This window comes from Hirundo rustica, chromosome 3 (genome assembly GCF_015227805.2).
Source record: "Hirundo rustica isolate bHirRus1 chromosome 3, bHirRus1.pri.v3, whole genome shotgun sequence".
Taxonomy (NCBI): Eukaryota; Metazoa; Chordata; class Aves; order Passeriformes; family Hirundinidae; genus Hirundo; species Hirundo rustica.
Window position 1 is genome coordinate 101,294,663 of NC_053452.1, and position 144,179 is coordinate 101,438,841.

Here is a 144,179-nt window from a genome sequence, read left to right on the forward strand (position 1 = left end):
TCCCCAGTTGTCACATTCAGAAGTAGCGCTCATCAGGTAGCAATATGCTAGATTCAAAATTCTGTTTACTAGCTCTACTGAAAAATAATTACGTACATATACTTGTATATAGGCTCGAGAAAGTAAACTAAATAAAAACTATTTTGAACTAGAACATTCCAAATAACAGTGCAACTGCATGCAACGTATATCAGCAAAAGGAGAAACTGCATTAAAATAATTTTTTTCTTCACCACTCATTAAAGACAGACAGCAAAGAATTTAGAAAAACAAGTTCACTTTTTTTAAACTACAGTTTAATCAGATTTAAAGACACAAATTAGAAAAGAACATTTATAGGCAAGTTAAAAACACCTTTAAAACATAACAGCATGGTGCTTCTGCAGCACTGCTGAGACAAATTAGAAATAAGTAATTATTAAAATATCACAATCACAGTGTAACTAACAGTGGTATTTTAATTTTACCATACACCAACACTTAGTTTATGGATCTGTTGAAAAATAACACTTTTTAAAAAATATATATTTTGGAATAATAAAAATGAAATTCACTGACAATGTATTATAGTCTGAACCAGGAAAGGCAAATTTAGGAATACTGTAGCTATCCACTTTTAGGGGTGTTCTCTCACTTTAACATAACGGGTGGTTGGAGGCATAACTACTTCTGCATTGAGGTAAAACTATTCCTTTGAATGTGTAACCAAGGCAGGAAAGAATAAAGTTCCATATTTTAAATTCTTAAATTGAATAACTTATTACAACATCTTTGAATAATGCTATATTACCCATCTTACACTATTTTTTCATCCAATACATTTCGAATGTTCTCTTCTAACTGATCTAGTACACATCTGAGGTCTGGGATTTAAGAGTAACTACCTAATTACTACTGTAGCATTTTGACACCTTTGTCACAGTAAGACACATCAGCAGATTCTTTGTAGAAATAGTCAACACCACAGGACAAAAGAAGGTAGAAAGAAAATATGTAAAGAGAACTGAAAAACACAGAGAAAGGCAAAAGATGCGTAGGCAAATACTTCTTAACTTATTGTAGTAATTGTTGCACCTTTAATAAGCAGAGTTGCACTTTTCTGATTACCAGTCTCTGGGCACCCCATTTTCTCTATTTTTTTTTTATTTTGTTTCAGATGACACTGTCCCAGTTTTCGAATCTAATCTGGCTGGAGCATGGGCCATAGCTATCTATTTATACGACATATTGTAGTGAAACCTAAATGAAAATCCAGCCTGGGGTACCTCCCTCTTAGAGAACAAAAGGAGGGAAGAAGATTGTCCAAAGGTCTCTTTTGCCAAGAGTTTGTTTGGAATAAGGTGCTGGACTGAGTCACTAGCAATACGAAAACTTTCCTCCAGAAGTAGCCCTGCCTCAGATTTCAGTCTGAAGTCACACAGTTTTTCAATTCAAAATTTACACAATGTTTATATGCACATGGGTTCAGAAAATCTAAAACCATCTACAAGCAAGACCAGGTCTAAGTCACTGGACACACAGCTAATGCACAAATGATGGTAAAGTGGCAACATTTACTTTCACACATTTGTATACCTAAACTGAGCAAAACTGTGGTTTAAATATTTAATGTGATGAAAAGTGATATATTTGATGGTTAGATTTTGTAAAAAAAAACTAAAAAAGCCCATTCTGAAACAAGTTTTTAAGAAATTTTTTTTTTTTTTTTCATTTAGCTTTGGCCATAATAAACAAGTGTTGCAGTATTTGTAGTTGTAACTTTGCAGGGTGACTTTGTGGATGCCTGGATGTCATGGTGTTTGCAAGATGTCTAGATTAAGACAGCAAACATGTCAGAAATCCAGCCAGATGTAGCATAGAGCAGTTGCAGCCTGGGTCACAAGCAAGTAGAACCTCTGCCAAGCTCTGCACATAGAGTTAGCTCCCTGCAGGAATTGTGTGGCACAGCTGGGACACATTCTGACTAGAGACTTCCACTGCCATCCTTTTCCACCAAGACTGGGAAGATGAAGACCGACAGCACAAACTAGCTGAGATGCAGACAGATCTGGTAATCTTATGAGAGTAGGCTCAATTCACTAGAATGTCTGCTTACTTATTCAGAGTAGCATTTAAATACTTATTGAAGTAATTATTGTCAATTTATTTTTAAACAGGCAAATTAAAAAATACACCAAGGGCAGTTCAGAGCATTATTGGACCTAAATAAATACATAAAGGTCAATCATGTAGTGAAATGCCGTGATGAACAAGCACAGAACGAATGTATATCTTTTTTCATACATAGTCTGCATCATATTAAAAACCTTAAATTTATTTTTATCTGTTTTTCTAACACTGATCACTTTTCTACATAGATGGTAGTATTTCAAAATTTCCAATGAAAATTAAATTCTCAAGCCTGATTTCAGAATTCAATGAGAGTTACAAAGTGAAAGAATTAAAGATAAGGAAAATGAAAGCCTAAATTATAGTAACTTGTGCTTTTAAATTTCTTTATCTTTCAAGGCCAACTTACGAAGTTGAACATGTGAAAGTTACATATTTGTATGCAAACGTGAAGACACATTTGACCACGTATTTAAACAAATTGTTGACAATTTGTTTGCAAAGCTTCTGAAAGAAAAAAAAAAAAATCTAGATTTTGCTAAAACTGCTTTGATATGAATTAGACAGGACATGATGATCTCAAACATCTCCTCTGCATCAGAGGACATTTTACCACTATCCAAATCAATGCCATCAAAAGAGGCAAAACTACCTAGTGTGCATCCTGTCATACAAAGCCTAGCATTTATATTAATATTACTTATTCCCCTGGGGGAACAGAACAAGTTCATCAAGTGTAAAATTCCTCTAATAAATAATTTACTATATTGGTAAAACTTAAACCATATCAGTGTAGAGCAGGGAATATACCAAGGTCTCTTCATGGTCTTCTCACTAAAGCGTGATTTGTTATCAAGAGCATATTGAAATGCATACCAATATTTTTACATGTAATACATTTTCAAACATCACCAATTACTGAAATCTTGTCTACTGTCAACTTAAGGAATGGCTAGGGAAGAATAAATTTCCTGAATAAGAAGGACGTATCTAGAACTGCAAAGCTAACAAAGACTTTTTGATTACAACCGTAGTGGGCACCACTGAAAGTATCATTTAAATAAGTAATATATATCTCTCTCATTAACACAGAATCATAAAAGTTAAAAAACATTAAGCAAGCAAATAGTTACTATCAGGGTGACTACATTTACTAACACTAACTCATTAAGTGCCTGAATGAGCCGTTCACAATAGGCAAATATCTGCAAAGCACCGTAAAATTATGAATGATATGTTGCATTAATTTTTCATAGTGTGCTGATCTGCAATACAGGAAACACTTTTGCCTTTTGGATATACATTATCGAATAAGTGAAAGAATATTTAAAACTATGTTTCCTTCATGTCCAAAACATTTATAGGAAATATACTTTCTACAGTTTTTGTCAGGAAGAGCAATAGTAATCACTGCCATCCTTTCAAATTCAGTATTCTCAAATGATGTGTGTAAAATCTAAAAACTATCTAAAGCATTGGGGCTGGCTGCTCTTGACTTTCTGATTGAATGGATAAAAAGGATCCAGTGTGATAGCAAGGCAGAAAACGAGTAAAGGAGAGGGAAAGAACCATCAAACCCCCAGTCTGACTAAAATCAGAATGCTGTCCCTTAAAGTAAAATAGTTCTTTCCATAGCCCCCAAGAGAATTCATTCTCATGAAGAGCAGAGTTTTGTTCAAAGTACTTTTATATTTAACAATGGCATTTAAATGGTAAATTCTAGGACACCATACTAAAATTCTGCACAGAAATAATTAATTGTCATAATTTTCTTATGTTGTAATTACTTAATGAGTTCAAACCACGAAGGAAAAAAGTCATGTCCAATTTTGAAATCTGTATTTTGCCACCTGTGCTCAATGAAAGCATGAAAGTATTTTCTTAGTTGTTTCAACTTCCCTTTATACAAAAGTTCTGAAAACTGTACCTCTAAATTCACTCACATTGAAAAGTACCAGACTGCACTACCCTAAACTTGCTTATTTTCTGGGAGCCTTTACAACTGTTTCCATATTTCATTAAGAAGAATTAGTAAGCCTCCACAGCACACATGGGCATGCGTGCCAAAACAATAAAACTAGAGTACAAGAACATAAATAGGAGAACACCACATTGTACTGGCATCCAAAAGTGTTTGTTTGAACAGATTTGGAGACTGCACCAATAAGATGAATTTAAGTTCAAGAGTAACAAGTGCTGAAAGAATCAACCCTATTTCTACTTAACCACCCAGAAATGTGCAAATCTAATTTGTTCTTTGATGTAAACATCCCTTCAAGTACAGAAAGCAAAAAAAAAAAAATCTTTCCTGATCCTGTTTCTAACAAGGATGATGAAACAAACTACCACGCCCTTACTTATTAACAAGAAAACCATCATGTGCTGTCAAAGAAGCATATGACAACCATAACCCCACGTAAGGGAAAGTCTACCCTGGCAAAGTAAGGATTCAGAAGTCAGACTATTTTATTCTCAACACAGCTGTCACTGAAACAATGAACATCCCTGCTCATCTAAACAGACTCATCCGTTCTCATTTCATATTCAGTTCCTCCTTTCTGAGTAGATTAATTAGTGCTAACCCACATATATGAGAAGTTATGTTCCCATCCTCCTGGAGCTTTAGGCAAGGACCCAAGGGCCAGACACAGAGTTATGACATCAAGGAAATAATTCTGACCTAGCTAAGGGTCTGGTTCTTCAGGGAGTACTGTCATGATTTTGGTGTGGCAATATCCCCAAAGCTGAGGACCATCATTGCACTCCTGGTAGTAAGAACACTCATCCCAGTAGAACTAGATATTTGATGAAAACTTTTGGTTTCAAAATACTATGACAATTTTCTCAATCTTTTGTTAGTTATTACCCAACCAGCTGCATTATTTTTCTCTGGCATTATTTTATATCTGGTTTAAAATTAAAAATAAACCCCACATGGATAAACAGTTTGTGTTTACTTAAAAAAATTATATGAAAATACAGAATATATGCAATTAAAATGTAGCCCTTTAACAGTAGTACTCTAGCACTGACCATCATCACAATAAATGGTCGGGAATAGATATAACCACTGCATTGTTTCCTTGACACACTTCCATAATTCAGACAGATATTCTGAAGGATTTTTTCTTTCATTATGTCACCCAGAAATATGACATGAAATTTACATCTAAAATTCTAATTCAAAGAAAAAGCTGTTCCTCAATTCTTTGGATAAAGGTTCATCAATTATCAAGCACACAGAAATTGGTTGTGATAGTCATTTTATGGTTGACTACCTATGTGCTGGAGCTTCAAGGTAATTTTGCTATTTTATACTGAAAGCATCATCAACTAACTGATGCCTGAAAATTCAAAATAACTTTAAGTATTAAAAATTACTTTTTGTAAAACAGTTCTATTCTAGAACAAGTATTTATGGTATTTAAGGGCAAAACTGCACTTTCATTGAAATCCCAGTGCTTGCACATTGTCTTCTGTGCCTTGTGGCTGCCTTCCCCCCTCTGGCTGCAAAGCCCACTTGGCAGTGTTTTATTGGGTTTAGGTACTTTAAAGTAAAAGAAATCTACATTAGAGCTATCAATCCTTGGAAAAAGTAAATCTTGAGGTGTTTTTAATCCATTCAGAAGGGCCATTTTAATCCATTCAGAGTAATTATACTCTTTATCAAAGAAACCTAACTATAATTTGGCATCAATGTTTACAGTTCTGTGATGTACTCTAATAGCTTGAGATACTTTAAGAAAACCCTCCAAATACTGAGATGCTTATTGCAATTCCCTTTGAAAGATTCCAAAGTCTTCTGGTGACTTTGCATCTCCTATTTTTATCTTCTTTACAGCACATAGTGTTAGATATTTGAAATACTTCCCACAAAAAAATCAACCTTGAAATACCCACTTAGAAACAATATTTCAGTAAATAGAGGGTTTAAGGCAAGTCATTCAGTTGGAAAAATTAATTTCCATTTGTTAATCCTAGATTGACACAATTTTATTCCACCCCATCAGTGCCTTGGGATACACAACGTACATTCAGCAAAGGGCACACATATGACCCTATGGACATACGTTGCAAGTCCTGAGTGCCCATTGAAATAATGGTAATATCTTCATATAAGGCGTGACCCACAGGGACATGGCATGGGAGGGGTTAATTTGTTTTGTTTCCAGTCTTGCTATTGTATGTGATTTTCCTAGGTAATGCATTCTTTTCTTACTAAATATCTTTGCAAACAAATACAAACCCCTTTAAAAGGTGCTAAAAATGGGTTTCTGAAAACATACAAAATATATTCATCATAGTATTTCCTCAATCACTGTTTTAATACTTGATATCTGCAGGTTATTTCTTCTTTCTGACTGAAACTATTATTTGTTGTGGAATAATTGTTCTTTTGCAAAAGACTTTCTTCTTCTAGTTTTCTGGACCACACTGGCTGGACACTTTCATGCTTTTTACTTCCTTTTTGAGTTCTTTTCAATGGAAATACCAACAACACCAGGATGCTGGCAATATGAAGACAGAAATAGCAGGAGCTAAAAAACAAACAGAGATAGTAAATCAATGAAAGTCTTATGGATATACTTTGCACATAAGATATAAAAACATTAACATTTCCTTTAAGAAAAGTAAAATAAGGGGAAAATTAGAAATTAAGTCTTCCCTCACATTATTTAGGACTGTAACAAAGTATAAAGTGAGTCTGCTTTCAACTTTTTTCACAAGTTATTTCTGGGAAGTCAATATGTAGTCTTATTATAAAATAATTCAAGGGCATATAGTAATTTCAAAAGTATCCTCTGATTTCATTTTTGATTAGGTTTTTTTACCTACCCCCTGAAGAATAAGTCTGTTATGACAGGAAAATGTGAGCAATACAAGACACACTGTTCAAGCACTAGAAATATAGTTCACTCAGCTACAAATTGATCTTAGAATTATCTCACTAAAATAGCTTCAGAAATCTTCTTCCACTGAAAATACTTCTATCCCACGTTAAAGAAACGGAAACAGGTAGAATGTGCTTACCTGTAAAAGGTGAATGAGGGTTTTACAGAGAGCAGTACAAATGGCACGACCGTGTAACTTATTGCTACTTGAGTTGCCATCCATGTTACAATATCATAACATAGTTTAACAGCAGGAGATTCAACAAAATAGTGTCTGATATTTTTTCTTACCTGAAAAAAAGCAGGTAATACTAAGTTAACTGAGGAATAAACCTCGAGAGCTCAGTTTGTTGCATTGACACAAAAGTCATAGGATGAATTTAAATACTACAGTTTGGTCAAATACCTTTGAACTATTCAAAATGCCCATCAACTTCAACAGGAATTGGCTTGAATTCCCTGGATTTCATTCAGCAGGGGAATTTAATAATTTATCAATTTAAACAGAATTTAAATAAATTAACCCTACCCTAAATCCAATGCAAACTTGCACTGCTTGACTGAATGAGGCAGACATTGTATTCTATCAAGCCATTCTCTAAATATAGAGGGTTGGAGTAAATGAAGGCCAGAACGTTTCTGACAAAAGCTTCTATATAGTAAGCCATTTTCATACACTTGTTAATAAAATATATTTTAAGGCAAGCAGGGTGTCTCAGAATATACAAAATATCAGTTCCAATTACATATTTCAGAAGTCTTCTATCAAGTGGAATTATTATAAAATTACTCAAATTTCTATGCTGAATCTTCTTTTGTTCTAAAATTCTGCTCAAAAGATGGAATACCTGAAGTATTTTAAAAACCCAAATCCAAATCCCACGCAGGGCTGGGTTCAGTTATTTAAGTCTATAATTATAAAGACATCAGTAAATCTTTGTCTCTCCTTCCTCTGACTGAACTGTTATCTTTGCTCACACTCTTCTGTGCTAAAAAACCAAGATAGGCTCAATTCAGCCTTTGACCCCAATTTGATATTGGGAGCTGCCACCTCCCAGTCACCTGCACTGAAGGAGTGCTCTCTGAAAGCTGCACACCAGACTACACTGTTTAGCTTCCTCAACCCTCAGTTTGTTTTTAATTCCTTGTTCCAAAGAACCTATCCAAGGCTAGCTCCTGCTGATTTAATTCTTTACATTAAAAACCCTTTTTGACCGTTCTAGTTCTTATTTTAATTACCCCATAAATACCACATTCCACTCAGTCTTTGCTCAGTTAAGCTAAGTCAAACAAGTGATTCTAGATACGTACCCTTCCTACTGCCATCTCCCTCTAGTTATTCCTATGGTCACTTGCAAGGACTTGGTCCTGAGCTCTGTAGAACTCAGATGAAGCTTCACAAAATTTCTTGTAATCTTGTACTTTAGGACTTGAAGATCAACTTTTGACACAAACCTATGACTGCCACTAGTAAACATCCAGTTATAAAATATGCAGTGATAAAAGGCAGTAAAATAATTTGGATACATGCTTAAGCATAACAGTGCAAAGTGTGGATCAGTGCTGCCAAACTTTGTAGTTAAAGGCTAGTAGAGTTAAATAACAAATATGGTCTAACATTTCTTAGTTAATATTAAATACCTGTTGATACAGAAACTCAAAATATTTTTTTACTAGCCTATTGATTGATACATATGATACATGAATAAAATGTAGTCTACTAGAGCAGCCCAGGACGAAGGGCAGCAAGCACTCCTATTTACTGGACTCATCTCACCAAGTAAACAACTTTTATCTGTGAACTGTCCCAGAACCTTGGCTTTTGCACCAGCCCCCTGCTGAAAAATGTCAAAAGTTCCCTGTGATAGATCTGGAAGAAAAAGAAAGCTGTATCTATTGTAAAGAAAGGAGTTGGTTCTATCAAACAAGGAGTATACCCATATCTGGTGAAGAAAAAGAAGCATTTGTTTTATTGATGTAGTAACAACCTAAATCTGAAGTACCACCTTCCCCTACCTATTAAAGCAACCACAGAGCAGTCCGCTTCATTTCTCACTCTCCTGGTTCTTTCAACAAAAAAGTGCTCTGTTATGCTGCTCTGATCTGATGTGTAATTTGTTCCTCTTTTCCACCAAGTGACTGATAAACCTGTCTCTGTTCTTACACAGCTTTCTCAGGCTGAACAGTAAGAGATTTCTTGGCAGATTTGCTGTTTCCATATGGTTCTGAATAGCAACTGCAAAAGCTTGTTAATGTGACTGCATACTGGCTGGCTAACTTGAAATAGTAACTGCACTAGAGATTTTTATGTGCTGCTTGAGGTGGAACATTCTTTAGTTATCATCCTTACAATAGTACTGGAGAGAAATTAGGAATGAGGCAGACTCTAGAAATATATAGCATTGGCACCCGAATTTTAAGCTATTCATCATCACTGATTTTTTCAAAATTATTTTAGATAATGTCAACTTGTTCAGCATGCTATAGTAACACACCATCAGTTAATACAGAAGAAGAGCTTCCACAAAAGATATGCTACAAAGATGTTATAGGCTGTGTACAGTCTTGTTTGTTTCCACCAGTCAAGCCCTCCTTTTAATTAATCATTCCCATTGTTCTCATAACTAAAAAAGTAAACACCACTATTAGATAGATTGTGTAGCAGCAATAAAGGGCATCTTTGGAGCAAAAAACATGATCAATTTGCTTTTACAAAACATATTATTTAAGAAGATACTTGATTGGTACTTACAGCTCGTGCTGCTAGTGTCATTAGTATTCCTGTTAAAAATGTTAAATAATATCCTGGATAAACCCCATGCCAGATGGCAGAAAGAATGAAGGTTTGGATCGTTGGGCTGAAGGTAACTCGCTCATAGCAAACTCTAGCAAGTCAGAAACAATTCAAGATAAGTAACACGAAACAAATCACCCACAGTCTTCCCAGCTATCATTTATTCCAGTTTCATCTCCAACACAGGTTTCAATGCAATTGCAGTTTTCTATTATTTAACGATGTTGTCACTATCTTATGGAAAATGCTTAAAACTATTCACAGCTCCCGATTCCAGCCCTCAGTGTTAAACTCGTGCTCAGTGCCATCACACACGGTCCTTATTCCTAATGAAGCGATACACAAGCATCCAAAGATGAGCTTTGGCATTAATAAGTGAACTTGAGCCATCAAAGAATGTTTTGAAAAGCTGCAACCAGAAGGCACAAACCACCCCCAGATTCTTGGGAAGAGTCAGGTATATGTTTTCCATAAAATAAGAGCAGCATATAGGAACAGGGGAAAACTAACAACTACCTTCAATTTTGAATAATAAAGAAACTACAGTTGAAAATATGCTTGTGTGACACAATTAGGTGAGCATGGCGATGAAATTGTAATAGATACTCTAGTGCTGAGAGAGTATCAAATAAGGAGAATGCTGACCTCTGTTATTTTAAAATTGAGACTCTGAATTACTAGGCAAGGTCCTATAATAAGGAATTCTAGAAGGAACAAGGGAAAAAGGAATCCAAGAAAGGTGGTTTCTAGAAGATAACATTATATGACACAATGACAAACCATCATGATGTGGAAGAATGATAGGAAACATGGTAAGGTCCTGATATGGCTTCATCAAGAGTTCTTTAATGCCTTTAATGATCTGAAAACCAAAAAGCAATAGGAAATATGGAAACAGATAAAAACTAACAGCAAAAAAAAAAAAACACCATAAGCATGCATGAGCACAAATCTACAGCTAACATCCAAAAAATGTGTTTTAACTAAAAAGGCTATAGACACCACCGTGTAAAAAGATTTTATAACCACAGAGCAAGTAACAGAGAAAGAGAAGAGAATGCACATCTGTTATTCAAAGATGACAAGCTAATGATACCGAGAGCCACAACATCCACTACTAACCTAACTTACTTTACTGCAGCTTCCACATAAAAAAAAGATTACTGAAACCTACTGATGTAGTCAGTGTTGAAGAACAGAAGGTTAAAAGGATCTGAATAGGGGAAGATTAAAAGTGTAATCTGCTAATTTAGTTTATTCCAGTCAAATAGATGGGGTAAGTCTTATCTTATGAAGTCTTCAGTGGGATACGTGCACAACAACCTCCTCCTGCTAGAGGGCTTCACTCACAGTGGCAATTAAGATAAGAACATAGGATTGACATAATACTCAAAACTCTGAGGACATTTGCTCAAAACAGATCACCTCAAAGAGGAAAGCAACATTGGCCAGGCTGAATAGTAAACAGAGAAATTTTTGACAAAGAATCTGTCAGCCTCAGGAGCAGCAAAGCATTGAGAAAATTTGCACTGTCAGGGAGACATCTTGGAGCAAAATACTATTCATCAAAACCTCGTTTGACACTGCCAGAAGTCACCCCACCAACACCATGCCCTCTGTCTTGGCCAAGATAGAGCATCCCTGGCAGACACAGAGTAGCTGCATCCAGGTAGGGGCCTGTCAGTGCAGTGCATCGTGCCAGGGAGCAGCGTCTCATCCCTGTCAGCTGCAGGCACATGGATTTGTGCCAGGCTTTTCTAGGGGGCATGTGGAGCACACCAAGCTGGAGCACCCACATCTCCCACAGGAAGTGCACACATCCTTAGGAGAGAAGGTGCAGTTTGCGTGTAACTGTGTATGTACATGTGTGCTTTTTAATTGGCTTGGGATTAGTTACAGAAGAGTGTTTAAAAATGTTTATTACACCAAAGCACTAAACATATGTGAAATATTATGTGTTCCAATAGTGCTATTAGTTCAAAATGTATATGACTGGTGTCTAATTATGTCTCATTAATAAAGTGATACCATGTCTTCAAACTTTATTTGGTTTAAAGTACTGAAGTTGTCCCTGGAAAGCATTCAGGAGCATGCAAAACTCACTAAATTAACTAACCAAATTAACTAACCAAATTTCAGCTGTATCAATGCAAGCAAGGTAAAATAGTACCAAAAAAAGAAATCATTGGATTTCAATTTTGAAGAGCCAAAAGTAAACTTAAATGCTCCCAAGGATTTGGCAATAATAAATCATGTTCAAATGCTTCATTTGATGATACTAAAAATAAACCAAGGAAATATGACCATATTTCCTTGGTTTGTTTTTAGGATCATCAAGTGATATATGGATATACGGTCTTAACCTGTTTCACAAGAGGTTGAGAAAGTCTTTTCAAATATAGAGCCCATAATGCTCTAAAAGTAGGAAGATATTGTTCAACAAGGTACTGTTTTCAGTCTGGTTCTATCATTTCTTTACTAACTTAGGTGGTAGAATGAGAAGTACTTTTTCCACCTTGTCTTCCCTTTCTTTTTTGAGGTGGAAGGTGGGATGGATGAGATTGGCTTTGTTTTCTTAGTAGAGAGCATTAGAATCCAAAATGATCTTGGAAGACTTGAAGGATGTTCTGAAATCAACAAGGTGAAGTCCAAAGCACAGAACATCTAATATAAGAGAAGTGGAAGACAAAACCCAGTACCATTCCTGTAACATTACTGAAAAAGTATAGCTGAGTATGAATATGCATCAACAGTATGAAACACTGAGTATCAGCTAAGCATGAATCAACAGTAGATTGCTGCTGCAAAAAAAAAAAGACAAATATAACACCCTTTCTAATACATCACAGTATTACCCAAAGAAAATAATTATAACTAATCCACTCAAAATAATCAACTGTGCCTCTAAAAAGCCAAGGAAAAACCTTGAAGGTCTTAGCAGAAGTACTACATCTACTCTAAGAAGACAGGAGGTTTGGAAAGATATCAGAATTGAACAAGAATCACAGAGGTTTTGCAAACATGACCAAAGACAAATGGGATGAGATGGTTTCTTTGGAAAAGAGAAAGAACGGGCTGAGGGGGAACATAACAGCTTTCTCAGCCAGGAAACATATTATAATGATATATATTGTTGATATATGCTACTATGTAAATATCTATTTTAACTTAGATGATTGGAACAATAATTGCTTTAAATTGCTGCATACTATGATCTACATTAAATATTAACTAAACCTCTTTGTAATCTGTAGCTCCATTAACTGTCTTTTTTATGAGTCTGTTTTTACAAACAATCAGTGTTTAACTGACGGTTCTGTTTCTACCAATTATCAGAAAAGAACAAATACTAATGTCTGGTATTTCTTGTGGAATAAATGGCTAAAGTTTTAGGTACTTCTATAAACAATAAAAAAGTGAGGTATTAAAGGTGGATGTTTAAAGTAATCCATGAGTCCTCTATGCAAATGGTTGGAGCATTGCAACTAACCAAATGATTAGTAACAAAATATGTATTATCTACCACTATTAATTGATCATATATGAGGTCCATAAACACAATTTTTTTACTCACAACAAAATGTTCACAGAATATCCAACTTTCCACTTTTCACTTTGACAGAATCAATTTAGACTATCCCCAAGGATTCTTCTATTATTGTTTTAAAAATACTTACTAAGGAGATGCTTTAATTTTCCTTCACATCCTCTTTTATTATCATCCTAAGCAATTGATTTTCATTTTTTTTCTTTCGATTTTTAACAGAAATATTATGCTTCTTCACTAATAATTTATGTTTGGAATCATTCCATTTAGGAGATTCAAAAGTTTGTTGAAATACAACCTTTTCCTATTTTCTTTTAATATTCTTAAACTCCTGTTCTCTAACTAAATAAAAATAGCTAAATTACATATTTTGATTTTTGAAATGCTACACTTCAATACCTGCAAACATGCAATTTTTTTCTGACTGTTCTAGCAACAGATTCCATTGACTATTGAGCCAACCAGAATAATCGCAAAATTCAATTTCTTTTTTTAATTGGGTGAACAAAATATTTAGGGATGAAATTATGGAAGAAAGAAAACATACTATGAAGAAATCTGATGGAAGAGACCTCCTGTTGCTAGCTATCCTAGAAAAAGGGGTAAAGTCCTCTAAGTGATCCCAAGATAGGGGTCTCAGTTAAACTTGCACCTGTGGATAGGAGATCAACTCAGCAGTCGGACTGGAAGAAGGGAAACAACACGCACGGGCTACTCAAGAACACTTCTACTTTCTCCTTACCACAAAGAAGCAGAATTATGTAGTTCACAGGGCACTGTACCTGTTGCCCAGGCTAGGAAAAGGAGTGCAGCTGGGAGAGATTCATTTGGAATTTTTGCTGACAGCACACTGTCTGTCAGGGTTTGATGTCAGTCATAATGGAAGGAGCACAGAAAGTTCTCTCACAGAATGTATGGAAGTTCCTGTATCACTCTGTGGCTAAAAATAATGCAGAGCTTTCACAGGCTGAGATGTACACTTTGCCTCCTGCTCTCAGCAGCATGCACTGGCTGAATGCTAAGAGAGGGAAAAAGATATCTCCACAGATTAACAGTTTCTATCATAACCTGATAGTTTACACTAAGAGAGGAGTCCTAAACTCAGAGATTTTAATTCAATTATTACAAGAAGAATCTCCTGCAGAGTTGCTAAACACTAACGTTTTGTGGGAATTAGCTTCAATGTTATACCATCTGCAAAGAAATATTTATCTATGAAACTTCAGTGAAGAAAAATTTCCTTAAGAAATAAATACCTTTTGAGCCAAAGAGCTGTTTGGATATTCCAGTTATCAAGAAACATCTTGAAACTTGTGGAAAACTGTAAAGTAAAACAAATTAGGTCCATAATTGCAGAGTGTCACAATGTGTTTCAAAATTCTTGTGTATAAGTTATAAATCCTCCCATCCAAATCTGTGATGAGTTGAATAAGGTATTTACTCAGCTACTTACAGCCACAAAATATTTTGGAAGTCAATTGACAAGTAGAACATGTTCAAAACAGGCTATTTTCCACCCTTTTCTAAAGGTGTGAACACATAATTTCTGACTTTAAACACAGTCACTATCTAAAAGAATGAATGCATAGGAAAAGTTACTGAAATTAAGAGCAACTACCTAAATAGGTATGTAGGGGTTTTTTTAAAAGAGCCAGAAACAAACCTCTATTTGCTGTATTCTCAGATTTGATATTAGATCCCAACGTGCAACTCCGTTTTTATCGTAGCCTCTAAAACCAAACCCTGCTGCATTATTTATTGCATCTGCTGCAATGAGACAAGAAGAAAAATTAATTATAAGCTGTATTTACAAATTGTGCATCACACACAAATGAGTATTTTGTTCAAAACATTTATCACATTTTAAAGACTACATGTATTTTTTCTTTTAAATACTGAGGATCAGTTGAACAAACAGAAAACCATCCAAGTAACACTGGCATACAATTCAAAAACTTGCACAAAAGCATAAGAATGAGAGGTAGCACTAGCTGCTTCACAGTACAGACGTTCCCTGTCTGCCATACCACCTACTTAGACTTGCTTGAGCAATCAGAAAAACTCAATGAGATGCATCAAGACTACAAAACAGTGGCTGGTTGTAATGATTTGAGACAGCAGCTCAATGCTCAGATGCATGTCTTTGGTCTTCATTATGCAGCAACAGTGATGCTTAAAGCATAAAGATTTCAGTTGCGTGATTCCCTCTAGGCAGGTGCACATTCACAGCACCTCGTGGAGAGCAGCGCAAACCCAAGAGAAGAAAACAGTAATTTTCTAAGGAATGCAGAGCTTGTCAAACGTCCACTAATGGCACAAGGCCACTGTTACAACACCTTTGAATGTGAAGTGTTTACAGTGCATGTCGAAGGTCAGGTGTTCTAAGCAAACAATATTTTTCCTCAGGAGAAAAAGCTGTCATCTGGACTATGCAGGAAAATACAAGGTCTACTGCCTGTCACTTTCAGTCATCACCTTCGCCTGAGCTTTGTTAGCTCAGACACCAACATTTCCTCAATTGTATTTTTTCAAAGTAGGATGCGCACATACAAGGAAATGAGGTGGTTTTGAGTTTATAATATTTTTACTTCCTTGTGATTTTTTTTTTAAAAAGCATCTTTGAAATCAACAACATTTTCTGCCTCACATCTGATGTTGCTATGCCAACTTCAAGCATTGGACAATAGTTTTAAGCTTAATTAGAAAATCTGGAGACAAACTCCATAATCTTTCACGAGCTAGAATGCAGAGATTGTAACTGGAGTAAGTACTCATTTTATTAACTAGCATTTCCGTACTCATTTTAAGTAATCCATTTCATTAACACTCTTTTTTCAGTGTAAAAAATAGTAACTCTCAAAAAATAGTACTACTCAAAGGTGTAACATCCAGTAAAACTGTTAAAGACTCTCGAACATTCTGCCATTATAAGTTCAGAAGACAAACTTATAGGAAGGAAGGAAGGAGGCTAACAGACTTCAAGTACAGAGTTGGCATAGTTTATTTTCATTGGTATTTACCATAGGAATGCTAATTCTACACTAATAGCAAATGCACAAGGAAGAATCCAACTGAAGCATTAAAAGCAAAAAAAAGCTCAACTAAAATTATTCGCTTTTCAAATGACTGCAACTATTTAGATATGATTATATGGGTGTATAAGAGCACAATATTCAAAAGTATTTCCACAACAAGCCCTAGAACTACTATATCCAGACAAGCTGAAAGCATTTCATTCATTGACCAGGAATGAAACCAGCAGCTGTAAATGAGTCATACTGCTCTGCTACCCTAAAGCTTGCTTTATTGCATTGTTCCCACAGATTCTCTCTCAAAAGAACTATGAGACAAATATGTAAAACTGGAGAGGAGGAGGAAGCTGATGAAATCTGTTGTGTTAGCCACTTTCAAGATGTCAGCTTACTCAAAGCATCTTCCTGTTGTATGTGCCATTTTTTTACAAGCAACTTAAAGGGAAATGCAAAATATTCTTTAAACTATATCATCTATTCAAGTGCCTCAAATAAGTTACTAAGCATGTTAATCCACCAGTCATTCAAACTTTTAGTAAAAGAAGACTAAAACTGAAGTGTCACGCATCAAATTCTGAAAATGCCACCTACTATTAACAACAGTATCATGCATCTGAATTCCAAAGTATTTATTTTCCTTCATGATTGAATAATGTCAAGCAAATTACTGATAACTAACCACAGAAAGAGGTTAAAGATATGCCAAAATAAAGATAATCAAAATAGATTTTAGAAAAACAACAACAACAAAAAAGGATTGTACATCAGACTAGATTTACTATTTTTTCTATTTTTAAAGTTGTTGTTCATTGAAACACTATCACTCTCCAAAACTCCTTAGGTTTCACTCAGACTTGTAAAGGACACTATGATCTCATTTGCAACATTCTCCCAACACAGTGCTTACACTTCTGGTAGCTTTTGTTTCTCAAAAAGAGAAACACTACTCAATACCTTGAAGGATTTTCATGCAATCAGGTTTTCCTATGGCCTCAAGAGGGCACTGCCACTTTTTAATACACACTTAAGAGTGCACATCTCACATTACTCTAAATGCATGCTCTTTCTGTTATTATTATATTTTTAAACATATACTTACCTAAAGTCCATGCAAAATAATACTTTGTTCTGGCAGCCATAAGAGACACATATAGGTAGAAAAACCTTACAGGCCATGATGCTGTAGCTCTGAAGTTATCATCAATGTTGTACTCCACAGGCAAAATTTTTGTAATGGTCATGTGGAAGAGTAAGGACAGTCCACAGATCAAGAGTTTCTGTGTCACAGCTATCTGAAAATTTAAGATGGAAGATTCTGTAAGTTTCATTTTTTGGAAACAAAGGAAAGTTATAATCTTCCTTCCCATTACAGATATATACATATGTTAATTTTTCAGTAATATATAAACTAGCAACTTTAAAATAGTTTATAAACAAATCTCTATTTTACAGAGACCCAAGGAATATTTTCATATTGATCAAGTTGTGAGCATCACTTCTGGCCAACACAACAAATCCAGTCTGACTACAGTGAGTCTCTAAAAGCCCTTTTAATAGCCAGAGCACCTTTTGCACTCAATTTTGTTTTCTTATTTTCTGGTCAAATTATTGAAGCAATTAAATTGTTAAGTCATCATAATATAAACATATAATCTAGGACAAAGTAATATTATTACTGCAGAGATTCTAAAACAATGCCAAAACCTCAGTTTCTTTTCAGGACCCTTTGGCATAATGCAGGTGTTCAATTGCTGCCCAACTCAAAACATCAATCATCTGTTAGATTATCACAGCATCTAAACACTAAACCAACTAAAATACTGAAATTATTCATGAATTTCAGCCAATCAGTTCTAGATAGACCTGTTTTCCCAACCAGAGTGATGAAGCTACAATAGGACAAATAACACTCACAGATACGCTGAAGTATCATTCAGATAGGACCTATCCAAATTTTCACAAAACTCAGCTTTACTATAACCACCATAGTAAAGAGTATGTATTTTCAGTAGAACTTTTCTAAGGTTCTATTATAAAACATACAGATAGCAATATATGCCTGACACTGACTGCTCCAAGTCACTAGTCTGATCCACATCCCAAGGGCAGATACTGCATTTTGTGAAAGTCCTTAGTAACATACTAAACCAAGCACCAACAAAAGAGAAGTTTGAGAGCTAATTCATCTAATTGTAATTTTCAAGTCTTTATTTTATGTAATCTTGATATTTAAACATCACAGTTTTAATTTACGTTACAATTATACAAGTACTAAACTTGACAAGAAAACAATCAATCTTTTTGTTTGAAGCATCAGAACAAAAATATAACCAGAATCTGTCTATGCTGTTTCCAGTACATCCACCCAAACTTTTAAAGATAATATCCTGCTTCACTGAGAGTTCAGCTCCACAGTTTTAGTTCCAAAATAAAGGGCAATTCTTTTCCATTATACAGAGTGGAGCAGTAAATGTTCAAGTGAAAGCACACACTTTGGCAAGACACACAGTATCAAAGATTCCCCAGTTGCACAGATGCAGTAGTGGTACAACCTGATTAAAAAATTAGACTTGGAAAAGCTGTAAAAGAGTGAGGGCCTTTTTGGATATTGCATATATTTCACTTAGCTCATCTCAGAAGATATTTCAGAGAGGATCAGGAATCCCAGCTATTTAAAAATATATCAGCCAGATAGTTCAGGAGGCAACTACCTATTAATGGTTAAAGCTAGTACTTAATTATTTGTTTCTACTTACTTTCTAATAAACCTTATTTTAATACTTTAATCTATTACACGAGTCCAGGGTGAAGAGCATTAATTTTCTAAAAGCATTCCTTTGTCATTCTAGAACTATTAATAATCTCTCTCCTTGCCACAGCAGAGGGAAAGTTCAGTTGGCTTAACACCTTCAGGATCTTAGATAGAAATGAATGCTTATAAAATCAGCTACTACTAAAAGTAATGAATCTTTAATTCTGGTAAGCAATATCTGACAAATGCAAAAGTCTGATATTTTTAAGTATCACAAGGCATCACCAACTTCTGAAGATATTTGCAAGGATTTAACTTTAAAGCTTAAGCCATAATTACAAGTCATGTTCAATTCTGCAGGAGAAACAATATTTATAAGCTGGTTACAGTGACATACAAGTTAAAACCTAAGTATGAATATATAAAAAAGGTTCTTCCCTATTTCCTGAAGATGACCACAAAGTCTCAAAAAATGTTCTGGCCACTTAAAATGTTATTGCTGTTCAAAGACCTGCTTTGTGCCATTGCCTCTATTTACCAATTTTTCTGTTAGTAAACATGTCATCCACCTGCCATAAAATATGCTTTGTATTTCTCTGAAGGTTCTTAACTAAATTGTGGAGGTGAAAACACCTCTTTTAAGAAAGAACATCAGGATTTCAACAAAATTTATTTTAAGAAAAAAAAAAATGAACTCAAACAGTACTAAGCCATAAATTAAACTTTTTTTTTTTTTTTTAATTGCACTACTTCAATCAGTAATTATAAATCCCAGCAGACTGATAATAGTGTCCTTAGAAAAATGTGGTGGAGATAAATCTCCCACCTTTACAAAGACAGGGAGCTGCTGTTTCCAGACTGGTTTAAGCAGAAGGCCAAGCCAAACAGGCTGCAAAGCAAAGCAGAGCCCTGCCTCCACTCCTTTGCTGCAGGTTTGGCTTGTGCTCCCTAGGCTGTCACGTTAGAGAAACAAATCAGATGAAAAACTAGATTTTTGGCGTGGGGGGGGGGCAGGGGCAGGGAGTGTTTTGTCTGTTTGAAATTTTTTTGGTGGGAAGGTATGGTTGTATGTTTGGTAGGTTTGGGTGATTTTTTTTTGTTTGTTTTTTTACAAGTTAGTTTCAGACTAATCAAATTATCTGAATCAGACTACAACACTGTGCACTGACACCAACAAAATTATTGTTCAATTGTTAAATTACCTATTGAAATGCATTTGATAAAACATTCCTTCATTTTCTACTACTTAATTAACCAGGTTATTAATAAAACCTTCTCTGCCAAGGCACAAATTGGCAATCACTGAATTGCACAGTCGGATAAGAGGGTTGGCCAGTTTTTACAAGGGTGAAGTAACTTCAGGTTTAATTTCATTTACTCTTTAAAGTTTTCAACATAGCAAAATAATTGTTCTGTTAAGGAATTAAAAGACAGTAAGATACAGCATAACTCTGACCTCAGAAAAAGCCCAAAATACAAATTATTCTACAACAAAAAGGTAGAAAGATCTAGACTAATTTTGATGAATAACTGGGCATACCTGTATAAAAACAGCAAATATGATCAACGCTGGGAAGGGAAGGAGGTACTTAAGCTAGAAGACAGTTCCAGGACAAAACTAAATGTGCATAAATTAGATGGGAATACAATTAGGTTGAAAGCTAGATACCTAATTTGAGAAATGGGTTCAGGAGCAGCTTTCTAATTGAAGAAATAAAGGTAAAACACTCCCGGAGATCAGAATTTTTAGAAATAAATTACTACATAAACATGTATAATATATCAAAATAGATTAAAATGTAGAGAGGAATCTTCAAATATTTTATTTGAATGAACTTGTTCTTAGGTTGATAAAGATTTGCTACACAATACATAATATTGAATGGTATTAAAGCACATTATTCTTAGGAGATTGGTACCTCAGATAAAAATTATAGATAATTAAGCAAGAACATTATAACCTGTAGGAAGATTCTGCATAATAAGCAAGAAAGCAGGTATCTGCTGACAGGAATCTTGTATTTTAAGGGTAGCCATAATAAAAAGAAACTTACAAAGACAGATATTAATTTCTGAGAGTTGACACCACTTTGAGCACCAACAAATGATAGCTTGCAAAAAGGCACAATAGGAAGGATATAAGAATAAGTTTTAATATGGTGACTTGATTCATTTAACATGCAATGAACACAGCAAAAGAACTAATCCAAGTTAACATCATGCAGTCAACACACAGTATAGAGGAGGCTGGCATGAACTACTTTGGTTATGTAATTATATTTAACAAGAAATTAAACTTACTGTAACTCAGCTCAAGGATTCTTTTTTATGACATTAATATTTGCTGATCTCCACTACACTTCAAATTTTTTTGAGTTACCTAAAAATTTATTCTTCTTGAAATAATAAAAAATTTAAAGTGTTAATATATAAGTTAATGGTACTTAAACATTCTTCTAGAACAAGACAATGAATATTTTAATTAATACAGCAAATGCAGTAAAATTGTGTCATTCATCTGTCTCCAAAAGCACACAATACTCAACTGTTGTTATAAAATGCAGCCAGATTTCTCTAACAACAATTGGGAGAGGAAGTATCAGAAGCATAAATAGCTTCTTTGTTTTTATGTCAAAAGCTAATGCAGCATAAATTGCAAAAGTTTCAAGCATCTTAAGAGCAATTAATCTTAAGGAAAACCACTTACCTGAAAGAAGAAGCCACCATAGGTTTATATTTATTTCTATTGACCTTGTTCATAATACTAGCAAGATTATGTGGTAAAAAGCCAGGAAGTCCTATCAGGCAATCAGTAGATATGTGTCCAGAAGTACTGATATGGGCAGATTTGGTTTACCTCCATTCATTTGAAATCATTTTACTACAAAACACTTTTCTGCAGAAATAGGATTTTAGTACACAAGACTTTACTGGGCCAAAACAATGTTTAGACACAAAAGTGCCTGCAAATTTGTCAATACAACACATCAAAGCAGAGCATGGGCCACGTGATGCCAATCTACACAAGGAATTCTCCCGGTGTCTTTCACCCTTCCTAACTTGTTGCACAGCTCACTTGTGGAGCACCTTCAAGTGCTATCATCCTCCAGCCATGAGTTTAGATTCCAGTAGTGCAAGTTACTACAATCACACAAGACGGGTAGAACGGAACATGCAAAGGGTCCTTACCCACTTTCCAAGGATGGAAGTGGTTGGAGATGCTCCAACTGATTGGGAAGCACTCCCTGTTGGCCCAGCAGTGGGGCTGTAACCTCTAGATGGTAGAGCAAGACAAGCAGCTACATGTGGGCATACCTTCATCAGCTGCAAAAACAGCTGGTCTCAAAATAAGAAGAACATGGGCAACTGGTGCTGGAATCAGCAAAAGCCATCCATGTGAAGTGTTCCAATAGACTCAATGAAAATTCTGCCTCTCGTGTGAGGTAAGAATTATCTTAGGCACATGCAAATTTAAATGCCTAATATATTACTATTTAAGACAATATGGAAAGAGTGAAAAAATAATATTCAGTACTCTGGGCTTTTGATTTAAATTCAGGTCATACAATCTCTCCTGTAAAGCATGATCAACTGGACTATCTTTATGCTTTTGGTCTGTTCTCCAATAACAGACCAAAGAGAAAAGAGACTTGTGTGGCTTGGAGTACTATTCATAGTGTTATGCCTAGTCCATCTTTTACTACATCTTCAGATCAAAATCCATCTTTAATACCTCTTTACATGACTGCAAGCATGAAAAATGAAACTATTTCTATGACTTTTTCAATTTGTTACATATGACTGGATTTTTATGCACAGTATATGCTTTGAAGTGAGCACACATCATGAACAGTTTTAATTTAAAGATGGCTTTTTACCATATAAGCTTGTTAGGAAGCTCCAAATTCATCTGGTTTTTATCCACAAGATCCAGACTGGAAACCATGGAGAAAACTTGCCTTTGAAAAATAAGCATATAACTTTTTGAACAGGGAACCATTCTGTTGATGAATGAACTCCAGATACAGCTCAGCAGTTATGCCTGTAAATGAAGAGTGCAAACCAAGCTTTCCATGCAATGATTACATAAGCATCAGCACTGCAAGAGTCATACATCTTACATTTGGGGAAGGATCCTTTTGTTCATACTTTGTATCTTCCTTCCCATTTGCTTCAGACCGTTGCAGTTGGTATGATCTGCCTTCAATGAAAGTAATATAGTCTTTGTAAGAGCATAACGGGCCTGCCAGGATACCCATGAAATTACAGTTGTAACTTAAATACTCCAGTAGACTTGGCATGCGTCTGTAATTCAAAGACAAGCAACTCGTGAGATGGATTGTTTAGTTCTTCAGGATTTCCAGAGTAGGAAAGGTCACACTCCATCGCTCACTCTGACTGCAGTAAAAACCACATGGGCAAGAGCACTTGGTCTGCCTTTATTCTACACATAGCATTTCTTTCCAACCCATACTGAGCATTTTCAGACAGACCTCCTGAGCTCTACTGAGTCTCTCCTTCCTCAGTAGAAGTGGTTGACTGAAGCTGAGCCTGAGGAAGGAAAGGGAAGGCTGTTTTCCTAAGTGTTTGTTCAACCGTATTAGGTTCTCTATTTTTCCCTCAACAATTGAATCAATAAACAAAGGTTTGTTTTAACTGGCAATAATTTCAATTAAAGAAAATCTCTCAACACTCTCTTGCCCAAAGCAACATACTATTTTCAAGTGTCTTGAATAAAGAAATGAGAAAAGGCAAGTTAAATACTGAAAAACAGAATTTAACAATGTTTCTTCACCAGCTACTTCACACATGTACTGTTAACTAGTCTATCTGATATGGCATTCATTTTCATAGACTGCATAGACCTTAGAATGTATTTCTAAATAACTATAAAACCTACTTCTAGTGATTTTTTTCAGAGGAACAGATGTACAAATTAAACTACAAATATATAAAAACATGGATCTGTTTTGCATGAGCTTGTAAACTGTCTTGAAAGCAAGCTGGAGAAACTGCACAGAGCATTAAAGCGCACAAAACATCCCCAAAGCAGAATGTCTGAAAGCCTACCTTACAGCTAAACACCTCTGTGATGGAGTCAAGTCTTCATTTTTCCGAAACATTCCTAGGAGAGAGGACAGAAAAAAGAAAAAATAAAGAAAAGCTAAACCCCCCACATTAATGAGCAGTTTCTTTACTCAGCAGAACAAGCCTCATGCTGCAATGTAATTTCTTAATGCCTCAAGAAATTTCAGAGCTATTATGTCACATAACATTTTTGCTGGAGTTGGATCAAACAATTCTTACTGACAAAATTACAAACCAAAATCTTCAGTTATAGCCAGCAGTGCCTGAACATGAAATCACGTGGATTTCAGGAAAGCATTAATACAACTGGAAAAAAACGTTAACAAAAACAGTTCTCCTACACTGGTCGAGACTTCAAAGTCCACAGGTTTTAAAACCCTTAATTTCCAATTCTGGAAACAGGACAAGCCCCAAACATTGCCATTAGTCACTGCAGTTTTGATGCAGAAAATGAACACAGTCCAAGAGAGATTTCAGCAATTCAAAACTTACGGCAGACCTCAAGAACAGCTTTGCACTGCAAGTAAAGGTTGTGACCAAGGTCCGGGGAAGCAGGAATGGCAGCAAAGGTGCCACGGTCTTTTTCCGGAGCACTAACAAGAAGCTCTAACCCCTGCTAGCAGAAGGGGGCAGTCCAAGTCTAAGTTCAGCAGCAAGACTGAGTTTACTTTCTTGCCATATGTGGCTATTTCTGAAATGTTGGTGACCTAAGACTTTCAATATTTTCATTTATTATGAAATACACTAATTCACGGGAACAAAAAAAGTAGAGGTCCCTCCTTCAGACAGCCCTGGCTAATACCAGCCAGCACTGCCTGCCAGAATGACCTCTTCAGCTCCTCCTGCAGCCTTCTCTAGCGGCTCAGACATTCCCACTTGCAGCCATTTCCTGCTGTCCATATTTGCATTTTTTCTTTGCCATTGCAAGTACTAAAAACTTCATGCACATAGCTTCCTAAAGGAAATCAAATTTATGGGATCACACTTCAATTATCTTCCTCCACAGCAGTGCCTAAACCCAAGAGCCAATTTCTAATTAAGTTTGACAAAAGAGCAGGGAAATATAAATATGAAATCCTAATGTGCTTTAGGAAAAAAAGTGTTTCTACAGAAGATACTCCTCCTCTCATAGAAAGGTTGCCTTCAACCCCACTCCTTGATGCCAGTTCACAGAGAAGAGCCCTTACACTTGATCCAGGGTAAGTTTCAACTGGAGACAATTTTTTTTTAGCTATCAAAATCAGTCAGCCTTATGACAGAAAATTGATTGAGGAGCTATGGGGAAGTAAAAGCTAATTTAATTCTATGACTCATGGAAACACTTGTTATCTACAAAGAAGATAATTTTCTTGTCCTAGCGTGACTCCAGCATGGCCATGAACTACACACACTTACGACTTCAAAACCACACTTTTATGCCTCAACAGAGCTGAGAATACAGAGGGGTTACCAACTTGCCATCTCCTTTCACGATGATCTGGAAAAATGCCCTCCTTGGTCCCGATCCTTCACAGTCAAAAGTTATCCCCATTCATACTCACTCAAGGCAAGAAACTGAAGAACAAATTATCCCTCCCTAACTTCATGCAGCACCTTCTCTTCCTCATCATTACATTTTCACATCATCTTGATTCTGTAGCAAAGACTTCTATGCTAATAAAGGCACTGAATAAAAAATGCAGAAGAAGAATTTTGAAAGATTCTGTAACCATTAAGGCCATAATATTACAGTTGTCAGGTAGTGAATCTCTGAATTTAATACAAACAGAAATTTAACACAAAGACACCTACAAGATGGATGCAGATCCCACCACACGGCTAGTGAAGTGTCCCATACAGAGCCTTCAGTCTCTCACAGCCCACACAATGCAAACTGACTGGAGCAGAAGCCTCCTTTGCCATTATATTCCGTGTCAGTATTTTACCCTTAAGTCAGAAAGAGGAAGCAATCACCCAGTGTGTCCAAATGAACTTGCATAAAGCCAGATTAGCCATTTAAAAAAGATAATTATTCAAACGAAGTATTTCACATCATTGGCATGGTATGAAAGAGGACGAAAAAACCCTCAAACCTGAAATAGAAGAATCTAACCACTGAAATACACTAGGTGGTTTTGGGGAGGTAGGAGGAAAGAAATGGTCTATTTAAAACAGGTTTTAGTTATATACATACATACATATGAAGTCATTTAAGGCCCAAATAACTTCACGAGCAATCCACCTGCTGTCTCAAACATACTGCCTCCAAGTAAGCCTCCATTAATTTTTCATTTCCATATCTCACTAAGGTTTCTCTCCAGCCAGCAGATGATTTGAGAGCAGGTTAGTGGCTTTCCCTATTTTGTTGGGTTTTTTTAAAATGCCTTCTCAGTTCCTTGAAGACCCATTTATCATTTTAGCACAGCATGCAAGAATATGATGATCTCTGTCTTACTCTTGAAAGGTTTCAGGAAGCTACCATTAAGATTTTTTAAATCACAGAAACATGGAAGAGGTGCTCTTACATTGATGCTTATTCAATATGAGATGAATTAATATATACATATTCACTATTTCCCAGGCTCATGGGAAGAGACCTCATAAACCACAGCTCTTCTGACCTACTACACACCGAAGATGAAGAACTTGCTTTTCAGCTGCACACTGCCGCCAGGGAACTCATGAGGTTTTGTAACATTCTGTTGGGGATTTTAAGAATTGCTTTCTTCTGTCCTAAAGTGGGAGACTACCACAACTGCAGCCCTTTCTTACTACCAAATCACACAGCAGAGACCAGAGAAAATGGGTTTTATCGAACATCTTTTAGAGAGGTGAAACAATTTAGTCACTCCGCAACTCTAACTCCATTTTCTCATCTGTAAAGCAGGAAATACTCCTATGTTCTTTCCTTGGTAAAAGAATTTTGTAAATCATCAGTAAAAAAAAAATTCCCAAGAGGTCTAGATCATAAGGAAGTACTATCTTTACATTCCTTCTCGAGAGCCCATATCCTACTGGTAAGAAACCCAACACCCTTAGGCACACACCACTAACCTGCCACATAGACTTGATTATGGGATATTATGATTGCTTCTGAGTTCTCACTACAACAGTGTTTACAAACATCATGGCATCGCCCCAGCTTTGTGGTTAAATTCACCCACTTTTGTTTTGTATGGAAATCTGTCTAATCAGTAACTACGAATGCTGAGACATAGGATTATATATTAATAATAAACATAGATCCTATTGCAGGCTCTGTTGCAATTACAGTAAATTTTGTGGTTCTGAAATGAATCACCAGCTGAGCCCAAATGCATGTTGTTATTAAAACATTTTAAGATCCAAAGACAGACAGACAATAACAGTTTTAGTTGTTACTACCACACTGGCAGCAACAAAGGCAAACGGGTACAAACACCCAGTGAGTAAAATTGAAAAAAAAACTACAAAAAAAGCAAGAAAATTTGCAAGTCTTAATATTCAGATAGCCATACAAGCAAAACACAGGCACAAAACTATACTTGAAGACTTAGAAGGGGACAAATACAATATAATTCCTTTAACCACTAAGGACACATGAGATTAAAAAAAAATTGGTAACTGATACTGAAACAATAATCACCATGCTGTCATTATCATAAGGGAGAGCGCTCTAAAAAATAATAATAAAAAAAGTATCTAGAAGTAGTTGGAGAGAGAGTATTAAAAGAACATGATAAGAAAGCGACAAGTTACCAAAAAAACCCCCAAAATAGCATCACACCATGGCAGTTTCACTGATAAAATAGAAATATTAGAAAGCAATGTTTTTTGTTAAACACCTGCAAATGTTCTGTTCTAATAAAAAATAAAATACCTTTTTCTCCCTTAGCTCTGTTATTCACCAGAAACGTGGCATAAATAAATCTAAATCTTGCATAAAGAACTAATATGGACACCAGCGGTTTCCAAATTACGTAAAAACATTTCTGCCTTTAGAATATACATGCGAGATGGCAGGGGTAATCAGCAAAAAATACAAAGTGTTAACACACTGACTACTTGTATTTGGCATTGCTCATTTGAGTAATAAGGAACTGCAAGGTAAGAACTATCAAAGACCGAAGTTCAAAATGTAAATCAGAATACATGAAAGGCAGACTCCAAATCTCTTCAAGCATATGTTTGTGATCAATGCAAACTTCTGAAAAGTCTGTATTATACAGCAAGCCTAAAGTACAGAATCACGGAACAGGCTGAGTTGGAAGGAACCCACAAGGATCACCAAGTCCAAATCCTACACAACTTGCATTTAATTTCCCTGCTTAAAAAAAATCCCTCATGATAAGAGCACAAGGGTATAACAGTTACAGGGGTAGCTGTTATTTGTGTTTGGGATTCCATATGAGTTTTCAACTTGGAATCAAGTATATCCACAGACACTTGAATATGCAGCATATGAGTGAGTGGCCTTCATGGCTACATTCAGTTCACTCCAGAACCTTCAAATGAAACCAGCTGAACACAACAAACTGGCTGCCATGGGAAGATCAAGTCCACAAGACTGGCCATCACCAAAAACCAACCCAGGTACCACTGGAATCTTGAAGTTTACTGGGAACTTCCAACACACCAACAGCTTTTTTCCCAGCTGTTTATTTTTACTACTCTGCTTGGATGTATTGGTAAAAAACGAGTGAAGAAAATAAAGTAATTGGTGATTAATGTAGCCAAGCTGATGTGACTAGAGGCTCAGAGTGCCATTAATCACTTAGTAGAATGATTTGCAATGTTATCTCCTCTCCTGTCAGTATACCTCTAATTTCCAGTAGAAACATGGACCTTTGTACAGTGAACAAAAGTCCACTGACAGAAGGGCTTGTTTTCATTAATTTTTCATGAAGGATTCCTTTTAGGTTGTCGTAAGGTTAAAAAAACTTTGTTTTAATGCAATCTTAGTCTCCCTGTACATCTTTTCTTAGCATCTCCTGATACCAGACTATTGGTTGCTCCTGAATGCATATTGGTCACATCAATTTTGAAAGTCACGTTCACATTGCAACTGTGACCATCCAACTCAAGGTATCTGCTAAACTGCAGACACAACCAGAGAGAATTTTTTCCAATATACTGTTAGCTACTCCTCAAAGAATTTAGAGGTCAATGAAGAACAAAATTTCAAGACTTACAGTATATTTTAGTGCTATCTATATAAAGAAATCCAGAAGAAAATACAAATTATCTGAATTAATTTAAATAGGAAAAAAATCTAGTCTAGTTGGTGATGAATATTGAGAATAGAGCTGACTAAATGAAACATCTGTTTCAAGATTGCCAGGAACACTCACATGCTCGTTCCATACCACCACTCCACTATTTGTGGATGATATCAGTAAATTCAGAATAGCTCTTTCCCCTAGCAAAATAATAGTAAGAGGAAGCATTCATACTTGATACTAGAACTATTACTTCCTTATAATAACCTGTTTCCACTAACTTGTGTACTCTGGACTTCAGTTGATTATAGTTTGTAAGATTACTACTTCTGAAAAGATTTTCTCTGGAAGTTAAACATCAGTGTTTTTGACCAGCTAGATATGCCTAGTACTATTTCTTTTCATTCATTAAAAAGTACTTTAAAAAGGTCTTTTCCCAACTTCTCATATTCCTGAATGTTTTTGACTACAAGCTTCTCTAGACAGGGTCACTTAATAAGAATGAAAAAAAACACCAACCAACAGCACTAAAGCTAGGATGCATATGAGACAGCAACACATTAAATTTCATGTGCAATGTTAATAAGCAATATCAGAACAGCAGGTATCCAGGTGTCTGGAGCTACACTCCCAAATCTTCAACTGACATCTGTCAAGTGATTCAAGCTAATGGGACAGATTTATTAGATGACATTTTCAAACTTCAAAATGAAAATTACTCCTTTGAATTTCAAGGTAACTAAAAACCTGACCACCCTACCCATGAAAACCAACATTAAGGATTCACTGTCACAGCTAGAGCCCACTTATCTCATGGATATATCTGACAGGGGAAAAGACAAACAATTAGATAATCTGCCTGTTCACAGCAATCTGTTAGCTGTGACTGCAATTATGATACTAAACAAAATGAAACACACAAAAGTTTTATAAAAATCAGCATATATGGCACAAACTAGGGAAGTGCTCAAAAATTAGCATTTTAAAACAAAAGGTGCTCAACAACTGAAATCACATGTGTTTTTTCTATCCATCTGTCAGCAACAGAGGTCTCTGAATAAAGAACTTCTTTAGTTAACTCTCACAGTCAATACCCCAGCCCAAAAGAATATCAGCACTCTTTAGACACTGACTCCAGAAGCGTTACTGGTTCTTCTGATAAATCCTATCTTTCGCACAGTGTCAGCATTTTTAGAGCTTCTGTAGAATCTGAGCAATACTTCTCAGTACTTTCATTAATAAGCATCAATGAAACAATTGAGATACAGAAATTTATTTTGCCTTAAAACACAAAACTGGTCTAAAATAATTCACTGACTCACAGTGAACTTCCCTTTAATTTATGTTGGATGGAAAATTAAATACAGTAAAGAAATCTTACCATCATGAATCTCAAATGCCAAACTAGTGATCTTCTGTGTAATTATCATCATTGGACTGTCACAAAGAAAAAAAAGAAAGAAAGAACAATTTAGATAAAAATTCTGGATTTTTTTTTCACTTATAAATACCAGGGGAAGTTTAAATTAGGAGTCCAGGTTAACTGCTCTAAGCTGGAACACCTTCAACACAAAAAGAAAGTGATTTTTTTAGTTCAAACCATTGCAGTTTTCAATGCAATGAGAAGCATTTAAGTAGTCAAGTAGAAGAATTAAATGTAGTATTTGATATCACCTGTCTTTTACTGCTCCATTAGGTTCTACAAATACAGCTGAAGTGTTTCACATGTATTTTGTACTAACCTTTTTTTTTTTTACAGGGAGAAGAGTAAAGAAGAAAGGAGAGAGCAATTATATTCATTGTAAGTTACAGCAGCAATAAGCAAAGGACAAGAAAACTATAGCTAAATATTAAGTTGAATTAACTAAAGTTGAATATCAAAGTAAGTTATTTGGCTATTCAGACCATTTCCATGGTTTCTCCTAATACCTGATCCTATCTTATTTTTTCCACTGAGAATTATTATTTGCTTCAAGTAAACATATCTGAAAAAACAAAAACCCAGCATAATTGTGCTGGCTCAAACAGAGTTCACTTTGTTCTGAATTTGGTACACTTCAGTGAACCTTCAACTGTCCAAGAAATATTCTACCCTGGCTAGCCAAGTCAGTTTTATACTGAGAGATTGTACCATTTTCATAGTATCTAAGAGCTTTTGCCTGATGTGAATCTCAACATTACAAACCCCGTCCCTGGGGTAGGGAAGCAATGGGGAATGCATAAAGTAAACAACTAGAACTTAGAAATCTAATTTTGAAATCAAATCTCAAAAAACACATCAGGGGTTGAATTTACCTAGAAGCATCTGAGCTGAGAAAAAAAAAACAAAAACAAACCAAAAAACCAACAACAAACAAACTACAAAAAACCCCAACAAACAAAATACCCTCACAATAAAATAATCATTCTGTACAATGGGCACTTAATTTGTTCATGTCTTGAATGCACTTGGCATTTTTATAACACACTAAGTTGGCACAGAAACAAATCCAAAAGCCATCAAGTCATCCTCCTTCAGTAACAGGGCTATACCAGCACTTTGCCATTTGATTTGGTCCATCAAACTGATTTTTTTTTTTTTTTTAGGTAATGGCTAAAATGGTTTCAATGTATTCAATTATTTCCAGTCCTCAAAATGCAACCAGGGGAAAAAAATTTCTACAGTACTACCAGTGCCCCAAAATCCTGATATCAAGACTAGAGTGACACACAAGGGTATAAAGGAAGAAGACTAAACAGGAACAGATAGTCTGGTAAATCCCTCATACCTTTTTCTAGCATTTAATCTGTAGGCCTGCCTGGTGCTGGCAGAAATCCCCAACTGACTCTAAACGTAATGGGTTTACTTTCTGTAAGCAGCCATGTGACAGCATGGGTCCTGCCTGGTGGAAGGATGGAATCCAGGAGGAACTCAGCCCTTACATTAATTCCAGCTGATAAATCTGTCACTGTTATCATAGCGGACCCTGGTATTCTATTTTGTTGTTGTTGTTTTTTCTCCTGAAGCGGCTATTCCAGTATCATCAAATATTTGGCTGAGGAGCAAAAATCTAGAGACTAAAAGAAGAAGAGTCCTTCCTGGCACAGTGAGGCCGTAAAGCAGGATTTTAACAATCCCTTTTAGCTGCTGGCAGAAAGGCAAAGCAGGCATCTGGGATCTGTTAGTACTGCAGCCAGGACCACACAGCTCTGTACAAGCAATTGCATCTCCAGCATGAAGTGTCCCAGCTTTCTCCACTGTCAGTGCACTGAGACCTTCCTTCAAATTCTGAGCAGATTTTCTCAGTTTGGGCACCTCAGACAGGCACTGCATGGTAGGAGAAATACCTAGGTAAACACACATTCTAAGGTCTTTTGGGGCTAACCACTATATGAATCCACGCCAACATCTTTACAAGAACTTGCTCGTGCTGGAGCTCAGCAGTTCATTAGGCAACTTTAGTTATTTTCTTGAGCTTACTTTCTTTTCCCAGAACCAGAGAAAGTTTTCTTTCTCTGCCTGTTTTGGAAGTAATCTGTCTTGTGTCAAGGGAGCATATGCAGTGTATGCCAGAGATTTAATGTGATATGCATACCTCAAGATCTCAAATTGGTGCATGAAAGGGTGGTTTAAATCTGCCATCTCGAACATACAATCTGAGAGTTGGAACTAGGCTTCAGAACAGTACTGTCCAGAGCACAGAGCTCATAAATTATGGAATAGTTTGGGTTGAAAGGAACTTTGAAGATCCTTTACCTCCATCATCCCTGCCCTGGGGAGAGACACCTTCAATTAGATTGGGTTGCTCCATCCAACCTGGCCTTGAACATCTCCAAGGATGTGATGTGGGAATCTTTGGATGTGTTTAGACCTAGCAGAAATCTCTGAGCTACCACCAAACCATCAGAGCCACATCTGAAAGCAGTACAGTCAACATATGAGCGATGGTGTGCTCAAGTTTTACTAATTGTTTTGAGAATGAGAACAATGAAGTGCAATTACACAGTTTCCACAATCAGCTCAGAACTTTGATCACTGCCAAGGTTGTACACTTCAGCCCTGCAGTGAACTGGAAGGGACAGCATCTGGATTACAGTTTCACTAGCAATGGTGAAGTTAAATTCAACATCAGTAAATCTAGTGTCTTTATGCATATGACTGCATTGCAAGCTCTCATGATAGCCATTGGAGATGTAGTCAAATAGAGTCAGAGGCATCTGACAAGTGACCCAGTTCACGCTCAGGTAGATACTTAGTGGTGGGTCAGCTGAAATGCCCTCCAGGCTCTGCTGTCCACATCGATCACATCTCTGCTGACTACAATTGGAACTGGGATATCTGGCTTGAAGGCAGACACTTGGATGTAAGACAAATGTAGAAAGATGTTTCAGAAGGTAAGAAGATAAAGATAACAGAAAAGATGAACTCAACCATAAGAGCTTTTGGCTTCAGCCTACAAGTTAATTATCTGGACTACATGCCTGTTACCAATAAAGACTGAGAAGTAACAAGGCTAACAAGTACAATTCTACCACAGGTTATGCTAAACTACAAAGATCACTCACAGTATCCTTGAAAAGTATTTAATGCGTTATTTTAAGCAGAATAGCAAATACTCCCCATCTCTTCCCCCCCCCCCCCAGAATATACACTCTCCTTTAAATCAACAAAAGCACTATCACAGTAACAAACTTTTTCTAAGAAATGTTGTTCACATCTCTGTCTGTAGCAGAAAGAATTACCAATATAGTTTATTTTTATTTTGCCCATTTCTGTTTTACTCCTATACAATTCAAGTCAAATATAGGTATAAATTCATGATATAAAATGAGGGTACACAGAGACAAAACTTTCTATTTCCAAGGTCTCTGGGACTATCTCAACATCCAGGTGCCTGTCTCCTTAGCTTTCTCCTTCTGGAACATCTAACATAAAATGAAAAAAGAAAGAACCTAAAAGCTAAATTCCATAAAACATTCAGATTTTCCTCAAAAAGTGGTAACAGACTGTGCCAGGCAAGTAAGTACACCAGACACAATTCAAGGTTCATCATGGTGTCGAGGATGGTAGCAGACACTTTAATGGAAAAAATCAAAGAGGAAAAAAAAAATCCCATAGCCACCAAATCTTTTAGCCATTCAGATAGGAACAAGAGGCAACAGATAACGTGTTGGTGGTTCTAAAAAGAACAACTGTTCACAAAAGTTCTCAGTTTGTATGATCAAAGCATAGTTACTTATATATACTAATATATTTGCATGTGTGCCAATATGCACATACATGTTCAGCTTTCTCCCAAAGTTTTAAAGGTTAAAACAATTAATTTGGGTGGGAAAGCAACAACAACAACAACACATCCTATAGCAACAGATACAGTATTAGGAGGAAAAGATAGAAAGACTGTTTTTCTTCTTACCCAGAAAAATCGGCAGAATATTGTCCATAATCAAAGATATAGACCCTAGTAATTTGGCACACAGTGAGGTATCCTAAAGCGAAAACAAAGCAATACCTGGAAAGAAAATGGGGGAAAAAAAATTCAGTTAAAGATCATAAACATTTCTCCACTGAATAAAGTACCTTTTCAATAGAGTTTAACTGCCAATTATTTCTACAAAACATTACATAATAGGAATCTGTAATTACACTTTTATTGTGCCTGAGGTTTTTTTGCTAATGTTTATTCTATGTAAGCACATACTTTTTTATCTTAAAGTGTGCAGTACAATCATATAAACTGCCAGTAGCCAACATATTTATTCACATAAATAAAGCCTAGAATTTATAATTGTAAGTGCCACTGTAAAAACTGGAAGTCCTACAAAGAGAAAATGAACCTGTTAAGGTTTTGGTGATGGGTTTTTTGTTGTGGTTTGTTTTGTTTTTGTAGTTCAGCGTTAATTTTTGTCTGTATGAACATAGAGATTTTGAAAATGATACATCAAATAATTTCCATTGCATGTACTTCTATGCATTCAAAATTCAGGACCACAAATCATATTGCTGCTGCTTTCAAAGGAACCGGAAAAGGCAATTTTCAAATACACATTTTAAACATAGCTGAGTGTAAAAGGAACAGGACATCTTTTGTCTTCTGTTAAGCTGATCCTGAGCAAAGGTAAGAAAAAACACATATAGGAACCACCCTATGAAAGCGTTACATGTATGATAAAATTAGTTTTACATACCGTTTTCTCAACAACACACTAGCGAGAACTGATTTGCCAACACACCTCACAAAATCTGGGAGATATTCTTTGAATTCCAAAAAGACAGCGAATGCCAGCAGGAACTTAGCTAATCCTTTAGGACTTTAATGTATAAATTGTACAGTTTTTATTTCATGTTCACAAGACTGATGTGCAATCCCTACAGCAGAATGTATAATGCATTCAAAATCCAGTTAGAATGAAAATATTCACACAACAAACTTAAATCACAGCCAGGACTGGATTTAGGTGAACTAATGGTGGACACTGCAAGACAACCTTGGAACTTGGATTGAATGACTTTCTTCTCCAAATAAATATTTTTGCAAAAATTTGTTAAGGTAAGAAAATCTAAAGTCCTAGAAATTATTCTTCAATCTGACACTTGCTATATAGAATACCTGCAGTTTAACATTTAATTGAAAAATGTGCTATATATAAACCATTTAATATTTTAAAACATCCAACTTTGAAATTACAGATTGCCTTATATACCATTAAATTACATGTGTTTTGGTGAAAAAATAATTTTAGAGGGTCTATTTTCCTGTTTTCATTAACATTCATAATTCAGAAACAGTATTATACTGAGTGACTAACTGGTACAAAAGTGCTTGTAGGAAGAATATGCTGGCACAGGTTGCCCAGAGAGGTGACAGGTGCCCCATCCCTGGAAACATTCAAAGTCAGCTTGAATAGGGCTCTGAACAACCTGATCTAGTTAAAGATGTTCCTGCTCATTGCAGGGTGGGCTAGATGTCCACTAAAATTCAATTAAAACTAATCCACGAGTCCACGAAATAAATATTAGTCATTGTCACCAATATGATAGGGGTTTCTTACAACATTCAGTTAATACCCACACTGAAGTTTAAATGCAGAAATGGAAAAAAAAAAAAAAACAAAAAAAAAACCAAAACACAAACAAACAAAAAAAAACAAACACACCACCACTTTAACCTTCTTGATTAGATTCCAAATTTCAGTCTAAAACAAAAGCTGTCTTCCAACAGAGCAGTGAAATTTGCTGCTATGTTGCACTCACCAAACACAACTACGACTCAATTATCTTCCAACTACAGCAGCCACAGCTCCAAGTTACACACAGACTGGAAGACTGCAAATTTTTAACTGACAAGTAAAACAGAGGAACTTGCAACCCATACAATGCTTTTCAACTTCCAACTGCATCTCTGCGCACTGGTCATGCCACATCACTCCCTTGTTGATGAGAAATGTCATTTTATCAGGCAAAGTGCAGCACAATGTTCCCCCCTAAGAAACTTAAAATGTTTATGACAGCTTGCACCATTCCTGTTGTTTCTTCTGCAGGTTTGTAGTGCAACTTGCTGATCATCCTAACTCTCACATAAATCTACCTTTACTTAAAAAAAATCAAATAAGATCTGAAAATGTTTTGAGAACTTCCTAAAATATTTTTACTGCATGTTTCTTACTCTCTTCAATGATTCATTCACCAAAAACTCCCCTTAGATCAGAATCAGAGTTAAGTTTTGCACAGCTCAACCACATCAAGTTTTACTCAAATCAAAAGCTAATTACAGGCTGCACATAAATGCAACAGTTTAACCCAAGGCTAAAGTTTCTCCACTAGTAGAAAAGCAATTGGTCTTAAAAGTCAGTGTTACTCTGTACTTGCTTCTCACTGTATAATGTTCTTCTAGCATAAAGACAAAAGTATTTCACACTGAACATGAACAGCTACAAGCAAGTCACAACACTGTTACGATTACAAGTAACTTTTACACAAACTGACCCGCAATGAATACTGTATTATGTAACAGAGACACAAAAACATTCATCTAAAATATGTCGGAGACTACTTCCCACGATCTTTTGTCAATACAACCTTACTTTACCTATCAACAGATGCAGCAAATTCAGACATATCTGGGAGACACTGTAGCACATACCAGAAAGCAGAACACAGTCATACTTTCAATTAAAAATTAAAAAAAAAAAAATAAATAAAATTCAGCAAACAATATTGGATAGTCTATTATTTAGAAGGGCTTTTCTTGTATTCCATATAATATGTCAATTCCTTACAATTTTGAACTTCCCAGAACACTAAAAACAATATGTAATATGTTCTACCCATAAAATTTTATCTTTGCTTTAAAAAGAAATATATCAGGTAAACTACTCATTTTTTAAAGTATATTCTAACATATTATAAATTAAGTACCTTAAACTATACACATAAATATTACAATATATAGAAAATATTAAGTAAGCAGCCCCTCCGTGTACTTCTTTACTGAAGCTGTTCATCAAGAGAACAACAGTTTAATTCTATTTTTATTAAAAAAGGCAAATTAATCTTTTATTAGCAAATAAAATGCATTGCACTAGTCTCTAGTTTTTGTCTAGTCATTTTCTGACAAGCAATGTTAAGCAACATACATATCAGGAATTTTTACCTTCATGTATACATATAAAACAAAAAACATCATTCTATCTATATGTGTATGTATACACACACAAATACAGGGTTTGGTTCCTTCCTGTTACATGAACTTTCTTCTAGTCTCCAAACATCCTGATGGAATTTGATATGCATTCCCTGTTACCCTTTCTACTGCTAGCATTATGTAGAATGACTCCTGAAGCACCATTTCAGCTAACGCAGAAAACGTCAATCTCATCCCTGTATCCCTATTTTTTATTGTCCTCACAAGTTTAGCACAGCCAACATAAGTCACACCAGCATTGCTCACTTCAGTGCAAAGTGGTTGGATTTTGTTTGAACAGTTGATTTCCTTTTCCTACAGGCAAAGCATTTATATCCAGTGTCACCTTAAAAATTCACTCCACATGATACAGCATCATGGTTTAACTCCAGTTGGCAGCCACTCCCCCTCACTGCTTCCACCATACACCCACCACCCATGGGGAAAGGGAGAAGTGGAAAGAAAAGGTGAATCTTATGGCTTGAGATAAGTACAGTTGATGAAGTGCAACTAGATATCATAATAATAAATATACTAATATTGATAATAATAATAACTGAAATCACAAGGAGAGGAAGAACAAGTAATAGAACCCAAGAGAAAAGTGATACGCAGTACAATTTCTCACCACCTGCTTAGTGAGGAGCAGATCAATCCCGTTCCAGGTAACTCCCCCCAGTTTATACACTGACCATGACACTGTGGTAAGGAATATCCCTTTGGCCAGTTCAGGTCAGCTCCGGCCATGCTTCCTCACAGCTTCCTGTGTACCTCCTCACTAGCAGGGCATGGAAAACCCACATATACCTGCAAACTTACAGTAAACATTACCTAGCCACAACCAAAACATCAGTGTGTTATCAACACTATTCTCATACTAAATCCCAAGAACAGCACTGCACCAGCTACAAGGAAGAAAATAAACCTTGTCCCAGTCAAAAACAGGCCATACAGCAACCATCCTGCACATCATGTATAACAGGAGGACATAAAGGCTCAGACAAAGTCTCCATCTAGGAGACAGGATCCAGAACTGTGCCCTCCCCACAGCAGGAGCTCAAACACAGATGCCCAGGAATGCAGATCAGCAGAACAAGCTGCTGCTTCTGCTGAACAGAAACTGCTTCCCAGCGTTCACCCACTCTCAAACAATCAGCACTTTAAAGACCCAGATTCAAACACATTATCCATGTGTTTAATAATCCTCAGCATACTACACCTCTATCAACTTCTGGCTCCAAAGCACACCCTCCTCTTTACCACACTCTGTTGCTCCAAATGCACTTGAGTAAAAGCTGTTAATTTCAACATCTTCAGCATAGCTATACACAGATTTGATAGAACTGAATGAGCCAGCAGAACCTACTTGTATAAAGCTTCCACATATTTAAGAATATAAAGATTTCATTTGTGGTTTAAAAACAGAACCCCCATCTTTTACCTGTGCTCCTCAGAAATTCTGGGTTGCTAGTCAAGAAAGAACATCCACAGGTAAATTCTAGAGCTTTGTATCTGCTGATGAGCAAGCTGAGCAGCACACAGATCAGGCTAACAATCAGCCAATGTGAGTTAGGGTTTTGCATAACAAGGGGTGGGAGTTGCATTTTTATGTTACACTTTCAGGGGACTCAGCATCTTAGTAATAAAATGTATAGCCCTACCATACCTATCTCTGTTTGCACAAAATGCAGCAAAAATAGAACTGTGACCTTGACAAAGGAAGGCTTTGAGAGATGTCATAACAGCTTCTGTTATTTTAGGCTCTTCTCGTGCAGTAGAAGGACAACAGCACAATATGCTGTTCTACTGGAAGAAAGTTAAATAAACCAATCAACATAGGGTGCTTTTTTACCAGCTAGTTTGCACATACTACCGATTTAGCCTTGAAATAAAGGCTTCATGGCCAGTCAAGATCTACTTCTTCCCCTATGTTAGGAAAAAGTACTTTTCTTTAAATGTGTAATTACTCAATTTCAAAAGGCAGACCTACAAACCATGTAACATTATACTGCATTGATTTTTAGAAAACGTGATAGAATAGCCTCTGAGCTTTCCCAAGCCCTGTACTGAAAGCTGCTGCCTGGGCTTGCTTGTTTGTTTTTCTACAGATTATGGGGGAAAAAAAAAAAAAAAAAAAAAAAAAAAAAAAAAAAAAAAAAAAAAAAAAAAAAATTCTTACCTCTAGGGTCAGAACTGAATTCTTATTAAAATCCAGCTATATTTTTTTTTTTATTCTAATGATCATAATCAGTTTGCATTTTTCACACAGAGAAATTCAACTCTGTGAAGTTAGAACATACAATATTTGCTTACAAAACTTCAAAGGGAAGAATGTACAGAAAAAAAAAAGTCCAAAGTGTCAAAGCTAAATATCTAATTCTGCAATCATCCAGCAAAAGCCAACAGAAATGCTGATTAGAATTAGCTTAGTTTTGACTATCTGAGAGCCACAAGGTAAGCTACTCTGTCCCAATCTGCTGTTTTTACACCAAAAAGAGTTGCCTATTTATACAATTTGTTTATTTATGCATTACTGACATACATAATTGGTATTTCTTAGGAAACGGATAAGTTTTACTATATGAACAATAACAGCCTCAGAGTGCGTGTGCCTCTAAAATACAAGTAACATTAATCCTTCTGGTCACTCGGAAGCCTCTGATTCACACACTAGTCTGTCCCTTCTCATTACTCCAAGCGGAGATCCAAAAATGCACTGAAATAAACAACGAATAAAAAGACAAAACCAGACTGTCTATGAGCCCATTTACAGACAAGGAAACGTTCATACCATCACGCTTCGGTAATGACCAATCCGACTATCACATTCCACTCATTTCCAACCCTCAGCTGAAGGCTTTTGGGTCTGCCAGCCATTCCAGAGCAAGTCTGCCGAGTGGACAGAGTTCTCCAACATTTAGCTCCAAGAGCACCCGACGCAAGCCGCGGCAGGCGGGCTGCAGAGGCCACCATCAGGCCGGCCCGGCCCGGCAGCGCACGCCGCGCCCCTGGAGCCCACGGGCCCGTGCCGGGCTTGGCCCAGCCCGCAGAGAAAACTCTGCCCAGGCCCCTCGGGCTCCTGCATGCAAACAGCCGCACAAGGCTGCGTACCTGAGGCTTCGCCAGCTCAACCGTCCCAGAACCATCTGCGGTGGCTTGAGCGCGTACTGCAGATCAGCTGCTGACATTATTGCTTGGCTAATGTATCTTGATGTTTTGCGCCATAGTGGCAATGTAATGGGTTGGTAAAGTAAATCTTTACCAAGCTAAATTAAATTATCATTCCAGTTATAGCTACAGGCCATATTCCAAATGCAACATTAATACATGACAAATGTAACACGGACATTCTTGTCAAAAACGCATGCAAAAACACTTCAGATCTTCCACGTGCTCCCTAATGTTACATTCTCTTGCTTTCCAACTTCTGGAACATCTCAAGGACAAGGAGACCAGCTTCAGACTCTCATAAATGAGAGAAACATCATCTAAAACAGAAGACAGGAGGGTGCTTTCATGTCTTCCCTGGAATGGAAGTGTGATTCACTCTCCCTGTGAGACTCCAAAAGGAACACAGAACTAGTAAAGGTGGGAATAAAAAAAAACTGATTTGATCCCCTAGAAAACTCAAACCTGAGAGTTGACTGTGTCCAAAATTTAATATTAAACTGAGATGAGACATGAGGGGTCCCCTAAGTTCTCTCTCGCTTGAGAAACCACATTGTGTCATATCAACCCCTATTTCAGCAATCACTTGAAAGTATAACAGTAAACAATGCAGATAAGAGCACCAAGTCTGACCTTTGCATTTTAAAAAGTTGACAATAGTATAGAGCACTTAAAAACACAAAGAAAACCTAACAGCTTCACAACACAAAAACTGTAAAGGCAGAACTCCACGATGCTGGAATCTGCTTTACAAAGCCCTGATGAGGGAAGTAGAATCTTAAGATCTTCTGACAAAAATGAGTACTCAAAACTCAAAAAAAATAGCTGAAAAAGTGGTGCTGGGAATTTTCATCTGTTCCCTTATTTTTCTACATAATATTTGCCTAGCTATAGGATATTTCAGCATCACAGCATGCAAGTGATTTTATGCTTACTCTTTCTTCTATGTGATACATAAGTAACTTTTCTGCCAACACCAGAACTGTGCCCAGTATCATTAATCTTGCAAACCAGCAGAAACCCATAGACCACAGAGTCAGAAAACAGTCTCCTATTAAGAGCTTGGTAGCAACACAACTTCTGAGAGTATTTTTAAGGAAATAAAAATGTCATTACAGAACATTGACAATAATGGAACTACTGCAAGTGCTATTTTAAAGGACAGGCTTTATAGTTATAATGGTTTAGAAATGGTAAACTAGAACTCCAAAGAACAAAATATTTTGTAATAATTCTATTTCAGTGGACCAGTAAGCTTTATATAAGAACTCACAGGTAGATTAACAGAACGAATTATCTATGGCAAAACAATGGCAAGGTCAATCATTAAACCCACCACTGCTGTTAACTCGGCACTTGGCAAGTATCATTTTGCATGAAGATAAGATGGATCTGTTATTGCCATTCACCCACTCATCACCCTGCTCCAGCTACACACCCCCTCGTGCCCCATGCACATCCCCACCCTCAGTGGGGAAGGAGCAGATTCCCAGCTGCCTCAGCCCTCCAATCTCCGCTGCAGCCCCACATCTCTGCCTTGAGACACAACGCCGGAGGCCGAGAACCCGTGTGGCTGCAACACGGCCAGGAGAGAGAGGGAGGTTTGCTCAGTCACGAGGTGATGCCAGCTGGAATTGGTGCTCAGCCAGCCAGGAGACATTTTCTGCATGTGTTAAGGATGGCAGCAGCTGGGGAACATACAGGATATGATTTGCTGAGAAGGTGCCTGCGCAGCCAGAATCAGTGCACAGGGCAGCCAGATTAATAAACAACCCAACTCCCTGCAAGCAGCGTGCAAAACAAAAGGCCACGGGAATCAGATTAAGTTACAAAAACCAAGTATTTTAATGATTCCAAAACTAAACAAAGGCCAGGAGTTTGTTCTAACAACCTAATACAGCTATATTTTCTTTTAACCCATTTTTCAAAACAAAATGCCCTACAGAGGTACCATCATCAGAGGGGATGATGGTATTTATATTTCCCACCCTATTTTTTTGCTTTGCTCCAGGAAGGACCCAAACAATTCTTTGATTTCAGCAGGGTACTGAATCAACTGCAAGCTCCACAGCTAGTCAGACCTGCACCAACACTGCAGCCCCATACCTTGCTGAGCCTATTTACACCATCTTACAATCAGACACGCTTTTCAAAGAGCACAATGGCTGCAATAAAACACTTCTGAAACAAATAAAACCATTTCTGAAAAATACAATTTGCTTAAAACATAGCAGAAATGAAATGTCTGCTTTTCTTCAATGCTTAACCTTCCTTTAACCTGGAAAGACTTATTCCTTCAGATGACTCGTTTCATTTCTGTCCAATCCCCATCCCCCAGCGAAGTTAAAGCACTGCTGCAAAGTTGTATCTTCTGCATCCTTTAATCAAAGCATGCTGATGTATATAACACTCACATGATGCATCAACGTCACCACTGTCACAGTTATTTGTCATGCAGAAACACACGCAGAGACCTAAATCAGCTGTTTCCTGCTCTCAGTCAGGAGAAAACCTGTGGGAAGCTCCATTTTCTTTGCTTCATGATGAAGCTTGAACAGAAACAGAGGATGGCAACTTCTATTTTCGTGTAGATTTTTCTCCCACATGTGAGAAACACTAATGACTATTTCCAGGCATGAATTTGAGATACTCCACAAAAAACAATTATACACAATACGTAAGGAACCCATTATGAAAAAGCCTTACATTTATTTTTGGAACATTTTTCTCTCACTTCCAGTTAGCAATGAAAACCAAAAAACAAACAAAAAACCCAACAAACAAACAAACACCACACTCACAAAAAAAAAAAAAAACCACCAACCACCTCACAGCAAAATAAACACCTACTCAATGACAGTCCAAGTCATGGCACAATCACTTAGGGAAGTGACCTAGTTCAACCACAGGCAAATTATTGCATAAAGATGTACTTATGATCTTTAAATTAGAAAGTAACTAAGTTGCCCAAGTGTGTATGTACATATTACACATTCATATTTATATAACCCGTAACTTTTTAAATTTTCGATGTACTGGAATACTATCTTGATCCTATTTTGTGCATATTTGAACTTAGCAGCACTTTTGGCCTACCACAGCCACTGAACTGCTTGCAATCAGGTTTGTCATTTCCGTGCTCTTCAGTGGAGACGTACAAACCACTCATGTTTGTCATTTTCTAACATGCTTCAAAAATTTCCCTTTAAATGCCCAGTGCAATCAAATTATCTCACAAATGATTAAAAATAAGAGAACCTTTAAAAATTAGAATGGCTCAGGTTATTCCAGACAAATTAATCATATGACCTGTCCCTCACAGTAAGTTGCATGAAGTCAATTAATAGATACTTTTGGGTAGATTTAATCACAATATATGCTAATGGAAGAGGCTACATTTCTGTAAAAATGCATTCTTCATGTCAATGCTAAGAGGAATAAGGAACTTCACGTTGTTCATCAACTATCTTTTGAGATATGAGATTAAAAGAATGAATTATTCACCTATACGTATACCCATATTATTGTCATTTGTCAATCACTCCTCAAAGATTCACTCCACTGCCTTCCTGAGTTATTCTATTTCCTAATGTAAGAACTCACTATAGACCTCAACTTTCAATTCATTGAATTCATATAATGGAGAAAAGCCATTTAAGATACTCTGAAGAAAATAAATAATCATCAACCGTACTTCAACAGTTTCTTTCTTACAGCATTCAAACACTTTTCATACTCACTACCTAGAAATTTCCTCATACTCCTGGTTTTTCCTGTTTTGTAGAAGTAGGGATATAACGAAACACAATGAGACATTCTTTATGCAGGTTAAGACCTTTTGTTTCCTCATCACAAACAGGGTGTCCAAACAAATTAACTTCTCACTCCCAAATCTTTCGCAACACCGATTTATCAATGCACAAAATCTTCTGCTGCTAGCAGGACTGTCTAGAGACAGCAAACTGCACACAAAGAAGGCAGCCGCAATCATTTTGCCTGCTCAAAGCTTTCTTTGTGAAAATTTTTATCACTTGAGTTCTTTTATCTACAGGTAACACAAAAGTCACAAGATAATTCTAATGAGACATGCATTAATTTTAAACCAGAACTACAAAAAAGAGACTAAGAAGGGAGTTCATCTTGAGTTGTACTTTTTATAACTGGTACTATTCTGAATTAGAAAATATACTCAGATTTCTTTTTCATCATAATTCAAGCTGTTATACAGTAGAAAACTCAGTATTTATTAAAAGCCAAATATTAGCAATTCAAAGTTTGTTAAATTCAGAGCAATAGTTTAAAAGGTAATGTACAAGAAATAGTTTACACCTTTTTGTTCACAGCAAGAAATACACATTACATAGATATAGAAGTTCGTTATGATTACAGTGGCAAAGATCCTACTGCGCATTACAAAATTCACTGTAACACCACTGAACAGAGAAGTGGACTCCATCAGCCTGGGAAACCTATCACAGACTCACCATATAATTATAAACAGGTGGTTTAAACCAAGATCCACAAACACCGCGTTCCTCTTTATACAGCTCTTCTCTAGGCATTCAAATTCCCATTGTATAAATCCACAGAAACTTGATGCTGCTAAAATTTACAGAGCTATTTCAATCCCTCTGACTGTCCCATCTATATAACACATACAGAAACACCTGGTGCACAAGAGCATTCTGGGAACAAGTGTGTTATAGATTATAATTCACTGAAATGAATTACAGGATCACAGCATACCAGATTGGAAGGGAAGAGAATCACCTGATCCAACCTTTCCTGGCAAAAGCACAGTCTAGACAAATGGCCCAGCACCCAAATGTCCAGCTGAATCTTGTAAGTGTCCAATATTGGGGAATCCACCATTACACTGGGGAGATTATTCTAATGCTTGATTCTTCTCAATGGGAAAAATTTTCTTCTTATGCCTAATTGGAATCTTCCTGGGGTAACTTGTATCCATTACATGTCATTTTTTCCCTTTTCTCCAAGGAATCAGATGAAGTCTCCATTTTCCCAGTAGCCACCCTTTAAATGTTGGAATACAGTGGTAAGGTCTTCCTTGAACATTCTTTTCTCAAGACAGAACAAACCCAGTTCTCTCAGCCTTTCCTCATATGGCACACTACCCAGTCCTTTTATCATCTTTGTGCCCTTCTCTGGATCCTCTCCAGCCTGTCCACATCCTTTTTTGCAGAGCAATGACCAAAACTGAACACAGGGTTCCAGATGTAGCCTGACAATCACACAGAGTGGATAATGACTTCTTTCTCACTGCCGGTGATGCCCCTGTTGACCAGCATCCTGTTGCTCTTCTTTGCTGCAGCAGCACAATGCTCACCCTTGAGCTGTGGTCCCTCAGGGCCCCCAGGTCCCTTTCCCAGAGTTGATCCCCAGGTAGATCCCAGCCTGTGCTGCACTCCTGGACTTTGCTTTCCCAGGACCTTACACCTGTCCTTGTTGAATGTCACAAGGTTCTTGTCAGCCCACTCTTCCAGCCTATCCAGGTCTTCTGGCAGGACGACACTCTTCCAAAGTGTCCACTTCTCTATTAGTGGAGAATCCCATCTTCCAGATTATATTATCCAAAAGATATTAAAAGTGCACTGGGCCAATATCAAACCCTGGGGGACTCAATTTGAGACGGGCTGCCAGCTTGAAGAGATCTATCACCTGAGATAGGCTGAGAGTGCAGTTTCTCAGCCACTTCCCCACCCACTGCATAAATCACGTATCTAGGCCATCACACATCAGTTTCTCTAGGAAAAGGCAATGGAAATGGTATTGAAAGCCTTAGAGAAATCCAGGTAGACAACATCCACTCCTCACTCCCCATCAACCAAGCAGGCTGTTTTGTCTTAGAAGGCAATCAGTTTTGTCAAACACCATTGCTCTTAGGGAATCCATGATGGCTTTTCCCAATCACGTGCTTCATCTCACTTGTGATAATCTACAGGAAGATTATACAGAAAGGGATATTTTGCTTTCCTAACTGCATCTCTGCACACCTTGACAATGTCCTTGTAGTGTTCAAAAGGTGTTCATCCACTTTCCACCTCTGTTACAGTTCTCTTTTGGTTCTGAAAACACTGAGGAACTCTCAGTTAAGCCAAGGGGATCTTTTGCTCTGCTTACTCCCCTCACCTTTAAAGGGGATGAACTGCTTTTGTGCTTCCAGGAAAATGTTCTTGAAAATCCCTAGCACTCACTAGCTCTGTTATCCTGTATGGATCCTTCCCAACTGAGCTCTGAGTAAGCTGGTGTGCTCTTCTAAACTCAGTTTTTGTCTCAGTACTGCCTTCAGCATGCTCAGTCAGATCCCAAACACCACAATACGGTGATCACTGCCACCAAGGCTATCACTGAGATATTACATATACAGAATAGGTTTTGTCTGGTTTTGAGCAAGTCCAGCAGTTTCTCACTCCTGGTTGGCACATCTAACATTTGTATGAGGAAGCAGCTCCCTATGCATTCCAGAAACCTGACAGATGACACATCAACCGCTGTATGGTTCTTCCAACAAATGTCTGGGTAGTTGAATTCACCCATAAAGAAGCAGGTTCTGTTGACCCAAAGTTTGCTTAAGTGACCTAAATATTGCTTCACTGGCCCTATCATCTTGGTTTTGAGGTCAATGGCAGATATCTACTGTAAGACTCCCCTTGGAGACATCTCCTCCAAGCTTGACCCAGAAGCATTCAAAAGGGCCTCCATGATCACCACAGATGGCTGTTACACATTCAAGGTTCTCCTTAACATAGAGCACAACTCATCCTCCACTTCTTAGCTGCCCCTCGTTATAAAACAGCCTATAGCTGTCCACCACAATTCTCAAGACACATGAGCTGCACCACCACCTTCAGTTATTTCTATGATATAGTAACTTCGTGGCCGCACAAGGAGCTCCAGTTCCTCGTGTTCCCCAGTTGAATGCGATGACTTGAGCATTGCCACTTTGGACCCAATCCCTCAAGTTCTTCACTTTAAAACCAGCCTCACCAAGTTGATTAGCCTGCTGTCAAAGATTCCCTCACCTCTTCCAGACAGGTGGATCCCACCCCTTCAAAACAGACTATAGTCATTAAAGAATGTCCCATTGTCATGAAGCCCAAACCCTCATGATGGCATCAGCCTCAAAGTCAGAAGTTAACTCACATCATACATCTATTTCTGGCTGCATCCTTTTCTCTAACTGTCAAAATGGAAGAAAAAGACAGCAATATTTTTCATTTGGACTCCCAGGCCTCTGTAGTTTTCCTTGATTTTAGTTTATGCTGAACTGCTTTATGGTCACTATTACAATAACACCTAAACACTGAACTTGTCTACTCTCCAAAACAAGTTTTTGTTAGGAAGGGTGTAATATACTTATAAATTGTGTTCAAGTTAATCAAAATCACTAGTTTTCAGATAGAACTTTTAATTTTATTCTAAGCACGTGAAACTCTACACTGTAAGCCTTCAAGTCTAAAAATAGTGTGATTGCCAGTCAGCCAGAAATTTAGAATGCATCCAGAAGCTCCTACGCTGCACTTGCCAGGAATGTCAAGACTTTGAAAAATCACATATATTATAACAGTCAAGACAAACTAATCTGTAACACAAGCACACAGAACACAGTCTGATTATTCATTATTGTGAAGCCTGGCAGTATCGCTGCAGTTCAGCTTCCTTCTGTATTTTCATTAAAAAACAAATTTAAAAAAATTTTTCAGCTCTATGTGCATGTCCTGGTCTGCATGCCTTAAAAAAATACAGTTTGGGGATTATGACACACAGTAGTGACTAACGAATATGAAAGGAAATCAACAGTATCTTTTAAGTAAACAATTTCACACTGTTTTGCTGACTGAAATCCAGAGGTACCTATGAAGTCTCAGACCAGAATAATGAACTCCTCCATGAGGGGTTTGGATCAACTGTATTCTATTTCTGTGAAACAAAAAACAGTGAGTTTATATGCCTATGTTTTGTCACTAGCTCTTTAATTAAACTATGTTTTCACAACATGAATAAATCTCATTGGTCGATCTTTAGACCACCAGGTATCTCTCCAGACAAGGCTAATTTCAAATGCTATTGAATACTTGGAGTGCTAGCTCTTAAATAACTTATAATGCTCTTGTGTTACTAGTAATCATTCTTGTTCCACTTTCAGCTGGTGGAAGAGTTGAGAAAAGATTCTGTAAAGGCATTAGTAGTCTGAAAGCATATTCTAGTTAGGCCTTTCTGTTACTTGGAAAATATAAATCACAGAATGGGTCAGGTTAGAAGAGACTACAGTGGGTCATTTGGTCCAATCTCCCTGCCCAAGCAGGGTCATCCTGGAACACATAGCACAGGATTGTGTCCAGATGGCTCTTGAATATCTCCAGTGAGGGAGATTCCACAGCCTCTCTGAGAAACCTGTTTCTGTGCGTGGTCACTCACACAGTAAAGAACTTCTTCCTCATGATCAGGTGGAACTTCCTGTGCATCAGTTTCTGCCCATTGCCTCTTGTTCTATTAGTTGGCATCACCAAGATCCTCCATCCTCTTCACAACCACCCTGCTGACACTTACATACATTGATAAGGTCCCCTCTTAATTGCCTCTTCTCAAGGCTGAACAGGCCCAGCTCCCTCAGCCTTTCCACATATGAGAGATTCTCCAGAACAACTTAGCAGCTCTCTGTTGGACAAAGGCATAAACTGGAAAAAAATTTAAAGCTGTAATGCTTTTCAAACTTCTGCTGGGTGTGAGGGACAAGTACTGTTTGCTGTAACACCATTTCATGTATAGTCTTATGCCAGCACACACATTTGAATTAGAAAGAGGCAACAGGAAGAAAAAGATTGGTGGCAGTCTTGTGAGAAGACAGCAGAATTAAAAACAAGCAAACAGACTGGAAGATTCATATTTTGTTTTAGTGATTTCAGCTGAATGCCAGAACCTTGTCATACTTCATCTCTGGAGATGCAAAGATAACAAGTGTTGACTGAGAAAGGATGGAGGAAAAAGAAACAACAGAAGCCATCATGAGGAAAAGCATTCTACTTGATGCAGTATCAAGTGTAAAGGACACCTACAAAAGGGAGATGCAGTCCTGTCACAAGTCAGAGAATTATATACTTAATAACTAAACACAGTCTTAAACCTTTCAGTTGATGGTTTATTGAAGTATTTTTAGTCTATACGAAGCTCTGCCACACATATCAGATATTTTGATTATAACTGAAAGCAGTACATAGGTTAGCCTTCAGCTGTTAGTAAATTAAGATCAGTGACACAGCCAAAAAATCAGCAGTGCACCCCTAAGTTATTTCTGCCTTTTCCAGAGAAGGTATTTTAGGAGACTATGAACATATCAGCACACCTCTAGCCTAAACTGATTATTTTAAAAAGACACAGACATGCTGCACTTGTGCAATGACTGAAATCATTTCTCAAATTATTTCAACAGTGAACGAATAAAGCCTGGGAATGCAATGATGTTTAAAAAAGTGAAAACACCTGCTTTCTATAAAATCTGCAAGAATAAAGGGATGAAGATTTTAATCCAAAGGCATAGTTATTCATCCTGGCTGAATCACACTGCATCACCACAAAACCATGAGACCAGATTTACAAGGCAGAGAGGGAAACCTCAGACAAATAGAACTGCTGTTAAGCAGCCCACAGCTTTGTCTCATTAGCCTCAGAGATGTTTTATGAAGTGGTAATGCAGGTAAATTTAATTCAGTGTGAATGATGAGGCATTGGGAAGGGTTTTGTTCTGAAGGTCCACTTGACTTCATATAGATCCACTCCTAGCTGATAATCAGCTTGAAGGAGAAAGCATAGGATGGCAATGGTTATCCAGACCCAACAGGACAAAGTCCTGAGTAACCTCGTCTGTCCCCACCACTGACCCTGCTTTGAGCAGGAGGCTGAGTCAGAGACCTTGATGTCCCTCATTCTATTAATTCATTCCGTTTATTTAACTGTTAACAGTTTATTAATCATTAATTTTTAAGATAAAATTAGAAAAAATAAGCATTTTCTTTTATTAAAGTTTGCCATCACATCATAATATATGTGTATTCCAAATATAAAACAATAGTGTTCAACACCTCTTTGTCCCAAAACAAGTTGATTTTCATCAAATAATCCAAATCCTTCCTAGGACTTGCAAGAGGGGCGAATTGCACAGAATAATGCCACAGATGCAGGGTGAAGCAAACCCTACTGAAAGAAATTACATTGCAGCAATGAATACTGGAGCACAACTGAGATGCTGCCTCCTCATGGGATAAATGCAATCATTATACTTTTGCACATAGTTTCATCTGTACAGTACCTATATATCCCCATACAGCAAGTTATAAAATATTGCTGCATTTATGGAATTGTACTAAAAGCCTCTCACTCTAAAATCCCAGTATTTTAACTTAATAGTAGGAACATGTACTTCCTACACAAACTTGTAATTCCTAAAATGTTAATTTAAATAGCAGATTCTGTTGCACTGTAAGCATCATGGTTAAGTCAGATTTCTCTTACCACTCTAGCTACAAAACTACTTACTCCCAAATGTACATTTTTAAGTTGCAGAGGACCGTAACTATAACAGCAAATGTGTCATCTCACTTTTAGTACAGGTGGAAGAGACTGTAGAAAAAATTAGCATTTTTATTAAAAACACCAAACATTTGTAAAGTTAATTTGAAATAAATAACTGGAAAGTGACAGGGAAGTACCTGAGAAGAAAGGTATTAAAAAAATCATTTACTTTAATAACCATATGCTCCAACAGTCACTACAATTTGCTGTGGGAAAATTTCAAGAAAAAAGTCTTCACGTGTGAATGACCCAAACTGCTTATTCGAAGAACAGGACTTATGCAAAGCCCCCAGAGTTAGCCACAGTTTTAAAATTGTGTGTCTGGATTCTCACATCCCTCTCCTCTTGCAGTTTTTGAGAATTGTTCTAAAGGCTTTTAAGTTTTTTTGGGGGGGTGGGGGGAGAACAGACACAAAAAGAGGGAACATGACGCACAATAAAACAAAACAACACACTCTTTACTAGAACAAGAACTAGAAGCTTAAATTCCTAACAGAAAAATCTGAGAGCAAGTAGGGCAGCCAGAACAAAAAGCACATCCCTCCCTTTGTTCATTGTGTCCTTGGCAGACAGACCCATACTTCCAGCCAAGTCTAGTATATTCTGAACAGTGGCAGACTCTGCTCAACCACCCCAGTCCCTCAGAAGCTGTCCCTGTTCCCTCTGAGAACTGGCTGCCTGTTTCCAGCTCCTCACCACAGCCTTGCAGCCCCTCAATGAGCCCTGCACATCTGCAGCTTCCTCTGCAACTCTCCTTTTGCCACACTTCAGCAGTTACTCAGTCCTTAACCCCCGAGTAAGCTCTCATGGAAAGAAACAATTTTTACCTCCACCTTTCCTTCTCTTCAAAAGAAGAAACTAGGCATAATACCTTTAACCAGCACTTTCACTATTGATTATGATACTTCTTAGGCAATTTTTAGGTTTTACATAAAGGATCAAACCCATAGCTTGCTTAACACAGTACCCTTGTCAGAAAAGACACATCAGAAGCAGTTGTGAGAACCACATGGCACAGTAGCTCAGACTAGAAAATACCTGGTTAGAACACAAATGTTACTTTCACAGTGAAAGTATTAGAGTTCCATTAGGACACTTAGTAAAAAGGCAAAACCCAGGCAGGCATAACAAGAAATAATGCCAGGAGTACAGCTCAAAAACACTCAGATTAGAATCAATAAAAGTGATAATCAGAAACCAGTTTAATGGAAAACATTTTCTAACTCTTGGAATCTTCCACAAAAGCATCCAATCTTGATTTTGAAACACATTTAATTAAACAACTTACTGGATTAACCATGGAAATAATATGGCTGAGCTACATCAGAAGCCAAGATGAACTAATAAATCTCCCTTTAAAAGTCTACATCCAGAAGATTTATCTTTGCTCCTTACAGTAGGAAACCATTTTAGATCCTGACACCTGGCATTTACAAACCTTCCAGAATACTTTCTCTTTACTATGCCCTTCTTGGCATTTTTCTAGTCTTAGCTCCAGCAACATCTCAGAAAATTAAAACCTGTATTTCCACTATGAATTCAGATAGAAGCAAATGCCTACCCCTTTTGAAAAGGGAATTTTAAAAGCAATTTGGATTTGCATTCTTCCTGAGAGAAAAATTAGCAAGCTGACTTTTCTGTGATATTCATATGCATCTCCATTCATAGCTAGAACTAGATATATCCTTAAAAGCATCTACATGCTTAGGGCTAGAGACTGCCATGAACAGAAATACTTATTTTTAGAAATGAGTAGTCCTGCTGAACGGGAAGATCATAACTCCTGCTTTTCTCAGCAGACAGGAAATTGAAATCCAGGTTTCCATCCCAGATCCCTTCCCAGTCTCCTCCCCACTGTGGTACAAGAGAAATGTACCTAGTTTCTCCTATGCAAACAACTTTAGGCAGGTTACAATGTTACATCCCTTTTAATTAACATCTTCAAGATAGTCAATTCAGATGTTCACAATTCCTCACAGTTTTCCACACCTATTGTTTTTTTGTTAATTTATCTTCTCCAAATCCATAATAAATGTGCAGTACTCCATGTGAAAATGTCCTTGACACTGGGCTCAGAATCACTGCACATCCCCTATCCATATAACACCATTAGGTCCTCCCTGTTATTCTCCACTTCATATAGTTTACTTTACAAAGCTTCTCTTGAAGGTTGCCCATGACATACATATCCCATTCCTAATTTCAAGCCACCACATTGCACGCAGAATTGACCAGCCTCCACTGAAGTACATATCGCTGGCTTTTTCAGTGTTGAACCAAGCCTCGTTTGTTCTGTCCATTGATTCTTTCCTCTTAGTTCCGAAATTCTTCAGAACACCATTACGTGCCTCATTCAGCCAAACCTTGCCAAGCGTTGCCAGTAACTCAAGGGAGGTGACACATACTCCCTCTACAGCACTGCATGATGAGGCCACACCTGGAGTAGCAGGTGCAGCTCTGGTCTCCTCAGCAAGAGGGAAACACGGACATAGTAGAGAGAGCCCCAAAGGCCACAAGGATAACAAAGGAACTGGACTTTCTCTCCTGTGGGGAAAGGCTGAGAGAGCTGGGACTGTTCAGCCTGGAGACAAGAAGGCTCAGGGGGATCCCATCAGCATATGTAAATTCCTGAAGGGAGAGTATAATGAGGATGGAGCCAGGTTCTTTACAGTTGATCTAAGTGACAGGACCAGAGGCAATGGACACAAACTGAAACACAGAAGGCACTGTGTCAACAACAGAAAACATTTTGTTACTCAGAGTGATTGAGCCCAGGAACAAGCTGCCCAGAGAGCTTGTGGAGTCTTCCCTTCTTTGAGATACTCAAAAGCCATCTAGGCATGGACCAGGGCATAATGCTCTGGGTGGCCTAGCCTGAGCAGTGGGATTGGACCAGCTTGCTTCCACAGGTTCCTTCTAACCTAAACCATTTTGTGATTCCATGGTTATTACTGTCTTTTGCAGATCATTAATAACCATAATTGATTGGATGGCTACTACGTTTTCACCCAGAAACAGCTTATTTCCACTAGCTTCCTAACTGAAGATGATACAATCGACAGCAGCCCTTTTTCTCTATCAAATGCTTAAACCCTAGGAACAATTCACAAGAAGCTGCTCTAGAGGCACCTTTCTTTTTAATAGTCAAAAAAACACACAAATCAAATAGCCTGTAAATCATAAAGGCAGTATGGACGATTTCAGAAACAATCTGGAGAAGTAGGAGTTGACAAATCAAAATACAAGTAAACTCTATAAAGATATTAAGTTAATGATGCTTAGTCATATTTAATAATTATCCACTGAGAAAAACTCAGCATGGGTAAGATTTCCTTGAAACTGGAAAAAAAAAGGGCTACAGTTCTTTAGAACATTGTCTTTAAAAGTAGAAGGGGGAATACAAAAAAATCATAGACCCCTAAACTAGAAATCAAATACTATAGAGGGTTTTGTCAGCTTTTTACACGGTATGTATTTATAAACACCTAGAAGGTAAATAGTGCAACGCAATCGAATCAAAATCTCATCCAGACCAAGTACAGCTTGATTATATGACTGCAACTAACAGATGTGGCCTTCTACATGAGCATGACTGCCACCCATGATCAAACCCATCCTTAGCACAGCCAGTGTGAGGAACAGCTGGGACAAAGTTAACTTTCTTCCTAGTAGTTGGCACAGTGATGTTCTTTGGATTAATGAGAATAATGTTGATAACATACTGAAGATTTAGTTGCTGCTGAGCAGTGCTTACTCCAAGTCAAGGACTTGGCAGTGCCTCATGCTCTGCCAGTGAGGAGGTGCACAAGAAGCTGGGAGAGAACACAGCCTGGGCAATGACAAACTAGTCAAAGGGATAATCCTTACCACAGAACATCATGCTCAGGATAGAAATTGGGGGGAATTGGCTGCAGGGACCAATCACTGCTAAGGGACAGGCTGGGCATCAGTCAGCAGGTGATGTGCAGTTGTACTGTGCATCACTTGTTTTTCTGCAATTTTATTTCTTTGTCTCCCTTTTTATTAGCACTGCACAGTACTTTGTTGCTGGCTATGGTTAAAGTTATGCCTACAGCCAGTCAGTCTGTCTTAATACTAACATTTGGACTGCTGGAGAGTACCAACCCAAATCCAAATTGTACAAAAAAATTTATTGATGAAATACCATCAAATCATAAGGATGTATCAGATATCACTCCACTAACTCAAACCTATGAAAACAATGGGAAAAAATTATATATTTTGGTAACAGTAAGTACACTAATTATACCTTCAAGTACACATTCCATTATAAAAATTGCAAACACTCAGCTGATCAGAAAACCTTGGAAAAAAAAATTAAGAAAGGCTTAAAAGCCTCAAATGGAGCTGAATTAAGTTACATGCAAAGCACAGTTTTGGCTGTAAATAATTAGCCATAAAAAAATCTGTAATGGAAACCAACTATTAGGCAGCATTAGAGCAGGAAAGGATCCATGGAAAGTAACAGCATTGCTAAACAGACAGAATAAGCCTTTTACTCTGCTTAGCATTACAAATACCTCAACCTGTTTTGAAAAGCACATCTCCAAATGACATAGAACAACTGGCAGAATTCCAAAAGCAGCTACACAAAAAAAAAAAAAAAAAAAAAAAGAAAGAGGCCTTGAAAACACAACCTAAGGCAAGATTTAAATAGACTTGTTCAGGCTTTACTGGACTGAAAGAAGACAATACAATTAGAAGATTCCTGCAAACAAGGGAAATACACCTCCCTACACCAATGAAAGGGGCTCAAACTACAGATGATTTAGGCTAAACTTGGGCTAATTTCTAGGGCAACCTAACTGCAACCATAGTTAAGCACCTATACAGATTGCCAAACAGGACCAGAAAGTTCACAGAACTTTTAAATTATTTTGAAGGATTTCAAACTGATTTGGATCAGAGGTCCAGATAAACTCTCAAATCCCTTTCAAAATTCTATATTGGATTTTGTTTACCAAAGAAATATTTTTCAAAAAGAAAGAAAAGGATTCTGCCTAAAAAACTTCCCAGTACATAGATGAAGAGACATCTGTATTTAAAGTATTTATAATTTAAAATCTGTTAAGAGATCAGATGCAATAGGCAGGAAAACCAGCTGTGAGAGCCAGTCAAGATACTGATGATCTGGCAAGACAAACTAAAGTACAGGAACAAGACACACCCACAGGAGCTGTTTTGTGTCATACCATTCTAGTACTACTCAAATTTCTTTTAAATGCTTCCAATCTTGTCAAACCAAGGTTACCTTTGCTGAAAAGATTTCACATTATAGTCATGTACTTGGTTTTGAATACATTCCATATGTTAAGCTTTGTTTGATTAGGAGTTCAGCTATGCTGTGAGGGCGGGCAGTCTATATCTCCCTTATCTCCTGATCAATGCAAACAAATATTTTCAAGTGAGGATGAGCCTTTAGCACCAGTAAATTCAGAAACCTTTGTTTGCTAAGAGAGAGGTAACCTGTAACATCTTTTTCTATCTTCTAATTTACAGATTGTTCAAATATTTTGTGTATTAAACTTGCTTGCAATCAGTCACAGAACACACCATTGAATGAAAAAAAAAAAAAAGCAGTGTAAAAAATTGAACTGAGCTGAAGTTCCCACCCACACTTTTTCCCCTTCTGTATGTATTGCCTTTATTCTACATACTTGTCTCCTTGAAAAGCCACATGCAGCACCTCTTATTAATTCCTTTGGGAAAGCAGGAACTGCAAGAAAGCAGACAATCTCTGAAGAAATGCAGAAATCCATAGACTATGCTCAGAATAATGGATTTATTAACTTCCATAAAAGGGGAAAAAAATGAGCAAGATGCAAACCTACTAATAGAACGCCAATTTTATTCAGCACCATCCCAAATGGGGATACAAACCTTGTGGCCAAACGCCACATAGACAGCAATCCACTGTAAGACAAGTTATTTCTAAAAATATTAATTAAAAAAACCAATTGCCCATATATACTTTGGGGACAGGTGTAGCAAGTTGTGGATTAAGAACCTGAGTTACATTCCATGAGAAGCTTTGTCCCTCCTCCTCAAGCAGAGATCTTGGACTCTGCAGCAGAACTGCACCCACACATTGATTCTCACAAGACATGCCCTGATGAGCATAAATAAGAAGCAGGAAGACAGACAAGCAGGAAAATAGATGAAGGCTTCTTCCTTCAGAAAGGCACTTCCAGAAGTGTTAATCTGTTGACAAAAGTCTCATTGTTTTCTCCTTTCCAGCAACTCAGAGAAGACAGTGTAGAAAGAAGTGGAATACTGTTTCTAGTCTGCTCCTTATTTCTGCTGGTTTCTTCATAGTCCACCTAGTCTACCAAAGGGTGTAAAAATCAAAACCATAGTAAAACACTTAAATACAGAAACTTTCTATGCTTTTAAGGAGAAAACAAAACAAAACAAAAACCACAAACAATGCCTCCCATATTAACTAGAAAAGACTTTTGATAGTCTCCACTTCAGGAAAAAAAAATCCTTCGATTTTCAATTAATATTTTCATACCAACAGATCCTGAAGAATCAATCTAAAAATATAATCTCTTTCTAAAAGTTTAAGCTTGTCCAAAAGGAAGGTGTATACTTTTTTCCTTTAAATGGTGGCTTGCACATTAGCAGTTGGTCAGTAGACTTTCTGCACCCTGTATTTAGGACAGCTTTATGTTCCAGTGGAACAGAAATGCTCTCTTACTATCTAGAAATATTTTCTATGGATTTGGCACTCTATTTATGCAATCTCTGGAAATCACATTTCATTGTATTTATCTAGTTCAAACAGCAAGAATATTGACATTTCATGAATAATACAGCATCTTTCATTACTGCAAATAATCTCCAAAACAACCTCTGATGTTTAAAGGAAAAACTACTAGTTCCCTTTGAGAAATTAAATCATCCCCTCCTTCAAGATTTAGTCAGAAAGCGTGATGCAAAGATTTTAAAAAAAAAAAAAAACCATAAAAAAACCCCCTCACAACTATATTGGTAGAAAATAGTAATACCTACCAAAGTCCCTATGCACACTAATTAGGTTCCCAACTTGTTTTTCATGCTGTCCTTCCCTCTTCTTACAATTTGGAATACTGAACTATATCAGACTATGAATGTCCAATTTGTTGTTGTTTGTTTGGGGAAGTTTGGGGCTTAGTTCTAGGGTGAGGCTTTTTGGTTGGAGTTTGTTTTTCATTTGGTTTTGGTTGGTTGTTTGTGGTTTTTTAACAGTCAAGAAAGCCTAGCAAGAAAGATTATCTCAAAATGATCTTTTTAAAAGATTCCCTAAAGGAAATGAGATTCTGATAGATGCTGTGACAGCATCCTGTATTTGAGAGAGTAGTTAATCCCTTGGAAAAGAACAGGAGCATTAAAATAATTTGGAAGTAGCAGGCTTTCTAATTAATATCATCCCACACAGAATCCTGGAAGAGACATACAGAAAATTCTTTCCTATCTGAAGCTGAAAAGGCCGTCCTCTGCCCAGACTTGAGCAGATACAGAAAAACACAAGAGCATGCAGTACAAAAACAGCCAGATAAATATCACCAGCTCAAATTTAAAAAAAAAAAAAAAAAATAAAAATGAACAAACCCTTTAAACTGAAAAGCACAGAAAGGTATGGTAGTTCACACACAAAAGGTCATGGCATCACACAGTTTCTCCATAGAGGCAAGAGAGGCAGGCAGAAGGAAAAGAGCGAGGAGTTGCACCAGTTCACAAGGACGTAACCATTAGCAGGTACTCAGAATGGAAATGCAAGGTCCAGCTACCAAATGGGAATCCTGAGTGTACAAAAGAATGGCAAAGTTTGGTCTGCAGGACACTAAGTCCATAAGAGAGGGGTGAAAGCTTTGAAAACACCACAGATTTAAAATTACACTACCCTCTTCACACGGCTTCCAATCTTCATGACATGCAAAGAAAATTATCTTAAAAGTCAAATTTATGCCCAAGCTGATTGAACCATCCAGCCAATTTCAAATGCACAAGCACAGCATTAACTTCTATTCATTAAGGGATTGAAAAAAAATATTAAACCAGTCACATACATCTCATTGTGCTCCTCCATTTTTAAGAATCAAAAGGAACCAAAAAGGGACTGAACTGTGGAAGAACAATTCATAGGGTGACAGAATGGCTTGGATTAGAAGGCACCATAAGGATCATCCAGTTCCAACCTCCCTTTCCATGGGTACTTTTCACTAGACTAGGCTGCTCAGGGCTCCATCCAGCCTGGACTTGAACACTTTTGGGGATGGGGCATCCACAACTTCTCTGGTCCCAGGATCTCATCACCCTTACAGGGAAATATTTCTTTCTTATATCTAATCTAAACCTCCGCTCTTTCAGTTTAAAGCCATTCCTTCTTGTCCTGCCATTACATGCTCTTGTGAACAGTTTCTCTCCTGCTCTTTTACTGGCCCCCTTTAGGTACTGGAAGGTGCTCTATCTCTCTGAAGCCTTCCCTTTTCCAGGCTGAACAGCTTCATCTCTCTCAGCCTGTCTTCACAGGAGAAGTCCTCCAGCCCTCTAGGTCATCTCCACTATCCTCCTCTGGACTTGCTCCAACAGTCTGATATTCTTATGTTGGGGGGCCCAGATCTAACTCAGCACTCCAGCTAGGGTCCCACAGGAGCAGAATCAGCTCCTCAACCTGCTGGCCATGCCTCTTGTGATGCAGGACAGGATACAATTGGCTTTCTGGGCTGAAAGTGCACATTGCCAGCTCATGCTGAGCATCTCACCACACAACACCTGAATCCTCCTCAAGGGGCTACTCTCAATCCGCTCTCCATCCAGCCTATACTTGCTTGGGATTGCCACCACCCAGGTGCACCGCCTTGCATTTGTCCTTGTTGAACCTCATGAGGTTTGCAGAGGCCCATATCTCAAGCCTGTCCAGGTCCCTCTGGACTGCAGCCCTTCCCTGCAGCAGTGTTGGTTACACCAGTTTCATGTCATTGGCAAGCTTGCTGAGCGTGCACTCAATCCCTCAGCACTGGTCCCAGTACAGACCTCTGAGTGACACCACACATCACAGGTCTCCACTAGGACATTGAGCCACTGACCACAACTCTTTAACCCCATTAATACTAAAACAGAGACCTGATTTTTGGAAATCTGCAAATGTCTTCAGATACTGCTTTATAACTAAAATGTTAAAAGCAAAAATCAAATAAACTAAAATAAACCATTCTTTTATGGCAAATAAATAACATGACGAGAAACACTTACAAAAGCAAATTGGGATTTTTTGAAGCTGGTAGACTTCAGTACCTAAATAGCTTTTCTTAAAAAAAAAAACACCCTTGCATTTGATTTCCAGAAGAAATGTTCCTTGTACTTCAAAAACAGCCTATCTCAGAGCAGCCAGCTGCATGCTCTGGCCACAAAGACTAATGGCATTCCAGGCTGCATTAGGCAAAGCATTGCCAGCAGGTCAAGGGTGGCGACCCATCTTCTCTGTTGGGCACTGGGTGAGGCCACGAGGAATGCTGGGTATGGTGCTGTGTTTTCCAGTACAAGGGAGGCATGGACATACTGGAGAGAACCTAATAAAGGGCCACTGAGATAAGGACTGGAACATTCTTCTTATATGGGAAGGCTGAGAGAGCTGGGAGTGTTCAGCCTGGAGAGACTCAAGGAGATCTCACCAATGTGTGTAAACACCTGGAGGGAGGCTGCATAGAGAATGGAGCCAGGCTCTTTTCCATGGTGCTCAGTGACAGCAGTGACAGGAGTGTGCCCAGAGGCAATATGCACAAACACAGAAGGTGCTCTCCAAACAGGAGGAAACACTGGCAGAAGTTCCCTGGGGCACTGTGAACTCCTTAGATATTCAAAAGCCATCTGTACATAATTTTGGACAACTGGGTCTAGGTTGCCCTGCTTGAACAGGAGGATGATCTCTGGGAGATTCCTTCCGACTTCAACCAATCTCAAATCCTGCAAAAACTTTTCAGTCTGTTACAATTAATACAAGAGATGACCTCAGAAAATGCACATCCGAAGACCAGGACCTGCTCCTATATGAGTCAGCCCCAGAAACCCAAGCTCAGAACTTTGCCACTAAAAAATAAGATGCTGAGAGAGCAGACCAAGCAATTAGTTGCCGCAGGAGAAGGCTAACTGCTGAGCTTTTAATGAGAACTGTCTGGTTGAACTGAGGCTACCATCCATTTTCTCTGTCCATCTCCTGAGATCTCTTGGCATCTAAAGCATCCAGCAACCATCGAGCAGGAGTCCTATTCTGGAATCCCTCAGGCTCTCAGAGATAGGGTATTCTGAACTTCTCTGGCAAAATGAATCAATATTCCCATTTGCAAAAGATTCCCTTTAACAGAGAATCTTTAACTGAGCACAATGATAGCTGAAGGATTGTCTGCTGAAGTTACCCAATGACAATGTCTGATTACTCAAGTATAAGAGAACAGGTCAGGACAACCATAAATGCACAAAGTCTATAATTCAAGTACCAGTGAATTGGTACAATCTGTTTGGGTTATTTGGTCTCCTCTTTCCCACTCCATCTTCTCCCAACTGCATAATGAACCACAGTTTGCATGAGTTACCTGTTAATCATTACCTATTACAGTTCTTAACACACAGAGGCAGACAGGAATAGAGCAAGAATTTTCACAGCCAAGGAGAGGAAAGGAAAGTGACCTAATACGGATTGCTCAGGTATCTGCTCAGAGAGTTGACCAAATGCCATTTCAAACATATGTCATCACTGTTCATGCCCTGTGGCATGAAAACTAAGGCAGTGTATCCAGAACAAACCAGACAGTGTCACCATGTCCCTATCTGTTTGCAGAAGATGGAAAAAAAGCACAATTAAGAAACATAAGCCTTTTTCTGATTAATCACATTTTCACGCTATGAGAGAGTAAGGAAAGAAAATCCAATATGTGATCATGAAACACAGGAGAAATCCGCTGTGGACAAATAATGGCTTCATTTCAAAATGAGTACACAGCAGGTCATGACCATCCTGATAATATAATTTAAACAAATGCCTCTCAGTGCTGACCTGAAGAGTAAGATTACAGGAATTATACTGCATAGTGGATATTCTTACATCAGCTAACACCTACAGCAGATGATTTAAAAGATTAAGGATGATTTTATTTCTTCATTGATTCTGCTCATAAACACAAAGTGGTGATGCATTAGCAAACACTGGCATTGCTTCTACCATTGCCCATTTTACTAATTTCAGAAAGCATCACTTACCTAATTCCATTATTATTAGCTGCTAAAATATATGGAATTTACTACTTCCAGCAAAAGGATTTCTTCTACCATAAGAACTGGACAGGGACTGCAACTGACATTTGTGTGTTGGAATTTATGTTGTACCCTCTATTTCAACTCTCATTCATAAGAGGATGATGTTTAAGAGCAGAAATCATCTCATATGCCTGAGATAATTGCACTTCTGCACTGCAAAGGGAATACTTCTTCAGGATCTTTGAAAAATGCACTGAGTAGTCATATGAATAGCAAAACATAGCTGGCACAACAAAGCAAACATTCTGCTTGTAGATGTCGCAGGCTCCTTTATTTAGACCCTTCTATTTACACAGATTGTATCACATACTAATTGCTCAAACAGGTAGTATGGAAAAACGCCTGAGAAACTACAGCCTCCAAAGCCACATAACTTTACATCAAACCAACATCAGAATAAAGCTTTATGCTGACACTCTTCAGAAGCACTCATGAATCAAGTTTTGTTCTCACATCCGAAAACCTTAGCTTTTTCAGTGTGAAGATAAGGTATCTGGACACAGATGTTAACACTTCAGACATTTATATAAAACACAGCAAAAGCTGTTATTCTGCTCTCCAGCAGCTAGGATTGATGAAGCCATTGGCTTCTGACTGCAGCTCTGACAGAAGCTGGTAGTAGGTAGTAAGGCCTTCACACCAATCTGGAAAGGTACCTCAGGTACAGTAACAGAATATACTACATCAAGGCAACATACATCAAATTTTAATTTTGTTATCACATAAAATGGTAAGAACTTACTGCGGGGACAACTTTTAAGTAATCACAATCACACTGCTTACACAAATTTCTGAAGACAACCTTTAGTAAACCTACGGGAGTCCGGACAACTGAAAACCAACACCACCAAGACACCAGTGTTATATGAAGATCCTCCCTCTGCAGAAGAATGTACCTACAGCATGTGCCAGCCAGCTTTTCAGAGCACCATGGTCATGAAGAGAGAGATCCAGAGGAACCTGAACTCTTGTTTCACTACAGCTGGAGACAAGTGGATACTGCTGATCAATAAGACCTCCTTCCATCTTGTAGGGGGAAAAAAATAGACGGTTTTATAGGTTTTTCTTTTGTTATAACACATTTACCTGGTTTTAGTGACATCTGTACACCTTATGTAGAGAAATGGTAAAATCTTACTATTTAATCTTACTGTATGCATACCACCTCATTTATACCTCACAAGATATCCTAAAGCATTCAAGAGATTAAGATTATTTGAAGACAAAAATGCTTTTTACAGAAACAGTAATACCTACCCCTAAAAACAGCACTCAGTATCAAAGCCAGAAGACAGTGATTAGGCACATGGATGATGACACAGCATATATTAAATATGGTATCACAAATGGACGCTATGGTGGAGGGAAGCAAAAGAGAAAAACCCCAACAAGCTGAAAAGCCTGACACTTAAAGAGCTTCCAGGATACAGGATTTAAAACAGACTCTCCTAGAAAGAGCAGAATACCAAGGAAAAGAAAGCTACCCATGTGACTCTTGTTTAAAATGGTGCATTACTTGTATGCATTGTGCATTTCCATGTGGTACGATCTATTAATAAAACAGATTATTCACTCTTTAAGTAATCATACACCAAATTACCCAGAGCTTCCTTTTGCAAGCCTACTGACTTCACAGTTCCTGTTGTGCCTGTGATGAGTAATGACTGCAAGAACTGCTTAGCACTTGGCTATACTAAGTATTTTTTATTTCAGTATTATCCGCTTCTGAAGATCAACTCCATGCTACATTGTCTAAGGTACTTGCATCTTTTTACCAGATGGAAACACACAAACTTCTTAAAGTATCACAGACCTAAAATTTCCCAAAAAATAGAACACCAAAAGTTCAGATTTAAGATAGGTACTGTAAATTCTACAGTAAATTTAAACCATGCTGTGATTTCTATCTTCTATTTTCCCACTTATCTTCCAACGTAAATCAATGCAACTTTTAAACAGAGAGTTTGAAATTTACTGTTCTAAAACATTGAGCTTCTCAACTAAATACTATGCCAACCAATACATAAGGAAATTGCTTTCAGGACGGCTATGTGCAAGAAATCCAATTTGTCCATAACAAAGAGAGCACAAGTAAATCAACTGCATACCTTCCCACAGCATCACAGAATATGGTGAGTTGAAAGGGATCTGCAAGAATCAGAGTCTAACTCCAGTCCCTGCACAGCACCATTCCCTGTGCCTGAGAGTGCTGTCCAAACGTTTCCCGAGCTCTGTCAGGCTGGTGCTGTGACCACTGACCTGGGGAACCTGTTCAGTGCCCAAACACCCTCTGGGTGAAGAACCTTTATTCTAAAATCCAACCTAAACCTGCCTTGACACAACGACAGGCCATTCTCTCAGGTCCTATCACTGGTCACCACAGAGAAGAGATTGGTGTTTCCTCTCACGAGGAAGTTGTAACTGCAGTGAGGTCTCCCCTCAATCTCCTCCAGGCTGAACTGACCAAGTAACCTCAGGCACTCCTCATACAGCTTCTCCTCAAGATCCTTCACCATCTTTGTCAAGAAGAAAAGAAGGGATTTCTTGTTTCAAAACCGAAAGACCATTTGTCTTCAAATGTAACTGAAAAGTTAATTCAAAGTAAAACCAACTTGCAGTGTCAAATACTCCCTCTGACATTTCTTCATTACTCAGCTTGGCTTCCACCTGTTTCTACTAACTTAAGGACACAAGATTTCTGTACTTTTTCTTGGCATAGTCTTCATTTCACCCCTCTTTTTATTATTGATGCTACCTCATATAAAAGGAAAGACAGGCATGCTACTAGTTGTTGCCTAACATGGTCTCCTCCTATCAAATTAACTGTCCCAAGTATAGAAATTAACTGTCTCAAGTATAGCTGGTTTATTTTACTTTAAATTGAAATTAGTCTGATCAATTTAAGTTAACAGCAAATCTGGACAATTATTGGGTGAGGGAAAATTAAAGCATAAAAAGATTTTGTGCAAGCTCAGATCAGATGAGAAAACTAAGCTATATGAAGTAATCTCAAATAAATTTTTAGTTATAATAGACATTGAAGCAAGACACCAAAAGGAAATGGCTAGCATGCTTATGACAACTAGAACTATTCAGGATCATGACAGTACTAAGGAAGACTTGGGTTTCACATAGCAACCTGCTCTAGCTGATCCTGCTTTGAACAGGCTGGGTGGGAATCAGAAACACTTCCCTCCACAGCTATTCTATGATTCTGTGATCTTGTCTTTAACTTCCAGTAAACACATTTGATCTGCAAAACTGATCAGCTTTAGAAGCTATAGGAAATTTAACATCTTTAATGTTAACATAAATGAGACACTGGATATTAAAATTAAGATGCTAGTATTTTTTAAATCACAATGCTTTTTATTTACATCCACCCTCCCTTAGAGGGGAAAAAAACCCCCACAAACAGAATTTTGATGGTTTTCAGCACATTGATATCAAGGGTCATGATCTTTTATCTCCAAGCCAGACACTTCATACATCATCACTTGCAGTTCTGCAGGCAAAACTGACTTGCCTAATTTATAGCCAGCAGTTTCATTAAGAACAATGTATTGTTTCCTGAGCTTGTTGTAATTAGTCAAGTGAAATTTTGTCTCAAATACAAGAGATTTCACCGAAGAATAAAAAAAATGGACAATTACGCTCTTAGAGAAGAAAATTTACTGTAATACATGGTATCCTTGCACATAATCTCTCTAACCCAAACACCACTGGCTCGATTCAGTCAAAGCCACACAACCAGAATTTTTAATCAACTCTTATTAGTGGCTGTGTTTGCCAGGAGCTGAAGAACATAGCTTTCACTGAACTCTTCTAGGTACAATTTATTCTGCCACTTCATTTTGTAGGGAGTCTGATTTATTTGACATCAATAGTTTGTTGAGGTAATAAACCATGCAGCAATGATACCATGACTCAGAGCTCATTTGCTAGCAGCAAGCTGCTTGGCAGCATGACAGACAGAGTAATGTGCCTTGAAGAAGTATTTGTATAGATGCTACAGAGATTACCAAACAAATACAGAGCCCTAAAATATGACTTTATGCTACCAACTTTTTGATTGACTGTGCTCAGCTTCACTTTAAGCACAAAGATTAAAAAAATAAGAAAAAAAATCATCTATATGCAAGCCAAAAAGCTACTCCATCCCAACAGATTTCTAACACACCCAAGCAATTTCATACTACTGCTTCCTTCCAAGATAGGGTTGTCCTCTACGTGCTTACAGAAACCAAATACGCAGTGTAAGAACTAAGAGAACCCTCCATCTGGTAAAAATTCATACTCAAGAAAGTACAGCTACTTCCTACAAAAGGAAGTCCAAGGTTTTTTCACCCTAATTTTCAAGTGTGATAAAAGAGGCTTTATATGCTAATAGCGTTATCTAAAAACTGTTATTCTGAGAACTCTGTTCTTTTGAGTAACATCAGCAATCAAGCGTAAAATGAAATTTTTAAAGGGAGGTGGGGATTTAAGAGAAAGAATGATTTAGACTCTTCTCTCTGGAAATATTAAGTATATAATCAGATTTTTTTCTAGTTACATTAAGGCACCATGTGCCTTTTTTGTACCAAACCAACTGAGAAGGCTACAACACTTTAAAAAAGCCCATGCATTATCTTTTTCAGCCTCTCCACTTCAGTATCAACCTTTACCAATCTGCAGACACTAGATAACTCCTACTCTTCTTTCTCCCTATACCTCTATACAGACAACATCCTCCCCCCCCCAAGATTAAATAAATGTATATAATCTTTCTTTAAAAGTACAGTAAAAACTGGTAGGCACTACCAGTAAGAAAACTGTAGTTCTCTTTTCACTCCATTCCTGTAATTACAAAATACATGCTTGTTAAAGGCCTTTCCACTCAAACATTCCAGTTTTAGGACAGATAATATATGAAGTTATTTTTCAACTTATACATTCATTGTTTCACATCATGCATTGAGTTCTATTCAGGCTCAGCCAGGAGTGTTACAGGAAGTTATCAAAGTAGATGAACTTGTAATAGCTACTTAGAGCAAATACTTTTAGAAGAAATTCACAAGGATTACTAAGAAATTTCTTTACAGCTGTTAACTTCAACAAGTGCTTACTTCTCAAGTAATTCAAGAGAGACATCCATTTACATGGTCATTTTTGTAATCATCAAATCTCCAGCACACAGAGAATCACTGTCTGGTGCTAGTCAGTGTTTCCATTCACAATCTTCAGAATACAAGTCAGATTTCCAGGTAAGCATCAGAGAAATCATGACATTCAGCACTATTAAACACCTGACTGACAAATTAAGTGCCACAATTAACATGCCAAGGGAATTAGTTTAGTCAGATGATCAAGACTTATTTGGCTGTAATTTGAGATTTTTAAGATAAAACCATCAAATCCCCTCCACACCTCCTTTGCCACATCTCCCATTGATTTTCTACCCCACAGTAAGAAGTGAAGGCAAAGAACTTCCCCTCAGTCCCAGCTCCAGCTTGGAGCATAAGGGAACTTATTGAGGACTGACATTCCTAAATCCCAAGGAAAGGTATGACCAGAAAGCACCTCCACAGATACCAGAGCAGTTACAACCAAAGTTTGTTTACTCAAATTCAAATCTCTTTTTATATTACCATGTTCAAACAGTTCACATACATGGGCATGGGAACAGTACAAAGAACTGTATGTCTACCAAAACAAAACAGAACAACAGAACAGCAGACGTAACAGCTATCAGGAAAGGTAAAAGTGCTTTGGAGGATGCAAAAGTTTATCAAAAACCTCTTCTTGTTTCAGAGGGTAAGGAAACCTGTATAATCAGTGCACAGCAACTGAATTGATAGCATCTTAAAAAACTTAGCTGTCTCTCACTTGTTTAAGCAATTTTTAGAGAGGCTGGAGAGACTGAGGAGCTTTATTAGCAGGTAGGGAAAACAGGAAGGAAAGGAATAATGTTTTTCCTATCTGTACACTCATGAAAGCTACAGGACAGCCAGCAGGGCAGGGAAAACAAGGTAACTTAGGTCAGTGAGTAATTTAAAATAATAGACAAAAATATTTTATACAATACACAAGTGCTTTTCCACTACAAAATCCACTTAAATCCATATTTACATCACATATCGGTATTTGAAGTTTGACTCCAAGGGCAAGATGCCCATGGAACAATGCAGGTAACCTCTAACTAGGATTGCCAGCCAGTGGGTCCCTCTACAATACAGCAAGTAAATCCCAAACCTGGGGCTATGCAGGTACATACAAGCACTGTGATTAGTTGTACATATACACATCCCCACTAAAACATTGACATTCTCCAGTCCTGAGGCCAGCTGGTACCAGCGGCATTCTACTGTACAGCACTTAACCTTCAATCTCACCTGGGCTCCAAGAGACACATTCAGAGCCTGAAGACATTTAGGTGCGGAGGGGAGTAATTCACATTAGTTTCTATTCAGACTGCCAAACAGAAAGCTGTAAGTGGCACTTTCCTGACAGAAAATTAAGTCGTTCCTGGTGCATTCCTTAGTTAAAGGTAGAGGCATCATTGCTTCTGGGATGCTCCAGCAGTGGAGGGAGCAAACATTTTAGTCTTATCTGTATCACCTACTAGAAGTGGCTCCTGGAGCTTCCCATACAGCAGCCACATATTGTTCACAATTTAAAGCAACAAATGACTGTTAATGTTTTTTTCTTCCACTGAAATAAGAGTTTTTTTAGTTTTATCTAACAGCAGATTAATTCATTCAAAAAGCAACATGAGCACTGTAGTAAATCTAGGTTTCCCCTCCCAGATGCACAGTAATAGCTGTGTATAACACACCAACATCTCAGTAGGTCAGGCCATGCAGTTAAACCAGCTGGTATGAATTAGGAGGATCAGGAATTAGTGTTGCCTTGCCCCAGTGCAGGAAATCTGCCTACCTGTCTCACGCTATCAGGAATGTAAACCACTGCTGGATTTCCATTTTCGAGAAACCTACATAACTTGTTACGATAAAGACCAAAGTGTTCCTGACTGGTACCTCCCTTTGTTGCTTTTAGCCACATTTAAAATTTCTTTTAGAATATTAATTAACATAAGTTCTAGCTTACATTGTTGAATGTCTAAAGAGAAATTTACATGAACAAGTTGCTTTACAACAGACTGTAATCAAAGAAATGTGTCTATAAACCAGCTATCCAACCAAATGACGTTCTTTCACATCCACAGTAGTTTGAATACATGAGGTTTTGAAGAAAATCCTGAAGATAAGAGCCTAATATGGGCTATTTCAAATAAGATAAAATTACACTCACTGTCACAGTACAGTTCAGCAGAACATTCTAACAGGTTGGAGAATCACAAACTAAGGCTGCCCTGGCTTTGTGCTTTCTGCATAAAGCAATTTTCCTCTTTGTTTCTTCTACCAGCATCTTTTCTACCAGCCTCACATACTTCAGGAACCTATTCAAGCAAGGATTTGCCATTTTACTAAGCATTTATGCAGGAATTAACATAGTGGGAACCTAATTTGTTTCTGATCTCTAGGCTAGTGAAATAGTAAAACATATGCACACAGTAATAAAACAAATGTCTTCCCTGTTTTTAAGAATGATGGAAAAAGAAAAACAAGCGTTACTGCTAATGTAATCAAGCATTCAAACTTAAAATAATGGTGTATGTGTTTTATAAATGTATTCTTAACCTATGACAGTATTCATACTGTCTTACCATTCATACAACGTTAAAAAAAAAACAAATTATAAACACTTAGTACCTAGAGAAATTTCTCACACAAATTGTGTTCCATTCAGACATCTTCCTTCTATCATCTTCAATCAACTAGCATTGGCTGTTTTCAAATTACATGTCTTTTGTAAACACCCAGAAATACTCAGGATTAAGGATTAATGATGAAAAAATAAGAATATGTAGAACACAAGAGATGTCTCAGTGGGGTATTATTTTAATGACCTTTAGATATTTCAGAAAGCTGGCAAAAACTCTCAAATAAACCATCCTCTCTCCTGAAAACAAAATCACAGTTAGAGAATTCAAATACTGAAATGTTATCATACAACTAGAATTATGGTATATATGCACCGTTACAAAAAACAACCAAAACCAAAGCAACTCAATAGTAGCATTCTTGTAAAAACAAAAGAAAATAAGTTTTAGAATGGAAACTTACTTGTGCATATTTTTCACTCCTATTATGATCATGATATAGTAGGAAATTCCACTTTGTATAACAAAATGTAAGGCATACCTAGGGGGAAAAAAAAGTAAACCCTCATAGCATTTTCTTTAATGACAATCAACTGCATGCATTTATTGTAAATTAAAGGCATTCAAAGTTTAAAGCCATGTCTGCTCCCAAAGAACACCACCCCCCTATTCAATTCAGGTTTTTTGCTACTCTTCCTTCTGCTGAGAACTTCTCCCTTTAGCATAGCACAGAGAGGAGTAATGAACAAAAACTAGATACCTAGTAGAATGCTTCAGCTCAACCAAGGATATTGCAAATGTTACTAACTCTTAAAATACAAAGAATATGTCTTATAATACTTCCATTTGGCATTGTTTCCCAAGTAAATAACTTAAACAACATGAAAGCTTTGTGGTTTAATTTCCATACTCACCTTTCTACCCATTTACAGCAATAGATATTTCAGATAAGGCCAACAATTTCTTAGTACCCACAATATTGTAAGATTTCCCACTCAAAGAAACAAGTGACAGTGTCCAGCCAGGCTCTTTGTCCTAGGTTGCCAGTAACTTTTAAAATGGATGGTGGTGATGGTCACCAAAACAAAACCCCAAGAAAAAAAAGCCCTACACACCAAGAAGCCACAGATTGATTTCAGAGGTGGTCTAAGCTCTTCTTGTTTGTTTACCACAGCTATCCCAACGCCATTGTTTTGGAGGTTTGCTTTGGTCTGCTGTAGAGCACCGGTATCAAAGCAGTGCCAATGAATGGGGGGAAGAGGTGATCTTTAGTAATTTGATTTTTCTGTTGTTGTTGTTTCTGGTACCTTAAGTGCCTCAGTAGCAAACTAACATATGCTCAAGTGACACAACTCATCTGATCTGGGAAATGTTTTTCCCCAGAAAAAGCAGCTATTATTTTGCTACAGCAATGCTGTTTTCTTTCAGCTTATCACCAACAATTTCCTAACTTCATTCCTCCTCTACTCAAAAGGAAATTACTTCAAAGACCTTCAACAAGAAAACCAGTTCTAGCCAATTAAAAATCCTTCATCCTACACATGATGAACTGAGGCAAAATAAGTCACTTGGACATGAGTTAACCTTGAAAAATCTTTACTTTTTACAGAAGATCCAATCTGTACAGGCTCCCATGCTTCACTTCTAGTTAGTCTCATTTAGACTAGTACTGCCTAAAATTCAAATGGGCATTTCAATATAGTAATTATCAATTGAAAAAGTATTTACTTGCTTTTTTTAATCAGCCAAGAATTAACAACATTGTGTAGCTAAGACAGGCGTTAGTGAAATGACAAAAACTTAAGAGGTTTGCTTCTTATACAGAGAAAGGATACTAAATATCAAAGCCAAAAAGAGTGTGGATTGACATGGAGTACCAAACCAGAATTACAGTCACGGAAAGGATTTTTCTTTCAGAGGTGTTAACAATAGCAAAATGATTGACCTTTGATTCAAACATTCAAAGAGATATATTGAAATACCACGTGGAACAGTAATTTTTAACTACATACAAAGGGTACATATCCTGGGCCTTTAATGCTATTTACTACTAGGCCAAGGGAATTTTTGCTTCTCTTCCTTTCCTCTACCACCATCGCAAGTATTACAAAAGTGACTGAAAACCAACACACTCGAGATTGAAGATGACAACAAAACTACTACTAAATGCCCTTAAAAGGGTGCAGATTTCAAACTACTTTCCACATTTAAGTTTGCATGATCTCATCTAGGGGTTACTACATTTACTGGTAACACTATATAACAAAACAGTAACAGTTTCCTTCTTGTTGCATATATTTATAAGATATGTTATAGCAGGATCCAAGAGTCACTGAAGTTGTTTCAGGGGCTTGTAACCTTATGCATACTTGATTCCCTGAGGGGAGGAACCAAAAAACCAAAACTCTCAAAAAACCTGCTTGTATAGTACGTACTTAACCAAAAGGAAAAAGCATTGGCAGAAATGTAACAGAAGTACCAATTTCTTAAAGAATGTGTACTTTCAACATCTCAAATTATGTTTTCATCATTTTAAAATCGTTTTTAGTTCCATAACTTCAAAATAGAAATTAATTGCAAATATAATAGATTCAAGTATGATCCAAAGCAAATTAGAGTAATGTGGATTTCTACTAAGGCAGTAGACATCTATCATTTTTTTTCCAGGGAGAAGTTTCTACAAATTTTTGTTTATGTCTGTTGGGAGTAGAGGTTGTTTCTTTCCAAAATCTCCCATACCCAAAATTCGTATATGAATATATTAGTAACCTCTTCTAACTACAAGTTACAATTAATGTTTTTTGCTTCTGAGCTTACACAGCTCTCAAAAAAGTTCTCACATAGTAGCTACTATCTCCCATATCATCCTCTGTATCTGTGGTGCTAAGACTGGAAGTCTGAGAGCAGATCATTCTCTCAAAGCAAAATACCATGGCAACATGTTTAAGAAATAGACTGGAGTAGTAGAGTTTTATATAAAAGTAAATTATCCATGTAAATCTAAAGAATAAAGGCTAGTGATTTATTTTCCTGAAATTTAAAAAACAATATACATGAATTAATGTTGGGAGATCTTTGCAACATGCCAACACAGAGGCCAACACAGCCTGCATATGCAGAGACAGATGCACACACACACCCTGTGTGCATCTTCCCACCTGCACAACAGCTTGATTAACTCCCCCTAGTTCAGCCATATGCTATAATAGTCAGCATAAATAAGTCTTTTATATACTTAAAGCTAAGTAAGCACCTTGTTTACAATGCAATAAAATCAAACTGGCACTTAAGCCATCCTGGGAAGATAGGAGCCATTTAGTAAGCTATTTTTTGAAGGAAAAAAAATATATATACCAAACTAAATGCATACCCATTTCTAATATTGCTAACATTCTGTCTTGCTACACGGCGAAAAGATCAAGATACGCAAACAGCAGTCATACAAAAATACATGTTTGAAAAACATTCATATCTTCCCTCCAAATCATTAAAGAAAAAAACAAAACCAAGAAACAGTATGAAGTCAAAGTCAGCTCCTTTCCAGGTGTTTTACACTACTAGGAGTATCATTATGTGTATTTTACAATATGTGTATTGTAATTCCAGCAATTCTTCCAAAAAGAAGTCACATTATATTCAATATTCAGAAAAAGACACTGAGTTATCTCATGCCATGAGTATTTATGGGGAATTATCTGAGTCTCCACATCTGTGCTGTGCCTCAAGAGAATTCTTCTCCAGCAAGTTTACAGAAAAAAAAAGCTGTACCAGTTAAACAAGCAGCACCTGCTTCATCTTCCCAAAATCATAGCCAGCCAGTATGGTAGTTACCAGTCCACAAACAGATGAGCTTCCAAAATTTGTGCATCACATCAGAATATTTAATCTTATTTCTGTACATTTGCAGCAGCTAAAAACCCCACAGAATTAGGTTCTTATATTATATTAAGGTTCTTCATAACACATAAATAAAAATTTAAAAGTTCCTGAAAAATGAATTTAAGTGCAACTTACCATCCAAAACAAAAAAGTGCAAGATAAAGGCCCAAGAGTGTTGCAACAACATGTCTTATAAATGGGCTGGTTTTGCTTGAATGAAGGTATGTTCGAAACCAAACAGCTGCAAGCAAGGCAAACAGTTGGCACACTACAAAGTTGACCTGCATAAAAACAAAAAAAAAAAAGAAAGAAAGAAGATCTCACATACGTGTATATTAAAAATTAACAGAAATATCCACACATTTTTTAGCAATTTGCAGAACCTGTAGCTTTGCATGTCTAACAGCTTTTCCCATGAATCCCTCCCTGGCTAAGGCACAAACCAGTGCTCCCCCAAGCAGCTCAGAGGAAAATGTAATGAACACGAGGCAATACATGCATAAATCAAGAAAAGATAATTGTGTATTTTGCTGTAGATTTTCTAAATACCAAACCACTCGATCAACCATTAAATCACTTCCACTCTCCCAGTAAGGTGAAAATCAGAGCTGCAGTTTTGCTTTTTTAAGTGAGCAGGACTTGAAGCTACGTATCAGCTCCAAAAATCCCTGACAGATCACTACAGTGCTACGTAATCAGATAAACAGTTTGGTTGAACACTGCATTTTCTTCTTGTGCATTCAAGTAGGATAGTTTCAGAAATTCTTCCTCCCTTCAGGCAGTTTATTCTAGAAGATAGAAAATTTCTTGTATATTAAATATTTAAAGACATTAGGGTAATGAAAGCAAAAGCAGAATTTAACAGAACTAAATCAGTGAGTAAAAAGAATTGTTCTGATTGTGGCCTGAAAAAAATTTAACAGTAAGGGCACAATAAAGAAAGAAATTCCTCAAATACAGCAACCACTACCAAAAGTGGCTTAAGCTACAAAAAAATGAATAAATTACATTATTTAGAAAATAACATTTCTCACTTCATAGATTTTATTTTTCATTTGCATAGAAAACTGCCTAGTAATTTCCCATGTCTAATAGGGGAATCCCAAGTCATCACAAGCAACAGCTTGGGAACCACTGCTTCAGGTCATAAGCATTTCAATACAAGAAACTTGCACATCCTGCCTGCTTGACTGGCCCTCTGCACAGCAGCATTTTAGACTGTTTGATGGCACTTAGCTGAAATACACACAATCTTAACACCACAGGGTACAATGACAACACTATTTTTATGTTCCTTACAGCAAGCCTAATACTGATGCGTGCAGCAACAGAGTGCACACTTGCAGTACCGTAATTCAGCTTTGCCATTTGCTTTATCATTTTTCAACCAAGTTTCAGGCCACAACAGGTAAGGGCCAGAGTATGCAAACATGGTCATTTTTAAAGTGGTAATTAAAAAAATAGCTACAGAACTCTCATTCTTGTAACAACTGAACCACTCCAAAACCTGTAACACCAAGTTAAAGCATTAAGCGCTAGCAGGGAAAGAGACTCAGAAGGCAGGGCTGTGCTTTTTAATAGGAGCAGTTTCCTAAATTAAACTATTCTCTAAACAGTCATGTACACTTTTCCATCCATTCTCTTACTCCCACATTTCTATTATGTTTTTAACAGCATTTGAAACATCCTAAATAAATGAGGAAATATTCTTTCAGGGCATAACTTGACCTGTTTTCTCTCCTTTATAAGCAATGATGCAAATGAAACAGAGCGAGGTTTATTACTCAAGATGATTCTATGGATTTACTGGAAAAGTTTCATACAAAACATTCAAGTGAGTCACTGAAAGGGAAACAAACTGATAGTTTTAGAAAAGAGAGCAAGAAAGAAAAATTATAACAAAATAATTAATTAATTCAGCATCAACATTTGTATGAATATTTCTTACAGAAATTATGCTATGTAACCCACAAACCACGTTTCTGATCCAGAGAATTCACATTCTAGACAGACTAGAAGGGAAAGGGAGACAGAGAAGGTTGCACATTCACAGATATGCAGTGAAGCTGAGGTAAAGAGACATGAAAGAAGTGAGCATGACTACCTGTCCTGAAACGGACACACTTGCATTGCTGGTTTTACTGAATGCCCAGACATTAGTGCTTTGACTGCAATATGGATAATTTACCAACTGGTAGCACACGGTTTCCTTCTTTTTCAGATTACCATTAAAAGCAAGTTAGCAAGACTCAGGGAAAAAGGAAAGTCATCATCTGGCTCCTACTAATACCATGAAAAGGGTATAAGTGTGGCATTTCTCATCTGTATCAGCTCTATAGGAGCAGACACTAACAAAACAACAAACCTTCCATCTCACAATTCAGGATGAGCCTGCAGGTTTAGGAATGTGTAAAGTCTTCACACAAAACACAAAAAGCAAAACTGAAAAAAGATTCAGCAGATAGGTACCCCCTTTTCACTCCCTTTCTCGGACACTTGCTTTTAGTTTAGCTATTTACTCAAATTATCAAATCTGTATCTGAAAAAACAGGATCCCATTAACTAAAAAACAAGCAAACAAACCCCCACCAAAAAAAAAAACCCAACCCAGAACACCCTCCCCAAGAAGAATATTTTGAGAACAGAGATAAAATGCAGGCTAACACACCTTTAGATCAACCCCACAAGCCAACTTCCAGGGATGTGAATTTATTATGTCAGTTATTTAAACACAAATCCAAGTGACGCAAGCAGCAGAAACCTTTTCCATTTCCTCACAAATGAATCCAAAACTGCCAGTGGGTATTTTTGAAGTGCTCTTACCCAAAAAAGTGTACGCACACAATACTTAGAAATCTAAGGCATCACCACAATGGTCACACACCACCCTGCATTTCTTCTCTACTCTTACCATCCCATCCTTATCCTTGTCTCAGTGCACCCAAATTCAGATTACAAAGCACCAAGAGTTCTGCAGAACTTGTAAAGCTCCCAAGGCTTTACATAGGCGTCAGTAAAATCAAGCTATGCAACAGTTAAGGTTTGAAAGCCATGCAACTTGAGTTTAGCCTTTATACATACATACCTACTTCTGACTATGTTCTTTCTGCTGCTTCATTCTATTTTCCCCAGCAGTATTTCTGATTCATGCAGTAAATGGACAATTGCCCAGGTTTTGCCCTCATCCTGTCACCCATTAAATGCTTACCATCTGCATGCTACACTGAATATAAAAACCCTACATTTTATGCAGCTCTGTCCATAACGGGGTAAGACTACATACAATAAATGTAAACTTTGCAATAATTTCATAAGATCAATATTCCTATTCTAAAGGTGAACGACTAGCTCAAAAATTATGAAAGCCCAAAGGGTAAAATGAAAGCCCACTGACTTTGGTTGCTCAATTTCAGGCACTCAGTGCCTAGTTTTTCAGTCAGTACTTTTAACAGAACTTTAACTGGAACTGTGTTTTGAAAATAAAAATTCAGCTTCTATTCTGATTATCAAGCATGCATATAAATCAGGCCCAAAGTATCTCAAAATGCAAGCAAAATTTAAAATCATGTCTACAATCCATTTTTTTCCTATTGTTTCTCCAGCTCACAAAAAAGCTCTGGTTTATTCGTGATTTGCATTCAAATACAGCAGCTCATATGGAAGAGTTTGTGAGCACTACTGGGCAGTGTTAGAGTCACAGGGGTAATCCTCATCTCACACTGATTCTGACTTTAGAGCATCTGCTATCACAGGTTACATATTCACTCAGTAAAGATCTTGACTACTTACATTTTAAGAGAAAGCACAGGATTTCTACAACAGAAATCAAAACATAGCTGTTTGCCATTACCTGTGGCTTTCAGCCCACAGCGCTCATTTCTACCACTTGTACTCATTTCCAATGGAAAGAAGTCTCATCCCTTGCCAATACTACAGGAAGTAGAATGAGAAACAGACTCTGTGGGCTCCCAAGTTCCATCACATGCACTTCCAACTCCAGCAGCGAGATAATACGTGCATCTACAGAGTTTTAGCTCAGACCAGAAGGGGCTCCCGAAGCCTCCCAGTTATCTGCACTTCATGTGCTTTGGCAAGTGCTGTGCAATGGTGTCTGGATACACAAACCTGGAGTATCTGCTCCAAAGGCGAGTGAACATTTAGCCCATGGACTAACCTAGGCAAAAGCAGTATTTCCCAAAATGATTACAGCACCCATGTTGGAACTTCAATGCCAACCACTTCATCCCACAGAAACATTTTTCCTGTCCTGCACTACTTGATTTAGTAAACAATGCCAAAATTTAACACTCAGCCTTTTCCTAACTCCATCTCCCATCTTAAGCCATGCTGACCAGCGTGGAATTGACAGACAGCTTCACGGTATCCACACTAGATAGAGGAAGAACTTGCCTTGACATACACAGCTTGCCTTGAAAGGGTGACAAAAGTTATCTGGCTGCCTAGGAGACAAAAGGAACAGACAGCAAATGAACAGGAACAAGGACAGAGCTGGACATCACCTCGGAAGCTTCCATGAAAACCAGGCGCTCAACCAAGCAATGATTTTGATGGCAAAAGTTATATATACAGACTTCAACAATTGGGAACGGTATACTTGTGTACCTTATGAAAACTTAGGTCAAGCTCTTATGACATTGTGAGTATGGGCAAAATACAACTTGCTAAATACCATGAGTTGGTCAGATGTGAGCAGAACACCCACAAAGAACAAAGACAACATGTTCCCTAAAGCTGCATGATGCATTCTTTCAAACCAAATTGTAACGTGCATCCACGAGGTCATAAAACCTGTTCCAATAAGCAGCTTCAATTTTACAGGAGAAATTTTAAAAAACAAGAAAACCCCAAAGCCCCCCCCCCAAAACTAACCAAGATCTATTTAAAGCTGACATTTCATTGGGGTGGGGGGGATATCTTGCCATGGAACAGCAAATTTCACCCTGAGCAGTTATAATTTAGCACATGTATAAGAAAACAAGCAATTTTTTATTCCTCCTCAGCTACAGGCTATCAACAGCTCAGCCAATGAGAATAACACCTCAAAATCTTACAGAGAGCAGTGTGTAATGGAACATTATGTGAACATAAGAATAAAAACCATACAACTATAATGTAAATCATCACCACCAGTTATTCAGCAATGAATGATGTGTGTGTTAGACATACTAAGCTATTACAGACCCTGCTGTGTGTAGCCTAGCAATTTCAAAATTAAATCCACTATTTTGGTTCAAAACTAGTCATACAAGCACTGCAGTTTCTAGGCACAACTCATCCCAAATGTAATAGTAAAACATGAACACAAATTCACAGTTTTAATATTTGGAGTAGCTACACAAAATACAAAGCCATTATATCATTAACTGCATTAAGCTATCAACATAAGAAATTCTCCATTCGCATGATCTCTGCAAAAGCCAGTAGAAAGTATATAACTTTTAAAGACACTTATCTTAGTATTTTAAAAGAATTAAATGTAATTTATGCTATCTTTTGTAAAAACAAAGTTATTGCTAAGGAAAAAGTATTTAAGGAATCAAGCCTTAACATAAAGAAAAAAAGAGAAAAAGGTCGCTGACTGTCACAAGGATTTTCATCATCAAGAGGAAATTCTAGCATAACACTGGATTTGAACAGCTGGAAGTTTCCAACTCTACAACACAGACACAGCATCTTTTATAAATTGTTAAAGAAATTTAAGTCCACATTAAAAGGAAATAGAGAAGAAAAGTTTATTTCTTCTACAAAACTAATTTTAATATATGCAAATTTTATCTACTAGCTCAGATTTTAGGCTAAGCTTCCTCTTCATATCAGCTATGGTTTCTTTATATCAAAAGGCAATTGCTGCAGTCAAGACCTCCAGAATCCTGCTACTTCACAGCACAGAAGGCATTTGCCTCATGCAGAAAAGCAGCCAAAGAAGGGAGGGAATTTTACTGATACGGATAATTCCTAACTGAATGGCACAAGTAAATCATAGAGGCCCACACAGCCTACTAATAATTCACTGAGAAGCAGCAACACAATGGCACAAAGTTTTGCTTTCCAGCTAGAGGAAGGAATGGAGAGACACCCAAAGAACATTTCCAACAAAGTACACCACAAGAGAAACAGTGGTGTAGCAGGTAAAGCACCAAAGATGACTCAGGAGTGTTGCATTTTACTCTTCCTGCCAATCACACAAACTCTTTGGAAGTTACCTCGTCTTGGTGCTTCTTTATTTTCTCATTTTTAACAAATTTTCTCAAATAAGAAGAAAAATAAGTATTCAAACCTCTAAAATGCAATGAATGCCTGTGGCCTCAATATAACACTATGGATGAATTAAAGCCGATGTGGAGGGGTTTGTTTGGTTGTTTTGTTTGGGGGGTTGTGTTTTTCTGTGGAATTTTGTCTGGGTTTTTGTGGGTTTTTTAAAGTTATTCTTGAAAAAAAAAAAAGAAAGGCAGCATTTCTGTTCTTATTGGTGATGAATTAGGCTTTGAAAAAAAGATAACCCAGATATAAGGAGAAGCACTAAAGCCTACCTGATCATGTGCAGAGTCTAAAATAACAAGTTTAAGATGCAAGATGCTTCACAGACAACAGTCAAGAACGTGTGGATATGGCAATTCTGCAGATAGAGATTTAGGAGTACTCCCATTCCCCCTCAGAATTCAGTTTTCCTGAAGTGCAAGAAACCAGCATTACCTGTCTCCCTATCTATAGTAATTTTTGGCTCTCCTTTCTACCCCAGAGAGAAAGTTATGCTATGAAAGCATAAAAGAAAGACCTGTGAAAAAGAAAGACCTATGCATCCTCATTTATCTGACAGGGCCAGTGAGCAAGGTGCACTAAGCAGCATTCCTCTTCTCCGACCTTTAGCTCTTTTCCATGGCCCTACAGCTACTAGAGAAAACAGGGGAAAAAATAGTATATGAACTACAAAACCTCTTTGAAATGAGTTCTCATAAGAGCTAGGAGTTCAAGACAGAATAATGTACATTCACCTTAAAAATACCTTAAAGCTGAGGTTTTAATGCTTTTTCTAAATGCGTAGGTCCACTTTAGCAGTAGCGTTTTAAACACAAACCTCTTCAAGCACCAGGTTCGTTGATGCATACTTGTCAAAAATTGCCAAACCCTATCACAATTAATGAAGCATCAGTTGTGGCTTGTTTCTTAAATATCATTTTCTTGTGCCTGCTCCAAGTTAAGTCAAAACTATTGCCTTTTCCCACCAAAACAATGCGTTTAGGAATGAAAAACATCTACAAGAGTTCATGAAAAATCGGTTATAACATACAGGGGAGTTAATGTTTCTCCACAGCAACCAGACAGCAGTATTAATGAATATTCTTCCATCCAATTTCTAACCTTCATCAAATATAAAAAACTTGTACAATTATCCAATAATTGCCTAATGCCAGACAGCTAAGACCTGAAGAGTGAGAATTACTATTATCTGAAACCAATGTCAATTTTCTAACTACCACCTGAGAGCTGCTGCACTAATATTAAAGGGGGGGGGGGGGGGGGGGGGGGGGGGGGGGGGGGGGAAGAAAAAAAAACACCAATGGAAATAACATTTTCTACAGTAAACCTGAAAAAAGCAATTCCATTACAAGGCTCAAAAATCAAACTGCTTGGTAATTTTCTCCAGTTTATTGGGAAATGTCAGGAAGAGGAGTTCAGAGAACCTTTCTTCTCTGAATGATAGGAAGAAACAAGATTCTTCTTTCAACTGGAAAGATCATAAATCTTGCAAAAATGCCTTCAAATGCATTTTTTATTCAATTAATACTCTGTGCCTTACATGACAAAAATATAACTAATAACACTCCTGCTGTGAAATTTCAACCTTGCTTCATGGGTGAAACATGAAGAAATGGAGAATAAGCAGCACTGATTATTTTGAAATCATACCAGTATGGGAGATGTTTGTATTAAGGCACAATGTTCTTTGTAGCAGACTGTATTGTTGAGTGTTTATAAAGTATCCAGTGTGAAGAGACACTTTTTCAGATGAAAACTCCAAGCACAGCCTTCTAATAGCAGCCACTTCCTTAAAGTGCTTCTTCCATTTGTGTTAAGTCAACATCACTGGCAAATGCTCTTTAATATTGGACACATACACTTCATCTTCCCATTAATTCCTTGGCAGTGGAAAGGACTTACACATAAGATCCTAAATGTCTTCTTTCCAAGCTGGTTTCAGTCCAAAATACCAAATCCAGTTGTGACATAGGGTATTAATAATATTTCTATTTCCCGTATTAACTTTCGGTTTGCAATACTTAAGTATGCTACAGAGAGTGCAGCACATAATGAACAACATGACATAGGCAACAGTAATCTGGTTTGAGCAATAAATGAGCATCAAATCCAATAAGCTTTTTCAAAGACGGCTTACTTAATCATTACTCAGAATTACTCCAAGATAAACTGTATGACTAAAGATGTAAAACAAAACATCAAGTACGTTTTATAGTGAAAACAACCAAAACTAATTCATTAAGGATAGGAAGACATTGGCTGAAGGGCTCTTAAGAATTCAACATTATAGATCACGAGTTGTCAAAAAAAGCCATTTATTCATGGGAATACCCAAAATCTAGGATGCAAATTTGGTTCAAAGGTGAAATCAGACTAAGAACGCTGGCCTGGGTTTTTTGTTTGTGTGTTCTGTTTCCTTCTCTCTTCAGAAATAAGGACCTAAACCACTTGCTTCTGTTAAGCAAAAACTGGTTTGGCCAGTTAAGGATTGCAGATCTCAGACTACCATGGAAAAAGAGTTTACAACATCCAAACACCACAGCCTGGCATTATGTTGGCAAAACACAGCTCCAAACAAAGACCAACTCCAGTTACTGTGCTGTTAAAACCATGGATTTTCATCACACTTGCAGTGCACATGCACATAATGAGACGAACTCAGAATCTCTACTCAGTCACACGTATCAGCAGTACACTGATAACAAAATCAGCTGGAAAATAACACAGTTTGAAGTATTAGAAAGCAGGCATTCTTTATTACACTGCTGGACACTTTCAGAGGATATCTTCTCTAATCAAATGTGTGTGTGAAATTTTACAACAGTATTTATTCCATCATGATCATACATATTCATTATAGTGTACTTCCTAGCTAATACATAAACATTTCCCTAGAACTAATTTGCATGCATCCATCTCCTACTGGAAGCCCCATTATGGTCCTAGAGGGCTGTCTAAAGGGGTCTCTGGTGGTCATACCCAATTAATGCCTCAATATTACAGGTGACCTTTCCTTGAACTTTTTGGGGGGGGCATGTGCTGTTACTTCTTGAGAGAGAACTTTGCCAAAAGAACCACTATATTCCTCCCTATCTGTTTATCCAATAGTTTCAGCTATGTTCATCATCCTGTGTGCATACTTTTACATTCTTTTATCCTTTTTTTTGCTAGTTAATCTTTAAGCTCCATCTAGCAGCTCCAAGGGAAATGAAAATTTCTATTCTCTGTGTCTTCTTAAATACAGAGTATTCAAATGTGTATTTGAATGACAAGTTTTTATTTTAAAGTCCAGAGAACCACTACAATGTCCAAAATTTTGCAAAAACTTTACAAGCTATTCACTTTCCTAGGCATTTAAAAATAAAGCAAAATAACCAACACCTATGGAGGTCTCTTTCTGAAATGCAACCAGAAACTGACATTTTCTCAATTAAGATCTACTTCACTACAATTATATCTTCCTGGTATGTGAGAAATTGAACTACATCTTAAAATAAGCAAGAGACATTGAAAGTAAGTCTATTGTCCATATAGCGAGCATAAATCTGGTAATGACAACAGTAATTTCAATTAGCAAGTAGAACAAATGTTCCTCATCTTTAAAATGGTCGGTGCTCTCCATGGGAAGGAAAAAAAAACAGGAAAGGGCTTCACCACACTGTACCTTAAATGAACTACTATCCAACACAGTCTATATTCTTCCATGTCTGTTATCTTCCTGCTTTTCCCAATTCAGGAATCATCACCATGAGATCAGCCAAGCCTCATCTCCAAGCACTATAACAGCAGCCCTTTAAACATCTGCAGTAATCTATACAAGCAATGGACACTACTTTGAGATGTTACATCTTTTCAAATTAATTCCATTTTTAATAATATTTTAGTAGCATTTAAAATTCTACTTCTATATTAAAATATTTTATCTGACTTCTTATATTCAATTCCATTACAGCAAATGATTTGCTAATGTATTCTAAGCCAGACCTTCTACACATCTCAGCTATCATTGAACTTCTAAAATTCCTGCAGATTTGTGATGACCTCAAATTCTTTCTAGCCGTTCCACCATGAAGAATGAAACCCAATTCATTTTAGTCTGGGCCTTCAGTTCACTATTTCAAAGATATGCTTAGTCAGTTGGATAACTGGGGGTTTATATAGGTGTGTATTTATACATATATGTAAGATTGAGAGGAAACAGTAGAATCAGGAGCATTACTCAGCCAAAAGCCAAATGTTAAGAATGATCTGTACAGGTGGCATTACAATATAGAATATACCACTGTAGCAATACAACTAGTATGCTCAAAAGCCACATTTGAGAATAAGTACACCTTCTGCAGCTTAAAGCACTTTAACTGGAGATAGAAGAAAACACCAGAATCCCAACTACAGAAAATCACAACACTATGGCCAAACCAAGATAGCTTCTTCACCTTTGGACATATTATTCCAGAATAAAAAGGCAGAGCTGTGGAAGTTTTCCTTTGCAAAAGATGGCTTAGCTACCAGAATGATCATTTTAAACAAGTAGGCATAGCTAGCACTTATCTAATTTTGCAGACAAATTGAAATTCTCAGACAGATCTGTTCACTTAAACAAGTGCTAAAAGACTAACAATGTTGATTCAACTAATGTTGAATTTAAAATACTTCCCAAAGGAAGGAAAGAAAATTAAATAGCCATACTGAAGAGCTACATCAACTTTCTTTGTAACACAAATACTGTGAAAATGCACACATCAACCAAACAGGTTTTCACTTGGCTATGTGCAGTTGTTCTCACTTTTCAGGAGAAAATAAAACTCCAGTCTGGACTCCGTAGTTCAAGGGAAAAAAGGGCTCCTGTTACTCATGAAAAAGTGCACATTAGTCAAAAAAATAAATGTGAAGAAAGCATTCTGTAATCAAGGCTGCAAAGGATGTATCTCAGTGCCTCATTAGGTCAACACAGGAACAAGTAAACATGAGTTAAAAGTCAACAAATGTCAGGAGTACTGAATGACAAAGATCATTCATCTATTTCAGCTTTATTGGTTTTCAGAACTCTTGCTTAAAGTCAGCACAGTCCTCAAGAAAAAGCCCATGAAGAAAAAAGATCAACATAGCTGTGGTACAAGAGATTTGCAGCAGAAACCCTTCAGAAACAGAAAACAACACAGTGGTAACCATGCACTTCATAAAAAGTAACTCTTTTCATCTTCCTTATGCCTTGCTCTTTTTTCTTTATTAGACTGTTCTTTGAGCACTCCACTATTTCTTTTCAGCATCCCAGAACTGCAGTATTTCCATTGCAATTCCTGAACTCCATTTTGGCTTCAGATATCGGTTGTACTGTCACAAGCACAGGTAAGTGTCCACACTTACACCACCCCAACACCTTGCATAAGGATGGAAAAACAACGTGACAAAACAAAGCAGAGGACTGTAAGCTTTTCAGGTAAAGAGTGTTTAGTTTAGATGCTCACTGTAGAAACCTTGGGTGCATTAATACTTGAGTTTTTCCACTGCTTTGCAAAAAACTGAAGAAAACATACCCAGTATGAGTATGAAAGCATGTGAGAGAACAAAATCCACTGCTGCTTCCATAAATATTAAAGAATTTAAGCAGCTCTGTAATTTGCATCCTCACAACAGTACTAATGAACCTGAATATCAGATGTATTTCCTTCTTGCACTAAATCTATCACTTAATAAATCTTTTCTAACACTGTAACCAGTGTTTGTTTTCTTTTCCAACTCAGTTCATGACAGATTTCACCTCTTCCTTCAAGACAGTCTCTTTCTCTTGTCAATTTTTCCTCTTACCCCAACCGTTTCATCTTGCTCTGTGCATTTTTAATTGCAGAGTTAACTCTTTACCTATTGTTTGTTGAGTAAGTCAACACTTAACCACTGATAGTAAAACCTGGGAAAGGTGTCACTGCAGAAGACCCTCCTTATGATACATTCCCTCCCTTCCAAGAGTTCAAAGGGAAGTTAAGAAACCACTAAAAACTTGGCTAGCAAACCCAAACAATTCAAAACATCCAGTCACTGAGAACAGCACATACAGAATGAAGAAGAGAACTTTATTTCCGGCTTTTTTCCACCAACTACAGTCTCTATCTATCACCATAGAAGATCATGTTTTGCCAACCATCCTTCATTCTCCTGACTTCTGCTAGCAGCACATAAAGAAAGAACAGGGCAAAGTAAGGGCACAATCTGCTTATCCTACCACTCCCCTGACTTGTTTGCATTTTACACACCTGTGAATGCTAATTTTACTCACATCTATTACTTATAAATCTTCTGGGCCATGTGAAAAATCAGTAACGAGCTGCTCTGGGTCCCACAACCACACACAAGGGTCTAAGAATCAATGATGAAAGAAGGAAACTTGGAACACCCTTCACTTTATTCTTTTTTCTAGTTTGATGATGCTTCAGTCAAGTGTCAGGCCATCTAAATTCTGGACAGTTATACAGGACAAGCGTTTTGATATCCATTCCATGTTTAGACAAAAAGGTTTTGATCCAACTAAAACATTTCAGCCCTCAGTAGGCTATGTAATGTTGCCTTAGCGGAAAACAAGGGATAAGGCATCACTAATGCTCAAAATTTTGTAAAATAACAGATCTAACTAGGAGACATACTCAGATATACCCTGCAGGCAAATCAGGCACATAACGCTTCTCAGCAATATTCCCTACCCCACCTCCAAGCCTTGCCTTTTCTCCAAACTACAACTCACCTCCAAGGCATCATAATTAAAGAGAAAACATTGCTAAATTGCTTTCTTACATCATATGCATGTAAGAAAAAAACATTTAATAGATATATACAAGGAAAAAATACTGACCATTCTCCTTGAGGGCTTAAAGGTGAAACATGGGCTCAACATACATCAGTGCTTTTATGTGGAACCAAGTGTGTTAAGGGCATGATGAAAGCAACCTGGGTAACTCTCTGTACAAGGAAGCATATGCAGAAAATTACATAAAGGTACAGCAAACTGGCTTATGATCACTAAATGACAGAAGTTTCTGTGATTTATGCAATTAATGTTTCAGAAGACTTGGAATTTTATGTCTATTCTTAATAAAAAAGTCAGTTTAGATTCTTCTTAGACTGATGGCACTCACATAGAAATTTGTATTTATTCTACACAAATGAGCAAACTTAACCAAATAAAAGCTAAAACTAGATTGGAAGTAAAAAAAAGCAACCCAAAAACCAAGAAAACTGTGTAAATTGCACAGATTTTTTTTTTTTCTTCTGTTGAAAAAACAATCCTTGTTTTTACATCCTGGAGTTTAAGCCAAGTGCATAATCATAAGCATGACATTTTATTCTGTCCACATGTCTTCACATAGCCATACTGTTAGTATTCAGAGCCACATTCTTCCTTTTCTTATCTCAAAGATAATCACTGAAGTTCTGACTAATAATCACTTAGTTCAGACCACATTTCATGATCTCAAGATCAAACTCTTCGATGACTCATTAAAAAAGTTGCTGTTCACAACTGTCCTGGTCAGCCTCCTATCTCCCCTGTGCTCAACTATTCCTCTACTAGAAACTACCTATTTCTACAACAAATGAAGGGCAGAAATAACCCCTACAATTTCTGTCCATTTTCAGTAAAAAAATTCTGCTCCCTCTGGTGGAAGCTGTGAAAGCAATGATTATTCTCTGAACTCCCCTAACCCCACAGAGACCAAAAAGCCAAAAAGAAAGCTTTGCTCTCCTAGAATCATTGTCAAAGCAATTTTAAATCTTTCCAGTTTAATGACAAGTAAGCTGACACATCATCAAGATAAGTCATTTGTCAATAGAAAATCAGCAAGGTAGTGATAGAACTGGAAACAGACCGAAGTCCAACATATTACTTGTCAGGCTTCACCTTAGAGGAAGAAGAAAGAAGCAGAGGCATACACATGACATGAGAACAGACAGGAAATAATATAAAGCTAGGTGACAGATGTAACTACAATAAAATAATTCAAGTTGCAACCTCAGGGCATTATGCAACATGTGATACTCTAGCAGCCCAGTTTTTATGGTAAACCTTCCCTTACTTCTCTTGGGAAGTTGTCCAGGTAGGAAGGACACAGCTACTTTTATTCCTTCTGTCCCCTGAGAAGACACAAGCAATATGTAGTACATTAATATTTATTCACTCATTCATTAACTTTAAAGATCTAATGTGCCACAGCTGTTGACAGAATGCTTCCTTTCCTGAGCGGCCAACTTACATTCTCCAAGATGTGAAAAGAAGCAGCTTTTATGAGGCTTCACTCCCAAGCAGTGATTTTTTTTTCCTACTACAAAATACAGAAGAAAGGTAATTTTGCTGTAGGTTCTTGCTCACACCAAGCATCTTCCCTTTCATCAAATGACAAAATAACAGAAAAATTGGCCCAAGAAGCCTATAAAGAACACATTAACTTTTCCAAGCAGCCCTTTAGGTTAACCTGGTGCAAGACAAAACAAGAGCAAAAGTTTAACACAGCAACAAGTTACTGCACAATACTTCGTTGGAGGGTACACACCGAAGCAGAAAACAAGTTCTTCTCCATTCCTTTAGCTACCTAGTACTCTAGGTCCAAAAAAAAACCTGTCTAGGAATAGCAAATTGTTAAAGTAACAAAGCTTTTCTTCTGCAACAATTGGGCACAGAGGAGACTGCTGCGTCAAACGGCTCTGATGGAGCTCACCCTTCATCTTCTGCACTGACCTCCAAGAGCACATCATCACCACCACCAAACCTCCCAAACCTCTGCCTCTAGTTCTGCCAAGCATTAAGTAAAAAAGTAATCAAATCCTCACACTTGATCCACACAGATGTGGATCTGATTGATTAATCTTAGACAGCAACTTCACCTTGAATTCGAATTTCTACTTCCACCCACTGCCAAATAGGAAAGGTTTTCAATTCATTTGTTTGAACACCAGAGAGTAAGGGAACATGAACACATGCTACCTCAGTTTGTCTTCCAAGAGTTATATGCCTTAGCAAGATAATTAAATAGCAATGGCTGAAACCTAAATCACAATTTAAGCAACATTTTGGATAAAGATTAGTATCTACTTGTGGTCAAAACTGAAATTGAGTGGAGAAAAAAAAAACCCCTACTGATCTCCAGCAGTTCTGAGTGCTGGTATTATACCAGAGTGCCTATTTCAAGCAGCTGCTATATTGGTATGATTGTAGTCATAGCACAGGTTTGGAGCAAGTAGTAGAAACAATGTACTAACCAAAAAAACCTCATTCTTCTATATTTTTTCAAAGCAGTGCTACATTTTCATTCTGAATATGCTTATAGTATCACCAAATGCCATGCATAATCTCTGACAAACACACCAAAGAGTATCAGCACTTTCTTTTTCTTCCCTGCCCTCATTATCTCCTTCACGCCCTTTGATTTGATTACACTGAACACAATTCACATTCTTTCTGCATTACAAACTTACTATCAAGACAGAACCTTGAGCTGAAGTTGCAAAAAAACTTCAATTTTTTTACAGATATGTTCTCCTCAGTACAACATAATTTTCAAGCTCTTCAGCTCATAGTCCAGTCACAATCAGTGCTCTTCATACACTACTGGACCTCTATTATGTACAGTCCACTGACGTCTGAAAATGATGTATGTCTGACTTCCAACTGCTTATAAGAAATCTTCTGAACTACATGTTTAGCCACTCTCCAATGTGATTACTCCCAAAAGCTCCATCAGAGCTCAAAGTGTGCTTTATAAAAACTTCTTGGCTCCACAGGAGCATCTGTTGCAAAACATTCAATACAGGGAAGGTTTCCAGGCTTTGATAAAAAGTAACTTCATTATTATTAAAATGCCATACCCACAATATTAAAATAATTTTGGTAGTAGCCACACCATGTCATTAAACAATTAAATTTATGACTACTAATACGAGCAGTAAATTATACACCACCAGCATCATGCCATAAAAAGATGATCAACTCTGATGTGTTTTACAGTACCCTGTAGAAGCTGCACATTTTATGGAAATAAACACATGGCACCTGGCAAGAGCGGCTCACGGCCTGCAGGTATGAGGCACCAAGCCATGAGGTGCCATCGATCCCAGCCACAGGTATCGTTGCAAGGGCTGCCCAGGATCTATTCCATCACAGCAAGCTCAATTTCAACTTGCCCATTTCACCAGTTTTCTAGAAGGTACTTTTTCATGTGTATCCTTAACCATGGTTCCATTCAAACAAATGGCTGGGGAATGGGGGAAGAAAAAGAAGAATGAGTAACAGTCACTTCCAAAATACTTTCATTAGGCATGATCCTTCCTCTGTATTTCATTTCCAGTTACTTCTCTCACTTATTAGGTGCATTTTGTAAAACCAAGCCATCAAAGTCGCCCTCTCCTGAAGCATAGACAGTTTTCCTTTGATGCGTTTCACTCATAAGCACACAAATGAAGCATTAAAAAAAACCAAAAACTAAAACATAACATGAAATTTCTTGGTGCTACAAAATTTATATAAGAGATTACTTCAGAATACTTTTCTTATGTATTCCTCAATACATAAATATTCTGTAGATTAGGCGATCTAGACCACTTCCCCATAAACAAACATTTTGGTCCAACTTCAGTGATTAAACTCAGCAAACCTCAGCTTCCAAATATTATTTTCTAATTTTCTGATGTTTCGTGAAAACACCAGGATTAACAGCCTTCCGGAAATTTTGTATCACTTGGACAATAGATACCACAGAAACGCTCTGCCTACAAAGCACATACGAATTCCCAGCAGCATTGTGTGCGGCGCACATTATTTAACACCGCTTGTAAACCCCCCTGGCAGGCGCATCCAGGCGCAGCGCCTTGCTCTGCATTTGCAACTATTACCCAACCTTTGCATCCCTTGAGCCGGTACCGGCCCCATTCCCAGCTACGGATCCACATCTGGCCGACTGACGATGCCAACAAGTTGGGGCGAGGCAGGGCCGGGCAGGACGGGCTCGGATGCGGGCGGGATGCTGGACCGGCCGAGGCGGGCGCGGAGCGGGCGCACCTGCCCGCGAAGCGCGGCCGCCGCCCCGGCGCCCCCCCGCCCGCGGGTGCGGAGGGGAACCGCGGCCGCCCCCAACCCCGGGCGCTGCCCGCCCCGCCGCGGCCCCACGGATGGACGGAGGGGCCGCGGGGGGACGGGGCGGGGCAGGACGGCGCGGAGCGGGGGCGCGGCGCGGACCCTTCCCGGCGAGCCCGCGGGAGCGGCGGCGGGGCGGGCACCTCCCCATCCTCACCTGGTCGACGGGCAGGCGCACGGCGTTGCTGAGAGGCTGCAGCAGCGTGGAGCCCGTGGTGCTGGTGGCCATGGCGAGGCCGGGGAGCCGCTCCCCGCCCGGGCTCCGGCGGCGGCAACAACGGCGGCGCGAATGGCCCCAGCCCCGCACGGCGCCGTGACAACAAGGGGGGGGCGCGGTCCCGCCGATGACTGACGGCGCCCACGGCCAATCGCCGCGCGGTGCCGCCGCGGAGTGACGGGCGGGCTCGCCCAATCCCCGCCCCCCGCGGGCTGGGCGGGACGGGGCGGCCCCGCGCCGGCCGCTCCGCGCTGAGGGTGGGCGGGAGCTGCGCGCACCGCGCAGGTACCGCGCGGGGCCCGGCGCTGCCTCGCCTCATCCCAGCCCGCGCCAGGGGACCTTCTGCTTGGACGTTCTTCGCTGGGAGAGGTCTTAGTCGTTGGAAAGGGCTGCCCAAGGCGGTGATGGAGTCACCGTCCCTGGAGGTGTTTAAGCAAAGACCAGTCAGTGCTGGTCTAGTTGACATAGTGGTGTTCGCTCATAGGCAGAGCTCGATGATCTCGGAGTCTCTTCCCACTTGTTTCTGTGATTCTGAGCGCTGACCTGCGCCCAGGTACTCGGGGTGAGCTCTGAGGGTGGGTGATGGATGCGGGCACCTAATGGGAAGTGGCGCTCCCCTGCGCGGGTGGGCGGACAGGGACGGCCGGGCAGGGACAGCAGTGCTGGCGCGGTGTGTGCCCAGCGGCCCAGGTGGCCCCTGAGGAGGGGTCTGTCGCTGAGGGTAGCGCCCGGCCGTGTGGGTGCAGATGCCTGTTTGAGGTAATGAAGAGTTCAGCCTACGTCCGGCTCCGAGCCGTCGCCCCTTTGCCCAGACGGGCACATGGGCGCTCAGCAGGGGCATACACAGAGCTGGATGAGTGATGGAGACACGCTGGGCATGAGGGTGGCCTTGAGCCCTGAAGAAGTGGCGCAAAAAAGGGGTAAAGAAACCCTGTTCTTACAGCCACCCATGGACTTAAGGAAGTCTGTCATGGCTGTAAGATACAATTTTTAGTTCATTATTGGCCTATTTCTTAAATACAGAATTGTGAAATGGTAAAAGAACCAGTACTACTTCAGTGGGTTCAGTCTAGCAGTGCTGTTTCCTTAAAAAAAGCAAGAAGTGATGTGGTGATGGCAATAGCACTGAATTGGTGCGCAGCACAACTGTTCCACCTGTCCCGTCAACACTGTCCAGTGTGAAAAAGAGCAAGCACTTCAGTGAAGGCATCACATTAGGGAAGTGCAGAAAACTCCACCAGATGAACCTGTGCGGTAGGCTGCTTATTAAACCATTCTGATGTAGTGCCCTGCCTGCCATTAGAGCTTTCTGTAGATTTTTTTCTTCCTATGAAGTAACTGAAATACTAATTGTTCTAAAAGATGCTGTGAAGGAGGTACCAAAGGAATATTCTGGTCTTATCTATAAAACTTCTTAAGCATCCTGTGGCTCTTAAGATAAAACTACAAGTTATTCCTTGCAGTTTATCAAACATTTTTAAAATTTTTTTTATGTTGCAACTCTAAACCATGATACAATTGGAAATTTACCCTCAACACAAAAAAAGTCACCATTTTAAGCATGGAAAAGATGAAATGCACTGTCTAGTGTTCCTACTAGCAGTGTGAGTGTGTCTGCATTAGTGGCCAGGTGTGGTGATTTACATAGCCGTTTAAGTTCATGGTTAATGCAAATTGGTAATAGGAAAATGGAGGTAAGTGTAATTATCTGAAAACACACGGTTGTTTCTCTTACTGAATTGCAGACCACACTCTGTACTTACATTTTCGCTTGTAGTAAGGTCTTTTGTCTGAATTTGAAGAGACTGGTTAATAGGTGCAAATAAGTGGTTTTAATTAGATTTCTTCACTGCATGACAGGCAATTACAATTGCAGTAGCATCTGCAGCTGCAGAAGCAATAGCATAATGTTCTTGTAGTAAAGCAGAAAGAGCTGCTTTCAGAAAGGGGGGAAAAAAACCCCAAACTTTTCCCAATTAATTCTGAATTCATCTCCTACATCTAAACCTGCAAATGATATATATATGTGTGTGTGAATAACTTCATAGGAGTGCAGTGTCACTAGGCTCAGTACAGTCTGCATAACACTATATATGTATGTAATAAATGTGCTAAAGTTAATTCGTGTTATCAAATTATAAAAGGTAAATGTTGAACTGTATAAAATATGAATGTTAAAGATGTGCTCAAATGAACATAAGTAAGGGTAAAATGTAGAAACCAAAATTAGAAAATTTCCTAGCTTGGGAAGCACAGGAGGGACACGAGGAAAGTATGATTGGAATTACCAGGGAGGGGGCCTTGAAACTATTGCTGCCGGGAATCCTGAAAAGAAACAAAAAACCACGGAAGAAGAAGATACAAGTCCGGAGACCAAGATAATCACTTCAGATGGATATCTCTACTCGTCTCCGCCGAAATTAACATATACACGACACACCCGGGCTCGGCCATCAACGGCATTGTTCCACCCTACCGGTCCATTCAAACTCCCCGATACCGGGACTTGCATGATTAATGAAGACGCCTCGGAGGGAAGAACGTCAGAATCCCGGACTTCACTCCGCGATCTTGTGTATAAAAAGGGGTGGCCGGAGACCAGAAATTGTGAACTTGGGGGGATACCAGGCTGGCAGAGCTTTATATCCGTGTTCACCCGGCACCGATCCCGGGCTCGGCGCTGTCCTTTTAAATTGTGGCTTTCCGAGACTGATATTTTGTCTCATAATAAAATTTCTAAATTTTGATACTTTAAATTTGGTCGATTTTATTTATAACATGTATATATGCATATGTGTATATGTATATGAATACACAGCTCATTTTATCTGATTTTCTTGTATTAAAAAGATACATATCTACACAGAGAAATCTTTGGAAATCTTCACCTAAACATTCTCAAATGAAGCCATGAAAGAGCTGCTTTAGAAAAGGCTGATACCTAATTCTGAATCAGTCTGATCACAAGAAATTATCCTGGTGCATCTGTATAAATGCATCGAGGTGTTGTTACTGACACTTTGATAATATACTGGCAGCAAAGAATTGACCTACTGAACGAACTCCTTGTTTCCAATTAACAAAATGCCTGAAAACAAACTCATGATAACGTAGCATAAGTGTTGGTTGGATTTAAAACATAATGTTTTATTTTTCTGGTAAGTTGTATTCTTTTGTCAGTGTATGTATTCTTGTAATGCTCAGAAAATAGCAACAATATTCTTTCCTATACGACTCCTAGGATCCTAGGAGTTCATCTGTCAAAGATACATCTATATTGTGTATCACAATATTATCATAAATAGTTTACTCCTATGGCATTAAGTTATATAATTATGTCTCAAAGTTTTTAGTGGAGAAATGTGGTGTTTTGAGAAGACTTACTTGTGCTCTTATTTAGGAAGGTGTGTATTGGGGAGCACAACGTCGCAGAAATACATCTTGAAAACAGTTACAAAGTAATAGTCCCTCCCTTGAAAACCTCACTTGGTGGGGGACCTTGGTTACATGGAAGAATAAAAGGTGTCCTGCCCCACAGAGCTGAAAATCCAAGTGTGCAATTAAAAGAGAAGTGTACAAATGTTGCTCGAGAAGAAAGTGACAGAAGATAAGGGATTTCTTACCAAGAAAATGTAGCTTGTCTTTGATGTCTGCTGAATAAATGTATGGTAAGGACTGGCACTGCAGCAAAATTAGGTCTTCTGCTCTTCCTTCTTTTTTTTTTTTTTTTTTTTTTTTTTTTTTTTTTTTTTTTTTTTTTTTTTTTTTTATTTTTTTTTCTTTTTTTTTTTTTTTCCTTTTCTTTGAAAGGTTTTATTCAGATGTTTTCAGAGAACTTCCTGCCTGTGTGAGAATACTGAGTGTGGGAAGGTGAAGCATTGGCTGGTAACAGGTAGCATTCTGCATCATGCTGACACCATGACAATGCAGTTGGTCCTGAAAGGTAAATGATGCTGTGAGAAAGAAGGCTGGTGAGTGATACACAAGCTGTTGTACTGAGAATAGTGAATCTGTACAATTTCATGTGAATTGAACAGTTTTCAATAAACATGACTTACATTCCTACTGTTTAAAATAGTTTCATGTAAGAGAACAAGAAGTGATATTTCCACAAGGAAATTCTTTCCACCAAAGGCTGTCAGACAGAATGCAGGAGGGTGTGGTGATTTAAGAAATTCCAGGAGAGTGGCTTGGCATACCATGAACAACTTCTGATGTTCTACTTCCCATTAAGTTTTTGTGGTCCCATAAATGCTTATGGTTCTTGGGTACAAAAATAATCACAAAGGAACTTCAGCCCTACAGAGATTCCTCAATCTGTCAGAATGAAGTAACAAATACTAGAGGCTTCCTGTACACTTTGTTTATTTGAATGACAATATAAGATATTCAGGTGCTAACAATACCAGTCTTCCCATATGACGCTCTACAATAAAACAACAAAATGAGAAGCACTGAGCAGAGGACAGGAAGGGAGAAAGTTCCTGGATGCACCATTGTGTACAGTCCTTGTTCCTCTTTGTTTGATAAGGCCATTCTAGAAACATGTGCACAGTCAGAAAATAGGAACAATTACTGAAACTCCTTCTAACAAAATAAATTTAAAAGGAAAATGAGTTTCAGTGTTAGAGTGTTGACCACTTTTGCGCAGTAAAGTCTTATTTTAGACTTTCCTATCTGGCTTGCTTAGCTTGAAATATTTGAGACTCTATTCCAAAGAGAAGAATGTTTCTGCAAAAGCTGATGCTAGTCAAATGGAAATACTTTTAATTAAAAAAATCTACTGTTAAAATTTAGATATTTGTATTCTTGTCTCACCCTTCCTGCAAAGCAGTCTTTTGCTATATCTTTAAATATTCTGTAAGGCTCACATGCATCAGCTGTTTTCTGAAACTATATAATCTTAATTATCTATTTCAGCTATTTTAGTAATTTAGTGCTCTGTGTGATTCCTTAATATTTATTGTAATTCTTCATGATGACACTGTTGATTACTAGTTCAAGTAATGTTTGTCTCTCTCTCTCTACTTATGAGGAAAAATATAAATACTTTTCCACAGTTTAGATACAAGATAGATAAAGTATCCATTTGGCTGTTTTTGCAGAATGCTTTGGTTTCAGATTTTTTACTTATTTTAGTTTTAGAGCTGCTCTGATAGTGAGCACCCTTCTCTGTTATTTAAGCAGCAATCAGTTTCAATCATAAAATTGATTTAGATCAACTTTTTTTTCTTCTAAGTTCTTACATCTTGGGAATTCTCTTATGGGGAAATGCACTGGTGTCTCTTGAAAACAGAGTCATGTTCAGCTCAGACCATCTTCGTTTTTAATTATAGCACAAAGTCTTAACAAAATCAGGCAGAGCTTCTAAAGAAGGATGAGTGAAAGCTGACTAAAGCTTACTGTTCAGCTGTAAGTATCAACTCTTATGTACAAATCTTAGAAGCTGTAATTTCTTTGCTAAAGAAACTGCCTGCTTTCATGACAAGGTCAAGCCAACTGACTTCAACACGAAGTTACTCTGATAAATGAGTTACCTTTTAAAAGCAAATTCTACTCAAAAATTCTTTATGGAGAAACAGTCCAAACTGACAGCGTACAGCATTTCAAAATGTAATAACCAGTGCCACAGGCAGTTGGGGTTTTGTTGTCACTCTGATAATTGAAAAGTTTAGGGAACAGACACCCATTTTTCAGAACTGAAATAAAGCTGTGAACTTCAAAGCTAGGTTATGAGTTTAAGAACAGCTGTTTTGAGGTTAATTAAATATTTATTATAGACTGTGGGAGATACGTGGATGGGAGAGGCTGGTGATAACCTTGCAAGGAACCTACTACTATAAAACAATAGTAAAGAACTGGCAAGTCTACCTTTTTCATTGATTTAACTATTCAGATGAAATGTATATGAATAAGTGTGCAGTGAATTTATAAGTTAGTTTTATTTCCTGTTATACTGTAACAACAGGACATGGAAATAACAGCTTTTACAAGTTTCTCAGGTTTCTGGGCTGTCTGTGTATCATGTCTCCTTGGCTGAAAGGGGATACCTGACTTTCCTCGATATCAGATATTACAAGATCTCAAACTGATCCTTGCTGCTTAGAGAGCTTAGTTCCCAAGGTTCCTCCCACTTGCCATAGGTGAGTGCAACAAGACAGGACTAAGATCCTTCTTTATTTGGATTAATTGTTTTTCAGATAATATTATGCCTTATTCATCCCAAAGTTGCTTTAGAGTTGCTTTTAATGCCAAAATAAGCTTTCAGAATAAAATGAGTTTAGTCTAAGAGCAAAAGTTGAACTGTAGGAGGGGATGCAAAGTAAATAACAAAAAATGCAATTTAAAATTAGGCTTACGAAGTAAGTTTTCCTTTCAGTTACTTCAAGTTCGCAGTTAACTTAAAGGAGAGAATTGGAAGAATGATGGCATTTTCTTTTTCTGTATCCCAGGACCAGCTTGCACTAAACAGATTTCTCAGTCCGTATGGTCATTGCTACTTAGTTTGGGGTGGTTCTCCCTGTTTTTATGCATTATCATATTCAATCATTTCATATTTCTGTTCATTAAGAAGGAGGAAATTTTCCTTCAGGAGTTTCTGGTGTTAGTCTTGCGTGTTCATTTGAGTATAAATTATCCTCCTATTTTTGAAACATTTTTTAGGCTTTTGTCATAAGACACCTTCAGTGTTCATGTGCCTTATTAGTTTCATTGTCTGCCATTCATTTTAAATTCCTTATTACAATTGCACACATCTGCGCTAGAAAGGATAAGGTTGGATGTAAAACACTTCATTCCTGCTTGTCCCATCATTCCTATTATTTTCTTCTCCACATACTATTAGGACTCCTGCTCTTAAAATTTCTCCCTTGCTGCTTCTGACTCCAATAACATCAGTGCACAGCTTGAGGCGCCTCCTCTTTGACAGCCACTAGGTCACGATGGATTTCTTAGTGATCAGAGCTGGTGGTGTGCGGCGGAACCATGTTGAGGGACGTGATGAATGGAAAGTAGGTACTTGGGATGTTCAACCTGTCTGCTCCAGGCAGAAACAGCCCAGTGCAATTGAACTCGTCACTGAATGTTTCTGCAGTTGCTCTGGTACTCACCTGCTTCACCAGTGCCTTTCTCTTGCTTTGTACAACATGTGAGAAGCTGTTGCCATTTGTCCCAGTGGCTGAGCCTTCTCTCAGAGGTGTACAGACCTGAGAGGAAATAGACCATGAGCTTCACACTGTCAGCCACCGAGCATAAAAATACTCCACTGAGGTTTACTTTTGTTCATTGTATCTTAGCTTGATGTCCTGTCTGCTAAGTGTCCATCTGCAAGCATAAAGGGATATGGAGTGTGAGCATTCTCCAAATACAAATTTGTGAGATAAGTCAGAATACCATAGTCCTCCTAATAACATGCCCAAAACTTTAGTAAGTAATATTCTGGGAAGAGTAGTCAAAGATCCATGCTAGTGTTCAGGTTTCTTAGAGTTATTTCAAGTCATATACAAGCTCAGATATATGTTCTATTTCTATAAGTGGTGTTATTTGCATAAGTGAAGCCATTTGTATAAAGTTCAACAATTCAGTCAAGGAGCACTCTTCCTAAAATTGCACTACGTGTACCTGAAACACTCTAGGATATAAATTTATTTTTCAGAAAGCCAATATAAGAAAATGAAGGAGCATTTTGTTAAATTGAATATACTCATTGGCATATGTAAGTTATTTTCTTTTTCCTTGATAGTTCAGTTAAACCATAATCATAATCAAATCATTAGATATATTTATCCTGCTGTGCTTCATTCTTTTTGCCCTTTCATTGTATGTAAAAGCAGGGTTTGTCTATTATCTCTTCCGTGGTTTTTGAGATGGGTTTTTATGATGAAAGTAAACTTAAAGTTTCCAAACTGTACTTTAATCAAAGTGTGAGTATTTAGGGTCTTGAATGATTAAACAGCCTGAATGAAAACGCAGTATTCCATCTCTTTCTTTAGGTTGGTAGCACCTGTCGCAGTGTCCCTCGCGCTCGGTCGGCACAGCTCGCAGGCTAGCTCAGCACACACACTGCGGCTAACGCGTATTGAGGTTGGGGTGGCAGGCTGGGCAAGCCACCTCCTTCCTGTGGGGCCTTGGCTCCCCACACCAGCGACAAGGCTTGGATGACGACGCGACCACGGCAGCAGACAAAGAGTCGGCACTCTCTAGCAGGGTGACAGGATGGTTTATTGGAGGGGAGTCCAGCGAGGAGCTCTGCCTCGGTCAGCTGCTGCCCAGAGAGAGCCCCGAGCAGAGGTGTGCAACTGTTTTTAAACGAGGGTGGAACTAGGGGTGGCGACAACGGGTCAGCCAATGAGGGAGCAAAGGGGTGTAACAGGGAGTGTTAACCTTGGAACAGGGATCCAATCACAAGAAGGAGGTGGGGGATTTCCCAGGCACCCACCAATCACTCGACACCCTCCCTGGATCTTTCCAGAAGCCAGAGAAGGGCTCCGAAGCGATGGACAGGGCGCCCAAGGGGAGAGGGAGAGGATTGACAGGGGCAGGTGAAGGAGAGGGATGATTGACAAGAAACGAACTCTTACATAACAACTCATTGGGGAAGGAACTATCACAAAGAACAGGGGGGTACAACAGAACATACCAATACAGAAACCTGTATAAATTTTACATAAAACAAATAAAACAAACTGCGCACCGCCACAAGCACCTTCATCACTTCTCTGAAAATCAGGATTTATTTCTGCATATAACAGAATCTGTTCATAGCATCAACTGCTGTGCCAGTCAGAATAGTCCATTTCATTATGTTTTGTCCACACATCTTTGTTGTAGACAGCAAATCTGTCTGACACCGCTGCTTTTTTTATGATCCTGCTCCTAGTTTTGGCATTTTTATTGAGCAATTATGATTACATTTACTTTTAATAAAGAAGTAACTATTAATTATTTCATTGGACCACTGCATCTCCTTGTCTAGAAATTTTGTAAAAGAATGTAGAACAGATGACAAATTTAAAAGTATGTATATATTCTTTGGAAATCAGTACCAGAACATAAAAACTTTCTTAAGTGTATTTTTTAAAATAAGAGCAACAGTAGAGATAATTTAAAATCACAAAGGATATAAATCTTTAAGCCTTGGCCTTTTAATTACTAAGTTAAGAAATTACTGTTCTGTCAAAGAAACTTATGTGTAGGTTATTATGTAATTGACTTCTCAGATTTTTGCACCTTTTTGAAAGATGCTAGGGAGGATACTAAACTGCTGATCAGTTCCCTAGTGCGGTGAAGTTGTTCCTTCTCTTCCCATTTCTGTTATAGAGTTATTGTGTCACAGGGAAGAAATACTCACTGCAGGATCTTGCCACATATAACTCTGTGGGGGACCCTTGAAGCTGACTGGAGCCCTGTTCCTGCAATGCTCCAGTCAAGTTAATATCATGAACTGTGTGATTGATTTCTCAGGGCTGCACTCCCTGCTGCTTTTAACAGGAAGCTCTTCCAGTGTTGCTTCAGCTCAGCGAACAAGGCCACTTCCTTAACAATACAATAACAGGAATTCAATCAGAAACTTCACAATTCAGTTCTTGAAGGCATGGCAACAATTGCTTTCATTCTTGCATTATCTGCAGTATTTAGGTATAAAAGTTATGGATTTTATTTGAAAAAAAATAATGCTTTTATCATATTATTTTCACAAGGAGGAATTTGGGGTTTTTTATGATAATTAAAATATTGTTCTGGTTTTGTGAGAGATTTATAATTCTTCTTTCTTTCCCTAGGTTAATGTTGCCAATATCACATTATGATTCTGCAGGAAAATGCTCTCAGCTACTTATTACACTTTTTCATCTTTCAAGGTCCATATTCAGCACTAAGAACAGTAGTTTTAAACAGATAATGCTCAGATGCAGGATTCTCAAGAATCCCTCAGTCATTGCCTACATTCATTTGCTACTTCTAATACAGATCCAAAAATATTACAGCAAAATAAAACTAAATTATTCATACCACAGAACTAAATTACTTGCCTTGGTTTTTACTGGTCAGATTTGCTTTCAGGGATCATAGGCCATGGAGATCAGTGGAAAAGTCTGGAGCTCCAAAGACAACCTCAGTGGAGGAAGATTGCGTTAGGAAATGTTTAAACTAACAGGGCATACACAAGTCAGTAGGATTTGGTGGGATTCAACCATGCATGCAGGGCTTCTCAATTGTATCTGGAAGGTCATGGAAATCAGAGGAGATTCCTGGGGCCTGTAAGAAACCAAATGTCCATGCTCTGTTCTGGAAGGACAAGAAGGAGAATGAAGGAACTACAAGCATATCAGCCTCACCTAAATCTCTGGGAGAGGGTAATACAGTAAATCCTCAAGAAAATTGTTTTCAAATATATCATGGACAGGATGATTAGGAGTCGTCAGCATGGATATAAATGGAGGACACTTTGCCTGACTGATCTGGTGATCTTCTGTGATGGAAGAGGTGGCTTTGTGGGTGAGACCAGAGTGGGGCATGTTGTTTATCTTGGCTTTAGCACGGTTTTCCATGCTGGGTCCTGTAATGTTGATACAGACAAACTGATGAAGTGCAGACTGAATAATGAACAGTGAGATGGACTGAAAACTGGATGCTGGGCTCAAAGGGCTGTGCTGGGCACAAAGTCCAGCTGCACATCACTCACTAATAAAGTACCACAGGGACTAATACCAGGGCTTATAGTGGGTGATGTAGCAACGTCGGAGTGACACCGGCGTCCTAGAGAGCAACTGAGGTCTCTGAGCCCCAGGCACGCTGCTACAACATATCCATCCAGTGGCTGAGAGAAAGGGATGGGCTTCTCCTTTGAAGATCCTAAAGCTGTTTATTCAGGAACACAGGCAGGAATAGTGAGTTCAGGGACGAGGAATAGGGGTTCAGGGATGCAACAGCCTCGAGTAAAATCCAGGGATGAGAGTGACAAGGGCACAGGGTTATAAATGAGACAGCTAGGGTGGGTCTAATGTCAGGGTCCAATAAGAATAGGAAAAAGGGGTGCAAAGGAGTAAATATGAAATGGGGGGACTAATAGAGTTACAGGGGTAACTCTATGGCAAGATTAACCCAATGGGGTTCAAGGGAAGCGTGATATGGGTGCATATATGGTAACAGGGTGACATAAACTTAACAAACCAATAGAACAACAAAACCTAAGAGATATTAACCTGTGGCTGCAAAGCCCCATGGGAGGGTGGTTTTCCTCACCATGACCTAACAAGGAATCTTTCCCCATTTGCCTCGATCATTCCAGGGTATCCAGACAACAGAAGGTTGAGAGGAGTGGTTGAGACAAAATGTATGTGCTGACATTCAGAGGGACATCAACAGGCTTGAGCAATGGGCTAACTCCTGTTCTTGAACCTCATGAAATTCAACAAAGGGAAATGCCAGGTCTTGTAGCAGCTGAGCATTAACCCTCTGAACTAGTACACGTTGGAGCCTGGGAAGCAGCTTTACAGGAAAGGATCCAGGGCTGCTGGGCAAAAACATTGGCTGTAAACCAGCAATTGGCAGTTGCAGAAAAGGCAGCCAACAACAGCTATGCATTGCCTGTAGGTCAAAGGAAATAATTCTTCCTCTCTAGTGAGGCACTGGTGAGACCACACCTTAAGACATGTGTCCAGTTCTGGGCTCCCTAGCACAAGAAATATGTGCCCATAGTGGAGAAAGTTCAGTGGAAGGTCACAAAGATAATTAGGAGAAAGGAGGATGTGTCACACAAGGAGAGGCTGAGAGTTGGAATTGTTAACCTGGAGGAAAGAAGGCTCAGTAGATCTTATCAATGTGTGTAAATACCAGAAGGGATTAAGGTAGTAAAAGACCACAGAACCAGTATCTTTTCACTGCTGCCAAGAAAGGATAATTGGTAATAGGCACAGATCGAAAGACAGGAAATTCCACTTAAATATATGAAAAACTTCTTTCAGTGAGTGTGGTCAGACACTGAAACAGGTATCCCAGAGCAGTTGTGGAGTCTTCAGCCTTGGAGACCCTTGAAATCCAACTGGATAAAGTCTTGTGTAACCTGGTGTAGTTGACTAAAGTTTGAGCAGGGTAGGGCCTGAAGTCAACATTTTGGTGAAGTCCTTTCATTATTCAACTATTGCTTTTCTGTCAATTTATCAAATTAGGGTAGTCTGAAAGATTTGAGGTAAATCTGCCAGTTACAAATGGAACATATGAGCATAAGGAGCAAGGTATAGCCTCAAGATAAATTGTTGGCTACGAGATTCTACTCAAGAATACAGGATTTGTGCATATCAGGAGTGCAATATATATAAACACAAATGCTTGCAGAGCAGACCTAAACAGTTCCTCTTGTTATTCTGTACTAATTTACTAATGGATGTCATACAGATCAAGATTTTTAACTGTAGAGGAACCTTTGAATGAAAAAGTAACTTAAAGCCCTTCTCAATTTCTGTTGAAATCTGTTAATTCAAGAAGCCTGCTGGGAAACCCTGTTATTCAATCATGCAAAGACTTGTATTTTTAATGTGTTTTTGAAGGACTCAATTCAACTTTCAAGTCCAAGAAATTGCAAGTTGTGGCTTTTACGTATATGTGCAACAATGTCACTAAATAAAGGGGAAGCATTATAAAGATTCTTCTCTGTCATTTTATTGAATCTTTGTTTAGTAGCTTCCATATACTTTATGGATCTTGGAGTTGTCTGGGCTGGTGTGGGGTTTTGGATAGTGCCAAGTATGGCACTCAGATAAATCACTCCTTTTCCTGCAGATTATTCTTAGCTGAGGTTTTACCTACTCTGGATTAAGTTCTCTCTTTTTTTTTCTCTCCTTGTGTTCTTTATTTATTTCCCCTACCATCTCCTTGTGGGGAATGGCATGTCACACACCCAGAGACACACCACACTTAAGTTTCAGGTTCTCCCTTGAATAAGAGATTCTGCAGCCATTTTTCAAAATTCAGACATTTCTCATGGATCTGCATTTTCACCTGTGTGGACTTTAGCAAAGATTCAACAGCTTCCTTTTCCTTTCATCACAGGCTCCAATAGTCTCTTTTTGGCCAACATGCAATTAGTCTGTCCAGAACAACTGCAAAGGGTTTCCCTCCTTGTTTTTCAGTAACAGATGGGTGCTCCTGCTTGTGTGTTTGGGAAAGAAGACAAAGACTGGACATTTATTTCTCAGCCATCTGCTTCCTTGTCAGCCTCTTTCTTTAAACCGTGTTATAGAGGAGGAGTAGCAGGGTCTCCAGCATGATGGTTCTACATAAATAAATAAAAAGGCATGGTTCTTGCTCAAAACAGTAGAAAGAGAGAAATGCCAAGAAAATAATCACTGAGGCTTCATACGGGTATGTAAGTTGCATCACGTACCATAAAAAATATTAATCAATTCAATATTTGAAGTAAAGATGTATACAATTCCACCATAGACCCTAAAAAAAAAAAAGGCAGAATTTTTGTTTTAAATTTTGGAGCACTACAGAAGACTATGTATGTGTTATATACCTGACATGAAAAAACATGTTGACAGATATACTTGTGTTGAAGGCACCGAAAATTTCATGGTCTTTGATTGTATTATTCTCCCCTTTGCTCATATAGATACTTGGGTTTGTCCTGCAAATTGGAAAATCCAATGCTTTTTTTTTTTTTTTTTTTTTTTTTTTTTTTTTTTTTTTTTTTTTTTTTTTTTGTAAATACTCTACATTCTGAAACTTTTGTAAGGTCGTAGTAGCCATGTGCATGCTGGGCTGCTTGGAACTTTGGTCTGTATTTTACTGGGAGGAACATTTCTGTTTTCCTACAGGATCCAATAAAACAACCTTCTCCCCTTGGGAACGTGATTTGTGCTTTTTTATTAATCCAAAGCTAGAGGCTATTTTAATCCTCCAAAGCCTGCACTTTACTGAACTAGATTCTGACTTTCCTGCTTACTAATGTGAATTAAAAACAAAACAGAAAGGCAATAAAAACATGGATTTTCTTCATGTCTGAGAGTCATGTTTTCTTTCTGGGGAACAGTGTGCAGACTTACTGCACAGAGGCAATACAGCACTGGGGGAAGATAAAACAGGAAGGAAGGAGTACAGGTGTTGAGGACTTGGTACTTTCTGGGCTTTTCAGAGCAGGAAAATCTGCCTGAAATATCTAGTGTCTTAGTCAAGAAATGGTACAGATTGGCTACCCTGAACTGGCATTGGAATTAAACTATTAGACTCAATTTGCCAAGCCATGTTATCAGGAACACACCTGAATTTTTATATATATATATATATTTTTATTATTTTTTTTAAGAGTTTAGAGTGTTCTAGTTATAGGATACAAATATTCCCTTAATTGCGCTATTTGAAAGAGCCAAGTTAACACAAAATAGTAGCGCAGGATTAGGAGACTGTTGGGGAACATTCACAAGCATCCATTTGGATGAAGCCTCTGTTTCAACATGTTCTGAAACAAGTCAACTCACTCCTCTTTGGAAAGCAAAAACCTATACACATAGACTTGTCTATCACATTTTAGGGAGGACTGAGGCTGTCATCCTCTGATGTGGCCTGACACAATATGGGATGTGCAGAACATTTTGTTCTTAGTTATTCGTAGGTAACAAAGTTACAGACTCATAAAACAGTCACCTAAACAACGCTGACCTCAGCCAAGGGGCATTAGTGAAATGAACGTTGAACTTGTTTAATTCCCTGCCTTTTACAGATACTTTATTAAGTAGTTTCCTGCAGCCATGTATAGTGTTAAGTTGCAAAATGCTTTGCAACATGTTGTCATCATTTCTTCCATGCTGTGTGGTCTATATTTGCTTAAGCTTCTACTTATTGTGATTGTTCTTCTGCCCAGGGTATTTTTTCATAGATTAATTCACAAAAATGTACAAGAAAATATTTAAGTAGCCCCATCAGATTGCTAAGAAAATGTACTTTTAAACTGTGGTATTGTATGCAAATAAGCAAAAATTCAACCTGTGAAATGCTTAGACTGGGACAGGAGTTGTAATTTCTACTGCATTTGAGATTTTTGTTTTCCTACATATCTGTTCCTCATTTGACGTGGATTGTGGCCACTATGTGAGGTCACACAAGCATCTCATAAAATGCTCATCTTTACCTTTTTCATGCTCTGAAAGGCAACAGACAAATGTTTAGAGGAGTTTGGGATGCTTGCCTCTGAAACTGGAGGGGGAACTTATAGGATGAGGTCTGTGTGTCCCTGTGTCTGGGGAGGCTTTTTTCTCAGAGCCTGGCAAAAGTTCCAGTGGTGGCTTCATCACTGAGCCGATGCTCAAAGAGTTTCTCGTCTCTGTCCACAAAAACCCTGACAGGGTTTGCAATTCCCCCATGCCTGCAATTTTTTTTTTTTTTTTTTTTTTTTTTTTTTTTTTTTTTTTTTTTTTTTTTTTTTTTTTTTTTTTTTTTTTTTTTCCTCTTAATGTGGGTAAGGGGTGCATTTTCTCCTGGCCTCACACTGTGGTGTCCATGTACTCATGCACCTCTGTTTTCACAGTATTTGCAGTGGGAAAAACAGTCTCTTCAATATTCTTTTTCAGATATCAAGACCTGGATTTTCAATGTAAGAATTAATTACTTTTTTGTGGCTTATCTGCCACAGTAGAGGGGGCAGAAGTGATTTGTATGTAGTTTGCCACCAGGACCTCCCACAACAGAGGTCTGCCTCTGTGGCTGTTCAAAGGCCCCCTTGCCAAAATGCATTGGCTGCTGCACTGCCTGGGACAGCTTCCACCTACAGCAGACCTGTAGAACAGACCTCTGGTGTTCATGTTAACAGATGTTACCTGCTAAAGCAGCCTCACAATTTAGCAGTTAATCAAAGCTTAACATTGCTTAAACTTTTCCTTAGACTAATTCACAAGCACTATCCTTACACAGATGATGATGACAATGACTAGTGAAGTACAGGTTGCAGGATTTACCACACATAATAAACCATCCTCACTTAGGAGACAATCCTCTAAAAAAAAAAGATATTGCTAGTATAAATTAACCTTGAAGAAAGAGGTTTAAGGAGATGGTAGACTTAACAGTTCTACAGCCCTTACAGAGAAAGTGCTGGGGAAGATGCTGCACCTAATTATCATGGGTTTCGAAACAGCAGGTCCATCAGTGATGTCTCACTGTGAAGAAATTGGCCAAGTATACAAGGCAGTTTCTTTTAGGGGAAAAAGCCATATGAGATGGTTTCCATTGTAGATCACTATCCCTTACCTGGCTGGAGACAGCATTCAAAACAAATAATGCAGCACAAGCTTTCAGCTGCTTCTGAAAGCTATTTCTGATGTGAGCTGACTGTACTCGTCTGCAAGTGCTGCAACCATGACAAAACCAGACTTCCTGCCATTTTAATATTTATACACATAATTGCATATGTAAAATATGTTAACCTTTTGTGTCAATTGCTGAGACATGTTTTATTACATAATTTAAATAACCCAACACTATGCAAATTCGAAGTGATACAATTGCTCTGTTTCTGTATATAAGCCCCCTCCTATTGGCAGTCATCCATGCAAGCAGCAGCCATAAATTTCTTACTTGGTTTCTTCTATTTCTAACTGTAGATTGTAACCGTCTGTCCAGAAATCTCCTCCCTGTTTACAGAGATGTTCCTCAAACCATAGCAAAGTCAGTGCTTAATATTTTGACAATGTCACTCAGAGCATGGAAGGATTTCTCCCAGCACACCAGGTCCCCCAATAATTTTTCTAGCATGTAAGGGAACTGTTTGTTAAGGAAGCTGTTCCAGACAAGGTGTTAGGATAAATAATCATGTTTGTGTTGTACTAACACTTTATGGAATGCCCTTCTACTCTCATTTCATTTTTGTCCTTTGAAAAAGTGACTTCTTTTAAAAAAAAAAATAATAAAGGGGGGGGGGTGGGGTGGGATTTCAGAAAGCTCAGAACTGAGGGCACTTTATTGGGCTCTAATTAGCAAAGACTGGAGGTCAGGGCATGTCCAGGCACAGTTCAGACCCATTGCCTTTCAGGAGGTTAGAGGCATGTGCCTGATGCTTCCCTCAAATTGCTGTGTGCACCCTCGCTCAAAATGACACTGCTGCAATGCGCTTAATATATCAGCTGAAGTCACGGGGCACGGGTGTCCCTGCCGGGATCTGAGCAGGATTTGACTGTACTCTTCCTGCTGATGACTGCATGTCAGGAACATGCATGACTTGGGCTGACAGCCCGGAGTAGCCCCCCAGTAATGGGACTACAAACAGAGTTGTACAATACTGCCTCAGTTAAGCAGCAAAATGGGAAAGTTTGTGCAAAGAACAGAAGATTTGGGGATGGTGAGTGAGGGATGTGCAGGCTTAACTCTCAGCAGCTTGTGGTTCTGCTGCAGCCACAGTGCAAATGGGCAGGATGAAGTGGGGGCAGCAGCTGAAGCGGGTGTAGGAGTGAAATCTGAGCCCCCCGAGTCAGACTGCCTTTACAGCACAGAGTGAATATAGACAGGAGCACGGAGATGCTCCCCGGGGGCTCTGAGCAGAGGCGTGAGCAGGAACTCATTCCCAACCCAGCTGGGCACCGGGGACTGGATTATACCAAAAATAAATTATCATCTTTCCTCGTAAGGAATGTGGGGGTTTTGCCCATAAGTAAGATTTTAAACATAGCACAATTGGACACACATTTTCTTTATTTGTATAACTGTTGCATCATCCCAGGAAGGCAGGCACTCTCCTGAGTGTGTGGAGCAGTCTGAGTCTTTCCCAAGGAATGGCTGAGAGGGCAAATAGCAGGGGGCAACCAAGGGGCCACATCATCCTGATTCATCCAGCACATGTTTTCCTTATGGGACTACATCCTTGTTTCCCACCAATGATAAGCTCGAGATGTCTTAATCTAACATATATCTAATTATGAACTTTTGACACTGCCATAAAACTATTGTCCTTAGTATTATTTCCTTCTCTTATTTCCGGTGCTCTGAAGTAGAACTCTACATCGAACACAAGGTTACTCAGGAATTCAGACTTAAATGAAAATTTTTGTTTCGTGATAAACAGTAGTAATTACTGCTAATTATACATGTACAGTTCTTATTCTACAGCAAGTACATAGCACTTTACAAATATTGATAGATTTAGTCTGATAGTGCTAACCAAGATAATGTAGGTAAACATAAATTTAGGCACTCAACATGAAACGACTCTGGTAATACATGTGACTAATAAAAGTGTGTAATGTTTTATGCTGATTTACTAAGCCTGTTGACTCACTATGTAACCAAAATACAGTTAAAGGAACTGGGGAGTGGCTGTGTAGGACAAGGGGCAAGGAGTGTCCAGGTAGGAAGCATTTGATAGGGTGGGATACTCTAAACACAAGGCAGAAATCTTTTTATTTCCTCATTTTATTTCTTTTTAATGGTTGTCAAATTCCATAAACAAGGACAAGTAACGCTGGTTGTGTCACCGAGAAGGCTGGGCACAACATCTCTTTGTATAAGTACTGCATCTGCTTTGACATGGGATATTTGAAGAAATTTAAGAGGAACACCAGAGTAGTGTCACCTCTGCATAGCCAGCCTCTGGCTTTATTTGACAAACACCTCACACATTTCCTTCTATAAATTAATCAAATCAGTTTATAAGCTCTGTTTTATTATTTGTCCTTGTAACTCCTGTTGGAAAGTTTTTTCAGGAACTCAACAGTTTATTCTAGTGTCAGTAAAAATCAGCTTGCGTACCTTGATAACTACTGTGTGCTTTAATTTGAAGAGCACACCTCCTTTCATCTGCTTCTTTAACTCAAAATTTACTTTAAAGTCCTGTTCCCGCTGCTGGCCCTGCACTGGAAACTTCCCTTACAGGGCAGCTGGCACTATTGCTGTTTTCAGTACTTTAAGTCATCTGTGTGCTGTTTTTTCAGTTGTTGCCAGCGCCCTAAAGTAATTAATACAGGTGATTTGTTATAAGTACAACAATTTAACTACAGTGAGCTGCATGTGCTATTGCTTTGCTGTGTGTGTTTTAAAGGTTTTCTTTAACTATTCCATTCCTACATTTCTGCATTATTTTGAATTATCCACTCAGCATGCTGGATTGGATTGACAGCCCAGAATTCAGTATTCACTTGTGCTGCCTGGCATTACAAGATTTTTTTTCCTTTCCATTGGCAATGTCATGGATCCTTAGCAGAAAGAATGGAGATCAAGTTAACAAAGCTGTACACTTCCTTTGCTGGTGTTAAATAAATGCTGTATGTTTGGAGTCATCTCAGCTGTTCAACCCACTTTAAGTCATTTTCAAACCGCTGGCAGACAGCCAGAGGAATCTACTGAGCTCTCCTACACTTAAGAAGAAAACCTTGCTTTTGAATTTAGAATAACTTACTAATTTTTCTTTCATTGTACAGCTAAAAATCAGAAGTAAAATGTGATTCAAAAACAGGCCATGAGTTTCCAGTGTTACCTGACATAAATCACAACCTGGAGACAGGTGAGTCCTTAGCATAAAATTCAGTGAATGCCTCATGTAATTCAGATGGGCTTTAAAATTTTCCACTATTAACATCTTTGAATGTAACTCTAATAGCCATTCTGATTCTAGGATTAACTGAGGGTTCATGTTGTTCCACAGAGAGTTGGTGGCCCCTTCTTAGGCTGTTGTTACAGTTATGACAAATCATTCTGAATTAAATGCACCACAACTCAGTACTTTATCTAGTAGCAAATTGTTTTTTACCTGCACTCTCTAAACTTTGTTGTGGAGAAAAGAGAAAAGCTGATAGAAAGAACTTGCCAAAATATTCAAGAATTTGTATTTGACCAAAACTGAAAATAAAGAACTGCTAGTCAATTGTGACATTATCAGGACTTTTTACATGAGTGCAGTCAGAGATGAATGATTTTACTCAAAAGAGGCTTGTTATATCGGATAATATATTGTTTGCTACTGTAGAACATGGGGGACACGAAATGATTACTTATTGGAGGGAGATAACAGCGAGATTCAACAACTAAAAAGGATGCAGGAAGTGTATGAAGCAGTAAAGGAAACAAATCCTCCCATTTCCTGGAAAAAGAAAACCATGGTTAAGGACTATACTGTAAGAAAAGAAACACATTTGTATCTGATTCTATTAGGGGTGATTGTATGAACTTTACATTTTGACGACCCTAGGTATTCAAACTGCATTTGAATAACATTTTCCGGGGGGGGTGGGGGGGGATGGGGGGGGGGGGGGGGGGGGGGGGGGGGGGAAATCATAGCAACAAGTTTAAATATGATAATGAATTTTATAGAAATAAATTATTATCAAAGGTTGTGATAAAAGACCAAAAATCACAAGGAATGGTCAAAATAAGGTTCTCCTGATACATTGATCCTCTAATTAGACAGGGAAAAATTGCAGTCCCATTAGAAATGGGGGGTTTATGCCTTGTAAGGGTAGAAGATGGAAGGATGGCAGTTCATTTATCTGGACCACCAGTTATGTTTGTTGTTTTGGCAGTTCCCTTCCTCCCTAGTTAAGGCTGCTTACAGATCTGAGCACCACCACTTTGCTTCAGATACTGCGGCTAAGATGAATTCTGCCTTCACAAACCCCTCTAGCTTTCAGAAATTTGTCAGGTTCTCTGTGAGTAGTGAAGTTCTTTCCCTCATGATTTGAAGTGCTGTGGAAAAGCAGAAACTGAGGTTTCAGAAGATGAATAGCCAGGAATATATGAATTCAACAAGATCTCACTGGCCTGATTAAACCATTAAAGACTCAGCTCATGAAAAACTGAATATACTAATAAAACCATGAGTCATCATTCCTTTTTTATTGATTCTTGTTCTCTTTCTTTATTCTGAGGCAACAATAAACATGATTTATATGCACTGCCTTCAATTTCCCGTGGTGTTCTAATCTCACAGTTGTGTAGGGGAAAAGTCAATGAAGATGGATGGTGAGCAGACTGCAAACTGGGAGGCAGGCAGCAAATTTGGCCAGAAATTGGGACGAGATGGGGGGATCACGTTGCAGAGATAAGTAACTTTTACATCTCTAGAGCTGATGCCATTAAGAATATATAAAAAGAAAAAGAATAATGTGATGGGTAAGGCAGGAAGATGGTCCTGTCTGCATCCACAAAAAGTGCCCATTTAAATCTCCTTTGTGGCTGAATCGGAACGTGATGCTTAGCACTTACAAGCTTTTCTTCCCTCTGCACACCGCTGAGCAGAGACAATTTCTGCGAAGATGTCCTCTATAAGGTCCAAACAATCTAATTTATATTGGTGGAACCTGCTACAGCAGTTCTCCTCTCTGAGTCACATGGACAGCACAACACACGTGGCACCACAGGAATTTCCAGTGCCTTCATGTACCTTTTCTATGCCACATGGGTGTTTGATGGAGAGCTGCCTGGAAACAGGCTGTAGGCTCCTTGGCAGGATCATTCACAAAAAATTAATTCAATCTTCTAAAATATAGGCAGACTAGAAGAAAATTACTACAGGCTATTTTCTGGTTCCTTCCCTTTGGATGGATTGTTGGAGCTTTTTGTTTTGAAACAACATGGAATTAGGCTGTGAAATCCTCCCCTTTCATTTATTGTCTCTGATAACATCCTCTTTATGACTGTATTCCAGTTACTGCTGAAATGGTGCCATTTCACTAAATGCTATTTATCTTTGCAAAAAGGACCGTTAAGCCTGCAGCTTCTGGCAGAGCCATGACCCTCGTGCCTCCATGAGAACCTCTGCATATGATACAAAAGAGGCACCACTGGCTGCCTGTGAGAATCTAAATGAGGATGAGATGCCAGAGCACTTGGCTGAAATGGGAATCAATGCTGAGAACAGCTACCAGGAAAGTGTTTAAGAGTGCAAGTGCAGATACTTACTGACTTCCTTCTAAAATTACTTACTGTGGCTCAAGAAAGCAAGAGCATTGGTGTGCAAACAGGTCAGTCATGGGCACAGAAAATGTAGAAGTAAAGCAACTAGAATTCTCAAAATGCTGTATCCTTCTGTAGAGAATGCCTCAGGGAGAAAAAGTCTTTCCAAGGAGCAGTTTTTTGTAGGGCTGTTGCAGCAATTGTAGAGGGATATCCCTGGAAGTCCAGCTTTGTCTCCAGTTGCTGTTATTGGAAAAAGAAAAAGGTCACATTCTAAGGCGACAATAGCTTAAGCCTTTATGAGCAGCTCCTTCTTTGTGGTTCATTTTGTGGTCTCACCAATAAATTATTTTACAGTTTCTTCCAGAGAAAGGCAGCCCTATAGTTAGAGAAAAGCCTTTTGGGTTCTGTTTCTCAGCTCCACTATCCCTCTCTTCTCCAATGAACACAGAGATCCTTAACCTACTTTCATGTCATTATGAGGCTCAGAGCCTGTGCTGCTCCCTTTGAGGACAACTGGAGAGCTGCCACTGACTCCAAAAAGAGCATGGGCAGGCTTCTCGTTAGTTAACATTCGTAAAGTGCTTGGAGGTACTTAGACTAGAGATGTTACATAAATGTGATTAATGTTGTCACTTGGCTGTCAATAGTGCAAGGCTGTGCTGCACCTTGGTCAGCAGGATCTGCATTCACACTCGGCGCCACGCGGCACTGAGGATTAGGGGTTAGTTAAATGCAGATAAATAATCTTCCCAAATTCAATGTAACGATTCATCTACATAAATAAAGCTTCTATCTTTGTCTAAGGAAATAAGGAAATCTCTTGTTTGTGTGGAAACCCTTTAGAAGTATATATTAACACTAGCTCTTATTTCTGGTACAATTATAAAACATAGCTTCTTGTTGAGGTGTTGTATGTTTGAATCATCACAGATACCCTGGGAACAGCAATATAACAATAGATACAGAAGGTGAATGCTATTTAATACTAACAATTCAACTGTTCATGTTGACATTCGCCAGTTAATAGTCAAAATGAGCTTTATCTTCCAGTGGCACAGAGAAGTCCACTAACACTGCTGAGTTGTTTAGGTTACCTAAGTACTTTGGAGCCATTTGGTCTTTCATATTCCACGAGAACAAAATTATTTCTTTATCATTTTACAGAACTCACATCAATATTTCAAATTCTATGGGCTCTTCTTAGTGGCTCCATACATCAACCTTCAAGTTAACTTTGGGCAGCATTGCTTGACTCTATCATCTTGAGGCCGCTACAGCCACAGATTTGAAAAAGGAGTTTGAGGCTTGGAAAGAGAGTCTGCTGAATGCAATGCCTAGAAGTCACCTGCTGACGTGGAATGGCGGCAAGTGCTGACAAGGAAAGGTGGATATGCTCCCCCAGGGAGGGTCCATGGACAGCGCTGGTAGAATGAGGCGGATTTCAGATGAGTCTCAGCTCCGAGCCCCAGCAATGGCAATGGGCTAAACAGTGAAATGCAATGGCTGAAAAGCAGTAGCAAGCACAAATCCCTGCCCTTTGTAGACAACTCACATTCATTCACAGGCTTTATGTTGTATGAGCAGAGTCATCATGCAGTATGAGAACCATAATATATGATTGATTTAATTATGTTCCATGAACCATTGCCTTTTTTCCTAAAAATTCAATCCACAAGATAAATTCTGGCATCAAGTCTTTTGATAGGTTTTCTAATATGATGTAAACCTCCCCTTTTGTATCACACCCCTGTAATTCTCCATCAGCATTCTGTATGCATCTTTTGTTACTGAGAGCCTAAAATTAAAATTTTTAGTAGTTTCTTTTGTGTATTGTCAGCACTTTGTAGTCATGTGCTGCAAGTATTAATCGGTTTGGTTATTCTTTGTTTTTATGGCAGGAAAATGATTAACATGGCTGTGTATCTACCATTTCAGATTCTAGCTCACTTGTTTGAGGTTATTACCAAAGAAATATGCAGATCATCTGTGGATAATAAACTTAAAGAACAAAGCGTTCTTGTAAAGGTGGACATTATTCAATTACAAAGCTAAAAACATAATGAGCCGAGAGGAAACCTACTGTGTATTCAAAAGAGCAACTATAATGCACTTCATCAAATCAAACAGTCAGCATTTGCATTCCCATATTTCTTTCATGTCCAGCACATAAAAAAAGCAGTTCTTGATGTGGACAGCTGGTTTAGTAGTCCTTAAGTGATGGAGCACCTGAGGTACATGAATAGTTCAGGCAAATACTTGCAAGCAGTGCAACTGAGCTGTGCTCTTCATTTCTTAGACACAGGACATGAGATATTTGGAGTATGATGGGAAGAAGTAGTTAGGTCATTATTCCAGTCATGGCTCAGCATTCATAATGCCTGTTGATGTATTTGGTATTTGAATACTTTGAGACACAGCCTTTCTACAGTGGTGGTTATTCACTATAATTATTATTCACTCTAACTGCTGCTTTGCAGCCACTTCTAATTCAGAGCTGCTGTTCCCTTCTGTACAAATATGACTTTTCATTCTCTTACTTTATTTGTCAATATTAAACTGTGGAATACTTCTTTGCACCCTGTTAAGCAAGTGAAGCCTATAAAAGTTAGGTTCACATTTTCGGTTTCTGCTCCATCAGCCTTTGTGCTGCACAGGGATGTTAAAGCCAGCTCAAGGGGAGCTCACTATGGGCTCGTGTTGCTGAACAAACCCAGCTGTTTCCAGGCTTCACCATGTACCAGGCTTCCCTTCAGCCATGTACCAGCTCCAAAGCTCAAACCATTTCTCAGCCAGTTTAAATAATTTAAATACTGAAGTGCATTAAATCATCAAACTGGAGTTATATGGATGGGTATTTTCTCTACCCTACTTCTATTCAAATTCAGTCAACTCAGTATTTTATGCCTGAAAAAGATTTACACTGACATTTGAAGAGAAATGTTGAATAAATGTTCCTAGTTAAAAACGTGTTCATACAATCACTAGAATATCCTGAGTTGGAAGAGACTTGCAAGGATTATCAGTCCAGCTCCTGGCCCCGTACAGGACAAGCCCAAGCCACACCACGTCCCTGAAAGCATTATCCCAACACTTCATGAACTCTGTCAGCCTTGGCCTTCCACTGGAAGCCTGTTCCAGGGCCCGACTACCCTCTGGGTGAAGAACCTTTACCAAGTACTCAGCCTAGACCTCCCCTGAGTGAGTATTGATCCCCTGATAAGGTCAGTGATTGGCAGTGCCTGGCTATAGTGCATTGAACCTCAAGCTCCTTCAGACTGGGATTCCATTTTGCTGGGAGAAGACAAAAAAGAATTTTCCTCAGCTCTGAATACGTAGGGAGAGTTGGCTCCCTATTCACCTCCAGCATCCATCATTTATAGATGTGTGGAGTCTTTGCTCACAAGAAGGCTGGAGAGAGTCATGCTGTCAATTGCAGTATCACCTCCTGCATAAAGTGCCACAGGGTTGCCCAGTGTTGTCTAAACTAGAGCACAAATATGATGCCTTGATATTAAAATTGACAGAAATTAACAAAGAACCTGCAAAAATGTCTTAGTGCTACAATTTTTTCTTGTTTATAGTGAGATTGTACCTAGCACCTGTTTCATTTGCATGAAAGGCAGAGGGTATTTCTCCTGGCCATTTATTAAGGCAGACCCAGCCCTGCCCAGAAGCTAGCACTCAGTCATCCCTCGTGCAGCTCCACTGAAACAGAGGAAGTTGGCCTCTGCTAAATGTAATCTACCCAAAACAGTTATGCAGCCATGTCAGGATCTTACACCTAATGTATTGTTTCTTAGTAGTTTTTTAAAAAATACATTTTCAGTTATGTAACCCCTTTTTCCTGTACAGCACTTCACAAGAGTAGACAACTCTTGACTTGGAAGTGGTGTGCATCATAGAACATTGACTTAATGCTTGAAAAACTACATGGACTTGTCATTTCCAGCAAGTAGGTTTTTTCTTTCAATAATTATATTCATGAACAGAAGCAAAAGAAGTAGACTATAGACCAGCACAGAGACAAAACCAGCAGCTGATTGCACGATATGGACATGTGTTTTATGTTTTCACAGAACGTTCAGGAGATATTTTGTTATATTTGGTACTCACACCCTCTTAATTCAAAGAGGCACTAATTTATATCAACTAAATATTGCAGCAGTGAAAATCCTTTCGGCAAGCACAAGAAGTTTGTGGTAGAACAAGAGACACAAAAAGCTCTCCAAAACATTGTATGTCAGCTATTTAACTTGTTAGAGCTGATTTATTATTGACAGAAGCTACCTATAGAGACTGTTATCCATTGTAATTTTAAGAAGGATCTTAAATAAATGTAAATTATGCCCAAATGCTGAATATTCTCCTTCTGCTGCCAAAGCCCCACTTGCTACTGAACAACAGTTCCAACTTGTTGAGAGAATACCTTGTGCTATGACTGCAGTGGTCAGAGAATCAGATGTGACCAGTATGGAAGATGTTAAGTCCTGAGGTTTTTTCTGGATTTGGCCACCTCCCCCACAGGTAAACGGAACTATCTGTTTCAATGCTCAGGTTTTATTTCCTTGAGCTCTTAATGACCTGTATCATTCTTGTTGCAGAGTCTAATTAATGATGTGCCTACCAAGAATTTTTGTGTGAACCTTTTTCATTCTTTCTTTGCTCATTTCAAACTTAGCTTCAATCCTGGAGAAAGAGCCATATAGCCATAAGCAAGTTTGAAATATTTAGCAAATGTTGTGGTTTCTGTGGCTATCCATATTCCTTTCAAATCATGCCCAGTTTGGTAATCATATGGGTGCACTATTTGTAATTCACCAACATGCCCTTATACACCACATTATGAAGTTTATTGCTGAACAGTTTCCTATTTCTTAGTTTATTTCTCATCAGTTTACTGTTGTAGTTGAGAAAGGACATACATACATGGACACTGAGAGGAGACTGACTCTGGGCCATAAAAAGGAGCCAACATTTTCAATTATATTGACAGGTTATTATTTCTTCCCCCTAGAAGAAAGGTATCATCCAGACTTCAAAATAAGATGCTAAGATTTTATTACTAATGGCAAGCTGGCTATGGGTAATTGATATAAACTGTTACAGTTCTAATGACTTCACCAAAATAACTTAATTAAGCAATTGAACCTGACAGGCAGGGCATTGTAGAGGGATTATTGCATGCCTTTAATAAAACATGAAATAAAAAACAAGGAATTTCAGCTACCAAGAAACCTCTGAAAACAAATCTTGTGTCCACCTTGTAAAAATTAAAAGAATTTTAGGAAAGCAGAAAAGAAAAAAAAAAGATCAGTCTTGCATTTAGCAGTGTAAGGTTATTTATCACCACTCAGAAAAATCTGCTCAGAATACCCTATTTATTTCTCATGAGCCATTGCAGGATGACTTTTACCCTGGAACCAAGATCCAAACAATGGTTTTATGTTAAGATACTTTTCCATGTATTGTGACAAAAAGCAAGAATCATTAGGGAACCGACCTCAAGATGTTCTGTTGAGGAGTGAGCAGAGATGGAGACAATCTCCTCTCATTAGGTTTGTCTGATTTCCTAGAGACAGCTGAAAAGACAATGCAAAGAAATAGTATTAGCAGGTAAGAGTTGGTGGGAGAGAGTTCAGTTCACTTGAGCCAAGCTCTGTACTACTGTCAGAGCTTTGCCAGGTGACAATATAATTTGCAGCAGATGAGTTTTTATTGACTAAAGACTTGGTTCTATAGCCAAGATATTGTATGTAATACCAAGATTCTGTATGTAATACAGAAATGCCCAAACCATTTATTTCACTAAAACAGTGAGGAGAGCTGAAATTCTGCCATGTTAACAAAAACCTAAGTACTTATCACAACCACTCTACTGACAGGGGCTACCAGCACAGGTGTACTGTAACGCTTTCCAAAACTTTCCCTTTCAGTATTTCATATCAAAATGTGATGTGTCAGAAAAGAAATGAGAAGATTAGGCCAGTCAAAGCCAAACCAGGAGTTACTCTCCTTTTTCAAGCTTTTGAGGTTGGCGTGCTGCATTCTATATGGAGAAATAATAAAGATTTTGTTTAAGCCTCTTTCAGTATGGAGCAATGAAACCAAGAGTAACATGGAGGGTATTGTGTTACAAAAAGGTTTTGATACCTTAAGTTTTAGCTTCCATGTTTTTCAGATTCTGTGCTGCCTAGGGGTGTAGTTCTGACCCTCATATTAAGTGTTAGTAAGCTCTCTTCACAGAGTAGGGAGACAAAACAAATCCTTTCCCAGACTGAGACCAAGGACAACGGGTACAAGTTTTCAGGCCCAAAAGCACAAACAACAGTGGACTGAAGCAAGAAAACAAGGATGGGACTACATAACCTGAAGCTGTAATTGGACAATTAAACCTCAATATGCAAATGGACAAAAACTTACATAAATGTGAGACCTCGTGACTGGTCAGCCATTTTGTGACCATTTTGGGTCCATCTTGGGTGTAGCCCTGGTCAGGTTCTTGTACTGCTCAAGGTATATCCTTAAAGGCTTTTAAATAAATACCTATTTTATTCTCTTAGCACTGTCTAGTGTCTGTTCCAGGTCAGCCTTCCGAAGGCATCAGTTCAGTTTTGTTTTGATCCCTGCTTTTCTATTTGAGCTCTACTACAAAGTCTTCCTGGTCTACATTCAGTCTTAAGTACCTGAAGGGCACTGATTGTTCTTGTTGGATGCTTGGTCAGTGTAGACAATAGTTAGGTACCAACATACTCTCTTAGCACATACTCCTCACTGTATCAATGTTGAATTGCATTTTGAAGGCTATTAAAAAAAAAAACCTATTGACTTCATCCTCTGTGTTGGAATCCAGGGCATTCCTTTGGCTGCCCTGGAGGGTCAGGGACCTGGACACGGGGGTCTGGGACCCTGGCCCAGAGCCCAGAGGGACATTGGCTTTAATCCCAGTCCATGGGAAAGGCTTCCTGCACTGCAGGAAGGATTGCAGGCCACAAGAGTGTGAAAGAGAGTAGTTTAGCTCATCACAGGGTGATAAAACAGTAGATTTGGGGTTTTAGTATTGAACTGAATGGGGGCAAGATGGAGGATTTGGGGCGTTGTCTCCTGCTTCTTCTTTCTTCTTCCCTCACTCCATTTTCAGCAGTGACGGTGGCACAAAGTAGTTTAAAGAGATTGGGTCAAAGTAGAGATGACCTGTTTAGTATAAGTGATAGGAATTGGTAAATAATGATAAATAAAGAATACGTAGCAATTAGTATAAAAGATAACGACAGCCCCGCGTGGGAGGAGTCGAGGAGTCACCAGATGCCCGAGCAGCTGCACAGACCTTTGTTGGGCACTCAGAAATTTGTAAGATAAGAAACAATAAATGAAGCGCGCAACCTTGAAAAATCAGAACCTGAAGACTCCATCTCTTTCTTGCATTTAGCTCAGAGGTTTGCAGAGGGCAAAAAACTCTAAAACCACCTGAATCTCAGAGAGAAAACCCGAGACCTCTGCTCTCTTCCCAGATCCCCCTTGGACTTACCAAATATATCAAGTATCCCCCTCCCATCTTACATCTGATATTGGTGACAGGCTGTCTTCACAGGAGCATGTGCTGCTCATTGAGGATCAGAAGATGAAACAAGGGAGTTGTTTGACCTATGCTGGGGTTAGCAGGTAGTCAAATGAAGAAGATGCAATTTCTATATAGTTTGCTGGCACCTGAACCACCACTGGTACACAAGTTGATGTTGATGAAGGAGGAAGAGAGCTGTGAAGATGCCTGATGAACTTCTCATGGCAGTCCTTATCTAAATGCCACAGAGGCATTTCTGCCTTTGGCACCAGAACGAGGGTTGACATTCCTTTTGTTTCCCTTTCCAGTTATCTCTCTGATATGCTTTCTTCCTTGAGCTCAGGATAATCACATTAGGAACATACTGTGCTTCTATGTTTAGATCTCTAATTAGTTTATTCAATGGGGTAAGTATAATTATCCTCATTTTGAACCACAGTAAGAAGATGAAAACATTTGCTCAACATCTCACCTCAAACCATTTAGAGATATGCTTTTATATTTATGAAAGTTTCCCATTGTATTGCTTTTAGTAATAACTTGTCACACTTTGTTCCACACCCTGTGTCCCACGTCTCACTTCCAAGTGAACTCTGTGGTAGGCTTCTGTCCACATTACCCTGTGATGTGGGTGCAGAGCCTCACACAGCAGCAGCTGTGAAGGAATCTGCCTCACAGGACACCTCATTCTCCCAAGGTAAGGAATACTTTAAAAATTTTCCTCTTTACTCTAAAAACACCAGAACAAATGTATGTTGACATTTAATTTCTCCAAGTCAGCTATTTGTAGGCACACCACTTCTGAAAGGAAGTACAAAGTTATGCGTGCAGAGGTTCAGTAACTTTAAAAAAGACAGTCTGTAGCTGAAGAATCCCAACACAGTTTTCTGTTCAGTTACCATTCTCTGCTATAATGGACCAAAAAGTTGCATTCATAAGCCCGAGTCATTCAGAAAGTTAATACTTTTTTTCAGCTCTATTTTATGTTATTTTTTTTTAAGGAAGGGAAAATTTTAAGGAATTTTGACAAGGTTTTTGGCAATTGAATCCACAGCAGCACATGTATTCTGTTCAGCACAATCATTACACTGGAGCACACAAAACCCCAGTTTTCATTTGCTGAGACTGACTTGTACGAAGTTTTCTCACCAGTGCATACAATTTGGTCTGTGTGTCCTCTTTTATGGCCATTATTAACTTGCAGTGTGGGCTATAAACCCAGGCTTCCTCATCTGGTGCCAACTGGCATCTGTCACCGCTCTCCCCTTATCTGCTACCTCTGCCAGTTCCCAGTGTGAAATGAGGCCACACCACGCTATCGTCAGGATTAGACCTAATGCACTGAGTTCTGTCTGCCCTGTTTATTTTTACCGACTTACTTAGATTTACAGTCTGATGTCCAGAAATGCTGGTGTTTTAATAAGCAGTAAATCCACACAGATGCAAAGCCTGACTATTTCCTCTTGTGTTATTTTGTGTGTCCTTAGAGGACATGCAGGAGATGCAAAATCCTACAGCACAGAAAGCCCTGCGAAAGTTGTTTCCATATCGCTGCCATGTGTGTGTCCAGATGCCAAAAGGACCAGGGGACACAAGGAAGGACAATTGCCTGACTGTCACAAGAGGCACCTGGAGCCAATTGAGCCAAAGCTCTGCAGGTACTGACCAGATAATTGTTCTGCTACCATTTCCTAAACTAGCTGTATCTTTATTATATATTGGGAGATAAAATGGACTTGCAATAAATGGATTTTAAATTTCCTCCTCTAATACATAATGATGATTAGATAAAAAATCTATGATCCATTTATAACCCTGATTTGAAACTCATGGAACCCAAACTAGATCAGATGCCAAAGCACAAAAGAGCAGGGACACAAACATGAGATGTGCAGTTTGGTTCTCATGTATGGAAAATAAAGGAACTCTGGAAAGAGAAAAAGCATCTAGTAGCTACTTAATGCCGATGCAGAAGTATCCTTACACCTTCTTTCCTAAGGGTTCCGGTCCAGTCTATTTTTAGACACGGCCAATCTCTTACTAGATATTTCAGGTAGGAATACATGGCACTGTTGGACAGTGTTTTTTTCACAAGCTAAGGAGAGTTCTCATTTTCTTCCCTTCTTGTTTTTTTTCTTGTTACTACACAAAATTTCTCAGCCTCATGGGTGTTTACACCTTTTTTTAATACTTATTTGCCTGTTAAATCCCCCAGTACCTTGTCTACTTCCTTAAATTAGCCACGACAAGTCACTAGTCAAAAAGTAATAAAAACAGGCTTTCATTAATAAAACAAGGTTAGCAAGGTTAAGACAAAAAATTGAAATTAAGCAAGCTTCCAAACCAAAAAGCTGCAGAACGCTTCCAGAGGGTGTCATGGATTTCAAAATTGTATGCATGTTCATAAAGCAATCAGATTAATGGAAGGAAAACACTCCAAGTGCAGTGAAAAGAAAGATGTCAGCTCTCAGCAAGTCAGTCGCAGATCACTGAGGAATGGGTGGTGAGCTGGGGAGGAATCACACAGGCTACCCCAAGCACCTTGTGTCAGGCACCTTCAGGGAAGACTAATGATGCAGATGGACCTCTGGCCTGGTTCAGTACATCAGTCCTTACAGGTTTTTATTATCCCTTCGGGATGGGTGGACTGCCTGTTTGATTGATGTCATTTATCTACTGTATCACACGGAAACTCTGCCAAGAAAACAAATTGCTATATTCGTCATAGCATTGCCGGGACAGAGGTCGACAGTGCAGAGCAGCGTTTCTGGGCTGGTAGCGGTACAGCCTGACAGCCTGGGGCAGGGTTTCAGAGAGAGATGCTCAAGGTGTGTGCCTGCGTGGGGCAGAGACAGATGGGCGGAATGCGCTGACTGCAGCGCGAGTGCCGCTCGCTTTGGCTCCTCACCGCCTCCCGCGGCAGAGCGCAGACCCCGCTCCGGGCCGCCGCAGCGAGAGGCAGCTGAGCGAGGAGATGAAGCACGGCGCTGACGGCCCGAGCGAGCCCCAGCGCAGGGCTGAGCTCAGCTCCGGCAGAGCTGTGCCCAAAGGCTGCCCCGCTCACCGAAGCCCTGGGCAGCGCTCCTTAGGGGCAAAACTTCAGCACCCTGCCGTGCGACAGCGCTTCAAGCTGCGGAAGAGTCGTGTTTTCCCTGCGTGAAGTTCGTCAGGAGGGGCTCCAGGACACTGGCTGAGGTTTCACTAAACAAAACTTGCACTTTCAGGCCATTACAACCTCAGGGCTGTACTTATGCACGGATTCTTCTTTCCCCACTTCACTTTCTGGCTCAATCAACTGTGATGGTTGGCTTCTGACATGTTCAGCGCAATGTAATTGAGGGCAAGTGCCCGGAGCTTAGTGATGGTACTTGGATCAGAAGAAGGTGAAACAGCTGATGGAGACTCGGGGACACAAACCAGAATGGGTTTCAGATCTTGGTTTCCTTATCACTTCAAAGAAAACTATGTTCATTTAGTCCAAGGAAATGAAATGTAATACTGGCATTAATTTTTTTTTCTTTTTTCTTTTTTTTTTTTTTTTTTTTTTTCCCTCTCAGTAACTAAAGAAATCAGACTACGGAAGTTTCAAAAATAAACAACACTTGACTGTTCCTATCAGCTTAAATAAGCAGTGATTTATTTAGAAATACTAAACCCAAACACTTGATATACAGCACTTGCTACTGGGAGAAGCATTGTCTGAACTAGTCAGACTTCAGCTTGATTCATCACTCCCCAGCAAAACAGACCTCTGCCACAAGCAAGGCATTGCAGCCTACAGTTCTGCCAGTCACCTGTAGTCTCTGGCTTTATTTGTCCATAAACAGACCTAATAATCATAGCCCTAATAATTATTGAATTATTGAATTATTGGACTTCACTGGTTTGGTTATTTGAGTTAATTTTTATCTTAAATTAATTATTATTGTATTTATCTAGCTGTCATTCAACATAAGGAAAGAAGGATTCATAGGCCACTTATTATTTTCTTGATCATTTCATGTATTCTGTGATTGCCTAGCCTGGGCTAAGAACTGTGTTCTTCCATTCAGTTTGGCATAGTTTTCTTATTTGGGGAAGCGAGAAAAATATTGTCTCCGTCAGTTTCAGCACTCTGATGCATTTCACTCATTTTTTTTTTTTTTTTCTGTAATTCACTTCCCTTTCCAAGATACAAAATATTTGGGCCATGTACTCTGCTCTAAATTGATTTAAACCTGCTGAGGACAGGTTTCAAGAGGTCATGAGTAAAAAAGAACCTTGTTCATCTGTTTGTTTTTCACTTTATTAAACCAAAGCTAGACTGTATTATGTATTCAATTGCATTATAACCATCTTAGTACATGTGTCTGCAGTAGTCAGCAACTCACAGACATATGGGTATGGAGAGCTTTATGCCTGAGATACTTCCAGTGGTTTTGGGGGTTATTCCAGTGTCAACATCCTCGTGTGTTTGGATGTGCAGGATCAGGGTCACAGTTTTGAGGGAAGTCCTTTCTAAACAGGAACATGACATGCTACATTTCACACTGTGACAGATCTTGTAGTAACACTCAAATCTTCAAGAAATATTCTCACAAGAATGTGACTCCAACCGGCCTTGACTGTCAGCACATGTAAGGGATCAAATGCTCAGAAAAAAGAAGTTTCAAAGCAAGAAGCCAAGGCAACATAACTATTCTTGGGTACTGCAGGGCAAAACCCAGCTGCCAGCTGGCTGACCTAAAAGTTGTGATTGCCAATTAAGAGGAAAAATGAAGATGATGAAGATTGTTAGACTGAAGGCTAATTAAGGAGTTTACACAACTTGTCTTTGGCTTTCATGAGCCTGATTTTGACCCCAAGAGCACAGCTGTGATTTGTGGGGTGTTATCAGTATCAAATATTTTCATGGTAAAAACTACTGACAAATAAATATTTTCATAAAGCAGAACTTTCTTAAAACAATTAAAAGTTTATTGTTAATAGTATTTTTTCCTTCTTTCAATCCCAGCTCTAGAATTATTTACTAAACTTTGCATTCTGAATTTTTTTGTGAATGTAGCAGGTTTTCTCCATTATGTTTACTTGATAACTTATTTTTTTTCTCTCTGAAGTGTCATATGCTGCCTTATGTGTTGATGTACTAGACAACTAGAAAATATTTTTAATTTAATCAATATAGCCATATGATGTCACAAGCTCCTTATGACTAAGCAGTATGTTATCAATAAGACTTGTGCTTATGGTCTGTGGATATGCATGGGACTTCACCTGTTATTTATTGTCTCTTCCCTACTGAATTTACCCTTACATCACTTTCCTCATCCTCCACTCACCAGGTGAAACAAGTACAACTCCTTTTACTTTTCCTTCTAAGTGTAGGCCCTTTGCAATCCTGGCTTCCTCCCCTCCATTTTCTCTGTGTCCATCCTAACTGGTTCTGGTACTGCTCTTTGGTATAGAACAGCAGTTTTGGTCATGTTTATTCCCTCCCTCTTGAGGATGTTTGGTAAGGACCATCTTTTCTGATGTTTTTTGACTGCCACTATGGCTAAGGTGTTATGCAGAACTGTGGTTCTGCCAGTCAGGGGCATCATCACATCTGCCATGGACAGCCAACACTCCTTGGCATCCACTCCCACTTGTGATCTTCAAACTGCTGCCATGGATGCACTTGCTAGGCCAGTTCGGTACAAGTAACATTCTGGAAAAGATGTGGTTGTTTACCAGCGCTCATCCCAGGAGGATGGCATCTCAAAACCACCAAGATATTTATAACATATTTTCATTTAAACAGAAATAACCACACTCCAGTGAATTTAACTCCCTGAATGCAAAACACATCCATTTCTGGCTTTTCCAGGGATTTGCTTTGAACCATCTTTTAGTGAAGCAGCTGTTCCACCATGTCTCTGTATGCTTCTTTGAGCTATGTAAGGAATTGCTAACACTCAGTATGGTCCACATATCCAGACTGATAATTCGATACTGCTTTCTCTCGTGATGAATGATTGCAGACCTAATGATGTGTTCCCCAGATAATGGGTTGCAGGTTCTGTGAACTCTGGTTTCAGCTTTTCTCCTGAGGGATTGGAATGTTTTTTCCAGGTAAGCCTTCCTCGATTTAAAGTGAACTCGCGTTGCAGCCGGTTCTTCAGCCACAGTGTTTCCAGCTTCCCCCTCCGCGCCGTGATCATCTTTCATCATTCAGGAATTCCGGGCGGAATTAAGACAGCAGTTGGGCATTCGGGTTCAGACGGGCAGGATCTCCCTCTGGAGGCCTCCAGCAGCAACTGCTTCTCCCCCTTGGTTTCAGAGACCCGGGGGAGAAGCGCTTTGGCGGAACCAAACTGCTGCTGAATATCAGATCCCTCACCTCGGACAGGATGCACTCGCTTTCTGATTTGCCCTACACCACCAGTCCTTCTGGCAGATGTGGCTGCCTTTTGCCAGCAGCCTCAAAAGCTCTTGGAACCGCCCCTCTCCCCGCTTCGCCCCAACCGGGAGTGGGGGCAGAAGGGCTGAGGCGTTTCCCTGCGCTCGCCGGGCCGCAGTGCCCGCAGTGCCCGCAGTGCCCGCAGTGCCCGCAGTGCCCGTAGTGCCCGCGGTGCCCACAGTGCCCATAGTGCCCATAGTGCCCGTAGTGCCCATAGTGCCCATAGTGCCCGTAGTGCCCGCAGTGCCCATAGTGCCCGTAGTGCCCGCAGTGCCCACAGTGCCCGCAGTGCCCGCAGTGCCCATAGTGCCCATAGTGCCCGCAATGCCCATAGCGCCCATAGTGCCCGCAGTGCCCGCACTGCCCGCAGTGCCCGTAGTACCCATAGTGCCCGTAGTGCCCGTAGTGCCCATAGTGCCCGCAGTGCCCATAGTGCCCGTAGTGCCCATAGTGCCCATAGTGCCCATAGTGCCCGTAGTGCCCATAGTGCCCATAGTGCCCGCAGTGCCCATAGTGCCCATAGTGCCCGTAGTGCCCATAGTGCCCGCAGTGCCCATAGTGCCCATAGTGCCCGTAGTGCCCATAGTGCCCGCAGTGCCCGCAGTGCCCATAGTGCCCGCAGTGCCCGTAGTGCCCGCAGTGCCCATAGTGCCCGTAGTGCCCATGGTGCCCGCAGTGCCCGTAGTGCCCATAGTGCCCATAGTGCCCATAGTGCCCGTAGTGCCCGCAGTGCCCATAGTGCCCATAGTTCCCATAGTGCCCGCAGTGCCCGCAGTGCCCATAGTGCCCATAGTTCCCATAGTGCCCGTAGTGCCCGCAGTGCCCGCAGTGCCCATAGTGCCCGCAGTGCCCATAGTGCCCATAGTGCCCATAGTGCCCGCAGTGCCCGCAGTGCCCATAGTGCCCATAGTGCCCATAGTGCCCGCAGTGCCCGCAGTGCCCATAGTGCCCGCAGTGCCCATAGTGCCCATAGTGCCCATAGTGCCCGCAGTGCCCGCAGTGCCCGCAGTGCCCGTAGTGCCCGCAGCGCCCGTAGTGCCCATAGTGCCCGCAGTGCCCGCAGTGCCCGCAGTGCCCGCAGTGCCCATAGTGCCCATAGTGCCCGCAGTGCCTGCAGTGCCCATAGTGCCCGCAGTGCCCATAGTGCCCATAGTGCCCGCAGTGCCCGTAGTGCCCGCAGTGCCCATAGTGCCCATAGTGCCCATAGTGCCCGCAGTGCCCGCAGTGCCCATAGTGCCCATAGTGCCCATAGTGCCCGCAGTGCCCGCAGTGCCCATAGTGCCCATAGTGCCCATAGTGCCCGCAGTGCCCGCAGTGCCCATAGTGCCCGCAGTGCCCATAGTGCCCATAGTGCCCATAGTGCCCGCAGTGCCCGCAGTGCCCGCAGTGCCCATAGTGCCCGCAGCGCCCGTAGTGCCCATAGTGCCCGCAGTGCCCGCAGTGCCCGCAGTGCCCATAGTGCCCATAGTGCCCATAGTGCCCGCAGTGCCTGCAGTGCCCATAGTGCCCGCAGTGCCCATAGTGCCCATAGTGCCCGCAGTGCCCATAGTGCCCATAGTTCCCATAGTGCCCGTAGTGCCCGCAGTGCCCATAGTGCCCATAGTGCCCATAGTGCCCGCAGTGCCCATAGCGCCCATAGTGCCCGCAGTGCCCGTAGCGCCTGTAGTGCCCGCAGTGCCCATAGTGCCCATAGTGCCCGTAGCGCCCGTACAGCCCGCAGTGCCCGCAGTGCCCGCAGTGCCCGTAGTGCCCGTAGTGCCCATAGCACCCGTAGCACCCGTAGTGCCCATAGTGCCCGTAGTGCCCGTAGTGCCCATAGCACCCGTAGTGCCCGCAGTGCCCGCAGTGCCCATAGTGCCCATTGTGCCCATAGCACCCGTAGTGCCCATAGCACCCGTAGTGCCCGCAGTGCCCGCAGTGCCCATAGTGCCCGTAGCGCCCGTACAGCCCGCAGTGCCCGCAGTGCCCGTAGTGCCCGTAGTGCCCATAGCACCCGTAGCACCCGTAGTGCCCATAGTGCCCGTAGTGCCCGTAGCGCCCGCAGTGCCCATAGTGCCCATTGTGCCCATAGCACCCGTAGTGCCCGCAGTGCCCGCAGTGCCCACAGTGCCCATAGTGGCCATAGTGCCCATAGCACCCGTAGCGCCCGCAGTGCCCGCAGTGCCCGCAGCGCAGGGGCTCCCCCGGTGCCGCTCGGAAGCACCCGACCCAGCTCATCTCACAGGAGCGCCGAGTGGCGCAGTCTGGTAGAACTGAATCTCACAGAGACGATAAGGAACCAGAGGAAACACTAAACCAGCACATAATGAAGCTTCTAACGCTAAGGTTTGAAAAGCATACAAGAAGGACAGCATGAACTACTTAGGGCTTTAGGCATGTTCAGGGGTTAGTCCCACATGTGTGGGACTTCAGTGTCACAGTCCCCAGTCAGACCAGCTGAATCACTTTTTCTGAAACATACTTGGCATAACATGAAGTATTTCTGGGCATAGGAAGGAAGATAAGCTGGCTACTATTTATTCCTCAATGAAATATTCTGCATTTTACCAAAGGCTTACAATTGTGATTCTAAAAATAATAAATGCACTTTTTTTTAATTAACTGGAATCATTTGTATCAAGAACTTACAACTTTGTATCAACAACTTTTATTGTAGAGACCATGTTGAATTGAGTTTCATTTAGTTCCTTCCACTCTGCTTGTACCTTTTTTCTACACTTTCATGAGTCTTTTGAACTCGTGTTGATCAAGTCTCCCAGTAATAAGCTGCTCTCCATTACATTTGTAAAGGATGCTATCAGACTGAAACACAGTCAGAAGCAAAGGTTGTTTGAAAAGATGTATTTCAATATCAATATCTGTGTATAAATAAAAGGCTTCTATTGAATTTCAGCTAGATAAGATGGTAAAAAATTCCTGACTAAACAAGGACTCAGACTGCAACCTCTTTGGAAATTTTACTGGTTAACAAATCAAATCAAACCTTATAATCAAAGAGCCTCCTTACTAGATTTAAGATGGGACTTTGTTTCAGGAACAGTTAAAAGATGTGTTTCCGATTTGAAAAGTATGTCTAAACCACAGGGGGAAAAAACCAAAAACAAACAAACAAACAACAACAACAACAAAACAAACAAACAAACAAAACCCCCACCACCACCTCAACCCATGATCTGAAGGGGAGATTGTAGTGCAAATCCATGCCTATCCATAAACACAACAAGAACTGTATTTTAAATAATAACAATAACTCTCAGGTATAAGTTGTTGGAAGTTAAAATATTTGTCTGTTGTGTTAGTGACTTGGGAATAAAGAAAATTGAAAGATAAGCAAAAATATTCCTGCTCCCGTAGCAGCTAAATGCAGAATTGACTTCCATCACTAAGAGGCGCTGCTGCATCAGGCTCGTGGCGACTCTTGGTCCACGGTGAGGTGAGCCGAGGGTGAATAAACACCTGCACACATAGATTCGGAGGGGTTTTAATGCTGGAACGAGCATGTATCATCTGTCTATCTATCTATCTAGCTAGCTAGCTAGCTATCTCTTTATTGATCTCTGAATTAATATTCTTCTTTCAATTAAAAAAAAAATCTTTCAGCTTAAAAAATACACTTTACTGAGTGGCTGCTCTATATTCCATCAGAAGTATCCCATATTTTCATTAAGCTGTGAAAGATTTTGGGCTGCACTTCTGATAATGGAAACTGTTTTGAAAGTTATGATGATGCAGGCAGCAAATTCTTGGTGCCTGAGGCTGTGTAAGTCCTCAAGATGGTAATGTACATTTAAAAGGAATTTTAGATCTATAGAGCCAACTCCCCTTTCATCAGAGGATCTAAGAACAGGCTTAAAGTGCTTCTTACTGTGTTACACAGAGTATGTTAAGCAGTATTTCACTCCTTCCTTTGCAAAGATGGAGTTTCAGGAGGGGGCATAGCTAAGCCAGAAATACACACAAATACTATTTAAATTGTTCATGCAGCTGAGGTGGCTGTAACCATCCAGTAGAAGTTGCTCTAATTCGGAAGGGAGTTTTCTCAGCAGAGTTCACAGCAGGCTGGATTTGGGTTGGGATGGAACAGGGCAGGAATCTCAGAAAGGATTTGCAGCTGATGAGGGTGAATACACCTATAAAACAAAACCTGTATAAGACTACAGTGATCACAGCTCCAGCAGGCAGCAGGCCTAGAAAGTACAGGTTGGGCTTTGTAGGCTTGTCTTGGGTTTGTTCTTCACAACCTTGCTGTGGACACTGGAAATCCTATAGATAAAAGTAAAATATTACAGGATGAGTAGCGGTCCATGTGTCTCTTCTGAGATGGTTGTTAGGAAAAGGAAGAGAAACACAAAGAGTACTGCACTCTTTGAAGAAATGCAGGGAAGAGTATCAGTACTGATTAAGAAAGAAACTATCACCTCAAAGGAGTGCTTGACATATAAAGATATGACAATTTGAATTAAACTGAATTACATTTGTCACAATTGCTCCGTGAACTGTTCTCCTCTTAAAAGCTAGCTTAAGAGCTTTTATTCAAAACAAGACACAAACCATTAAAAAGAAAAGGGAGATAAAATACATTTGTAAAGGCTCTTGCAGCTATAGGCTCTCACTTTTTTTGCATTAGGAAAAAAACCAAATTAACAAAGAAAGTAGTAGTTACAACCACAGCAATGTTTACTGCTTCCCAGTCTTTGAAGATTATTTAACAATTAAATTAGAGGAGGAATGTTTTTCTATTGTGATTGGTGATGGTGGAACTATAAACCAAAATACTTTTCAAATAAATGAGTATAAGTGTATAGTTTCAAACACAGTAAAGCTGCAAAAATGCAGCCTGCCTCTCCTTACCCACCCTTGGCTTTAGCCCTTGAGCTGGTATTTGCCTGATCAAATCACAGGCCAGTTAAAAAGTCTAAACTGGCAGAAAACACACTACTCACTGAAAAAATACAAGTTAATGCATTTTTTCCAGTTCAGCTCCCTTAGCCAGGCACCAAGCTCCAGTGCAAGGGGCAGCATGGGAAGAGGTGGCATGGGGATGGGATCAAGTGTCCATTTAGACAGCAGCTGCTGCCTCAGTTTACACGGTTCATCAAACTGAAACTTAGCCCTTTCAGCCTCCTCTTTCCCATGTGTGAAATCCCATGTGATTTTTGGCTAACCTTCCTCTTGTGGCTGAAGCGTCTTTTAAGTTTTGTCTCTATGATGTCTCTATCTTCATAGAATCATAAAATCATTAAGGCTGGGAAAGAACCTTGAGTCCAACCTTTGACCAAACACCACCATATCAATTACACCATAGCACTAAGTGCCATGTCCAGGCATTCCTTGCACTCTTCCAGGGATGGTGACTCAACCACTTCCCAGGGCAACCTGCTCCAACTCTTACCCAGCCTTTCAGTGAAGAAATCCTTCCTGATGTCCAGCCTGAACACACCACCCTGGCACAGCTTCAGGCCGTGTCTTCTTGTCCAGTCACTGTTGCCTGGGAGAATACACCAACGCCCACCTGGCTACACTCTTCTCCAGGCCAAACAACCCAAGATCCTCTTCAGATGTTAACTATTATGATACCTTTTTGTCTTCAATTGGAAGACCAGTGTTTTTTCCAATGCAATTTCTGCTAGTTAACTTTCAGGAAAAAAAAAATCAGTTCTACTCAAGAACTTAGAGAATTTATATATATTTTTCCTATTTCTTTTGCTACATCAGCATACCAGAAATGGTCAAGGGATATTTTGGACTTCCAAGTTACTCTCTCCAGCTGCTCTTTGGACCTGTAAAGCAGATTACAAAAACGTGCTGCCAAGATGCTTGCTCCTTCTCCCACTGCTGGCGATGGTGTTGCATGGAGAGGGGCCTGACCCAGCAGGGCATGCCCAGGTCCTCACCAAAGGCTCCCCGTCTTCTGGCAAACTCTGCTTTCCAAAAGGGTAAGTTCTGAAGGAGGCGAAGGGTATTATACCAGAGGTCAAGAAGATATGACTCTAACATGGCAGTGATACAGCAGCGTGTGATAACAAGGAGTTGAAAAGCACTTCAGCATGTTGCATTCTCTGTAGGTGTCAGGATAGGAAGGTAATGTGAAGGGTGGTTTGTATCCTCTTAACATTCACATCCCATGCCTCCAATTATCCCTATAAGAAGAGAGATTTTTTTCCTATTTAAATGATGCTATTTTTGTGGGATCAGATGCCTGAAAGTTACTATTATTCAATGTTGTGCAAAAGAAAAAAAAGTCTTTTGTGGATTTAAGAGCCATTGTTCCACTGTGACAATTTGTAAGTAGGAGAAAGTGGCAGACTCAAGATGCAAAATTCAGTTCATGCAGACGACAGCAAAACAGGAAAATGGGTCAGCCTCTTCAAGTAGAGGGGGATTTATAATTGTCAATATATAGAGTAGGAACATAGTAAAAATATTCAGTGGAACTTAACCTTCCTAAAATTTCAACTGCACTTTAGTTATAAATATACTAAGGGTCTGCGAAGGAAATTCTGCCTCATTTTCAGTATATCTTTCTGTAAATGTTTAAATGTTTCTCACTATAGCAAATCATCAAGACATCATCAAAGCAGACTGAATGTAAGACTTGCATTTCTGTCTTCAGCAATCATAGCAAAGCTACATATCCCTTTAGAAGGGTAAGGGCATAACAGCATGGATGGCATCAGAATTTGTTTTCATTTATCAGCATTAAGATTTTGGTGGAAAGTATTCTAAATATTAATGATTATGTGGTGATTGTATTTGTGTGAATACTTTGCTTTTCCACTAGGTCTGTTTTTACCACATCCCAGTAGAGCATTAGCAGTGTCTGGCTTTTGCTTTATAGTTCAAGTTCAATCATTATTTCCATCTCCAGAGCCACCACAAAATTCATAATTAAACAACTCCATGTAAAGGAAAAGTGCCTTCTGCCATAATAAAACACCCTCTCTGTGCTGCAAACATCATGCTGAAATTTTTCAAATTACTAAAATTCTTGTATCTCAAATTTTTATAATAGTTCTTTAATTTCAAAGCTCATAAACAAGGTTAAATAAGAAATAATCTAAAGTAATAGTAAAGGGATGAAAAACATAATTTCTCTGATAATACTGTGACCATGTTGTATACCATTCAAAGCATCCCACAACAGCAAGGCAATGACTGTGTGTCAACCACTGAGCAAATCCCACAGCATTTCTCCTTCAACTTCCCATGGTGTAAAATTTGGAATAATCTTCTTGCTGCATGTTGCAACTTCTACTTAACTTCCACTGTTTTGGTTTTTTTTTAAAATTCTATAAGGATCCAAAACACAAACTCTTCTTCTTGTTCCCAGCTCTAAAAAAACTCATGAGTTGATGAGCAGCACAGATTACTCTGGAAACTCTAGGCTGATGTTCATTATGCTTAAATTTTTTTCCTGTTGCACTTGTGATCAGAAACTAACCTTTAACTAAAATGGTATCTCTAAGATTCCTCCTCTGTCATGCCCAGAACTGGGCTTGATGAAGGTAAACAGTGGTCCTAAGTCTTGTGATAAAATAAGTAAATTAGCTCAGCATGCAAATGTAGCATATTAGGAATATCTTATGCATGAAGATGGAAAAATGTAGTACAAGAGGTAAAAGTAAATCAACACACAGGATTGCAGTCACTTCAAGACTAAAAATTTTTGGGTCCTGGAATTCTTGTCAGTATGGATTCATCCACACAACACATTATGTCAAATTCTTTTTTTTCCCAATTAAACAGAATGCAGTCTTATTGTCTGATTGTTTTTCTGGCAAAGACACTGTGTTTTCCTCTTGTGCTTCAAAAATAGAGATGCAGATTCTAAACAGCTGGACATTCAACAGAAATGATCTCATTCTTTAAATCTGTAGCGTCAAAACAAGACAGAAATAACCTTTGAGTGCCATGAATATTTTTTCAAGACTAAGCCCCCACGCAGGAAATGGGACACTCAATTGTTCTTAAGTTCTTTGATAAGTATCTGTCAGAAGAAAGCTAAACCGACTTTTGGAGAGGAAGAATGAAGTGGACTGAGAACTTTCTTGTGACTGTACCATAATTAAAGTTATTGTTGCCAGGCTAATTTATAATCACTGAAAGCCTCTGCTTTCCCCTTTGACTTCATGAGGAATTTGACTGCAGGATGGAGTAAGTTTTTCCAGTAGCCTGGGTAATCCCTGTTTTTCCCACCCATCACTAAAACCATTCTTTGTATTAGTGTGGGTTTTCAGCTGCACTTCAGATCTGAAAACAGAACTCTTACCAGCTATTGAAAAAAAAATCAAAAATATTGTGACTAATGCTACTGACAGTGCTATAAATCCTCATGCCAATAAAGGGTAAGGTCTAAAAAATATATCTCGTATTCCCAAGACACTAAGATTTTAATGTAAACCCTGGAGTATCAGAGTTTTCAGGGTTTGCTGTGGATCCATGAGTGCCAGAGCCCTCAGGAAGCAGGGAAGCAGAAACAAGATATGCGTGCAATTTCCCAAAAGTTCCTCAGCTCCTGCTTCCAACACACCACTGCTTAGTGCCAAAGCACTAGGGGATTTCTGGAAGTCAGATTTTTAGAAGTTTTCATCCCGCAGGAGTTTTGTACAAGTGAGGGTCTGTTTTGGTGGGGTTTTGTAGTTTGATTTTTTTATTGGGTCAAGAGTTTGAATAAATTTTCTGGGTAAACTGGAACAGATTAAACCACCAAGGTGAGGGACAGCTGTCAATGGAAGAAAAGTTCCTGCTCACAAAGTCCTGTCTTTCTCATATTTACTTGAAAAGTTGTTCTACTTCTGCACATGTGCCTTTGTACTTAAGGATATAATTTATTATAATAACAAACAGGATACTTTGGTCTCCGGGAACAGCTGCAAGGGGCTTTGGAGCAGTGGTATGGAAAGAGCAACATCCTTCCTGCAGCAACCAGCAAGAACAGCAGCCAGCCCAGCACAGAGCCAGACTACAGTCAGCAGTCTTGGTTCATCTCAGACTAAATCCCCCCGGAATCTCTGCAGCAAACAGTGTTTGACAAACTCCTCTGATGAACCTGCCACAAAGGCCACTTGTTACCTGAATTTCTGCCCAAAGTTCCATCTTTTCCCATCACCCTGGCAGTTACCCAGGCTGTGCAGTGTGGACTAAGTTCACTTTCTTTTTCAGGGGAAGAGGGACTTTAGGAGGAGGCAGGAAATTCAAGCCCAGTAGCTGTGTGAAGGGGACCAGTGCTGTGGGGAGGCTCACGGGAAACCATAACCAGCAAACTTCTGATGTCCCATGATCTTGAGTGTCAGAATAGAGTGGTGCAGATGGACCATAACCCAGCTGTCCTGCAGTTCAGGGCCAGGCTGTCCCGTGCACTGCTGTCACAGGCTCCAGACCACTTGGAATTTATGCACACCTCACTCATTTTGCAATTTCCTCAAAGATCTGACAAAATTGCTTGAAAATAAAGAAACTTTGCCCATATGTAGGTGCATAAAATTTCATAAATAATTAGAGCCGGTCAGAAACAAAATCACTGACACCTTTTTAATGTTTTGCTCTAAATCAGGACATTTCTAAAATCACAGAATCATAGAATCATAGAATGGCATGGGTTGGAAGTGACTAAAGACCACGTAATTCCAATCCCATTGCCATGGGCAAGAACACCTCCCACTAAATCAGGTTACTCAGAGCTCCCTCCAGCCTGGCCTTGAACACTTCCCAGGATGGGACATCGACAACCTCCCTGGGCAACCTGTTCCAGTACTACACCACCATCACAATGAAGAACTTCCTGCTAATATCTAATCTAAACCTACCTTCTTTCACTTTGAGTCCATTCCCCCTTGTCTTGTCACTATGACTGCTTGTAAAAATGAGAAATTCTCAAATATTTGAATTATAATTATAAGAATTTTAAACAGGCATTTTACATAGACACAAAGTGCTTCCTTCCTTAACACATTAACCTTTCAAAGAGGCAGAAAAAAATTATTCACTTGACTTTTTTATTATTATTTTTTCCACATATAAAATATTCCTTTTAACATGACATTTTGCCATTTTAGAGAGAGGATATTGAAACAAAGTCATCTGTTTCAAACACCATCACCATGCAGCCACCAGGTTGGACTCTCATCAGGCATCTTGTGTTCTACACCTGCACAAATAGACATGTCCCAGGTTGAGTTTCCATGATGGGAAATTGTCTTGGTTTGCAATGCAAGATGCATTCTATTCCCAATCTGGATGGGGGAGGGGGGTGCACAGTGCGTGTGTCTTCTGTTAATGGGCAGCTGTTAAAACCAGATGGGGCAGTGTTCTTATCTCTTCCACGACCCATCCTCCCTCCAGGGGATATCTTCTGTTAATGGGCCATGGAGTCTCACTGCCTGACGGATAAAATTACATCATCCCATTGTGAGATGCTCCACCCAGCAGGAGGAGCCAAGCATTCCTACCAGGATAAAAGCTGAGAGTCAGACCGGCAGGACAGCCCATTTCCACTGGATTTCCCTAATAAAGACCAGACCCATCTCCCCACCACTGGACCCTTCGACAGGATCATCTCTACTCCAACAGAACCACATCAGTTATAACAGGAGGACTTATTTGGACTGCTTCCAACACCCGGATCAACAGGGTGTCAGATCGTATTTCTGACTCTGTCAGGGTTTCTAGGATTTTGTTTGCTTGTTTTTTCATACAAGTGCATTTGTGCTTTTAATATTCCTAGTAAAGAACTGTTATTCTTATTCCCACATCTTTGCCTGAAAGCTCCTAATTGCAAAACTATAATAATTTGGAGGGAAGGGGTTTACCCTTTCCCATTTCAAGGGAATCTCCAGCTTTCCCTGGCAGACACTTGTCTTTTCCAAACCAAGACAGAAATCACAGCCTGACAGCCTGTTATCTGATCAAGAATGGATCATGGAGATATGAAATGGGCAGAGCTATGACTGAAAGCTGAAAGTGCCTTGCCAGACTTGGTTCAGCAGCCTCATGCTTACTTGGTTCAGCAGCCTCATGCTTTCACACAAAGTGCTCTATGAGTGGAGATTCACCAAATCATTTGTCATTGGAAAAGCTATGCAAATGATTTTGTTATTCCAATTTTTTATGAACCAGTGCCTTGGAAAACAGACTGTTTTTCATGTAATGTCTTCAGTCAAGAACTCTCTGAAGAAGGAAATCTGAATTTGAGAAACCCTCAAGAGCTGTAGGATACTGCCTCAAGTCCAGTCAATTATTCCACCTTTTTCAAATTTTCCAGAATTGTTCTTCCTCATCATGGGACCCTGAGCCACTACTTCTTAACATAGTCTGTGTGTCATGGGAAATGGTGACTGGTTTCATGAGCAGCTTCTCACTGACTCAAGCACCCTACAGGAACATCTCTGGTAGACTGCAAATACCACACAAAACTACCAAGACTCTACAATCAGAGTAAGTTTCTGCTGCAACACAGAAAAGTATTTATGGAAGCCAGCACTTGAACACATTCTCGTATTTTGGAGACTGAAAGACTTTATGTCTCTTTTTCTGACTACTTATCCATCACAAGCCTTTAAATGGAAAAGCAAAGTTTACATATTTTGTGAGAGCCCATTTTGCTCAAGTTTTGGGAACTCAAGCCCCTCCTGCAAGACATTCAGCTTGGTCCTTGTTCCAAACTCCCTTTTCAAATTTAAAGATGGATATGAATACATTTGAAATAACTCCCAACCACTGTCCTGGGCTTAGGAGAAGATGAAGAAGGAAGGAGAAAATTCTTGCCGAAACAGTTATGAAAAGGGGCATTTTGGCTGTTGTTCTCTGTGTTTCCAAAGTAAATCTCCTTGTCTCTTGACTGTCTATTCATACACACCCTGGCAGTTCTACCTGACTGACACCATCTGTTATTCCCATGCTCGGGGAGAGAAATTATTCTCTTCCATCTCTGTAAGAAACTATATAAAAAGAAATGCTAAAAACATAGTGGCTGTCTCTAATATACTGCAGCAGCTTAAACCAGTGATATTTACATCTTGGGCCACATTAAATTTAGGCTGTAGGCAAATGTCCAAATCTTTTTGCAAGATGTTGCAAATATTTGTTGATAATAAATAATGTAACATGAGTATCCATAATGTCTGTGAGGAAGTGGTATTAAAACAACATTTCTGCAGATCACTGGTCAAAATAAAGGCTTGGAAACTTGTAGCTGAAGTATGTTTGTTACCTTCGTGTAATTTGTAGATTTATCTTAAATCCTGAAATTTAGGGGAAAACAAGTATTTAAAAAAAAAAAAAAAAAAAACCCAAAAGCAAACAACAAACTAAGGTCTTCAATATTTAAGCAAGGAGAATAAGTGTTGGTTGTGGAGAGGAACTATGACTCTGAAAATCAACCACACCCCTCCCTATAGGATTCCTTCTCTACACTTCATCTTGTTATCTGAGATGCATCATTGCTGTATTGTGTTGCTTTGGGTCAAACAGATTTCTAACTAAACTGACAAAGAAGTGTAAATCCTTCAGGCAAACCCTCCAATATTAGTCAATTTTATCAGAATTAACGAGCTGGATTTCATGAAGAAACTTGCAGAGAATCTTCAAAGAGGTTTTTCAAAAAATGGATACTGTAGTTACTGGGAGCTAAAAAAATTAATGAGTGCTTAAAGCTTGAAATCTTAGATCTTATTCATAGAAAGTCTGGAGGGTGGTAACCTACAACAGCAGTTACTGATATTTCGACTTCCTCTGCTTTAAGGAGAAATATCTCCATATTTGAATTAAGTAGCTTGGAAAACTCTTAAATTACATCCTATGTAGCTTTATTGGCTGCTTCATTCAAGCAAGAGTAGGCTGATACTGCCATAGTAATGTCAGATGTTGTTTACTTAGTAAAACATCTCTCTGATTAGACTGTGGGCAAACACCTTGACATTAAAACTATTAGACTGTGGTGGATTTCACTTAATTTAGAAATAATTTTTTCACTAGCATTTTACTTCTTCTTTCAGGCAGCAAAATCAGAATTAAATATATCTTCATCTTTATATAATCAAGGCATTTTGTAAAGGATCTCCCACACAGTCCTTACTGTGGCTCTGATTCTTTGCAGGGAACAATAACTTAATGCTTCTCCAGGAGACATCCCCTTAAAGAGACCTTGAACATTCTTCTGAGAAACCTGTTCCTATTTGAAGCTGTTAGATTAAATTTCTCTATATCAAGACAGAGATCTTTTCTTGGTGACTGGTCTTTCCTGTTATTTTTTTCCTACTACTTCCAAATAGTGGGATAGTATCAACATCTTTCTGGAAGTTCTCTGTCAGTTTCCAAAATTCTAAATCACAATTAAACATGCAGTATCACACCCCATGGACTTTCTGCCACAAGAGAACATCAAGACTTAAAGCCTTTCTGCCTGAAGCTGTTTTCCACCTCTTCCTGGTGAGATACTAATTTATATATCAGAAATTGACTATAAAATATTAAATATCAGAATTGTATCATATTTACATTGATTTTATAGCAACACATATTACCTAGTAAGGCTCAGTGCAAAGGGGTTTAATGTCCCCTGTACCATGCTGACACAGTATCAGAGTGCTAAGTGATTACCAGATGTAACATCTAAGTGTAACGAAATTTGAAGGTCATTATCACGGTCTGTTACAATAGTGCCACACAGTCTTCAAAAAACACAGAAGTTATGAACAGACACTACGTTATCATTAGCAAGCAGTTTGGCTAAGAGATTTTTGTGAAGACTAAAAGTGGCAAGTACTGTACAGTCAGAATCAACTCCAATGCTACAGACAGTAAAGGTCAAAAATGAAATATCTGGCAGACTTGGAGACTGACAGCATGTTGCTGTGACATAATTCTGTCCATCTTACTACAGAGACTTCTTTATCACCACCAACAAAACAATTGGGTTAGAAAGGGAAAAAATCTGGTGATTTCTACAATTTCTCTTGTATAAGAAGAGAGAAAGTATCTTCCCTGAGCTTAATAACATCACCACAGTTGACTTGTATCACCGTACAAATGTTATCCAGTGACTGCAAACCTGAATTAAGTATTTTATACTCAGTTAGATGCTTGTTTGCTTATGCGTACAGGAGATTTTGTGCCTTCCAGGCTGGAGGCATACATGTGTACACTTCACACAATATCTTCTCACTAAGCAAAGCCAGCACTGCCTCTAGACAAAACCTACTGCAAGCACTGGCCACTGGGCAAAAGCAGAGATGGCAACTGGTTTATGTATGGAATTGAACTGGTCTTGAGTGTTGTGGCATATAATTTTGTGCTTTAACCGCCAATGGTATGTTCCTTTTCCCTCTCCCTCCATGTTCTTGGTTTAGCCTGAGTTGTATCCACTTACTCAGTTGTCAATCCTTCCCAAACCCCACCCTTCCTTCCAGACTCTTCCCTGTCAATCCCCTGATCCTCGAGGCCCCATTGGTTGGACTGTATTGGACTCCTCCCCTTAGCCTCCCCATTGGTTTGTACTCTGTAAACCCCACCTTGTGCTCCTCCCTGATCTCCTCCTTATTGGTCCCTTTGCCCTAGGCCCCTCCCTCACTCTGTCCCTTAAAACCGAGTGTTCTGCCTTCGGGGTCTCAACCCCTGCTTTGTTGTTGAGTTAGCTTGTGTCTTATTTTGTGTCTTCATAATAAACACCCCTGGAGCTGCAAGCTGAGCCCGTCTCACATTTCTTTACACTGATCTGACGGTGAGGGACACGCCGGGCCCCGGGGAAAGGTGTCATGCCCCCGTAAAGCGCATCAACATTGACGCGCACCGTGACACTTGAGCCTGCAGTTAAGCTTTCCTCAGAATACTGAGGAAGGAAAGACTGAGTGGCCTTTTCTCTTCCTTTAGCTATCAATGATAGACATTATTTCTATAGTTCCACTGCTGTGCACCTTTTTCCTTGCTTTCAATTTGCCAGTGAAAGTAATGTCTAAACAGAAAGCACAGGTGAGGCAGGGATTACCTGCAGCTCCATCCCTTTACTGTCATTTACCTGCAGAATGTAGGGAACTATAAAACAGTGAGATAAAAAACAACACTGAAGATGCTATATCATAGCATTAAGATATAAAGGATTATTGTGGGAGCAGCTGGGTTGGCAATCTCAACTAGCTGGGCAAGGAGCTGCTCTTTTAAACAATGTGTGTGCTCTCCTGCCATGGGGATGCCACATACATGCCACGTTTCCACAAAGAAAAACATAAACAGTCTTGCTGGCTGCAAAACTGTGGAAAATAGCCACCACTAATGAGGCTCTGGTTCTTTTGTTTTTCTATGAAAAAAAAAAAGTCAGCAGATATTTGCATTCACAGGCATCAAAGAAAGGGATGAAGAAGATGCTGACTTCCAGACTCTGCAAATGCTCACAGAAATTGCAGACCAGTGACAGGTAATTTATTTATTGTCACTCTGTTGTGAAATCACCATATTAATTTCCCACCATTGTGAGACGATTAGCTGCTATGTATTCATGTGGCCTTAAGTGTAGAAATAAGCTGCCTTTAGAAGTAAAATAATCTGTCCCTGAAAATGCTTATCATCTTGGTATATGAGAATCCATTAACATGGTGAAGGTGGGATGCATTTGGGAGGGATGGATTTCAGAAGGCATTTAGTTGAAAGTAACTGTCAAAATCTAACTGGACACCATTATGCTAAGAGTAGTTATTAATGGATCTGCTGTTTAAATTGAGGGATTGATCAAGAAACCTCTTTCTATCAAGCTTGGGGCTACAGAAATCTGGCCCAGGTCCAGTTTCAGTCAAAGTTTCATTTGGAACCTGGATGATGGACTAGGCAACATTTTTATTAAATTTACAGACAACATGAAACTGCAGAAGACTGAAAGGATATTGGCTGACAGGAACAGAATTCAAATTAATTTGGAGTGACATGAAAAAATTCAGAAGAAGACATTAGAGGGAATTCAGAGCAAGTGATGGAAACTTATATACCTAGACCATGTTTCCACAATCATGTGAGATCTGTGCGT

General features: G+C 39.0%; 1 protein-coding gene across 3 annotated transcripts; it reads right to left on the reverse strand.

The window, feature by feature from the left end:
* Nucleotides 1-304: 304 nt before the first annotated feature.
* On the reverse strand, nt 305-92,389 carry MBOAT2 (membrane bound O-acyltransferase domain containing 2). 3 transcript variants are annotated; one of them, XM_040058973.2, is made up of 13 exons: nt 92,262-92,389; nt 74,848-74,993; nt 71,297-71,374; nt 34,788-34,883; nt 30,773-30,828; nt 24,197-24,251; nt 23,248-23,431; nt 17,474-17,666; nt 15,006-15,109; nt 14,599-14,663; nt 9,754-9,886; nt 7,141-7,292; nt 305-6,647 (listed from the first exon to the last, which is right to left on the reverse strand). In XM_040058973.2, exons 1-13 carry the CDS (start codon nt 92,331-92,333, stop codon nt 6,425-6,427), a joined length of 1,557 nt encoding a protein of 518 aa, XP_039914907.1. In that variant the 5' UTR covers nt 92,334-92,389; the 3' UTR covers nt 305-6,424. The 3 variants fall into 3 exon arrangements, with proteins under 3 accessions (XP_039914907.1, XP_058275807.1, XP_039914908.1); XM_058419824.1 differs by lacking the exon at nt 71,297-71,374 and having other exon boundaries at nt 92,262-92,374; XM_040058974.2 differs by lacking the exons at nt 71,297-71,374; nt 74,848-74,993; nt 92,262-92,389 and adding an exon at nt 39,496-39,577.
* Nucleotides 92,390-144,179: the final 51,790 nt, after the last annotated feature.

Bases quoted from the DNA above. Each gene is read 5' to 3' on its own strand.
- MBOAT2 (XM_040058973.2), bottom strand. From the start codon at position 92,333: ATGGCCACCAGCACCACGGGCTCCACGCTGCTGCAGCCTCTCAGCAAC. The intron at 71,375-74,847 runs GTAAGTTGCACT...TTTTCCCCCTAG, and splicing joins GCACTTTTTTGTTTTGGATG to GTATGCCTTACATTTTGTTA. The intron at 17,667-23,247 runs GTAAGATGTATG...TTAAATTTTCAG, and splicing joins AAAAGGATCCTTCCCCAAAT to ATAGCTGTGACACAGAAACT.